Raw genomic sequence first — 129,026 nt, forward strand, 5'->3', positions numbered from 1 at the left:
TTTGGTTTAGATATCAATTTTAATTATCAATGCACAAAAAAGAAGGTAAGCATTAATAATATGGATTAGTACAGCCCGCGACAAAACTATAGCACACTTTGTATTTTTTTACGAAAATTACAAAATTGACCAATTTTGACGAAAATTAAAATTGACCAATTTTGAACCCAATATAGCGAACCTTGCAAAAAAAAACACCAGGCGCACCCATCTCATTGATCAAGAAGCACCTTAGTTACTTTACTTATTATATCTACTTATGCATAATTACTTATTATTTAATAATAAGGTATTTAAATTTCAATATTAATATATTTTTCATAAAACTACTGTTACACAATTTTCTATTACTTTAATAAATGTTTAAAATCATAAAATAAGTGTACAAACACAATATCTAATAGAGTTTTATTTTAATTAACAGAAAATTACTTTTGAGGGGGTCGATGGAGATTTCGAAAAATTATATAGGGGTCGACGATCAAAAAGTTTGGTGACCCCTGACCTAAATGGACACAAAAATGCAAGTGCAGATGGTTACTCATAGTTTGGCTCCTTTCGATGCTTTTTTTTTTTTTTTTTANAAAAAGCTCCTTTTGATTTTTTTTTTTTTTTTTACATGATTTGGCAATTTATCGCGGTCGCCGTGGAAATCAAGTTGTACCTTTTTTTTTTTTTTGAAAATAATTTCTTTTTAAACTTACTTTTAATCAAATACTACTCAGCTAACCCATGAAGGCCCAAGAGGTATTTTTTTTTCAATAATATTTTGTAATAAACTAATATTTAAAGTTCAAAGGATCCAGCGGAAAATTACTAATAAACGTACTGTCTGAAATTTTTTATTATTTCATTTCTTCAAAACTTGTAGAAATGTAAAACTTGGAAAAGTCATGGAAACTGACAATAAAATAAACTATCCAAGTGATCTAGAGCCCCTGAATTCGAATTGTATATAATCCTAAATAGAGGAGCCTTAATGTTATCTAGAGAAACGACTAAGTCTAAACTAGAGATAAGACAAGATCATGTTATTGATTCGAAGAGCATATTGTGAGACAATGTCAAGTCTCCTTTTTGATGTATTTATGTTAAATATAAAAAAATATATATATTTATAGAGAAAATTATAGAACTATGCTACGAAAAACATCTGTAACGAGTTTTGTATTTCAGGTTAATTGCCTTCTGCGTATTCTTTTTTTTTTTCTCACTTCCTGATCTACCAGTTATATTTTTAAGTGTATTAAAGTAAGAAATTGAGAAAATGACATATACTAGATGGTAATTTAAATATAATAATATAAATGATCATTAAAATATCTTCATGCTTTACTAGATCAATATATTAATTTATTCAAATAATATTATAAAAAGAATAATCATATAAAACAACCGAGGATCCCTCATTATTAATTTTTACATGTTGCTTTACATCAGCAGTTCCCAAAAGGTGCTCTACAATACCTTTAAGTTCCAGGGAAGGGCCAAGGGGTACCGCGAATTAAGACTTATCTTAAAACCAGTTATAATCTTTGAAATCTGTAAATAAATCTTATCTATAATCCATTATTTATTCAATATTTTGATTTTATTTATTATTCAGGGTTGTGTGCTAACTATATTATGACTAAACTTTTGGGACCATTTGCCCCAGATTGCTGCTCCCCCCCCATTTTTCGATGGTCAAATATCCTAATCACCCAAAAAAAATTTATGCTAATTCGGAGAAAGTACGTTTTTGTGTGTGTTTCGGTAACTTAATAACTATCTCTGATTAATTTCGCACGTTTGAGGTCACTCCTTTAAACCATTAAGATTAACGCCTAATTTGTAGAAGTACAATCAGAAGTCCAAAAGTTATTTTGCATGTTTTTTTTCTTTTTAATTATTATTTTGCGCACATTCGTATGTTATTAACTAAAAGGCATTATTTCATATAACGAAGCTCTTCAAATAATGAATTTCATAAAGCAGCATTTTTTATTTGGTCTACCAGCTGTTACAGTAGTTTAAAAAAATAATTTTTAATTGTTTTTAATTCCTTTGTTATTGAGATTGAATTTTTTAAATTTATTTTGTAAGTGGTTAAGAAATTTTAAAATTAATGTCAGAAACTTTAAAACTAAACTAATTAAAGAACAGTAACTTAAATATTTTACGTACCACATAATACTTCTTAATTGGTAAAGGACATAAATATGACAATCGTGGTTGAATCAACTGTTCCATCTTCTCTTTCTCTAAAACATGCTGAGAATGAAACAAAAACATTGTTCAAATTGACGAGCAGTTGGCAGCATTCGAGTAAATACAATTTTAACGCATTTTTCTTTCAATTTCATAAAACGTAAACAATACTTTATTTTGAGACAGATTTGAATATTAATGGTTCGCGCAAGTATGTCGATCCTGATTGCTTGTTGAAACATGGCATTTTTTTACGTTAGCAACTGTTCTATTTCGAGTATGCCAAGCTTGTCAAGTATCAATTCTCTTGAATAACACATGCTATATTGTTTCACAAAGATTTCTGTCACTATATATTTCTACAGCGGCATTTAAAAAATAGAATTTTCTGATTGGTATAGTTTAACCCATTGTTTTAATGTAAACTATACACCTTTCAGTTTTGCCGATTAATTTAAAGATAACATTAATGAAGTTTGCTAGCTTATAGCTCTTATACAAAACATTTATTTTATTTTATTGTGCTCTCTCGCGTTTGTTTTTTTATTCGTGATGGCAAAGTTATCTAAATGATCAACGTTATTTTGGTAGCATAGGCGGACCACGTATTTATTTTGTTTATAATTATGATTTAAATAATTTAAGATCAACGGTAATTGAAATTTTTTTTAAAAAAAACTTTATACTGAAAAAGCAAAATTAATGGAGAAATGGAACTAATCCATTGGGGGTAGACATAAAAAACACCAATATTATTATTATTATTAACACCAATGATAATTAATTTTGGTTAGTTACTAGTTAAAGTAAAATAATAAGCTGAAAGGCTATGTACTTAAAGGCAGAATTAATGGAGAAATATTACTAATTCGTTTGAGAGAGCTGAAAAAATCGGCAAACTATTATTGACGTGAATGATGCTTAAATAACGTCGGTAATAGGTACTAATAAAAATAACAAGTTATGAACTAAGCAAAGGTGATTGTCAGATGCTTTCTTTACGCAACAGTGATGGCAAAAAGCAAAATTGAAATGAAAAAAGCAAAATTGATGGAGAAAATGTACTTAGTACTTACGGGAAACCTTAAAAAATCGCCCAACTACTATTGACACCAAAGATGCTTAATTTTTGTAATTGGCACTACTGGCATCGTGGTAAATAGTGCAGTTTTGGCAAGTACCAAATAGCTCTTATATAGGTACAAAGTATTTTATGACTAAATTTGGTGCAGATTGCAACTGCACCAATACTGTACATTTTTAATGATAGATTTTTTGGTTCCTCGAAGATATAAATACAGGGCTTGACGGTGGTAAATTTTAAATATCATTAGTTGCCTCGAGCATACAAGAAACATATATCACAGTACATTGTCATTGTTGTCGCAGGACTTCAAGGAAAGGCGTGCGATTGTTCTTGTTTTCCAGGGGCGCCATCTATGGCCAAGAACTAGACTTCTGCCACACGCATTTATAGGGAGGACCCATTCATGCATCCATTCATTCATCCACAGATCGTAATTTTAACCTGAACCAGAGGATGATCTATCGCCAATTCAGTACCACCAGAGGTATAATTTGTTATGGGAACCTGGAGGGCTTTGCGACCCGATAGATTTAACGCGCACCAGTCACCATTTACTTCATGGGGAGTCTTCTGTCGGCCGGATTCGAACTCCCGAACATTAGTCCAGCGCTTTGCTAACCAGGCTATCCTGACCCTTACAATACGTTAATGACTGCTATAAAACAACGCTATGAGATACTTTTTTTTTTGTGATTGCAATCGGATATCTGCAAGTGACGTCATCTTAGTAAATGTAAATCGTGACATTTGCCCATTCAGAAGCCAATCATTTTCGACCCACGTATGACGCCGCTTACAGGTATCCAATTGAATCTGATTTAAACCCATAGATATATATGGCCCCTATATTAGTCCCTGTTTAAACCACATGGTTAGCCATAATCAATTCACTTCTTCTCAAGTTGCAAATACCCAATTATTATTAGGTATGATACATATAGTTGTATAATATTAGTTATTATAGTTCGATGAAAACAATTCTAGAACTTATTCATCAAGAATGATTTCAGACGAAATTGAATCAGTACAGTTGTTCTCGAGGAATAACAATTTAAAAATGTAATATTGTTTTATTTATTATAATTAAAAAAAAAACATTAAAAATTGTTATTTTGCGAGAATTATTTAATTGATTATTTTCTAAGTTTGGATTTTTTTAATACAAAATTAATTAGTAAAATTAAGTAATCTTTTAACTATCAGGATCTTATTTTCCAACCAACTTATATTGTATTATCAAAATTTGAACCTGTTAAATACAAGGTCTGTTTATTAAGAGAAAGCGCATCTCTAGAATTAATAGTGACCAGTACTTATTTTAGCATATCTTAGGTTAGGGGGTTACCCCAGACATAATCAGAATGTAAAGAAAATGCTTTAAATTATCTTATTTTTATGATCTTTGTGTTAAGGTTTGAGAAGCGCACTTATTGATTAGCGCAGACGATATTTTAAGCTACGAAATCACAGACATAAAATCTTCAATCTTTCTGAATAAGCATTCCTTTTTCTTTTTTTTTTTGACAATTAATAATTTATTTAATTACTTTATAACCGACGAAAAAAATTTCATTGTAAAATGCTTTTAAACTTTTCTTGAGAATATAATTAAAAAAGTTAACAAAAACCTATTTCAAGTAAACGAAAAAATTGCTGTATCTTTCTCTTTTTTTAGTCATAAATTTATAACTTGCACTTGTGGGAAAAGGTTTTACCAATCGTGTATACTGTCGAATAATGTTGATTTAAATTTTAATACAATAACTTTAAATTAAAATTCATGTTTAAAAAAATTTGTCATTTTCAGTCAATACCTTTTTTTATCGTTATCATATGCTTACAACAAACTATATTGTAATTAAAATAAAATACAACGTGAATAAACACAAATAAAGTACAGTATGAAAAATTCCTGAATTTTATTTGTACTTTTTTACCGTTGTTTTTTTGTTTTGTTTTTTGCTCAGACTACGTAGCATAAAATATATACCCTATATCTCCCCCCTTTTAGATATATTTATGATTAGATACATTATGATTTTAGTTATTATATAATTATAAAAAAATACTTAAGAATACCAATATGATAACGTTAATAATAAAAGAAATTAGAAAAAAAATAATAATAAATTTTCTTTTCCATCTCTTAGTACTAATCACTTCCTGGTTTTTTGGACATAAATGTCAGTGTAATAGAATTTTTGATTTTAAATAGCTGGAAAATGTTTTCTGAGAAAGAAGAAAAGTACTATAAATAAATAAGTTGTGAGCCAGCAGGGAATGTCTTCCTGGCATTTTGGAGAAAGTTTACGACGAAACAAAAATATCAGAATCATTACTTAAGTACATTAACTCCAAATGGAATCTGCCGAAACCCCGACGATTCTCTGACGTAGAATCGTGACCGCGATCACGTGATCTACACATGATATACACGAGATTTTAGGGACATCCTCTAATCTTTAAATATGATTCACAAAACGTGGGAGCTCTGTAATCATTCTCTCTGTTAAAGTTTAACAGTAACTTTAAAAGAGACAGATAACTATATTTCAATATTCAATTTTCATTGTTTAAATTTTCACTCTTTGTTTGTAAGATATATGTTTAACAATTATTTAAAAATATTTCATGAAAAACTATTATTTTTCCTGCCTTAGTTATCAAATTTTAAATGCTCAACAAAATGAAATTTCCTTATAAAAAAGAAGAAAAAATATCATGATTTCCTGTTATTTTTAATTATGAATTTCCTGTATTGTTTTTTTTTTTTTTCATTCATTGAAATTCGAATATCTCAACTTTTATTCCTTCTTTAGTACTTCATAATCGATATTTTTGCCGACTAAAGATATAAAATTTCTGAAAGAAATGAAATTTAGGAGCATAAGGTTAACTTCTACTCATTAAAGAAAATAATAATAATAATTGTATTATGAAGTTATCTAGTTGACATGCATTTTCATAACTAATTCTTTATATTTTAAAGGCTTTTAATTTTTTTTTTTTTAATGCAGAAATTTAAAAGTCTTCATACAGCCCATCTTTTTTAGGAAATCTCACTGTAATTTATTTAGAAGAAACAAAATATTTTATCTGGACTAGACTAACAGTATAAAAATCTATAATGGTACCTGAAATAATATTATTGTCATTATTTATTTTTTCAAAAGCTTATAGAAGAAAACATTTATTTAATTTTAATATAAAAGAACTACCTTCCTTTTTTTTTCTTTGTGAATTTGATTCAAATTCAGAAAACATTCGATCTCACTGTTAAGTCTATATGCATTTACTTTTAGTAGCTAATATTGTTTAGCAAGCATTTCTGTTCTCTTCTAATGCTGCTACCATTATTTTACTTTTTTCCAGATCGTTTAGTCTATAAATTACTTTTTTTTCAACATTCATATAACATTATTATTATTATTATTATTTTCAATTTTATAACCGACGTTGAACAGCAGACTTGATTCTGAGTTTACACCTATCATTATTCAACTTGCCTTGTAATTTTGAACGCAACCCAGAAACCAAAGGAATTCCTGGATCTAGCGTTGGGGCAAACTAGCCTTCGTGAAGAACTTTTTGATGGCACTTACATGGAGAGGAAAACCTCCCTCGGTTGGCTCAACGGATGGTCAATCTACCACTGAGGATATTTTAGGTCAGCACTAAGATTGCTGCGAGCCGGAAGCAGAATTTGTATCAACCAGCCACCGCTGGGATTAGAAAGTGGGTCGCCTCTTGGGGAGGTAAACGCTCTATACTCTGAGCTACCGTGGCCCACAGCATTACTTTTTAGAAATGTTTATATAAATAGGCAGTTATTTTAGTCATAAACGCTTTATAACCTAAATTTACTTGAGTAACCGCCTAAAAGACGCCTTAAATGTGCAGTGTGGTAGCAAATTTTGTTCATTGATTAATGCATTCGTGTCCACCACAATTTATTAATAATTTTAAAATATATATTTTTATTTGAAATTATAATGAGATGATTCTTTTTTTTTTTAAAAAAAAATGTGATACAGCTAACAAAAACAAATATGCACTTAGTTTAATTAGACATTTATTACTACTTTTTAACTCTTGGAAATCGATTACTGATATAGTATATGTAATGCTAAATTTAAGCTACGAAACTATAGAATTTTCAAACAGCATTTTACAACCGTTTACAAAACATTCTTTTCTTTCCTTCAAAATAGACTTTTTAAGCTTACTGACTGTTAAATAATGTCTGAAATTTACGTTTAAAGTTATATCAATAGATGGCGCTGAGCCAATTATTTTCATTCTCTTATTTGTTATAGTATTTTTATTCCCTCTTGTGCTGTCCATATGAAATAAACGTTGTGTTCGTTTCTCTGCAGTCATCTTTATTTTGGGTATCCAAGTATCTTTAGAGTACAAATTTAANATATGTTTGACATAATTAATAAAAATTGCGATTTTTACTCCCTGGAGCAAATTTCAAAAAAGAACCTATTTACAAAAAACAGTATAACATGGTTAGTATGATGGTTAATACGGAGTATGTCTCCCGGAAGATGCAATACAGGCCGTACAACGCCTAGGCATGCTGAGTATCAAATTATCAATCTGATCTTGGGGAATATTACACTACTCATCAAGCAATGCCCTCCGAAAGTCCGGTAGACAGGTGGGAGGGGGTTGACGGGCTGCAATTCGTCGGCCAAGCATTTCCCACTCATGCTCTATTGGATTCAAGTCCGGTGAGTATGCTGGCCAATCCATACGGGTGATATCCTCCGATTGAAGGCATTCGTCTACAATGTTTGTACGGGGAGGACGGGCGTTGTCGTCCATAAACAGAAATTCAGCACCCATGGCGCCCCGAAAAAAACCTACATGTTGTTCCAGAATGACATCCCTATAGATGTGGCCTGTCATCGTTACACTCTGAACATACAAGTCAGTTCTGGAACCAAGAATAATTCCTCCCCAAACGAGCCGTCCTGCACCACCGTAGCGGTGTCATTCAATGGTGTTGTCTTGGTTTGGTGGTAACGGGTACCTGGCGCTCTCCATATGAAAGTCCGGCGAGAATCAGACTGCAAACTAAACCTGGACTCGTCGGAAAACATCACACAAGACCACTGTTGCGGTGTCCACAATGCATGCTCTCTACTCCAGGCTAATCGCAGGCGACAGTGAGTTGCGGTAAGTGGAACACATCTGACAGGCCTACGAGCATATAGACCAATGTGCCCTAAGCGTCTGTACACGGTCTGCCTTGAAACTGTCGTACCGGTAGCTGAAGAGAGCTGACGAGACAGGTCTGATGCTGTGCTCCGTCTGTTTCTTTTGGCAGTAACTGCCAAATACCGGTCTTCATTCGGCGTTGTAACTCGGGGGCGACCTGTGCTGTAACGTCTACTCACATTACCATCATCTTGGAATCGTTGCCAAAGCCTGGAGATGACACTCTGGGCGATTCCAAGTTCCTCGGATACTTCCAGCTGGGTACGTCCACATTCCAGTCGTCCGATGATTCTACCATGTAAAAAATCATCCAAATGCTTCCTTTGTGCCATAACTAAGCGGTTATTGCACTGAAAGGTTTTTAAAGCGCTTATGAACAATTTTACTTCTTTGCCACCATTCCTTATATACCCCTCTCTTACACTCTCTTCATTGTGACGTACTACCAGCGTCATCTAGTGGTTTCCTGTAATTTGCATATTCTTCTTTAGGATGTGTGTGATAATTCTACAGGTGAAATTTTAATTTTAGAGATTGATTTCCGTGTGATTCTGAATTATCCTTAATTTATGGACATGAGTGTAGTATATGTAATGCTAAATTTAAGCTACGAAACTATACAATTTTCAAACAGCATTTTACAACCGTTTACAAAACATTCTTTTATTTCCCTCAAAATAGACTTTTTAAGCTTACTGCTGACTGTTAAATAATGTCTGAAATTTACGTTTAAAGTTATATCAATAGATGGCGCTGTGCCAATTATTTTCATTCTCATATTTGTTATAGTATTTTTATTCCCTCTTGTGCTGTCCATATGAAATAAACGTCGTGTTTGTTTCTCTGCAGTCATCTTTATTTTGGGTATCCAAGTATCCTTAGAGTACAAATTTAATACTGACTGACCTTTACTAATAACAGCCCACACCATTACCCGTCATCCCTTTCTTACTCAAGTTAAGTTGGTGTTACGCATATAGCGTCGGCAGGGACAGAAACCCGGATAGTAAAGAAGCACGTTAGCTTTTTCGATTAAAGCCTTAAATAATTACAGATATTTTATTTAACCTGACGATAAAAAAAAATTCTGTAATAAATTGCGTGAGGTTAACGAAGCACATAGAAAATTTGTCACTGAATTTTTCAGCCCTCAGTTTGAAAGAGGAGGCCTGCAAGTTGTGTTATGAAAGTGTCACCGCGATTTGATATTTTCACTGAACACATGCATTCATAGAAACACGCCTTCATAGGAAACATACGAGGAATGAAAGTTTACAATGCAAGTGACATAATGTGGGTATCTTGATCCTGATTGGTGGTTTAAACGAGGCTTTGAGCACGTTAGCAACCGTTCTTTTCATTTCGAGCAACTTGATGCCGTTAAGTATCAGTTCTCTTAAGTGACACATTCTATATTCTTACACAAAGATTTCAATTCACAATATATTTATTACTTAACACAAATACAGGCATGAAGCCATCTAGATTCTGAAACATAAACAAACTAATTGGGTATAATATAGCCTACGTCACAGATCGTGTTATTCCTACTAAATTTAACTAGTAAACAGCATTTTCTGCGAACCTGATTTCTAGCAACAAGTAAAAGCATCAAACGAAAGTGTCTTGTTTATAAGTCGCTACTCGCCAGGTTGAAATTGTATTAGTCTAGTTCCTTTGGAAATAATTTGTATTCAAGGGCGCCGGCAGCGGGGTGCAAGGGGGTGCATCTGCACCCCCCTGGCTTTTTTTTTTAAACAATTAAAGAGATACTGAAAATCACTTTTGTTTTAAAAATTTTTTATTAAACATGTGTTTATTGAAAAAACAAATAATTAAGTAATTGATACACAACAATTAAAAATTGTTTAACCAAACAAGAACTGTAATCGTCTTGTTTGCTGCCCAAATCTGTTAATAACTTTTTCAATGAATTCTGAATCATCTTTGATTATTTTCTTATGCACACTGAGCATGCACAAACTTGGCAGATATCTAAGCTATATTTTTAAATTTCATTTAATAAAATATAAGTAATATTATATTTTCTATTAGTTATTTAGTTTAACAAAGGTGTCTAACACAAACTGACTTCTCACAACTGTAAAACTGTCAACACAATAAATATCAATGTTAAGCGCGCTCAAACACGTTAATATACGAAACTACTGTTTGCAGTTATTTGTGTTTCATAGTCAGTAGCTGTGCCACCGCCATCAATTCAGTTTTTCGCTGCAAAATTTGCAAATTCAAGAAATTCGTACTTTTTTGGAAATACGTATCTTGTTTACAATGAAGAAATGTATCTTGAAAAAATTAACAGAGGAAAGTACATGTAATAACAAAACAAAATGTAATAACAAAATATTTTTTTAAAAAAAAATTTAGGGGGGGGGAGTTTGTAAGAGGGTTGCACCCCCTTTCATATTATTCTACCGGCACCCTTGTTTGTATTGTTGTTTTACCGAAGTTTATGAATTTAGTAAACATATTTAAAACTCAGTTTATTAATTAAACTAAAAGGTAATTGTTATTCCTAGTAAGTGGAAGTAGTTGTGCTTTTTTCATATTATACCCAATTAAGCATCGAAGTTGCCAAGTACACAAAACAAATACGTATCACGGTTACAATAAAATACATAAGCAAATAAAAAAAATCCATTTCAAGTAAACGACGTTGATGAGAAAGAATTATATTTCAACAATTTGATGTGCGATACGGCGCTGTATTTAATTAACATTCTCATGTGGCGGAACGTAGATCAACTTTAATACGCCATTTTTCTTATAAATGATCAGCTGGCGTTGTCGTCATAGGTCACATGTGTGGGTAAGAGTGATCGCTTTTTTTTTTTTATCTGTGATTTGTTTATAATGTTGGAGAGATTCGTACTGTACTTTTTTATTATGTGATATCAAATTTTAGTGTAATTATTTTTTTCACCTTTCGCGAAATCAGCTTTGAATCGTTTGCAATTCTTTTTTAATTTCAAAGGTTTGATAGTGAGTTGATTGAACCACTTCTATTTCAAGTTCATATTTATAAGTTAAACGAAGTGAAGACGTCACAGTTTGTTGAAATATTATCGTGGTATTAAAAAAATTTTTTTTAAAAAAGGATAGCTGATGATAAATTGGCCTGACGAAAGGCTTGATTTTTAAACGATTAATTTGTGAAAACGATTCCTGACTTTTAATGTACTTATGGTTTTAAAGATTTCTTTTTATATCACAGTTTACGTTTTGGAGTATAATCATACATTACTTTAAAAGAAAACAACTTCTATTACAGAAGATAATTTAAGCTCTGTTCAATGATTTTTGGTAGGAAGGAAAAAAACTTTTTTCAGAAATAATTTTTTCCGTAAGGTAGGAAAAAAAATCTGATTGGCACAAATAATTGGTCACATATCTTTAGAACTTATTCTAAAACATCATTTAGAGATTTTTTTGCATTCCAGAAAAAATAAATAAAAGGAGTAAAACTTGGAAAGGTGAACAAACTGAAGATAAATCTTAACTCGAAAAATATCACTCAGGAACTTTGGCATGGAGGGCTCTGCGTTTACCAAGTGAAGGAAATTCGCTGGGACTGTGTGAATGTAAGAACTTTATAAAAGCGTATTTTATTTATTCGAATGTCAATGGATACTTAACATTACTTATTTTGATAGTCCACTTAATATTAGGCTAGAATTGAACGTCTAAAACCCAATCTTTCTTGCAACACAACGAAACATCAAGTAAAGCAAATAAATTAAAATTCAGACTATCTACAATAGTTGGGCAGCTCTAAACTTTTGTTAATGAGTCTTGAGAATTTAAAAAGTTTAATTATTGATTCAGAACGAATACGAATTTTGTAGGTAATAATTTCCAAAGACGAAATTGAGCAATTAGATTAAAAGAGTCTTCAATCCATTCATGGTTGGTGTCCCACAAAAGGGAGGTTGGTATATTATCATAAAAAGAAACAAAATTTAAAAAACTGTGAATACTTTTTTTTTCTTTTTAAAGAAAGGTTGCTTCCTCGACATAACGAATTTGACAATAATTAATTATTGTTGAAGCTCACGTATGCAAACTTATGAAAAATGCTGAACCAACCTTAATGTTAAAATTAACAAGCTGGTTCATGTTAAACGTCATCCCAGTGATAAACATCCTCCATTACCATCTCAAGGGTTGGTAAGTTTAGTATTAAACCAAAATTAGGCTTATATCTACTCTAAGGTTTATGCACGAAATGCCAATCTAATTACCTCATTATAAAAAAATACAACAGTTCGTTCACAATCTAATTCACATTTCAGTGTTTTATAAATAAGAGTTCTTAGTATTTAATGTCATTTAAAATTATTTTGCAAGTGATTTTTCTTCATCTTTTGTATTCCGACATTTTCAAATTTTATGGCTTTTTAAGAAAAGAAAAAAATGCGATCTGCTATCACTTAAGCTCCTTGCTTATGAAAATTTCATCTAATTTTCCTAACACCGGAATTTAATATATTTGATATTTATTATAATTGATTTGATTTGATTTTGATTATATATGATAACACCGGGATGCAATTTTTCTTTTGTTCGTTTGCTGTTGCATGAGATTTTTAACCCCTTCCTTCTCGCTCCCGTGAAAATGACGAGATGAGGTTTCGCCTTCTATTTCTCGCTCCCGTGATATTTCCGGGCTGGAGTGTTCAGTAGCAACGCGCTAATAAGAATAAATGTAATTCATTTCCTTAGCCCGGAAAACATTTTATTTTTCATTTAACACACCAGCTGACAGTACCGGGATATTTTTAATGTAATTGTAGATAGTTTATTTTAAATAATTTTTATTAACAATAAAAGAGACGTGGGAAGGAAACTCGGTACTACTGTCCAGATTGTGACGTTGGCCTCTGTATCTCATGTTTTGAAATTTATCACACAAGAAAAAATTACCAATCTTTATTTATATTATACGTAAGTTTAATAAAATTCTTTTTTAAAGGTGAAAACACATATTTTTCAAATTTTCCTTGCTTGCTGGAAAACCAATATTAAGTCATAGTAACCCTGAATGTTGACTTTTCCTAAAAATTTAATTTTTTAAAATTTCAAGCTGAAAACAAATTAAAAATTATAATATTATATTATTCATATACATATTTTGATATAATTTTCAAGGATAAAAAAAAAGTATCACTTTTATGACCTTTCTCTTGAAAATTAACCGATCGTTAAGGGGTTAACTGGTATTTGATACTTTCGTATCGCTGATTTCAAATCTACATTCGGTTTCTCTCTCCAAGCTACAGTTTTTGTTCAATGACATTTTTAGTTTGAAAACGTCAAGTTTAAAAACGTTATGTATAACCAGGATAACCAAATCTCTAGGGGAGTTAGGGCACATCGTTTGGATTAAAATTGCATAGGAACCAATGTCCGAAATATCGTCATACACCGCTAGGGGCATTCTGCCTCTTATTAATTGCTTTTGAGCGTGCTTCTGAGCAGATGAATATTTAACAAAACATTTACGCTATTCCCTGTTATGTAAAACTTTTTAAACTTGTACATTTCTATAAAAAAATATACTAAAATGTCATTTTAAAAAAATGTAGCTTTAAGAGAAAAACTAAATTCAGATTTGAATTCCCCGCACCTGAATTAGGCAAAAATCAAGTGTTAGCGTAAATGCAAAAAAAAATTTGTTCCCCCTTGTGTAATTAATGCGTACAAAGTGGATAGATCTGCGTTTTAACTAACTATTTCCTTCATTTAAAATTTCGCCAAATACAAAGCAAGAAACGGTCGAAAATTATGCACGTAGTCAAAGTTACGAGACTAAACAATGTTACAAGCACAAAAAAAAAACTAAAATAAGAAATAGAAAGAAACAAAAATAATACAAGGATATGAGGAGGCTGTTTCGTTTCGTGTTAAATCATTAATGCAATTACAGGGTGACTAAAAATTATCATTCTCACTTAAAGCAAACAATAACACAGGAATTAAATACTAAAATTAGACTCTGTTGTTTGTATGCGTGCATGCTTCAGCTGATGAAATTTTTATTTTCTTCCTTCCCTTTTTTAAAAATAAATAAGGAGTCTTTATGTTAATTGTGGGTAATAAAGAAGCAATATTCAAATAATGCCAAGAACGCTCTAAGATGTTTGCGAAACATCGAGAGCAGAAACGGCAGCCCAGTCAAAATGGACCGTAGAAACGCCGTGCCTCGATCCAAAAGTCTAATTTGATTGGGCTATAGATTATGTTTATTTTTTAAAGCAATTTTACCATTTCTTAATATAATCTGTGTGGATATTAATTAATTAAGAATAAACGATTAAGTGATTGATTTCAGGGATATTATATTTTATTCAAATAATTAAAAATTTGTTTCTTAAAATCGTAATTTTAAGTGGAATGCTTAATATTGCTTAATAATGGCTATTGGAGAAAAATTTAATTAAATATATAATTTTTATCTGTGCTAACCAATAATAGATTCCATTGCCCTTAATATTGTTCTCTACGGAAACGACACAGTTTTATGTTCTAGTTTCGAATGTTCAAAATGGCGCGATCGATGACGANCGAGGAAAGTCGGGATTTTTTCATCGATATGAAGGCAGGGATGCCAACTGCTCCGCTTTCTGGAAAAGTTCTAATAAAGTGGTAGCAAAATATTTTGTAAGATTAGTTAAAGAAAGATAGTTACGCCTACTTTTTAATACAGTAACCAGTATATTGATGATTTAACGTTGCATTTTATATCATATTTGTAATTTTTGATATTTAGTGGTGAAGTCCGCGCGTCAGTCTAGGCCGAAACCGAGCCGGTGTCTCGGACGATCTGCAGCTGAACGGGCGGTGAAAGGGCATAGTATGTTCGAACCGCTACCGGTCGGTAAAGTGTTAAGTGACACATTCTATATTCTTACACAAAGATTTCAATTCACAATATATTTATTACTTAACACAAAGACAGGCATGAAGCCTTGTAGAACATGAACTAATTATGCATCGAAGTTGCCAAGTACACAAAACAAATGCGTATCACGGTTACAATTAAATACATAAACAAATAAAAAAATCTATTTCAAGTAAACGACGTTGACGAGAAAGATGTGCGATACGGGGCTGTATTTAATTAACATCACGTTAATTAACATTCTAATCATGTGGCGGAAGGTAGATCAACTTTAATACGCCATTTTGCTTATAAATGATCAGCTGGTGTTGTCGTCATAGGTCACATGTGTGGGTAAGAGTGATCTTATTGAAGTGCAAGTACCCAATTGCCTTATTTACAGTAAATTATCTTATATTAAAAGTAAATAACTAGAAAGAATCAATCTGATTTACTGATCATTCAAATGATATTAAGATTTTGTTTTGAAATTAGAAGAATGTGTTTGCTTTTTTTTTATCAGTGATTTGTTTATAATGTTGGGGAGGTTCGTACTGTACTTTTTTATTATGTGATATCAAATTTTAGTGTTATGTTTTTCACCTTTCGCGAAATCAGCTTTGAATCGTTCGCAATTCTTTTTTAATTTCTTGAATTTCATAAGTTTGATAGTGTGAGTTGATTGAACCACTTCTATTTCAAGTTCATATTTATAAGTTCAACAAAGTGAGGCGACGTCACAGTTTACTGAAATATTATCGTGGTATTAAAAAAAATTTTAAAAAATAGGATAGCTGATGATAAATTGGCCTGACGAGAGGCTTGATTTTTAAGCGATTAATAACAGCAAAAAAATACAATCTTTAATTTATGATTTTTGTGAAAATGATTCCTGACTTTTAATGTGCTTATGGTTTTAAAGATTTCTTTTTATATCACAGTTTACGTTTTGGAGTATGATCATACATTACTTTAAGAGAAAAACAACTTCTATTACAGATGATAATTTAAGTTCTGTTCAATGATTTTCCTTAAGAAGGAAAATAACTTTCTTTTTTGCAGAAATCATTTTTTCCATAAGGTAAAAAAAATTTCGATTGGCGCAAATAGCCCACATATCTCTAGAACTTATTCTAAAACATCATTTATAAATTTTGTTGCATTCCAGGAAAAATAAATAAAAGGTGTAAGACGTGGTAAGGTGAACAAACTGAAGATCAATCTGAACTCGAAAAATATCACTCGGGAACTTTGGCATGCTGGGCTCTGCATTTACCTAGTGAAGACAATTTATAAAAGCGTATTTTATTTATTCGAATGTCAATGGATACTTGACATTACTTATTCTGATAGTCCACTGGATATTAGGCTAAAATTGAACGCCGATCTTTCTTGCAACACAGCAAAGCATCAAGTAAGGCTAGTAAATTATAAGTCAGACTATCAACAATAGTTGGGTAGTTCTAAACTTTTTTTATGAGTCTTGGGAATTTAAAAAAGATTTATTGTTGATTCAGAACGAATACGAATTTTGAAAGAAATAATTTCCAAAATCGAAGTTGCGCAATTCATTCATGTTTGGTGTTCAACCCAAGGGATGTTGGTATATTACCATTAAAAAATATATATATATAAAAAACTTGAAAAATTATGAATACTTTTTTTTTTTTTTTAAGCAAAGGCTGCTTTTACAAGATAACGAATTTGACAATAATTGATTATTTATTGAAGCTCACATATGCAAACAAATGTGAAATGCTGAACCAACCTTAATGTTAAAATTAACAAGCTGGTTCATGTTATACGTCATCCCAGTGATAAGCATCCTCCATTACCATCTCAAGGATTGGTAAGTGTAGTATTAAACCAAAATTAGGCTTCTACCTAAGGTTTACATAAAATGCCAATTTTATTGCCTCATTATAAAAAATATAACAGTTCGTTCATAACCTAATTAACATTTCAGTGTTATATAAATAAGAGTTTTCAGTATTTAATGTTATTTAAAATGCAATACTCTGCTGGCAATAGTGCATAGCTTTGGGAGCTTTTTGGATGAGTTCATGGACTTGATTTCATGCTTCTGTCGCTCAAGTGGGCATAAGCAACAACAACAAAATTTAAAATTATTTTGCAAGTGATTTTTTTTTATCTTTTGTATTTCGACATTTTAAAATTTTATGGCTTTTTAAGAAAAAAAAATGCCATCTGTTATCACTTATGCTTTTTACTCTATGAAAATTTCATCTAATTTTCTTAACACCGGAATTTATTATATTTGATATTTATTATAATTGATTTGATTATATTTTGATTGTATATGATAACTCCGGGCAACAATTTTTCTTTTGTTGGTTTGCTGTTGCTTGAGGCTTCTAACAAATCTTTGATACTATCGCATCGCTGATTGCAAATCTACAATCGGTTTCTCTTTTCAAGCTACGGTTTCTCTTCAATGACATTTTTAATTTAAAAATGTCAAGTTTAGAAACGTTATGTTTAACCAGGCGTAGCATAAATGATGTGACAAACCTCTAGGGGAGTTAGGGCACACCTTTGGGATTAAAATTGTATACGAGCCAATGTCCGAAATTTCGTCATACGCCGCTAGGGGCATTTCCCCTCTTATGAATTGCTTTTTAGCGTGCTTCTGAGCAGATGAATATTTGCCAAAGCATTTACGCTATTCCCTGTTACGTAAAACTTTTTAAACTTGTACATTTCTTTAAAAAAATATACTGAAATGTCATTTTAAAAAAAATGTGCTTTAAGAGAAAAACTAAATTCAGATTTGAATTCCCCACACCTGAATTAGGCAAAAATCAAGTGTTAGCGTTAATGCAACAAAAAATTTGTTCCCCTTGTGTAATTAATGCGTACAAAGTGGTTAGATCTGCGTTTTAACTAACTACTTCCTTCATTTAAAATTTCGCCAAATTCAAAGCACGAAACGGTCGAAATTTATGCATGTACTCAGAGTAACGAGACTAAACAGTGTTACAAGCACAAAAAAGAAAGAAAAAAAAACTAAAATGAGAAATAGAAAGAGACAAAAATAATACAAGGATATGAGGAGGCTGTTACGTTTCGTGTTAAATCATTGATGCAATTGCAGAGTGACTAAAAATTATCATTCTCACTTAATGCAAGCAATAACGCAGGAATTAAATACGAAAATTAGACTCTGTTGTTTGTATGCGTGCATGCTTCAGCTGATGAAATTTTTATTTTCTTCCTTCCCTTTTTTAAAAATAAATAAGGAGTCTTTATGTTAATTGTGGGTAATAAAGAAGCAATATTCAAATAATGCCAAGAACGCTCTAAGATGTTTGCGAAACATCGAGAGCCGAAATGGCAGCCCAGTCAAAATGGACCGTAGAAACGCCGTGCCTCGATCTAAAAGTCTAATTTGATTGGGCTATAGGTTATGTTTATTTTTTAAAGCAATTTTACCATTTCTTAATATAATCTGTGTGGATATTAATTAATTAAGAATAAACGATTAAGTGATTGATTTCAGGGATATTATATTTTATTCAAATAATTAAAAATTTGTTTCTTAAAATCGTAATTTTAAGTGGAATGCTTAATATTGCTTAATAATGGCTATTGGAGAAAAATTTAATTAAATATATAATTTTTATCTGTGCTAACCAATAATAGATTCCATTGCCCTTAATATTGTTCTCTACGGAAACGACACAGTTTTATGTTCTAGTTTCGAATGTTCAAAATGGCGCGATCGATGACGAAATGACGATTAAGAGTAACATAAATATCGATTAATTTCACGGCCGTCTGCTTTTTTCTATAAATTAAAGGGATTAAAAATATTAATAAAAACGAAGTAGATAAGGAACATTGATTAAACGTGATAATTCGGAAGTTCTTAGAATTAATGTGACATAATGGCTGGAAAGAGCGAATTTTCGGAATAATTCCACATACGTCTGCGATGCATTGCATCATGATAAAAACCGCAAAAATCTTTTTTGCTATCTATAATTCATTTATTATGCAAGTTGTTAAATATCAATGTTTTGATAAACGCAAGTCAAAATAATAATAATAATAAATTCACTTATGCACGAAAAAGAAGAAAAAAAAGAGCAAGAAAGTAATACTTTGTCAAAAACAAAATGGTTGCTTATGTGTAACCAACCTGGAAACTCTAGCATCTTAATCCAATTGAGAATATATTGACTGTATCAAAGTAAATTAAGACTCGTAAAAATAGATTACAGTACGAAAATTATCGTTACTCATTGATTCTAGCATATCACACATTCTTAGAAATTATCGAAAATTGCTAACTCCTGGTAGAATATATACCAAAAACGATTGAAACTGATTTTGAAATCGCAGGAAGGTAATATTCTCAATACGATGTTTTCATAAATATATTTTTTTATTTTATTTAATTAATACGTGTGCCCAATTGAATTAATTTTTAAAAAAAGTTTAGACACTTTTCCTGCTATTTTTATGATAGTTTTCAAAATATTTGGCAACATTTATAATTTCGGTTATTTTTTTTCTAATTTAACTTAAAATTATTCTATTAAAACATGAAAAACACTTCATTTTTGATTGCAAAATTGTAGTTATTATTTTTTCGCAAGCAAAGTTAAATCAAATAAAATAACTATCTAGAGATTTTTAATGGAAGTCTTTGTAATAATATTTAAAAAGAAAACTGCTCTTTTTTTCTAAGTACACGTTCTAAGATTTTAATAAGAGGTTTAATATCCTTCCATTAAGGAAATAACCTTGGCCAAGGATACTGTCAGTTTTCAAATGAATAACACTCTATTGTAATTAATCCGTCCATTGTTCCACTATTGAGTCTACCTCTCTCGACGATGTGAATAAAAAGGAAATTACAACAGGAAACTCACATTGTTGTAGATATTTTACAAATATCATAAGTAATGTAGATCTTTCAGGCAAAATATACATTGAAAAAATGCCTGAAACGAAAATTTTACGTTGAAGAAAACTTGAAGATTTTTTCTTTTCACTAGGACAGATTCAAATTTAACGAAATAATTTCAATACATGGAGTTCCGTTTCCGTCCTGATGAAAAAATATTTTTTCCCACTAGATTACATTAAGACTTTAAGAAAAAATTTCAATGCATAGTACTCCGTTTCAAATATCATAAATATATCTTCTTCCATGTAAAATATACATAAGAAAAAAATACCTGAAATGAAAATTTTTATGTTTAAATTTTAATGAAATTTTATGTAGCTTAAATTACGAAAAAAACAATTTATGTTATGGAAAAGCATCTTCAATTGAATATGTTTTTCTATCCTCTAGGATACATTCAAGTTTAAAGAAATGATTTCAATACATGGTGCTACCGTTTCCTCTCTAGTAGAAAAATATTTTTCTTTCCACTAGATTACATTAAGACTAAACTTAAGACAAATTCATAAAGTGAGGAAGAAAGGAAACGTTTTCAGACACTGACCAATCATTAATGAGATCGTAAAATAAAGGAGATGTAAAAATAATCTAAAATCAGTTTGTTATATGACGAAACACCTAAAGGTAGTTCCTAGCGGAAGAGGAATGCATTCCATTACCACACAAGACAAGTAAACTAGTTTTTAATGCTTTTATTCCCTCCTTCGTACTTCACGTCCTCACAATAATGTTTGGTCTTACTTTGGAAACTGTTTTCCCCCTAAATTGATTTGCTCTCTCTGTCTATGTGTAGATATCTTTTGCTTTATATTCTTTTGTTTATAGAAGGATTCTTAAAATACATCTCGAGGACGGTCTTTGCTATTACAATAGGGAAATTGTTAAAGAGAAATAGTTTATATAGCGAGTGTCCCAAAAATGACCATCAATAACTTTCAAAATCAGTAAAAGAAGAAGCGGAAAAATTTAAAAACGTACGGTTTTTTGTGTTTTGATTAGGTAACCAGGTAATTTGATTTCATTGTGGCTTGAAATTAGTTACTAATTTCATTAAACGATGGCGCTAGTGACTGGAAAATCCAAATTACAAAACAATGTTTTCTGCAGCCTATAAAGCTGATCCAATTGAAATTTTTGCACAAGCGTCTGTTAATTTCGTCCTAAGAGTGCACCGAGCTGTTGTCTGGAAAACTATAAATTAGTTTTCTGCTGCTTGTAAAACTGATTCAATTGCTAATCGAATTAAAATACTTACACAGACGTCTGTTTATTTTGTCCTCGGACTGCCCCAAACTGTTGACAGGAAACTATAGAGCTATGTTTCCTGCTTCCTGTAAAACTAATCCAATGATAGAGCATTCGCCTCCGAGTCAGGCGAACCAGGTTCGAATCTCAGCAATGGCTTGTCGATTTGAATTATGCACCCGGCTCGTACCGACCACAGTGCTTACGTAAAATATCCTCAGTTGTAGACGTAATCATTTGCTAGAGTCTCTTTGCCATCAGGACAACTGTTAGAGATTTTCGAGGTTTTCCTCTCCATGTAACGCAAATGCGGTTTAGGTCAATCAAAAGTCCTCCATGAAGGTTAGTTTGCCCTAATGCTTGATCCAGGAGTTCCCTTATCTTATGGGTTGTGCTCAAAATTACAAGGATACGGAGTTGAACAATGATAGTCATAAACTTAGAATTGGGTCGATTCTTTAACACCGGATATAAAATTCAAATCTTTGTACAGGAGTCTGGTAATTTCGTCCTCAGAATGCACAAAGCTGTTGATTGAAAAACTATAAAGAATGTTTTCTACTGCTTATAAAACTAATCCAAGTGAAATATTTGGAATTATACAGGCATCTGTCAATTTTTTACCTCAGAATGCACTGAACTTTTGACTGGAAACTATAAAACGACGTTTTCCATTGCCTGTCAGACTAATCCAACAGAAATATTTGCATGGGCGTCTGTTAGTTTTGTATGCAAACTACATCGAGCTGTTGACTGAAAAACTATGAAACGATGTTTTCCAATGCCTGTCAGACTAATCCAACAATCCAACAGAAATATTTGCTTGGTCATCTGTTAGTTTTGTAAGCAAACTACATCGATCTGTTGACTGGAAAACTATTAAATGATGTATTCTACTGCTTGTCAGACCAATCCAACAGAAATATTTGCTTGGGCGTCTGTTACCACCGAGCTTTGATGGTTTAGTTTGAAAACAATGTTATATGGTTTTTCTTAGTAGCGTCATATGTTGACGAACATGGTAACTATTTTTGAATCTTGATGAGATTAAATCCTTTGGGTTTCGAAGTAGAAAGCAGTAAGTCACACATTTTTCTCTCCCACTATTTTCCTACAATCGATTTTTCCAATTGTAGAATATTTTTGGAATACCCGGTAAATAAAGCCCCATAACCATTTGCAACTCATATTATTCACTTTTATTCTTTAAAATATATTCACTTTTGTTCTTTGAAACATATTCACTTTTATTCTTTGAAAGCGATTTATGCTTATAATCGCATCTGATTTTTTGTTCTTCTTAATTTGTAAGAGTTGAGAATTGCTGATTGATTGGAAAATCCGATTAGAGAGTGACTATCTCTCATTTCCTGAGGGATGGATGCTATATAACCTAATGACGCAAGTTATTTCCCGGTCTATTTTTGAGGTCAGACGTAAAAAGCAGTCGTAGATTATCATGGAAAAGAATGTCTGATAACTGTAATTGGAAATTGGTCAACGGAAAAGGACTTCAAATGTTATTTATGCGAAGTCTTGCAAATAGAAAAATGTATCTCAGATACTTTTTCTCTTACTCATCTTTGCTAGAATTCTGTAACTAAATCTATTTCTGAATAAGTTTATCGCGTCTGATTAAGGGAATTTTATTCTAACTAAACGATGGATAGGGACGTAGATGACGTTGAATTTTTTGAGGGGAATATTATATCGATTTTAAATCGGTGGTTTATCCAAATTTTCACTAACAGGGTTCATTTTTGTAATTTTTTGGTAGGTAATCTGATTTGTGAGATTCGTTATTTTAAAGTTTAGATTTTGTGAAAAGTTTGTGTTTAGGAATCTTAAATCGCGAATATATAGTGCATAAATGTGCAAAATATATAGTGCAAAATAGTGCGCTTGCATCTGGATTTAAAAGTTTTCATTTAATATATTTATACACGTTGTATTTTTTATCACAATTTCATTTTCAACATGATTTTTCTAATAATGAATTTTAAGGACCAATATTTAAATTATGATCCATATTTTATTTTATACTCGTCGTTCAACAGCTGGTTCTGAGTTTGCGACTATCAATGTTGAACGTCGTAGCCTTGTTATTTTTACCCAATTCAGAATACAAGGGAACTTCTGAATAAAGCATTGGGACAAACTAACCTTCGTGGAGGACTTCTGATGGAACTAACCTGTATTTGCGTTACATGGGGAGGAAAATCACCAAAACATCCCATGGTTAACCCGATGACTAGGGGACTCTAACACATGATTCGTCTATCACTGAGGATATTTTTGTTTAAGCACTGTATTCGGCGAGATCCGGGGGGCGAATTCGTATCGACCAGCCACCTCTGGGATCCGAACTTGGATCATCTCATTGGGAGGCGAGTGCTCTATCACTGAACCACGGCAGCTCCATAATAAATTAATAAAAGAATATCGAAATTGAATGAATCACTAGTGATAAAAACGGAAATGGAAATATCCAACCTGTTTGATTGTCGGAGGAACAAGAGAGGAATTTTGCTTGACGTTTATTTAAAACCTCTCCAAATTTTATCAGGCAATAAAACCGATTTTCCTTTTTTTTCATCTCGGCTCGCTCATTAGTGATTCGTCAGATTTCGATAGCGTGAGTGTCTTGTTTCTTCTCCTCTTAAATATGACTTTGCTATTCCTAATGTGATCCCTACTTTTTTTATTTTTAAATATTGTAAAAATATTTATTAAGAGCGATAATTGCAAAACACAGTTTATAGAAGATATTTAGTATTTACTTGATTGAAAGAGCAATTCTCTGACCGCGTGATTAAACAATTCTGTTATAAATAGCAACAGAAATTAAGTAACACAAATAAAATTCCTAAAGAATTGCACGCGTGTGGACGTCGTTTTATTTTGAAATTCGATAATGACTGAAATTTCTTATCTGTTTTTCTGAGAGCCAATAGAATTTTTTTTCTTCTCTTCAATGACTGAAATAGTTAAAGATCTATTTTCTTATATAAAATATTATTACTGATTTTTGCCTGTTATTCACTTTTTTGTGAGAATCAAGTTCCGTCATTAATAACTGCTAAAACAGTGCTTTAAATATGAAAATGTATTTACCAAAACTCATACGAAAAATTTTAATATAACAATTACTAAAATAGTGTAAAGGAAATCCTTTAAGTGTCTTGTTTGTTCATAATACATTAGTCGTAGAGAATAATGCAAGATAAGTTTCTGAAGGAGAAAAAAAAATAGAATAAAAAAAAATTGTCCAAAAAAAATTGAACATTAAAGTTCTCTCCATTGTAGTGAATGATAATTCTAATGCATCTTTTAATAGACGTTTTCCTGCTTGCGCCGATTTCTACTTAATACAGACGAGAATAAGAAGAAAAAAAATTCAATAAAAGGGAAGCTGGAATTGGTCAACAAAAATAAAATATGACGTATTGCAAGCTGGAGGAAGACTACAGAAAGATGAATAGTGCTCTAAAGTGTTAAAAGATCCTGTCAGCGAGTATAATCTTATCCATTATGGAATGCGATAATCTGGCAGAGAAAATAAATATAAGATGGAAATCTAAGAGGCTTTAGGATTATCCGATTTATATTTTTGAGTCAATAAAAAGTAGGATGATGTTATAATCGAATTTTGTAGAATTTAGATTATAAATTCGATTCGAAAAATGTATAAAAATGCATAGTTGAAGCTCACTTTATCAGACAGTGATGTCAGAGAAATTAATAACTATCATGATATTTTTGAGAGACGGAAATGTTTACCAAATTAAGACTTAAAGTCTAATTCTCGTTTTATATTATCGAGTCAGTTGCGCTGGAAATCAGGAACTTTTGGACAAAATATTTATTCGCTATTTCGTTGTTTCAAAATGTATTTAAAAAAGTCACTGGGAGACGAGTTAAATTTTTGCATTTCAAGTTAAAATATTTTATTTGCTTTGCAAAGAAAAATCATTGCTTGATTATGGCGCTAATATTTTTGAAATATTCTCATGAAGTTAAAGATTTAACAAAAAATTCAAGCACGAATGTGCTAAAAAATTTGCTTTATTTATGGCTCGTAGAATATAAATTTGTTGGAATATAGAATTATTTAATAAAATCTCGTAACAAATGTCATATTTTAAGTTATATTTTGATCAGTATTTGAACAGTAAAAGCTAGAAGTTTCCTCTTTAATCAAATTGAAAAATTCTCTAAATTATCAGTTTTTGTTTAAACTAATAAAACTGTTATTTTATTTTGCACAATAATTTCTGAAGAGATTTCTTTATAAAACAATTTATCATAAACGGAAAAAAGTCATATATTTCTTAAACGGAAAGAAATAAGTCTTTCATAATCAGAATTCGCTAATTTTGTTTTTTGTTATTGTTTTTTCATCCAAAATATTTTGGGAGGGTCTCATCTTTTCGAACATAGTGAGCAAATGTGAACCACCAACTTCTAAAATGTTCGCTTTTGTTGACCTTTATTAATCTCAAAGACCTCTACACGTGGGGTGAAAAAATGAAGACTTGGTGTTCCATTTTGTTAGGAAACTAATTTGCATTGACGTCTTTGCAGTGACGTTTTTCAGTTTCAAAACAAAATCACCAAGACGATTATTTTGGTAATAAAATAACCGGGTTTACCGGAGGGCTTAACTGTAATAACAAGACCTGGATTTGTCGGAATATCTCTGTACGTTTTAATTTAACTCGAGTAGTTAAATTAAAATCGAATTTTTCCCCAATTACAAAATTTTAATTTTTGAATTTCTGCCTCTTTGATCTGAAATTAAAGTTTTTAAATTCAATTTAAATATTAATGTTTATATTTAGAGATATGATATAAATTTAAAATAGTTATTCGTAAAAAAGTATTTTTTTTTTTTTTTTTATGGAAGGCCTCTTGAAATACTGAATTGTAACCTCATACAATACCTTGTTTTAGGGAGGAGGCAAAAATTAGTTGGAACTAGCGTCGATTATTACAAAATTCATTTTTCACCCCTTTTAAGTTAAGCCTTTTTAAAATACATATGTTTTGATAACATTAACTGATATTTATTCTTATTTTTATTACTTGTTGAGGAATAATGTTTTATTAATCAAGTGTTAATAGCACATTGTTATATCATTTGATATGGTATTATATGAATAATTCACTAATAGCTTGCAAATTTTTTCTTCTTTTTATGTGCAAAAGGAAGACAATTGCTCTTTTTATAGAGTTTCAGTCTTAAAAATAGTACTTGTACAGAATGTCGTTTTAACTTTTTTATTTGTGCTTCATTTGTTTTCTACGTTAATGTACATTTGAGTGTTTTATTATGTTAGAAAATGTAAAAAGCAATGTTTTATTGACTCATGTTATTATTTCATCAGTTTTTGTACTCAATCCTAATTTTGTGCTTAATCCTAATAACTTAATCCTACTTAAGATCCTAATTGGAGTGAAATATTTAATTAGAGATTCGAGCAAAATTATGTAAGCATATTTTTTGAGACTTCGGATCCATCTCCATCTCATTAGTAAAAAATAAGCAAATCACAATATTTTCCTTCCTTTCGTTAAAATATTACTTTTGTATATTCATTTTCCCTTACATTCCACATTTTGTATAAGTTCATTTTCCCTTGAAGGCAAAAATAAGCAAATCACAAATCCCCCTGCCCCCCATGATGGCATAAGTAAGAAAATTACAATATCCTATCCTTTGATTTTGCTTCAACTTTAGGTTTAATATCAAATAAAAAGTTCAGTTTTGCATAAAATACAATTTACGTTTTAATTTGCCTTTTTTTATACTGAAAATTCCAAACGATACTATTACAGTTTCCGTTAAAGGTTATAATTTTTCACCTCTGAAACTTTTTGAAGAAATTTTTTCGACTTTTTCTCTACTCAAATTTATACTTTGTAACAAATTTGAAATTTTTAAAAAAATGTTTTTGTTTAATTTTTTGTTGCATTTTACTATTTTTTTTCTCAAAAAAATAAAGGGATTTATGTGTAGAACGCAAGCATTTCTCAAACGCAATCTCTTCGCCCTTGTTGTTGTTTCTAATGCCACTTGCCGATACCAGCAAGCCTGCTTGGTGAAACCAAGCAAATTTAAAGCAGATGGTGTGTTTCTTGTTTTTCAGTGGCGCCATCTATGGCCAAGAATACGACTTCAGTCACCCATACGTCACAACCCCTTTATAAGGCGAACCTATTCATTCATCCACAGATCGTTATTTTGATATGAAGAGATCGATCAATCTCCAATTCCGTACCCCCAAAGATATGATTTGTTATGGGAACATGGAGGACTTTGTGACCCGACTGATTGAACTCGCACCTGTCACCAGTCTTCAGCCGACGAGGATCGAACTTGCGACCTCTTGAACATGGGCCCAACCAGTCTATCCCGGCCTTCTTCTTGGTTTATCAGCAAAAATAAGCAAACAACAAAACCCTTGCTTTTCATTTACGTAATATTGAACGACCCCTTTTCTCTCGTAATTTTTTTTTTTTTTTTATGTAATTTTTTCCATTTTCTTAAAATATTCACAAGAATTTATTTTTTATTTTTTTTTGTTTCAAGAAAAAGAGAATTGTGTATTTTACGTGAACTTAGCTCGTACTCCCCCCTAACACATCTTTTAAACTGCTCTTTTTAAGTAAAAAGAAAAAAAGAGGAGATTAAAATTTTTAAAATATGAAGAAAAATTTAAAATATTGAGAATATTTTTAATTCTCAGCCTCATCTCAATTGATTAGTATCGTATGACAAAATAATTAGGTAATACAATTTTAAATTTAGCAAGAGATATTTAGAAAAAATAAATAAAATATTTGCCGTTTCTTTAATTTTTGAGGTAAATAGCATATCGTAATTGTCTCTCCGAAACAATTAGGAAACAAGTGCAACCAAAAATTTAGAACAAATCGACTGATGTGGAACGCGATAATAACTTTCATTTTATGCCAGTGACGAAACTCATTTTGCCCATTCATTTGAAAGAAATATCTACCATTACAAGCATTCTTGCATTATTCTTCCATATAACCTCTAACTAAAAAAATCAATGTCATTGTTTCCATTTGTTTCATTGAAACAGAATAAGCGAAAGACCAGACATATCTTTAGCAATAACTTTCATGATCGTTTGAACATTTATTTACATGAACTGCTTTTAAATTTAATGTGTTTTAGAGTTTTGTTCCTCTAAAATTTCTGTGGTACAATACTGTGCTTTTCGATTGGTGCATTGCGAAAAATTCCTTTTTTTTTTTATATATAAAATAAAGGTCTGATTATTTAAAATGAATAGCTCTCATAAAATTCTTATAGAAAAAATTAAAAAAAAAAAAAGCAATAGAATTCCCAATTTGTTTCTTTTAGAATTAAAAAAAAAAGTTATTGCCGTCGTGGCAGCTGTCGCTGTAATTTCAGAAAATTTTCGCTGAGCGCGTGCGGGCATTAATTTTTTAGTCATTTTGTGTGATTTTTTCTTCCGCATTTTCAAGAAAACTACTTGTCGTAGAATTATGTTATTTATTAATGTGCTGCCATTTACTAACCTTATGCCTAAAAACAACACTTTGTTGCAGATTGGACACCGGTATCCCTTTTATCTATGCATTCTAATTATAAATATTATGCTATTTTTTAATTGTAAAGACCAATCTAATAGTTACCCAAAAAAATCAGTTAAATCATCGAAATTATATTTGTTGTAAAATATAAAATCTAAAATAGTAGTTTGAAAAAAAGTTTTTTTTTTCATTCATATTCAAATATTTATTAATAATTGATTTTGTAGGTAAAAGAAATTTCAATGATGAGAATAATTGTTTCTCTAAGAACAAAGTAATTGCAAATAAGTGAGATTTGAAAAATTATTGTTTGGAAATGAACCGTATTAAGAAGCTTTTATCTTTAAAGCGGAAAAAGACACCGGTGTTTCAGGCTGTATTTCTTATCTATAGACTATTAAAATATTAAACATTATATTTTCACTTATTTTGACCTAAATTAGTACAAAATATGAAAAAAAGTGTGAAAATATGTTTAATAAAAATTTTGCTACAAAGGGATAAACTGTTAATCACTACAAGCCATTTCTTTAAATTTTAATACAGTTTTGAAGTTATTGAATCTCTTTTTTTATTTTATTTATTTATTTTGACGATTTGTAAAGGAAAAACCAATAGCACTAATATTATAATCTTGTTTATTTATTTACTTTCTCGTAACCACGTACTCATGCCTAAACACTGAAAATAAAAAATATCGTGGCCTTTTTCTTTTAAGCATCGAATTAGGTTTTGAATTCAGATAAACAAACTTTAACAAGTTTTTTTTTTGCTTTTTTCTATGAAATTTATTTAAAAAATTTCGAAAAGTTAATGAAATAAATTGTATTTTTTTTGTTTTTTTAGATTTTACAGCTGAACAAACTGTTAATAGTATTAAAAGATTGTATTTATTGTAACATTTGTTAAACACAAATTTGTTTTACAACTTTAAAGCATAAACTATGCGGAAAGTCGTAATTTAATTGTACTTTCTCTCCATAGAAAGCATTAATAATTTTGAAGTTTATGAGACTCATAGATTTATGATAAAATCAAAAATTTTTTTAAACTTAAATTTGATGGTATTTTTCTAGGTCATATTTCGAGTTTGTGACGAGGAAATCTCGCAATCAAAATCGTCGACTACTTCCCGATTAACTAGAGAACTCTAACAGCTGATAAATAACAATACAAGTTTCACTCGCTACCATATCAATAAAAGCAAAATTTCTTGCTAAATTATCACAAACACTTTATCGTCTATTAACTAGTTTCCGAATAGCTAGAGCACTTAAATTTCAATTGGAACTCTTTGTTGGATGGCAATGTAAATTTAAATAACAATATAAATTTACTTATCAATGATGCAAGCAGAATTTATCTCATAATAATTTGAGAGAGCGAAATTCAACTAAAGCTCTGTCGTTGAGGCCAATACTAGTTCAAGTTGTTTCCTTAATATTGCAAACAAAACTTATCTCTCTTTTATTACAAATAGAAATTTCGACCGCTTTGACCAAAAACAGGCTATCAGGCACAACTGTTACAAAGAAAATAATTGTGTTAAAAAAAACATATTTTTAAAACAGTGTATTTTAAAAAGAACTATAAGATAAAATGATTTAATTTTTGTCTTATCTGAAATGTTTATTTTGTTTAAATGTTATCTATCTTAGATTCTCAAATACCATCATTATACTTTTCATGTGTCGATTATTTTGTTCATAGCTAAACAGTTGTAGGGCATAAACTTATTCTACAAATTCATACATAGTTATGTGGTAGCTGTCCAATTAATTACGATTACGGATTACCACTACATCTGTTCTTTCCGTGTGCCTGAATTCACAGAAGACGAGAAACAGCAATAAATTTCCATAAAAGGTGATAACAGTTTGATGGCTGCACGCCACATAAACACAAACAAAAAGTCATCATCAAGAACGAGGAAACCAAATGGCGGAAAAATTCCAAACGGATAAAATCAATAATTCTATATCAAACTATCTTTATTCAGTCGGGGAATGAACAAAAAAGCCCATTTCTAAAACGTCGTTATAGCTTTAAGGTTCTAATTTTTTTTTTTTATTCTTCATGGGAAAAAAAAATAAAACGACAATAAATGGTGAAAGTTATGGATATTACAGATATAATATGCTACTTAATAACAGTGGTTAGAAGATGGCGGTCGGAGGGCCACATCCGGCCCCACGAAGTCTTTTTTTGCGGCCCACGAACTAAATTATATTAGTTGTCATTTTTTTGCTGACAATTTTCTTAAAAAATCTAAATGGGTTTAAAATACTTTTCTTTCGTTAAAAAAAAAAAAAAAAACCAAATTTCTTCGTTTCTCTGAAATGTAACATCGGTGCAAAAGAAATTTATTTCTCAGGTAAAAATCTACTTCTTATTCTAATTCGTAATTCAATAGTTCTGTTTTGTACAACTTGATAAAACTCTGCCAGTAATATTTAATGTTCCTTCAAACATAAGAGTCTTATGTAAAATTTTTATAAAGTTGCGGCCCTCCATTTGACTGGTGTTTTTAATTGCGGCCCCCGGTCTCATGTAAGTTGGAAAACCCTGCTTTATAATAATGCGGCAACGCTGTATGATTTTCGAAATCACAATGTAAGAAAAAAAAATTGGGAATTAACGAACTGAAAACAAATTACGGACTTTGGTTTTGACCTCAACTTCTAACTGCGAAATCATCTATATTTTGACCTTAATCGCGTAACAGCATTGTAGCTAAACGGGTGTAAGTAAAGCTCTTGTCATTTTATTTTAATTATATATAAATTCGAGTTTTTTTTTTTTTTCAATGTGCTTCATACAATTTTTATAAGTAAAATAAAACACTCTTGAATGAACTCTCAGCTTCTTGAAAAAAACAGGATCAACGGAAATACATTCATATTTCAAATGGGATTAAATTGACATATTAATGGAACAAACTAATGTAATTAATACTCAACTCTTTTCATCGGTATTATCATCTTCATTTTACCTAGCATACAGCAGAAGTTGGGGGTTTCGACTGATTTTTATTATCACTTCGATAATGTTGTTTGGATATTAATATTTAATGGAAAGGGAATGGAATATAAAATAAAAGATTAACATTAAAATGCTTTTTGGCCACGAGACTCTTGTTTAAATATTAAAAGTCAGGCTCATTTTTTGTAACACTTTTAAGTAGATTGTTTTTTAATGGATAACAAATTAAAAGATAAGTGTGGGTCTGATGAATCTTAAATTTCACGAATCCAAAGCAATTTCGAATCTATTTAAATTTGAGTTGTTTGTATGAAATAACAAATAAGTAGAAGAATTAAATAAAAATATATAATATTAAATGTTTCTCCGATCAAAATATTATTAATCTGTTTTTCCCTAAATAAATTTTTAAAATGTTCTTTTAATAGGTTTCTTTATGTTATTCATTCTTGTGCGAATAAATTGCCTATTTTTAGTAAATTGTTTTAAAAAGAGTGCCATAATGTATGCAAAGCTAGATTAAAATAAAATAGTGCCTAATGAATAAGCGCAATTCAAAAGGGACAGCGAATTAATTCGAGCTCAGCGTGCTGGGAACGGGGTTCAGTAATAATTAAAAATGTTAAATTTATTTATGCAATTTTTCGAGGGAAAAAAAATGATAAATGCGTGACTGAGGGGCAGGGATAACCTTATTTGTAGAGTGTTGGACACAAGTTCGTGAAAACAGGAATTCCAATCTTGCCGACTGAAAAATCCCCGTGTATTGAATAGTGACTGGTGTACGTGAAATCTGCCGGGCCTCAAAGTCCTTCTAGTTCCTATAACAAATTAAAAACCTCTGGGGGTACTGATACAGGAGTTCCCTTGTCTTCTGGATTGGGTTCAAAATTACAAGGCTACGGAGTTGAGCATTGGTATCGTAAATTCAAATTTGGATCGTCTGATCAACGACAGTTATAAAATGAAATAAAATAAACTAAAATAAATGATAGAAATTAAACAAAATATACATAAAGCAAAGTTTCCCCCCCCTCCTTTACTTACATGAAAACGCCTAATAATTCTACATATGGGCCACTTTTATGTGAATTTAGTAAAAAAAATAAAAATATCATGATGAACACATTTGTTATTAGATACATTCGCAAGTACTTAATATGCAGAAATCTGCTATATTGAATGTATCATACACATTTAAAAAAGGAAAAACACTCTGTTTAAAAAAGGGTGTTGCTTTTTTTTAATTTTTTTAAGAGATTGGCAGTGTTTCAAAAATGTTTGGGAACCTCTGATGTAAAGAAAACCATCTTTAACTTTTAATCTGAAATATTTGCTACTGTTGAATGCTGACAAAAATGCGTAGCTTTTCAACAAAAAAGAATGCTCTTTTCTCTTCTTAAATAAACTTTCTGTTTTGATTAAAAACTTCAACTTTTAGACGTTTGCAAAAATAAGCATGTAAAACAAATATTCAATTTTATCTCCCGACAATTTTTAATGGAAAGAAAAAATGCAGAATTAAAAATTGTTCGTGAATTGTAAATTTATAGATTATGGGTCAATTTAAAATTAAATTGAAATTATACATATTCTTTTAAAAAAATACATGGTTAATTGTTAAACCCGAATGCAGTCAGTCTATACTAAAAGGTTCATAGGGAAAATCAATAAAGCTCATCTTAGATTGTGGGGCAGAATCTATAAATGCTCTGTAAAATCTCTCAACAAATAAACAAAAAAATTATTTACCCTCCCTTCACTGTTTCGAAATGCTTCTGACACAACCCGTCTTAATTTGATTTTATTAGCTTCTAAATTTTATGAAGAATAAAAAAAAATTCGTTTCTTCTTTTTTTTGTTGTTGCATGTTTTAGAAAGAAAAATAATTATCAGTTATCATTTTTCCCTAAATTAGTGTTCCAGATTTAATAATGTTGATAGTGTAATAATATAAAAATAATAATATAAAGTTTAAAAAAAAATGGATTAGAAGAAGCCGAAAATTCTATCTCAATCAAACTAAAGCTAAATGTATGCATAAAAATAATAAGGTTATTTTTTTTTTTTTGTTGAGAAAACGTTGGTAGTATCTTAAAAGATAAAAACTTTTTTTCCTATAAGAATTTGGAATTATAACTATTTTCTGTTGAGTAATAGGGAAATATATTTCTTACGGGGGGGGGGGAGGAATATATTTCTTGCATACACTACGTAATGGGGATATATATTTTTGATTTTTAAAAGAATTTATTTGAATTTTTACTTTTTTTCAAGTTTGAAATAAGTTTTGGAGAGAAAAATAATCATGAATTATCAATTTATTCTTTATTATTTATATCCAAGGTTTAATAGTGTTTCCACTGAAATAATATAAAAATAATAATTAATGAAAAAAAAATGAATGAGAAGAAGCAAAAAATTTAATGTCATCCAACTATAGCTAAATTTATGCATAAAAATAATAACTTTGGTTCATTTTCTTTAAAAAAGAAAGAAAGAAAATAACGTTGTTGCAGTGCATAATATATTTTATGAAAATACATTTGGCAATATAATGATAAGCAACATTTTCATAATGTTCAAGAGAGCATTTCTGGTCAGAAAATCACGACTTCCATGTAGGCAATAAAATATTTCTATGTATTTGCTGTTAAGTATATATCCGGAAAAAATACTCAGGAACAGTTTTATGTAAAGAAATATCACTTTTAAAATTTAAAAAAGGGTAGCTTTCCTGAAACTGCTGGGGTCAAACTTCATAATTAAGATGACCTTGAAAAGAGATGTGTAATAATGTAATATTAGTAGAGAGAGGGGTAGAAGAGTTATTTGATTAAAAGAGAGGGAAAAAGAGAACGGTATATTTCATGAAAATCGTATTTCACATTTTTAATTCATTTCTATTTAAACGTATTCAAAAATTAATTACTGGAAGAAATTTATTATGTTCACAGAGTACACTTTCATAAAAAAAAATTTTTTTTTTAGATTTTTATCGACTTAATTATTAAATTTGTTTCAAAAACATATTTTATTCTGCATGTATTTTGAATAAGTCATATATATAGGGGAGAGTCGGGTAGCCCCGCTCACTTAAAGAGTATTGCTTGTATTTTTGTATAATACTAAATAATAATCAACATTTTTGTATGTTTCTATTGTTTTATCATTTAATTAAATAATGCAAAAAGAATGAACCAAAAAAGAATAGTTAAACTTTAAAAAATTGAAATTTAAAAAAACATGTTTTTCAGCTCTTTTCAAAATGTGTCGGGTAGCCCCGCCCAGTTACAAAAATTGTGTTTTTTGGNAAATTATAATATTAATTCAGTTGAAATTTGTTCAGTTAAATAAATTATTGACTAAAAATTGAAAGTCTTTAGTCAATAACTATTAACTAATTCTATGAATTATTATCTAATTCTATTATTAATTAACATTATTATCTAATTATTATTTTTTTTTCAATTTCGCTTGAAAATTTAATTTTTTATGCTTTTAGAACGTATGCTTTTAGAATAACAAATTATTATAATTGCAATTATTTTAAGCAAAAAAACATAATTATTTTTTTAAAAACTATTCCATTGAAACAAATAACCTTGTTAACAATACAAGGTTATTTGTATAAAAAAATGCATTTGAAAAAATATTCACTCCAGTTTGTAGAATCTCAGAAAGCAAAAATATGAAAGCAATGCAACGAATGAAGTTTAAAATAACCCGGTTTCAAGCTGCATTGTTCGGTTATTATTACCATAGAAGCAAAATGTCAATAGTTAAATTGCAGTCTGCCCTCAACACCCAGCTTTATCTTTGAAAACAGTTTTCACCGTAGAGGTCCATTTAATTATTAGGAACTACTGGCGACTACTGGCGCCAGCTAGCGCTACGATCGCTTCGGAGTTGCGCAAGCGCAATTGGTCCTCATTTTCGGATCACCTTCGGATGCCTGCAAGGGTGCGTACTGCTGTCTGTAATTAGAATAGAAACTCATAATTCTTTCAATTAAAAACATTTATTAAAAATGGAAGATAAAGGTGAAACTTATTATAAACCTCATGAGGAACTAACGGGGTGTCAGAAATTCAAAAGAATGTTTTGGAATTCGGACACTCAAGAATGTCTGGGACGAACTGGATTAAGTTGGTGTAAGTATATTTAAATGATAAGCTTTAGTATCCATATAGAATATTTCGATTAATAGAATAAACTGTTATATTTTTCTTTGCAATTTTAATATAAAAGAATTTGCACTTGTATGCGATAAGTTATGGTAAACGTAATGTTAATTGTATAAATTTATCTTAAATTACTGTTACAAAATCCTTGCATGCCCCACTTAATTCTAAATATGTGTTGGGTGCAGTAAGGAAGTTTTTCTTATAATATATCGTTATAAAACGTTATTTACAGTTCAACTACCTTGCTATAATGAAAAAAAAAATCTTAATATTATTGATTTTAATTGCGATAATTTATATCAAAGCAAAGTTGTATATAGTGAAAAAGTAGAATAATTATTTCGACTGAAAAGAATATTTACAATGTAATACTTATACTTATGTATTGTACTTATTATTTATGTACTATTATTTATTATAAAGAATATTTACAATAAGTCGAATATTATATATTAAAAATATCTAGCTCTATATTACAGGGAGATAAAGCTGTAACAATCAGCAGCAATATTTTCTTCAAAATAACGCAATTCTATATTACGTTCTATGGCTTATTTTATATTTGCTTACATAGTTGATTAATACATATTAATAAAAATATGCATATGTACAAAGTCGTACATTATGAGAAGACATTGCTCTATCAACAATATAGTCTTTTTAGTCGCAGTAAAAAAATTCCATAGATGTTAACGGGTTTGGATGGGTGTATGTCCCTCTCAATAATTAAAAATTTCTAAAAGCCTCCCTCGATATTTCAGACAAGCAAAAATTTTGCAAATCTTCATTTTAAATTTATGAAGATTTGCAAAAATTCTCCTAATTTTAAAATAAAGGAATAAAAATAATGAATAATTTTTCAGACATAAGAATTTTTTCTCTCATGTTTGAAATTTAGACCACTATTGCGACTATGTATTTTAATTTTGTCCCCCTTGAAAAATTGGACATTTGCTACACCTGTGCACAATTATATGCCTCATATTGTTTTTATTCGCAAAGTTGAATATTGTGTATCAGGGGTCTGTCCCGGCCAAATTTACTACCGTTTAGCAGCACCTTCACAAATTCAACTTTAGGAAATTTCACAAAATACCTTTTCTTAAAATTTTATTTTTGTATCCCCCGTAAAAAACAATAAATCCGCATTTTTGTGTTGATTTTTTAATATAATTTTTAATTTTCACAAATTATGTCGAAATTTTCTCAAAATTGGCCACTCTCATAAAAACCTAGACAGACCCCTGTATATTAAAAATATAGGCAGGGGTCTGTCTAGGTTTTTCTGAGAGGTACCTATTTTGTGAAAATTTAGACATAATTTGTGAAAATTTTAAAATTATATTAAAAAATCAACACAAAAAATATGGATTTATCGTTTCTTAAGGGATACAAAATCAAAATTGTAAGAAAAAATATTTTGTGAAACTACCATTTTTCCTTAAGTTGCATTTGTGAAACTACCGTTTTTCCTGCAGTTGAATTTGTGAAGGTACCGCTAAACGGTAGTAAATTCGGCCTGGACAGACCCCTGATAGGTATATATTTACAAAGTTGTATGTTATGTAAAGGCAAATAACTATCAACAATATTTCCTTTTCAGTCAAAATCACTTTGTTCTACATTATATTCTATGCCTGTTTGGCGGCATTCTGGACGTGCATGTTAGTTGTATTCTACCAAACATTAGAGAATGATCAACCAAAATGGAAATTAGACAGCAGTAGAATAGGCAACAGTCCTGGTAAGTATAATTTACTATGGTTTTTATTAAATATAAGCATTCTTTTTATTGGCAACTGTGCATAAAAGCTATTATTCATACTTTAAAATATATTTCATACAAATATTTTTTTTAAGCATGTTGTAATGCTGCAATAGAAATTAAGCAGATTTAATTGTAAATGTATAAAGTTTTTATAGAAGTTAGACTTATTAATTTCATTTTTTTTTATATTTACGCATAATTACCTTAAGTATTGCATAATGTTGTGTGAAAAATGTCCAAATATATTTTACCATTAAATGTAGACAACTAAACTTAAATCCATAACTATTTGCTACATTCATAAACTAAATAATAATCATTTAAAGGTATTCCTATTTTTAAAATTTCTTTATATCCAACTTCTTTATATCAAGCAAATTTAACCAAGATTAAGAGAAATACTCCAACATTTTTATTAAAATGCAAATGGATAAAATAAAACCTTGGTAATATTTAAAAGTATTAAGGTAACGTCTAGACTTGGCAAAAATTGGTAGCATAAAGTAATGTTTAGTTAACTAAAATTAAGAAAGAACTATACAAATATTAACTTAAATTTAAGTAAAAGTTTACTATCTAATTTTTATATTTTATGCATTTATTATCAGGAGTTTTCTTTAAGAACTAACTTAAAGTATTTTGGTGACTCTAAGGAGTATATATCTGTATCAAGATGTGACGCTCCAAGGTGCCAAATAAATTTTAAATTTGCAAATTTAAAATAAAGAAACATTTAGCTGTTTGCCAGGGGATGACTATGAGTTTTACCTTTCAAGTTGGTCCCTTTCTGCGATGCATATTTAGTTACTCTCGGGCAGCTGCCCAGAAGTTGCCAAGTGATTATTCAGCCTCAGATCACTATGTTTAAATCTCCCCGCTCTAAGGTGAGACATTAAATTTTTGGATCTCTATACTTTTCTTTTGAAGTTATGATGGAAGCAAATGTGTTGTAATTTTTATTAATTGATAAGGCAGCTCGCGAGAAACTGACAAAAATATCACAGAAAACTAAACTCATAAGTTATAAGTCAAAAAAGGTAACTTAAAAGGTATAACTTGTAGACAACCCTGTGCAAGCATATACATGTTTTTGTTTAAAACTTCTTCTGTTTAAAATCAATTTAGCACCTTGGCGATAGTAGTTGGCATGACGGATCACAATGCGGAAATATCTCCAGTTTGTCGATAATTTTCGTTACATTTTTTTATCCCCTTCTGGTTACCGTGATATTATTTGTTTTCAGTGGCATCATTTTTGGGCTACTGCAACTTTTGTATACTGTTATGCAATTGGTTCTTGGTTCATTTTCTTAAATATTGGTTTATTTTCAAGTTTTCAAATGTAGGAAGGTCTCACTGTTGTAAACTATTACCTTTTGTTTAAAAATCTTTTTAAAAAAATCCCTTTTGACTTTTTTTCCTGTTTGAGGGGAATTTTCTTTACATTTTTCTTTTCAGTAAGAAAATCTGTCACCATTCACCGAATTTACGATTTTTTTGCATTTGGCAAGGTGGTAAATGCTTAGTGCGGGCCCTGCATAGTTTGAATTTAATGTGTTGAAGCAGTGAACTTAACAAGTTTTTTTTTCTAAATTTCAATCTGTTTGAAAGTTATGACAATTTTTTTCTCTCACTTTTTTGCTTTAAATTATGACTATCTAGGAAAATTTTATCTTTCTTGAGATTTTAAGCTTCGCTCTGGACTTCATGTCACATGAACGAAGAAAAAAAAGAAAGAAAGAAAATGACTAAATGTAATAACAAAAACAGTGAGAGGTATATTATCTTAATATTTATAGTGAAATTTTTAAAAGTATAAGAGGCTCAAGAGAAATAAACAGTTTCTAATTTGAACTGTTGTATGGTAAAAAGTTTTCAAGTCTAGATATCCGCTCATCTTGTTTCGATTGCCATGTTAATATAATTTCCTTACATAAAATTATAGTCATACACTTAATAACAAAATAATACTTTTTTATGAAGTTTTTGTTTGTTATATTGACTTTTAAGAAGAAAAAAAATGAATGAGAAGCAACTATAGGGTCTGGTAAGAGGAGCAGAAAGGGTGAAGCCACTTAATACTATAAGAGAAATTTATTGATCTCTAAGTATTATAAGTTATTCAATGCTCTATAAATAAAATTATACTGAAAAATGTTAAAACTTTCTATTCTAAAGAAAGTAATTCAATTAAGAACGATTAATTTTGTTATTTTGCATTAAATTTGCTTTTATTATATTATATTGAGCAAATTAAACCTACTTTTTCTCGGTTTGTCGTTTGCTCCTTTTAAAAGCAGTGTAATATATTATTACACAATATCATGATTTGTTTTCACAAATTGTCCCGATTTTTATTTTGAAGCACTATGAAGCCTGCAGAAGATATTTCTGCAAAAATGCATTGATATACAAACGTTTAAAAATTTAATGTTTGTGTCTTTTAAGTAATCCAGTAATTTAACTAGAATTTAAAAAAGAAAATCCTAAATATAATTGCAACGTATTTTTAGTAAATGTATTAGAATATTTTTCTTAACTCTGTATTTTCTTTTTTTAGGTTTAGGATTCAGACCATCACCACCTAATGCCAACATTGACAGCACCCTCATCTGGTTTAATGCCACTCGAAATGAAACTACCGATTATTGGGTTCAAAATATCAATGAGTACTTAAAACGTAAGATAATTTTTTGATGTTTTAAGCATATATTTAACACTAAAGACAGTTGGAGCCAGTTTAAACTCTCTTGTTTTTTATTAATCTTTGAATTAAAAAATAACTTCCTGAAAGTATTCAGTATTTCTGGCATTTCCTAATTTGATCCAATTTCAATGCTAATTTAATCATTTATGTGTTAGTGTTATAAAGGAACCTTTTACCTAGAATGACAGGAAGGATCCTTTAGATATTTTGGCATATCAATACCCCAGGTAGTTGTGGGTATAAGGTACCCTTTTGCATATATAAGGTAAGGTATCTCAGTTTCATTAAAAGAAATGAATGAAAAAACCCAGAGTACTTCAACATATCTTTAATTATTATTTATGGAGAAAAGAAAACTGAATTATCTGAGAAACTGATGAATACGTATGATTGAAAAGCCAATGTTCTCTTTAATCAAATACTTTTGTTTACCAAATCGAGTAATAAACTTTAATATTTTGATGATCTAGTCTATAATATATTTTTATTAAATTATGATTCTATTTTAAGATTTCGGTTGTCTAATGCTCAAACAATCTGAGAAAGGCAAAAACGGTCTTTTTAGGTATACAGCTATGTTCATTCTTTTTAGTGTTAACCCCCTTAACGATCGATTAATTTTCAAGAAAACTGTCATAAAAGTGCCTAATTTTTTGTTGCTTTTGTGTTTGTATTACATATTTGAATAGTGCTAACATCTAGTTTAAAATAAACTATCTACAATTACCTTACAAATATCCTCGTACTGCCATCTGGTGTGTAAAATGTGAAATAAAATCTTTTCCTGGGCAAAAGAAATGAATTAGTTTTTTTCTTATTGGCGCATTGCTATTGAACTCTCCATCCAGCCCGTCAATATCACGGGAGCGAGAAGGAAGGGGTTAATGTTAAAACATTTATTTGTTATGCTTTTATAGTTTAATTTCTGCTTGGTGGATAAAGTGAAGTAGAAATAACTTTTTTGAAAGGAAGTGCCAAGTATCAAAACAGTTTTTATCTGGAATCTAGTTTAAAAAATATTATTAATTTTCAAACTATTTAATATATATTTTTTAAGTAAGTAAAAACTTCAAAACATGGGAACATTTTACGACATTCTTAAAAAATTAAACTAATTTTGATGTTTTGTGCTAATGAGAATAGTAAAACCTAGTTTTATAATTATATTTGAAAATTTTTAAAAATATCATAAAGTTACCGCTTGATAATCAATAAAATAATCAATTCAATTAGAAAATTGCATGCTAAACATATACGCTACATATTAAAAAAAAGCTCCTGTTGCATTCACTATTATAAATAAATTATATAATAGTTTTTATAATTAAATATTGTTAAGTTTGAATATATAATTTGACTCTTAAATAATATGATATATAGGTTTTTAAAATTCCTAATCAAATAATTAAATAGGTCTTTAAAAAAATGTGACATAATTTAAGTAGTTGTAAAAAACTTTAACTCTTTTGGTCTTATATTAAATTTAATTTGTTTAAATTTAATGTATCACAATATCAGATTCTATCTATATAATAATAAATAAAATTTTATGGGTTACCAAGAACTGGTAATCAGTAAAATTTTAGAATTCTATTCTTTTCTAGTTTAAATCAAAGATTAATCGAGTGATTTACATTTTGCTTTAAGACATTGACACCCTGCTTATTGTTTTTGTGAAATGTTTTAGTGCTATTACTTAAAAGACTTATCACTTATTTTCTTTTATATAGAAATTTTAATTTTTTGTTTTTAGCTTACTTTGAACGTGATACTGGGGGAATTGTTCAAACTTGCACAACAGAGCATGCCACAAAAGAGAAATCTTGCCATTTTGAAGTCAAAACTGGAAAAGAATACCCTTGCTCCCCAGAGCGACAGTATGGCTATCCAGAAGGCAAACCATGCGTTATTGTTAAACTCAATAGGGTAAGTGTCAAAAGTCAGATTTAGTATCAGTGTGTTCATTTTTAACAACTGATCAAAATCCCAGAATTTTAATTACTTTTAAAATTAAAAATAAGACTATATATCGATGCAATATTCTCCTTCAAGGATAACACTGATGTGATTATTGGAAAAGAATCTAAATTAATTTAAATTCTTTGTTATTAATAAAAGCAAATGATGAATGTTCCGGATTATATGGATAAAATAAATTGAGTGTTAAACTTCTTGCTGGTGAAATTTGCTAAAGAATGCTTTTCTTAAATTTATTTCCATTGTTCATAGAAATTTCTGTACTTAATAAAAACAAAATAGAGATGTATGTACTATAATTTTTCATTTTTTGAAATAAATAATAATTTTTTTTAATTTTTAGTATCTAGATTTAACCAGTATTTTTCTATTACCTAAACCTCTTGTTAAGTTTTGATCAAACAATCGAAATTTTTCCCATTGTGTAATAAAATTTAATGAATTATTCTTAAGATGTAACAAATTAGGAAAATGTATTACAGTATCTGTTTCAACTTTTGAATTTAAGCATTTAACTTAAATAAATTCTGCAAGTTTGTAAATTTTATAGTGCAAAGATTTTATATAATACTAACCTAAATGATAGCAGTTAAAAGTTATTAACTAAATAGTCTTGAGAGAAACATGGTTTGCGAAAAGTCCAATTATTATTTTTTTTAAAGTTATTCTAATCCATTAATAGTTCAAGTATCTCTTTTCTACCTTTAATCTTCTAATCAATGCATTGAAAAGTACACTTTCATTTGATTCCCTTTAACTGTGTAAAGGGATTGTAATTTTGACTTTATCTAGTGCTGTTATCAAGTAAAAAATTGAAGTGAAAGTTTTGAAACTTGAACAAAAATTTTGGCCCATAATATTATTCCGAGATCTTTAACTTATTCCAATTGGAAAAAATATTAATATTTGGGTAAAACTAGAGATTTATTTTTCTTACACGTTTGTAAATACTTTTATTTGGTGGGACTTGATCGATTCCTTTAATTAAAGGTGTAATGACCATTAAATGCTTTCCCCCCTTTAGATTTATGATTGGATTCCAGATACATATGACACACCACCAGCTGATTTGGCTAAGCATTTAACAAAAGAATTTGCTAAGGACCAAGTATACATCACATGCCTTGGAGAAGTAAGCTTGTTTTAACTTTTTAAATCAGCAAGTAATTTTTTCTGAAGTATAAAATTATATACTGTAAAAAAATTATTTTATGACATTGATACTTCATGATTAGTTAATTATTTGACTTTCTGGTATTCCACCTTTAGATTATGATGTTCATTTTGATATTATTTTGATTGCATAAGCTACAAGTAAACAGAACTCATAAGATAAGTTCAAAATAAAGATAAAACAAAGGAAAATTACAGACAAATGAGAAAAGGGGGAAAGGAAAAATAATAATAAAAAAATAACAAACAACTGGGAGGAGGAAAAGAAAGGATATTTTTTTTTTATTTTTTTTTTTTTTTAAAAANTTTTTTTTTTTAAATCCGAAATCTTTTATTTTTTGAATTTAAAAAAAAAATTTCTCCCTCCTCCCAGTTTGTTATTTTTTTTATTATTTTCCTTTCCATCCCTTTTTTCATTTGTCTGTAATTTTCCTTTGTTTTATCTTCATTTTATATACAGGGTGATTCTGAAAAGATGGGCAAAATATTAGGAAGTGATAGTACACACCCAAGCAAACAATTTTTTATCAAAGAGTGCATGGTCGAAAACAAAACGCAAAGGTGCTGGTGCATTTGGAAAGTTGTTTCATGCAAACATGAAAGCTCCATTCCTGTTGCAAGTTACCGCTCTGCAAGTTATTATTTGCATGTTATGGGAAGAAGAGCTCGTATAAAAATTTTCGTCACGATTCATACATTAAAGCTGCTGATTCGAGAGTGCATTGTCAATCGCGGTAGTAACGCATCTGAAGATGTTGCCCTTCTTTAATTAGGAAAAAGCCGATATGCATTTTGTCTATGCATTTGGTTCCAACAGAATGCAGCACCATCTCATTATGTACGAGAAGTGCGAAGCTATCTGGATGTAACCTTTCCAAACCAATGGATTGTGCGAGGTGGTCCTATAACTTGGCCACTGTGCTAGCCAGATCTTTCATGTATCGATTTCTTTTTATGGGGTCAGCTGAATGCTCTTATGTATGAGACTCACATTGAATCTGCAGAAGAACTTGTCGCCAAGCTTTCGGCCGTTGCATGGGAAGTTCGTGATATGACTGGTGTGTTTCAGAATGTTCGCCAATCTTTTCTTTGTTGTTGTACTGTGTGCATAGCCAATGCCGGCCATTGTTTTGAACACTTATTGTAATCACATGTCATTAAATTTACTTTTATAACTTAATTTCATCATTCTTTGTGTGTTTTTGCCTCATAAAAGAATGTAACTTTTAATGTCCTATAAAGGTTTTATGTTTTGTTTTCGACCGTGCATTCTATGATAAAAATTGTTTGCCTGGGTGTGCACTATCACTTCCTAAAATTTTGCCCATCTTTTTAGAATCACCCTGTATATATACAGTATAAGTTTTTGGAAAATTATTTAATCAGGTCAAAATAAGCTTAAACCTTTATGGCAACTGGAATAATAGTCATTTGAACTACTGAATTTTAGTTTAAAGGAACAGTATTTGTTTAATTTTAAGCACTCTTTGATTAAGTTTATGTAAATAAACTTGTTGAACTGAACAATGTGATACTAGTGTTTCATTAAGAAGAGTAAATTTAAAAATATTAAGATAAAATTAACAAACATAGCAATGTAGATCTAAAACAGATTCAATCTTTATCAATACCTTATTTTAATTCATATTTACAATTTTTTTTGAACTGAATTAAAATTATTTTATTAATTATATGTTTTTGTTTCAAACATGCAAGTTTTCCGATCACTACTTTTGTATTATGTGTACTTTTTTATGTAAATGTTTTGAAACTGGGAATTAAAAATTACTATTTTGGTAATATTGAACATTAAGTTATTTTAAGAAAATTATTTTTTTTTATTTTATAAAATTTATTTAAGTAAAATTAAAAATTTATTTCATTTTTTATAATTAATGTTGGTTAAGAGCTATAATCTAATATTTTTGTCAAATGCAAATTGTTATGATGAAAAAAAAACCCTCTTGCTATATTTAATGCTATCTTGCTATATATATGCTTACTATATATAACTTAAAGTTATATATAATATACTCCCCCATCCCATAGTTGAGAAAATCTTTGACGTGATTTTATTAGATAGGTAATGACAAAAGTACATCTAGTGTGTCAAAAGGAAGAGATTTTTGAATGGTAATCCTTCAACTTGGACAATAACCAAATGTTGGAACTGAATAGTAAAAATCAGTCAACGAATGACAAAAGATTCAAGCATAAGAACATATGCCGAGTGACATGAAATAACTGAAACACATATAATATAAAATATTAATACGCATTAAAATATCTCGATTTTTGAATGAACTGAAACATAATCAGTAATAACCTCTATTCTTATAACAGGTTTGTAAAGGTATAAGATTTCTGCTTTAAGATACATTTTATCTACTGATATTTTGTCCCATTTCTTCCTCTTTATTTTAGGAATGCATAAGTCTTAATTGTCTTTTGTCAATGTTTCTTTTTTCTAAGCTGTACTAAATGAAAATGAATTGGGCCATTGGCAGACCTGTAATGTATACTTGCGTTGTTCCTTTAAAATTAGTCACCATCGCAGAAAGCTTTTTACCATTACTGAAAAAGAAAAAAATCTGCCTCTTCAAATAAAGTTTGTCTTTTTGGAATTCCCAAGAAAATAAAATAGTAGTTTTTACGGATTTTTCTTCCAATGCAAACCTGATTTAAAATTACATTCAGGTGATTTTAAATCACGCATCACGATTCCTATTTGGTGAAAATAAGAGTCAACTTATTAAGTTTCAGATATTGCAGACATCTATAATAAATGAAGAATTCAAGTCACAGAGAACTGTACAACTATGTTTATTGAAGAATATGCAACTTTAAATATAAAGAAAGAAAGCTACACAACAAAACTAAACATAACTCTGCAAGAGAGGGACATAACTCTATACAAAGCAGAACATAATTAATTCGAAAAACGCCCACTTCCTACTATCTGAGAGACAACAGGAAGTGAAACAGCAAGGAGGACAACACGGCCCATCTATATGTTTACATTTTCCAACACTATTAACATGTTTTAAGATCGCACATTGTGTTTCATATTTTCAAGATTTTATACCTTTAAATGACTCTGCTGTTTGTTAGGCACAAAATATTTGGTTTTCAACTTTTCAAGGTATTTCTTCTCACCCTCTGTATTTTGAACTTCAAAAATAACTGGCATGTGATTCTTCCGCTAATTCGCAGAGTTTTGTTAGTCCTGTTACCGTTAGTGTCTCTGTTAATCTAAAATGTAAAGTTTATTTTTTAACGCTAAATCTCGTTAACGAGACATTTATTCCGCTTTTGCCAGCACCACCTCATTAACGTGCCATAACGACTTTTTTTTAAGTAGATTTGTTAGAGAAAACCTTCAGATAAACTTTGAGAACACAAGACAGCAAAAATTTTTTATAAGTTTGGCTTGAACTACTGAGGCAAACACAAAAGTATAAAATTCATAATCTAAAAAGTAATTCCAAAATGGCAAACATTTGAAAGATAGTTTGCTTAAAAAAAATGCTGTTTTCTCTGCTTTTTTTTAAAACTTAGTTTAATGAGTTGCAATTTTGCTGTAAATTCTGATTTGTAACGGAAGAAATATTTAAGCATTGTGATATATTTGCCCTCTTTTTGTATTTGACTAGATTTAAATAGTTTTAATGTGAGATTACGACATGAAAATTTTGAGTCTTGCATTTCAGTAATCAGTTTTCAACGTCCTCAACTCCATTGTAAATCCATGTTTGAAATTTTTTTCTTTTGCAGTTAATTGATTTTCTTATGGTTTTTAAAATTCTAATAATATTACGACAATCAAAATCATACATTTGAATAAATTAATTTTTGATATGTTTGATTTGTGCAAAATCCATGTATCGTTTCTATCAGGCTTTTTTGGCAGTTATTGCTGTTGATTTCCACATGATTTTTGAAAATGCTGATAATATTATGATATGGGCAGGGTATGCGCCTGTCTGGAAAATCATGAATTTCGGTATTGAACAAAATTTTTCATGAAATGTCATGATTTTAACAATTTTTTTGAAAAAAAAAAATCATGGACAGTCATGGATTTAGGTTGCCTGAAAATCTAATTTTTAAAATGGAATTCACCCTCACCCCCGATTTCATGGAGTTCCAAATATCTGAATTTGTAACAATCTCCCTACTCATTCATATTTTATTAAAACATAAATTTTTTATCATGTTCTTTAATAATTATGGTGTTCTTTAAAAAAAATGAAAGAAATCGTATCATTTCTAGAGCAAATTATCATTTAAACATCTGTAATTTCTGAAATTTTATTTTTTTTTTATTTTATCAATTTAAAATTCTAGTTGAAGCAAGTTAGTCATTGCCAAATTTTTTTTAATTCTGAAATGAGAACAAAAAAATCTGAAGTATTTCTTTCATTTCTGGTGAACAAAAAAAGTATCTTTAGAATATTCTGTGGAAAAAAAGAAAAACATTATTTGCTTTTGTATTTTTTTCCAGCTATTTATTGCTTCAACTTTCTTTTACTCTGTTTTTTAAATATGAAGATGCAGAGTATAACAGTTTTGGTTATACCTATCATTATATAATGTTTTTATAATGCTTTTTTTAATTTATTATATTTTTGTCGGAGAAAATAGTAATTTNTTATTGCTTCAACTTTTTTTTACTCTGTTTTTTAAATTTAAAATCTATAAATATGAAGATGCAGAGTATAACAGTTTTGGTTATACCTATCATTATATAGTGTTTTTATAATGCTTTTTTTAATTCATTGTGTTTTTGTCGGAGAAAATAGTAATTTCGTTAAGTCATGAAAAAATTTTGGAATTAGCCATGGATTTGAAAACCTAAAATGTAGCAGATACCCTGTACACGGAATTTCTCCGCAATGATCACTATTGATTTCCGTATATATTTTTAAATTTTGATATTTTTAATACAATAATATTTATTACAACACATGAATATCATAATATACATTTAATTAATCCCTTTTTGTTGTGCTTTCATCATATATAATACATATGATATTATCATCGATCTTTTTTCTGTTATTGCTGTAGATTTCATGGTTTTAAATTTTTTTTTGTGTATGATAACTTGTAAAGTACGAAAAAGGAGGAATATGTAATTTTTTTCATTGTATACATTTTTCTATGTGTTAATGTGAAAACAATTAATTAGACAAAAGAAAAATTCTTTCTCTCTTAAAATTTTATAAATGTTACTTTTGAGCATAAAAATGAGTTTTTTATTTATATTCTGAATGCATAAAAAGATAAAGTAAGCACTAAAAAAATTTCAGGTAGTTACTTTCTGTTATTGCAAATCTGATGTACTCTTCTCTTAAGTTCAATTGTCAATCCAGCTTTCATTGATGTGTACATTTTAGTTTATGTTATATTTCATTTATAGTTTACTAATTACACTTTGTCACTCTTTTAGAATTCAGCAGATAAAGATAACATTGGAGAAGTTGAATACCACCCCAGCCAGGGTATTTCATCCGTTTATTTTCCCTTTATGAATCAGCAAGTCTATAACTCACCTTTTGTGTTTGCGCAATTCAGCCACATCAACCGTGGCGTGCTCGTCAACATTGAGTGCCGTGCCTGGGCTAAGAACATCAATTTTGACAGAGGAGACAGATTAGGAAGTGTTCATTTTGAACTACTAGTTGATTAAGATATAAGAAAAAAAAACACAGATAAATTAAAAACATCTGAGACCTGCAGCATGTTAATATTTGTCACTCTTTCACTACAATTTTCTGCATTTTATCATTGAGTTTTAGTACTTTATTTTTGTGTTCGTAGAATTGATCTGAATGGAAATTGTATCTCGCTACCCCCTGTTTAAACATGTGTGACATCAAAGATCTGGTTGATAAAAAGAGCACAGCTGAAAGCACATATTTGTAAGCTTAATTATAGTGTGTTATGTGTAAAGAAAAAAATAAAATAAGTATATTATATGGTATTATAAATCTTTTATAGAATAAAGTATTTATAAAATACGATGCCAAATGTTCTCTGTGGCATTTCTTTCAACCCTTTGTAATTTATCATGTGCGTTGACTATTGGATTTTAGTAGAAAATAAGCGATGTATTACATTGCATTATATTTCTCATCAGTGCATTAGTAATAGTTTAGGTATTTGTGTGATTAGTGCAATAGATGAAATAGTTAACACATGTGTATTCTTCCTTTCTGTTGAGCAGTGGTCGGCAGTTTAAAAGATTGCTTTAATTAAATGCTGAATTTAGTAATAAATAACTTCATGTATCATTACTTGCATTTCATGTATTTATCATTTTAACATGTCAACTTAATATGCATTTTTATATGACTTAAGGATGGACCACTGGTATAATAGTCATTAAACAGTTGTGTTTAAAACTTTGTGAGACTGATCTGTATTTCTTTGTGTTTAGAATAGCATGTCGTGTAAATTTAATCATTTGTTTTTCTTTTTTTATTTGCTTTGTCAAATTTTGTTGCGTAAATACACATATCATTAACATTGTTGAATCTATTATAGTTTAAATTTTAATGTTATCAGTGATGTTTTCATATTTTAAAATTGTTTTCAGATATTATGTTTAGTTGAAATATATTTGTCCTGGGCATGTTTTTTAACTTTTAAATATTTTCCTCTGCCATCTATAATGTGTTTTTAAAATATAAGAGAAACCTATTTAAGTGCTATTTTTTGTGCATGCATTTAGTGGTTTGGATTTACTAATACGCAAGCATCCCGAACTGTCAGAAATTGTGATATTGATGCTACAAAATGCTATTGTAAGTCAAAATGAACAAAATTAGTATTTCTCTAAAATTAGTAGTGGTTCCTTCGTAATTAAAGGACTGCTTATAATGAAATAAAGTTATGGTGTTGATTGAACATTTAAAAAAAATGGCATTTTATTAGTTTACGTCAATACAGCTGCACTGCAATAACTGTAAAAGTTAATAAAATATGGAATTAAAAATAATTTGTTTCAAAAAATTATAACTTCTTGTAATATTTTCTAATTTACAATGGTTGATACAAATTTCAAAATAACATTTGGTATCTGGCAATGTTTTTATTTTATTTTTTGTAAATATGAAAAGATAAATATGAAAATTGAGCAATGTAAAATATAGGGAAAACAAATTATGCTGTTACTTAAACTTTTGAATAATACATATATATATTTTTTTTGCACAAAAATTGTTCTTTTTTTTTTCAAAGAAAAGAAAAATCCCTCATCTCCTTGTATTTTAAAGCACTTCCAACTAATTTGTTCTGTATTTTATTCTGAAAAATATTTATGCGGGTTTTACTTTTTGTCATTCTATGGTGCTGACATACTGATTGCACATCATTTCTTTTTTTACTAAAGAAATTTTTTACATTTTTTATTACCATTAAAGTTAAATATGGAACTACGCTTATTTTGTCCCTGTGCTTTTTTTCTCCAATTAATTCACTATTACTCTAAGGTTGTCCAATTATGAATATTTTAATTCAAGTTATTAAGCACCTGTAATTATTAATTTATATTACCAATTAATGTTTAAATTTTATGCATGTTTTTTATTAATGATCTGAAAATCTTAATTTTATTCTTGAATTATAAGTACAGTTTTTAGGGGCCTATCATTATTTGAATTGTTAAAAGTACTGTTATAATGTTATATGTTTGATTTGAGCACAAAATTGCGAAAAGCTGGTTGTTTATTTTTTATTTACATAACATTATTGGAAATGTTGCATATATTATGTATTTAGAAAGAAATAAAGTTTTGAACCTACTTTGCTCCTAGTTTTATTGCTGTTTTTCATCTAATCTAGAATTAATGTTAGTTTCTCTGTAACTTATATTTTGATTTATGTTTTTCATTACCTTCACTGCATAGTTGAAAAAATTTGACGTAACAACTTTTTTCTTGATAATTTTTCCTAGAGACTATTTCCCCTTGGGAAGGTTTTAAAAAAAATATGCCTTTTTATAGGATACATTGTAAACATAATTTTTTAGTTTTAATGTAACGGAAACATTGTGCTTCAAAATAATTTCTATAACTGCAAAAGTAGAGACATAAATTTTCATTCAGTGAATGATTCTAAAACTCTTTGCTCATTCAATTTCAACCTGTTTTAGTAAAATGTGGTTTTCCCTCTTTTTATGGAATACCTGGCATTTTTAGCCCAATTTAAAGTATTGGGAGTACAAATTAGTTCATTCCGTTTCTTTTTTGGTCAAAAATGCATTTTTTATTTCAGAACAAAATGAATGAACAGATTAATCAAAGTATTGTCCATCGCTGGCTACTACTTTTTTCCTCCTCTCTGGCAATTTTCGAATTCCATCTCGAAAAAATATTTCGTCTTTTGAGGCGATCCAAGTTAGGAGCCAATTTTCGATTTCTGCGAAAGATGTGAATCGGTGACCTGCGAATTCGTGCTGCATCCGATGGAACAACCAGTAATCAGAAGGAGCAATGTCCGATGGATGCGGTAAAATATCCCACTTGAGCGTTTCCAAATAATTTTTTGCGACATGAGGCCGACCGTTAACAGGCAGAAGAAATAGCTTTGTCATGTCTTTGCTCGTATTTCGGAAGTTTTCCTCGTAATGCACGGCTCAAACGAATCAATTGTAGCCTATATAGATCGCCCGTAATGAAATCGTCAGGTTGCAGCAGCTCATAGTATACAACACCCTTCTTCATTCACCATTCTTGAAAAGTCGAAACCATTCCCTAGATTTATCTGTTGGAGCATTGTCACCACAAACTTCTACAAGTATTCGAAGTGCTTCAGCTGCACTTTATTTCCAATTAAAGCAGAAACATAAAACCTCCCGCAAGTGCTTAGTTACCACAAAATTTAACATATTCAACAAAGTAAAATACAGGGTTTTTACAGCCAGTTTTGGCATTTTTTAAAATGCCTTATTAATTGATAAACTTATAAATTTTATCAGTAGCACATAGGGTAGAGGGGGGCTAGTGAGTTGAAACTATACAGAGAAAAATTGAATGTAAACATTGATTAAAAAAAAAAACATTATTTATAACATGCCCCCTTTGTTAAAATTTTGAAAATGAAATATGTTAATGAAGAGTAAAAAGAAAACTAGAAAGTTACTTTTGCAATTTAAAAACCTTTTTTTACAAATTTCTACTTAATGTGCATGGGCCTGTACAGTGCGCAAAAAAGTAAACTTGATGTAAAACTGAATAACTTGATGTAATGTTCGGATCTTCACTATCTAGGACTCATACTTAATAGTTTCTAGACGGTGAACTCAAATATCATAATTAGAGCCGAAATTGGACATAAAATGCACTTCTTTTGAACAAATATACATTTTTTTCCTCTTCGACGGATTCAGATTTCTGACCCCCAAAATGTAGGAGGTAGCTGCTATCTCGAAAATATGGTCCCAATAGTTAGGTCAGGAGAGCGGTCCTAAGCTTGCACCCCCTAATGTTAATTTTATTTTTTACGTATTTCGTTATAACTCAAAAACTTTTTAAGCGCATTGAAAAAGTTTTGCACAAACTTTTAAAATTTAAATTTGTATAATGCAAATATAAAATTTGTTTTTCCAAAGATACTTTCCCGCAAAAAATAACTTTCAGTAAATAGTAGTCGAAAAAATTTTGAATTGCTAGGTATATATTTTTTCATCATTTTAAAGATTGTAATTTTAAATGGCAAAATACAAAATTTGAGCGATGCTGGTCAAATAGTTCCTGAAAAATCGGATTAATTTTAAAATTCGATTCGCTCTGTACATCAACTTTTGCCAATCTTACAGAAAAAATGTAACCAGTGAATGAAAAAGTTATTCAAGATGTCCACTTAAGTCCCATGTCACTGAAATCAGATTCAGCCGGTGTGTACTGGTTCTTGAAATGGAAATATTTTTAAAAAAATAATATTAGGTTTCATTTAAAAATTATTCAATTCTTGTTAATTATTTAAAAATTTAGTCAATATTTTTTAAAAAAGAATACATAAAAAAATAAATGACTTGAATTCTGACATTAATAGAAATTGAAGGTATTTTTTATCTACTTTATTTCGATTTTCTCAAATTCACGACGAAATTAGGATCCCAAGGTATTAAGTCAACTATGTAAATAAGAAAAAACTAAAATATTGTTTAAATCGGAAAGCAATGAGAATCCTCTATTATTAATCAATTTATAAAGTCAGAAATAGTTAAAATGCAGTGTCGAAAAGTTAAAGACTACAGAGATTTTTTATTCTAAATAATTTCATAAAATTAATTTTCAGAAGTTGAGTTTTAAGAAATTTTATGATGCTGATGTTGTCGTAGACCATTAAGGCAATAGGTGCGATTGTTCTTGTTTACCAGTGGCGCCATCTATGGACAAGAATTCGAATTCTGACCCGTTTATAGAGCGGACCCATTCATTCATCCACAGATCATAATTTTGACCTGAACCAGAGAACGATCAATCTCCAATTCAGTACCCTCAGAGGTATAATTTGTTATAGTAACATGGAGGACTTTGTGACCAGACAGATTTAACGTGCACCAGTCACCATTTACTACACGGGGTGACTTCGGCCTGCTGGATTTGAGCTCCCGTTCTCATGAACGGGGGTTCAGCTCTCTACCAACCAGGCTATCGTGACCAAATGATTTTACGAAAATTATTAAAAGCAAAGTACATTCTCTTGAAGAAGGGGAAAAAAGCTGTTTTGAATTGTTGGATAGTAATAGACTAATAATTGTAGTAATAGACTAATAATTTCGTGAAGAATATGACATAAATAAAAATTCTGAATGTGAGCTAAAGCTTTCCAACAGAGGTTAATGTTAAGCTGGTAAGTGGCCACCGAAATGTTCGATTTGTATATAAATGTGTTGGGATTGATATTATGAAGGAACACTCAGAAGTTTAAAAATTAGCCTACCAGAGTCTTAACAAAAATATTTTGAGATAGAAAATTCATGTGAATGTAAGTTTTTTTGGATCTCATTTACACTGAATAATGGAAAGGATTGGAATATGTCTGGAAAAAAAAATACGTTATCAAACTTTACAATTATAAGAAAAATGCTTTAGTGCCGAAGTTTTTTTTTTTTATTTATCTTTTTAATTTTGATATTTTTACTTTATGTATCAGTACTCATTATTACCAACACCAAAAATGATAAAATGATCGATAAATTATTGAGAGAGACCACTTATGACATTGAGTTTAACGAAAATATTTAAGTTGCGTAAATAAATTAGAGCTAGAGTTACTTTACTTGTATTTTATGTCTAAATCTAGATATATGACAATAACAAACAAAATAACGGAATAACAATGCGAATCGAAAGAGCAGGGATGGTGCTATAGTGGTTTGGCGCATGCGAAGTTAGTGATCGCAACTCGAAAACAGAATAAGATAGGAGAAAGTGAATTACAAAGTATTTGCACAGTATCGATTAAGTATAGATACAGAAAGGTACCTTAAAGAGATTATTCCAAAGAACAAAAGACTTAAAGCATATATTTAATTGTTCGCAATTTTTCTACCCATGGTATGGTTTGGAACCCTTGCTTTATAACTTTGTCGTTAGCTTTTTCCACCGTATCTCGAATTTTTTTCGAGATAGTAAAGCGGAACGATTACTCAGTGATTTTTCACCAGATGATGCTGCAAACGGTTATATTCTATCAGATATCCACTTTACTGTATACTTCGATGCTTTATTTATTTATTTTTGTAACCATAACTTCAGCCGTTTGGCAATTAATTTGGTGGGTTTGGACTTTAGTGGACACCCTGTGTAACATTAATTATTCATTTTCTGCGTGGATTCATTGGTCCCCCTGTTAGGTAAACTAAGAGACAGCATCAAAGTAATTATATTTAAAACAAACAGCTTAATATGAAAATTCTAATGTACTCATTAAATTACGTATAAAGTATCATGTTTGTATCTATTATATAACAATTCAATGAATTCCTTAAACAGATGATGTTTTATTGTTCCATGACATCCTGAAAAAATGCCTGAAATAGTAAGAATCAGTAGCGTAACCGGCTTTTGTATCCGTAATTCAATATCTTTTTAATTGAGTTTTGCATCGTCATTTAAACTTTATGCCCATGAAAATATTTGTTATTAATGATCAGAGCATTCAAAACAAACAGCAAGTCATTGGAAAAGAAAAGTTTTGAAATTATCGTTTGCGTTTCCCGTCTACCATGTTGTAATCGAAAAAGGAATAAAAAGAATTCAAAAAATCCCAAATGCGTGTCATAAGCTTACTATCGCATCATCATCCGCACAAATCCGTAACCCGTTTACTGCGCATGTCTCGGAAAAAAACACTCTTATTTTTTTTTTCATCCTGTAAACACCAAATTCGATCTTCTAATTCCTTAGAATAGAGATGGAAATTAACTGAATTTGTTTGTAAATAACTTCTTTTACAGGTAAGCATTGGTTATTGTTATATTTTAAGCTGAAAAAGTTTAAAAAGAATTGTTTTCGCAGAATAAAAAACTATTTTCAAAATTAATAATTATCGAAGAAAATTTAGCAAAACTTTTTAAAATTTATATTACTTATATTTCAAGCGCATTTGAAGTAATAATAAATAAATAAATAGATACATTTAGCAAAAATTGATTATAATTATCTGTACTTTTTAAATTGATAAAATAATTTTAATTTGCCAATACCTTTAATTATTTAAAAAAAACAAAAAACATATTTCAGATAAATAAGGTTTATTTCAATTTACTTCCAAAGTTCTTACATTTTTATTTGATTCTTCATATTTGAGTTCTTCAGTTTTATAATATTATTTCATATTTGTCAATCTATATTTTGTAGATGAAAAAAAAAATCAGGATTTATTGCTGTGTCATTTAGACTTTAGCAATAATATTTTTATTTCATGCATAAATTTAAATTTGTTTGTGTATCATTATTACCTTTATTTGTATTTTTATTACACGTGTATTTTTGCTGCTATTATTTAATATTGGCATTTTGAACATTTGAACTTTAGTCGATATAAAGATTTAGAACATTTTTCAGAAAACTGTTACCATACTACCGATGCTAGCATACTTCTCCAAAACAAATAAAAATCATTTTTTAATGTGAGGTCGAGTTATAAGAAAAATTTTTGTCCAAAAAAAAATCAGCAAATGCCTAGGATAGAAGAAAAACTGTGCAGGTTATGCACTATGGAATTTTTACAAATAACAATGTGCAATAAGTTAGTAAGATTTATTTATCACCGATAATCATCAGTCGATCCGTATCGAATTTGTGGCCATATCAATATTCAATTCTGTATCTTTGTAATTTTGAGCCAAACACAGAAGACAGGGGAACTTCTGAGTAAAACATTGGAACAATTGAAGGAAACTAACCAGCGTTTAGTTACACATTCTTCACATGATCGACGGCTAGGACTCTAACACATGATCATAATGAAGATATTTTTTTTAAAAAATTCATCAGTCATCGTCGGGATTCGAACCTGAGTCGCCTAATATCCCTTGAATCAAACTTACTTTAAATATAAAGTATTCGAAGCAGGATGGCTTAGAGTAGAGCTTAGCGACTCATTCAAGTTCAAAACACGATGATGCCTGATTGATTTGAATATTATTGTTACCAGGCGCCGAACAATTACAAAACTACTGACAAAATTTACTTTGAGAGAGTCTCACTGATGTCGGGTTAACCACTGGAGTGTTTCAGGCCTTTCTTCTCAGGATCAGTTTTACTCAATAATTTTTCAAAAATCTATACTTTTTTTCTCATGAGCCAGATTCAAGTTCACAAACTTCCTAAGTCTGGAATTAAAAGTTGTATATTCACTGTATAGATTGGCAGATCCAAATAAAAATTAATTTAAGTGAATACAGCTTTAAATTTTTTTTTTAAAAAAAGTCTCAATAGTTTTTAGGAAAATCAATAAACAAAACTAATGAAAAGGATTTAGTTTTTCACTTTCGCTATATAAGGAAGTAATTTTAGTTATTTGATATTTTGAAGTCTTGATTCATTATTTGGTTGTTGTAATTTGTGGAGAAAAAAAATTAAGGTTTCTCTTGTGGATTGAACCACGTTGTGAATAGAGAGATTAGTTATAATATGAAGATTTTATTTTTACTACAGTATCGACAAATTTATTTTAAGAATATAATTGATGGATATTAAGAGCTATTAATAAATCTAACCTTAATTTTTATTTATTGAATATTTTTTGATTCATTAATTTCATTTAATTTTTAAAAGAATATGCGAAGAAACTAGTTTTTTCTTCTTCATGTGACTAATGCTCTGATATTATTATTATTTCAATTGTTATCAACCTTAAAAAAAACTGAACAGCATTTTTACCTTGCGTCTTTTCCCTCCCCTCCCTCTATTAAAACTTATCTAACGTATTTAACAGATTCCAACATATTTATCAAACTGGTGTTCAACAGATTCTTTTACATTTATCTAACATTTTCCAACGGCTTAATTAGTGTTCCACAATATGAAGTTATTGTATTTATTTATTAAGTTATGAAGTTATTTGTATTATTAACAGATTAAGTTATGAAGTTATTTGTATTATTAACAGATTAAGTTATGAAGTTAGTTGTATTATTAACAGATTAAGTTGTGAAGTTATTTAATAAGTCATGAAGTTATTGTTTATTTATTAAGTTATTTGTATTTATTTTTTAAAAATCGGGTAAAAATTTAAAAGAAATTTCAAAATGTGCTAAGTGATAACAGATTAAAAAATTTAAAAAAAATTTTAAAGCATATTTTTAAAAAGGTAGAAAGATTTCTAAAAGGCAAAGAAATAAAATATTTCCCTCTCTATATGTAGAAAAGCTTTTTTGTTTTTTAATGGATTAAGTTTAAACTTTATTTTTACAATCAATTTACGTGTGTGAAAAATAATTTTAGATTATCTTTTAATAGGTATAAAAATAACAGAAATTGTAATTTTTTGCAATCATAATTTTAAAGAGAATGATTCATAAATAATAATAATGAAATAATGTATTACATTTTTACCAGTAAAAATGTTCTTGAAAGAAATGTACCAAGTACTTTTAAGAGTAAAGTGATAAAAAAAAATTCTGAATTAAGTGAAAACAAAATTTAAAACTGTCTGAATGTTTACTAACTGCAAGAATCACAGTTCATAATATTTTTACGTATAATTTTTAAAATATTTTGAAAGCGTTATCTTTGTAATTTCTATATAAATTTCACAATAACCAACCATTTATGAAGTATAAAGAATATACCATAGCAAAGACTATACTATATCAGTGAAATATTTTAAAACGTCGAAATAAATTCTTTTAGTTCTCACTAAGCATTTCCGTTAAATGAAAAATATTTATTTCAAAATATTTTAAACTCAGTTTCAAAATATCTTGACTCGTTCTAAGGTTCTAGGACGATATAATTGTTTTCTTTGTTCTCCAAATTATCACAAAGTAAGTTACCAATATTATTCTCCAAATTAAGTTTTGAAATTTCGTAGACTGAACAGAAGCATTTATTCTTTAAATTATTTATTTTGTAGCCTAATAACTTGGATAATTTACTGTGTAAGATCACGATGCAAATTAATTTTATTAATGTATTTATTTATACCTTTCTTTATGCGTTAGAGCTCACCATATTTCAAAGGAAAAGTAAAAATTTGTTAAAGAGAGAATTAAAACTAAAAAAAAAGTTTTACGCTTAAAACTGTATAAAAACTATATTTTAAGTATAACGAAAAGTTGGTCAGTCTGCCAGTGATCATAAAGTCGAATACGAATTTTATAAAAGAAAAAAGTTTCCTGTGAAAAACCGTTAATAATTTTACTCTATCGTTTAAAGCCTGATAATTTTGTTACCTTCTTTAATAACTTACGATGCCAATTAATTTTATTAATTGAACTTCATGCATACTTTTTTTAAGATATTCGACTGGTTTAAACGCAATTTTAAAAATAAAAAAAAAGATGGCTTAACTAAAATTTAAAATTTTTGTTTGGTGAGCAAGGGAAGGGTCTTAAAATTGCAAGTAAAGTTTTAAAATTTTTTTGAAATTTTTTTTCAAAATAAGGGCAAATTTGAACTTAAAAACTACAAACTTTTCACGTCACGCTAACAGCTCTACAACAAATTGTAATGCATAAATTTATAAATAATATTTTTTCCAGATCAATAAAGTGATTACTTGTGTTCTTAACTAAAACTATAAAAGCATTTAAAAAAAAACTATGAAATAGAACTAAATATGTTGCTTAAAACTAAATTTTTAAAGAAAAACTCTAAATATTCTTACTTAAAGCTTGATAGAAATTACAAATTCAAACTTAGACCTTGGCTTTTGGTTCAAAACATCGACAAAATCTACATACAAACTTTCAAAGAATTCTACAGACTTTTTTTGTATTGTAATGTATGTGAGCGAAATTTTTTTTTCAAAACCAACGTTCTTCAGAAAATTCTGAAATGTAAGAAAAATCTGTCAACAAAAACCCGTGTTTGTGACCCGTGTTCGAATCTGAGCGATGGCAGGTGAATGAGAAATCCGCACCCGACTCGTACCGACCACAATGACGTAAAATATACTCAGTGATAGACAGAACATGGGTTAGAGTCCCTTTTGCGTCAGGTTTACTGTGAGAAGTTATCGTGGCTTTCTTCTCCAATTAACGTAAATGGGGTTAGTTCCATAAAACAATCATCCACAAAGGTAAATTTCTTCCAATACTTGATTCAGTAATTCCCTTTACTTCTGGATTGGGTCGACTGTTCACATACATTAATGGTTATTAATATATATATNTAAATTGATAGTTAATTTTGCTGGAACTCAGTGGCTCAAATTTATATTTTGTGCTTAATTTTGGAAATTTAACTTGAAAAATTTATTTAATTGTTTGAAAACGCATGGTCTGTTATAAGAACAGTGTTTGGTCTGAAGTGAAACGTTTCACTCAAGTATGTTCAGTTTAAATAGGTAAATTGATAGTTAATTTTGCTGGAACTCAGTGGCTCAAATTTATATTTTGTGCTTAATTTTGGAAATTTAACTTGAAAAATTTATTTAATTGTTTGAAAACGCATGGTCTGTTATAAGAACAGTGTTTGGTCTGAAGTGAAACGTTTCACTCAAGTATGTTCAGTTTAAATAGGTAAATTGATAGTTAATTTTGCTGGAACTCAGTGGCTCAAATTTATATTTTGTGCTTAATTTTGGAAATTTAACTTGAAAAATTTATTTAATTGTTTGAAAACGCATGGTCTGTTATAAGAACAGTGTTTGGTCTGAAGTGAAACGTTTCACTCAAGTATGTTCAGTTTAAATAGGTAAATTGATAGTTAATTTTGCTGGAACTCAGTGGCTCAAATTTATATTTTGTGCTTAATTTTGGAAATTTAACTTGAAAAATTTATTTAATTGTTTGAAAACGCATGGTCTGTTATAAGAACAGTGTTTGGTCTGAAGTGAAACGTTTCACTCAAGTATGTTCAGTTTAAATAGGTAAATTGATAGTTAATTTTGCTGGAACTCAGTGGCTCAAATTTATATTTTGTGCTTAATTTTGGAAATTTAACTTGAAAAATTTATTTAATTGTTTGAAAACGCATGGTCTGTTATAAGAACAGTGTTCGGTCTGAAGTGAAACATTTAACTGAAGTATGTTCAGTTGAAATAGGTAAATTGATAGTTTATTTTGCTGGAGCTCAGTGGCTCAAACTTATATTTTGTGCTTAATTTTGGAAATTTAACTTGAAAAAATTATTTAATTGTTTGAAAACGTATGGTCTGTTATAAGAACAGTGTTCGGTCTGAAGTGAAACATTTCATTCAAGTTGGTTCAAATAGTCTATAGGCAAGTTTTCAAGATAATCCATAGGCTATAAGTCGATGGAGCATAGTGGCTTAGTATTATATACCGTGCGTAATTCTTTAGATTCTTATATATAACGTTACATACGTAATTTGAAAGCATATGGTGCCTAAGCATAGCAGCTGTTAGCCTTAAGCAAAACGTTTCATTCAAGGTAGTTCAGGTAAGATAATTTATTGGTAAATTAGTAATATATTTTGATGGAGCTCAATGGCTGAATTCTGTGCGTAATTGAAAGTATAGTTTAATTTAAGGTAGTGCAGTTAAGATTGTCTGTAGGTACATTAATTTATTTTGATGAAGTTTAATGGCATAATTTGATGTTCTGCAGCACATTTTTTCCAATGAACTTGAAAATTTGATTCATTCGTTTGAAGGCGCATGGTGTATAATAATAGTGTATGATCTGAAGCGAAACGTTTTATTCAAAGTAATATAGTTACGACAACACTTTGGGGAATTTTGTTGTTGTTGTTTTCTGTTGTATGAAACCTTTTAACGTATTTTTAATTTTTTAACGTTGCTGATTTCAAATCCGCAATCGGTTTCTCTCTCTCCAAGTTTCAGTTTTATTTAAATGACGTTTTTAGTCTATATTTTGTCGAAATGTACTACTTTAAAAACGTTATATACAACAAGGAGTTGCATAAACATCACGACAAACTTCTAAGGGACTTAAGCACATCATCAGGATTGAAATTGTATAGAACTCATGCCTAGAATTTTCTTAAAACGCAGGTAAAGACCATTTCTTATTGTGATTTGTTTCTTCGCTTGTATCTGAACATGTCATAATAGAGAAGCGCTCTGCAATTTTAATCTTGTTGATGTGCCTTAACTCCCCTAGAAGTTTGTTGCAGCATTTACGCTACTCCTTGCTATATAAAACGTATTTAAAAATGTACATTTAATAAAAAAATAGACGAAAATGTTCTTAAAAACTGCAGCTTTAGGAGCAAAAGTAATTTCAGATTTGAAGTTCCCACACCCGAATTAGACAAGATCAAGTATTTGTATAAATGCAACAAACATTTTTTCTCCAGTGCAATTAATCAAATTAAGATAATCTATTGATAAATTAGTTTCTTATTTTTATAGAACTGAGTGACTCGTTTTTGTATTGTGTGAGCTTTTTTTAAAATTTAACTTTAAAATTTGATTTATTTGTGTGAAATAGTACAATCTGTAATCATAATGAACGTTAAAACCGCTGGCTGTCTGAAGAAGAAATCTTCATTCAAGGTGATTTTTTACTTTTTTTTTCAGTTAGAATAATCTAAGGACGCACTAACGACCTGAATAGTTAACTCTTACATTAAATACTGTAACTTTAACTAAATTACGCAAGCATTCAAGCGTACAAAATTACGCAAACCAAGTTTAAAATATTTTTTAGAACAAGTTTGAACATAGAGTTTTCCTATACTCATGAAGAAATAGCTTTAAAGTTCTTTTTTTATAATTCTCCGATATTTAAATCATTATTTTTGTCTGCGTCACTAAAATGAAATAATGGGAGATCAGTATTTTGATTATTTGTTGCAAATCAAAAGTTACAACATTCGAAACTAGCATAAAAAAAGAATTAGTAGATTAATGGAGAGACGGGACCTCAAAAGTCCATTCGGTTATTTTCTTCAACTAATCTACGGATTTCAACACAAATGACGCCCCAGGAATATGGACTTATAAATATTAACATGCAATCACGTAACGAAGATAGTAATGGAATTTGAAGTACTCCATTCAGAATGTTAATGAACAAGAAGTTATTTTGGGTTACTAGTTATCAGTAGAACTATTAGAATAACTAGAATTATCCATATTATACCGACCGTCTGCATACCTATTAAAACTATAACGTGGGTTTGACATTACTTTGACACCGCATATTTATTAACTGTACATATTATATAGTTCATACATAACAGGGGGGTGACATACCTTGTTAGGAAGAGTACCACTTTTATCAGACAAAAAAAAAAAAAAAAAAGAAAAAAAAAATATTATGCATAACACTTTCCGCTTTTTCAACTCATTGCAACATATAAAAAGTTTTTTCTTTTCTTTTTAAAAATGTGTTATTTATAGACTGATTATGGGATTGTTACATAAATAGAGCCTTTTTCTTGTAAGTTTGAATAGTAGGGGTTTAAAAAATATTGAAACAAAGAAGAAAAAAGTACCAACTTAAATTTTATTGTTGAAAAACAATTATAAAGATCCTGTAAGTTAGGTTATATATAGAATAAAAATTATCAGTTAATCTTGAACAATATTTGATTTGATTTTATTCATATTAGGAAACATTTATTCTCTATTATGTTTAAATATAATATTTATTAATATAATATTTAAATATGAAATTTTAAATATTATATTACTGTAATACATTAAAAATAATCGTTAAGGTTTGCAAAATTACTTGCTTGTACAATTTTTTAAAATATAATGTTATTTCAGCAGTAATAAGGCTTTTACGGATTCCTCAATGCGACTTTTTTTGTTAAAAATTTTTGTTTTTATAAATCTTCGTGTGGCGCTGTCTTCAATCTGTGGCACGTATGCTGCGAGTTGAGCATCCATGATATAAAATAATGTCTACATTTATAGTATAGGGTCCTATACAATAAATTCAGGCATATCCTATGAGATACAACATAATTATACTATCGTAATTGAATATCCACTTAAAAACGAAATATTTCTTTAACCAAACAAATATCCTTTTAAGTTCTCTATCTTTTAAACACGCTCACTGTTAATGCATTATTTATTTATTGAAAAAGAAAATCATTCTGCAGAGCTAGTTTGACGACTCTACCTGAGTTCCAACTCAATTACAGACACCTTTTAACCGCTTTGACATCATTATATTGTCTGCAAGCAATGCATTATAGTGTATATCTCATTAAAATGTAATATCACTTTGCTTATATGAAACTTTTTTTAGTGATTATTTCGTTTTTGTTGTAATACTTATTTTTGCGTTTTAATACATATTTTGAGCTGTGCATGGTAAATTAACCAAATATATGGATCTAAATGTTTGCATGGTATATGAAGTATAGCTCTTTCTTGAAAGGCGGTCACGACGTCTTCTTCAATTTTTATTCGTTTACTTAAATCCATATACGGCGAAACAAGAAAAAAGCGAAATTAATAATAAGATGCATAAACTTTCGACCGCTCTCGTGACTAAACGATTGGGACCATATTTTCCAAATTGTTGCCCCCCCCCCCACTAATGTTTGGTAATCAAAAATCCAAAGCCATCAAAAAAAGTCATACTTAATCAGAAAAAATATGTTTTTTGTCTCTGATTCTGCACATTAAATAATAGTTTTGAGAACGAGGTTTTGAGAACGGTTTTGAGAACGAGGAAACAGGATTACTAAAACAAAAGTTATTCTGAGTAATGCCGTTTGTTTGGTTCACTGTGAAATTGATACAATTTCTTTTGCGGGTTATTTTTAAATAATTTTTTCATTAAAATGGAGGACTGTTTAACGAGAAATGCGATGAGGCTGTCGTAGATTTATGTGCAGTAACCAGAAAAAAATACCCTCTAAGCAAAGTATAAATTTCAATAATCATATTTTTCCGTTACTTTCCTAAATGCCAGTCTACATTAAGTTTATTAAATACTTAAATATCCGCATAATAACATCTTTTCTAGATATTAGTAATTAAAATGCATGACTCATTTAAATTTTTACTAACTCGAAATTATTTGCCGGATTCCATTTGAATTTTATATTTTGTGATTTAAATTTAAATAGCTTTAAAAAATGTAAAAATATAAAGGTTTAATTTTTTTTAACTAATAATAAATAAAATAATAAAAATTAGAAATTACTAAAAATATTTTTTGCTTGAAATTACCTTTGAATTACCTGTAAGTGAATTTTATTATTGTGGACAAAAACCTCTTAATTAGTTAACAACATCGCGAGTCGTGTCAAAACATACAAAAAGTGAAATTAACATTAAGGGATCTAAATTTTCTGCTGTTTTCCTATCTATTGGGATCATATTTTTGCCCTTCTTTGACCTTGCTACCTTCTTTCATATTTTAACTGTCAAAATTTTTTTATCCACCCTAAACAACGCCTGCTATATTCAAAGAAATTTTTTTCTGTCTGAGTTTGCTAGCACTTAGACGTGATAACTAGCACTAATCTATTGGCATATTCGAGGTTAATTCTTTGAATCAATTAGACTGGAACTTGATACGTAAAAATTCGATTATCGGAGCAAGAGTTATTCGTGTTGATTCTAATGAAAGTTGTCTTCCATGAAAAAGTAATGTAAAAAAGTTTTTAACTGCCTCTGCAACCGTAAAATTTCTCACTACTACATAATGAGCTTTTAGATTTCAGTAGTCTATATATATAAAATGAATGTGTGTCTGTCTGTGTTTGTGTCCTTTATAGACTCCTTAACCATCCGACAAAAGGCGATGAAATTTGCCTCGCAGATAGTTTCAAGCACGAGGAAAGTCACTGTCAACATTAGAACATTCTACGACAAATCGTTCTTGCAGGATGAGCGAAAAACGAAATGGAATTGTCTGATTAGTTAAGCTTTAGCCATTGTTTTAAATTTAGCGATTCAATTTTCACATATTTTAAAGATAACATCGGTGATAATTGCTAAATTATAGCTCTGTTTGAACAAAAATTAGTTTATTGATTGCACGTATTTGAATATTGAATTATTTTATATTTGCTATGTCAGATAAATTCAATGAGCAACATGATGTGGTAACACGCGAGGGCTACTTCACCAAATTTATACTTTAAAAGTTGTCTGATACCAGGTATTTTTTTTAATTATATTTCTTTTAAAACATTTTTCTAAATAACTATTTATTTAAAATCAACGATAATTGAACAGAAAAAAATATTTATGTATTTAAAGGCAAAATTAATGTGAATGTTGTATTTATTTGTTTAGGTGAAACGTAAAAAAATCTCCACATTATTATTGATGCCAATATGCTTAATGATTTTAAATAATAAATGCATATTGAAATAAAAGAAATAAGTTTTGTACTAGAAAGCAAAAGCAATGGAATTAATCTATTTATTTGTCTANGATCGGTGGCGTGCCCAAAATATTGTGTCTCGCGCCATAAATGGCACGCGTGCCATTGGTTCGCCCTCCCTGGTCTAGAAGAACCGTAAGAAATCGTCATATTATCATTGGCGACAATGATGCCTAATTAATGTTGGTAATTTGTTAATTGACATAAGAAACTGATCAAAATTATAGCAAAAATATTGGAGAAAAGATACTTATTCATTTTGATTCGACATATTATTACTGACACTAATGCTTTATTAATACTGATAATATGTATTAATTAAAATAAAATAATATAGGCTATGTGCTAAAAAGCAAAGTTAAAGGAGAAAAGGTTAATAAAAAATTTGCTTAGGAAAACCGTAGAAAATTACTATTTACAAATGATGCTTAATTCATATGTATCCCTGACGGTAGTATGTACTACTGGTGTTATAATAATTGGTGCAATTTTGATAAGAATTCTACAACAGGTTTTCCGTGGTTTCAGAAAATATTTCTCCTGTGGTAGCAGAGATAGTTTATTAATATTTTAATGAATGAGAACAAAAGAACTTTGTTCTTCCACTACTAAATATTTTAATAGTAAGTAAAAGGTTAGATAGAGAAATGGCCATTATTCCAATCTAGGTATAAAATATTGTAATGATATATTTCGTGATGATTAAAACAGAACCAATACTAAGCAGTTAAATACCAATACTTTAGAACGGCCCCTTGAAAAGGATACGTACCGGAGAAAATCATTTGATAATGGTAAATTTTGACTATCATGGTTTGGCCGCCAGTAATAGCATCATGCCAAGTGAGGCTAAATACATTTTATCTTTATTCTAATGGGATGAACTACAAAAAAACAAGTTTTACTTACTTCGATAACGTAAAGCCACCGTAAAGGGCAACAAATAATATTAAATAAAAAAATGAAATTATTTTAGCTGTATTAATTGAAAAACTTAGGGGAAGAAGCAGGTAAGTGACATTTTCAGAATGAAGAAAACAGTTGTATCCGAACTGTTTTATTACCAATTTAATAGAAGACGGGACTAATAATTCTTCGCTTTATTGTTCTTAATTTTAAATAAAGCCTAACTACCTAAAAAATAAAACCTTATTGCCTAATTTGAAATAAAAAATCATACTAGCATACTAAAAGTTTATGTGATTAGTTGTGTTAAGATTTAAAGAAAGGCAAAACCAGTGATTCATTAATTCCCCTAAAATATCCCTTACCTGGTTCTTAAATCAAGCTCTTTAATTGTGTCGGTATATGCTTTTCAGTTATGAGCGAGATTTCGTACTGTTTCTTTATTCTGATTTATTGATTCTTTACTTATTTTTCATTCAACCCGTGCGAAGAACGGGCATTCAGCTAGTAAGTTATAAATATTAGAACCTATGCTTGTTAGTATAAATATAAATTTATGAGAAGGCAATTTTATAATTGNAAAAAAATTTTAAAAAAATCAGGGGTCAATTTATATTCCAGTAATAAAGTTGAACATTCGTTGATCATGAAATATCAATAAATCACAAACAATGAGATAGATATAAATAACTCTGTATCAATTTAATTCTTTCAAAATTTATTTTAATATGTCATATACAATTAATATGCTATAGTATGGAGTTGACATTAAATGAATTGTTCAAAAAATAAAAATGAATAGATCATAAACAGTACATAGCAACGAAAATAAACGGTTAATTTACCCCATATTTAATATCGTACGATGAGCGTTTGAAGAAAGCATTTATTTATATCAGTCTGTTCTTCCATTTTAATACAAAATAAAAATTCATAATAACATCAACAGCTTTATGATACACTCTGTCGTTCAGTATTGTGAACAAAAATCTGTTAACTGCATATAGGCGGAATCCAGCTGTCAATGATTGTGTTTCGTAAGAATGCTTAAAAATTGTTAGTTTACAATGGATGGAATGTGATAAGGAAAATACGTTTAGTGATGATTATTTAAAATTATCCCACTTTTGAGACGGAGAAGTAAAAAAAGTTGACTTAAACATACCTCGAAATGTAATTCGTGCTTACAACGATAAGCTTCGGAAATCAGGGCTAAGACGTTCTATTAATGTAAATGCTATGAAATACATTCGGTTTCATTTTTGAGAGGTAATCGTTGTTTAGAGGTGCGGTCTTTAAAGGAAATTTGAATGTTTTTTAATTGAATGTTGAATTGTACTTGTAAGTATGAAATATTATAATATGGTGTTGAATTAAAAAGAATATAAGATAATAATTGAGTTTTAAGGTATCTGACTGAAGTGAAAATATACAATTTCGATGTAAGTTTCGAATGTTTTTACTGTCTATCTATTTATGAACTTCTCTTCATTAGCTTTTTAAGTATCCTTAAATTGAAAATTAATGTTATGATTTCCAATAAATTTTTTTTTTATGTAAAATTAATTGTTTCAGTATTTTTTGACAGTTACATACTTTTAATGCATTTTCATAGAGTAACATTGATTTTGAGAAAATCTCTTTACACCAACATAGAATATTTTTTTTTAATGGAATTATCTGAAACTTCGCATACAGATGTTATATAATGTGAACAATGTTTTGAATTAAAAGCTAATTCTTAAGTTTAAATTTATTATTTTTATCCTGCTTTTAAGTAGTAATGTTTAAAGAATCAATATTGAACGATAGTTATTTTTATTTCATTAAATATTTGAAATTTCTTAAAGATTTTAGTTCAAAACATAGGTAACCATATTATTGATCGGGAAGAAATTTTTTTGTCGATATTTATGAATTATTTTTTTGTTGTAGAGTTGCAAATCATAAATAAAATGATTGTAGTTTTTATACTCAAATTTGCATTCATTTTGAAAAATATTTTATAGAATTTTAAAGTTTACTTCAGATTTATAATTTCAGGATCCCTCTTACCGAAAATAAAACTAAAATTTTACTTAATGCTGTTTTTTATTTTTTAAAAAAAATGTGTCTAACCCAGTCGGACACCTTATGAATGCATTAGTTCTTATTAAAAATTTGAACAAACGTAAAGCTCAATAGAGTGACATAAGAATATTGTGCCATTAAAATTGAGTATTGAACTATAAGAAGTTAATAAAATAGTTTAGTGTCATTTTCTACTGAGGAATGTAATATATTATAATTGAGTGCTATTTTATTCTTGTAAGAATGTAATATTGTAATTGTAGATTAAAATATTCTAGAAGTCTAAGAATGTAATATCATAATCGGGAAGTGAATTAGAAGAGTATTATTGAGTATTGCTTTGAAGACTGTACTCAAACTCAATAGAAGTATGGGACATAAAAGACATAAGACTTAACGGAAATATAAACTATTACGGTCAATAAAGTGACATAAGATTATTGAGCAATTAAATTGAGTATTGAATAATCGGATTATAATACTATTATTATAATTAAGTATTGAATATTATAAATATAATATAGGTGAGAATTTGAACTACAATAAATTAATATTATAATTGAGTGTTAAATTGTTACGTAAATTAAATTGATACGTAAGAATGTAATATTATAATTGTGTTATTGAATTATAAGAAATATTACACTTGAGTATTCATTTTTAAGAATGTAATAGTTCTTAATATAAATGTGAGACATAAGTGACATAAGGAGCAACTCAAACGTACTCAATAAAGTGACGTAAGCATACTGGGTCATTGTAACTGAGTATCGAGTTATAACAATTTATTATTATAATTGTGTTAAATTATACTTGTAACGTAAGAATGTAATACTATAATTGGTTATTGAATTATAACAAATACCATATTTGAGTTTTAATTTTCCATATTAGTTCTTAACAGGAACATGAGACATAAGACTCAATAGAGTCACATAAGAATACTGGATCATTATAATTGAGCAAAAAAAGAAAATGCAACAATATTATTATTATTAAGTCTTGCATTTCATAAATGTAATATTTTATTATTGAGAATTATGAATATGAAATAACTATAAAAGGTATTCAATTATAAGGAGATAATATAATTATAAGAATTGGATTCTGAATTCATTTCTCTTTAAGAAAACATTCATAAGTTTAAAAAAGCCGTGGAAGTTTTTGTATATTGTCTTTTTTCTTGTACTTTAATTAAAACTTTTAGGATAAACAAGAGAAGCGAAAATAGATCTCTTAAACTGTATTTTGTTGGTGTAAATATTTTCAATCATGTTGTAATTTAACATACGTTATTGTTTAGAATTATTTTACAAATAATAATATTACGCAAAAAATTAAAATAAATTTAATAAGATATTTCGCGCATCTTTCCTTGGGAGACAGGAAAATGAGATAAATGCTGTCATATAATAATAGATAGGTTATTTCTTCCAATTATTTCTCAATGTGAAGTTGATGAAATTATAGAATGTTATTGTCTTATTTATCGTTGTCTTCATTCAATAGAATAGATTTTCTATTATTTATATCCTTTTCATGCATGTATTTTATGATTATTATGCATAAGATATGAATTATTGTGGAACCTAAAAAAAACTGATGATTCAATGCTATTGGAACTTTTTAGTGGTTGCAATATACAAAAACTATTGTTGAAAGATTTGAGTTTCCACAAAATGATGAAAGGCTTTTAGTTACTTTTATATTATTAATGTTATCAATAGGAAAAAGACCAAAATTGTTATTGCTAAAATTGTTATTGTTGTATAAAATTTTAAGTATAACTGTTTTAATAGTTATGTTTTTGATAAGCAAAGAAATATTTAATATTTTTTTGAATTTTTGATATTATTTGTACTATTTACGATTATTTTTTCATGGCTCTTTTTGACAAGTTAAATCTAAAGTTAAATCAAGTTAAATTAAGTTAAATCTAAAACATTTTCAGAACTGCCTTCAAAAGAAAGAAAAAAGTGCATTTTTTAAAATTTCCATATGAGAATACACATTAAAAAAAGGCTATTTAAAAAAAATCAAATTACAATTTTATTTATTTTATGCGTTTTTCAGTCATGTATCGTGTTAAGAATTTTTTTACTTATTTATAATGTAACCTATATAGTTAAAAAGTATGTAGCACAAAGAAACATAATATCGGGCAAATGAGCTGAAACTTAAATATGGTGGACCAAAACATCCATCTGTGTTTGTAGCAAATCTGTACCATTTTATGCATCAAATTTGCGCTGATTTTTCTGATAGTGCAATAGTGCCTTTTAATGAACTTGACGGGATCATAAATTTTGGGACTGATAGAGAATGCCCATGAATGCCATCGACGTAACCACATTGTGAAAAAGGGTTTCATAATATTGAGCAAAAATTTTCCAAAATAGCTCCGAAACAAATAAATCGTATTTCCCGGTGCATAAACCAGATTTTAAAACACCCCAAAAAATTTTAAAAAATCAGGGGTCAATTTATATTCCAGTAATAAAGTTGAACATTCGTTGATCATGAAATATCAATAAATCACAAACAATGAGATAGATATAAATAACTCTGTGTCAATTTAATTCTTTCAAAATTTATTTTAATATGTCATATACAATTAGTATGCTATATATATGCTTATTTAATATGTTATATACGATAAATTATTCAAGAGTATTTCAAAAAATATTATAAAACTAAAACTTTTAAAACATACCATAAAGATAAAAATTTAAAGATTCCAGAATATCAGATGTAGGGCCGGGATAGCCTAGTTGGCAGGACACTGGGCCCATGTCCAAGATTTCGTGGGTTCGATCCCAGGCCGGCCGAAAACTCCCCGTGTAATAAAATGGTGACTGACGCTGATTAAATCTGTCGAGTCTCGAAGTCCTCCATGTTCCCATAACAAATCAATACCTCTGGGGGTGCTGATCCGGGAGTTCCCTTGTCTTCTGGATTGGTTCAAAATTACAAGGCTACGAAGTTGAACATTAGTAGTATTAAACCCGCAGTTCAACGACGGATATGAAATAGAATATCAGATGTGTCGGAACCAATAACGTTAGCAATGTCGTCACACAGACAATGAATTGAATGGAAAATTTTGTAGACTTCATATCTTATTTTTCTTTTTTTATTTCAGAAATTTTTATGTTTGGTTTTTTTTAGTTATCGACTTATACACCCGTCATATCAGAATCTTGCTGTCTCGTATTCAAAGATAGGGGGTCGATTTATACACCGGGATATACGGAATTTGAAAATCCCTTGTATTCAAAACACCCATCTTATTTTTCTTTTTTTATTTCAGAAATTTTTATGTTTGGTTTTTTTTTAGTTATCGACTTATACACCCGTCATATCAGAATCTTGCTGTCTCGTATTCAAAGATAGGGGGTCGATTTATACACCGGGATATACGGAATTTGAAAATCCCTTGTATTCAAAACACCCATTTCTGAGCAAAATGCATAGCCTCAAAAGTTAATTGGAGGAAGAAATGTTATTCCTGATGTTATTATATGGATGTTATTATATGATGTTATTATATTCCTGTCATTATATGGAGAGAGAAGTTATTCCTGATGATTATTTCTCCGAGATAGTTGTTAAGATACTCTAACCACTCCATCCACCGCTGCAATCACGAATTTTAATGGTACAAAGGGTGACAATTTGGAAAATGTGATTCCGATAGCTTAGTCAGGTGGTAAATTTAATTGCTTATTTCACTACATAGAAACTTTTATGAGAATGGAATGTATGACACGATGTGTCATTGCTTCGACACCTGTATAAAGCTTCCTAATTCTCCCTGAACTGGTGTGTACACGCTGGGTCCTTAGTTCGAATCCTGCAGGCAGTGAACGAACATTTCTCCCTCCGTGTCACTTTTGAAACAATGCATTTAGCTCAAAAATGAGTAGGGTAAACTAACCAGTGAAAGAACACTTAAGTTTCGCTTGCCTTTTAAAAAATCATATTAATTTCAAAATTCGTAATTTTAGTTAAATGACAGTGTCAACAAATTTGTTACTAACTGCAAATTATGTAAAAAAAATTGTAGGGAACTTACATAGTATTGTTTTAAAGTTTTGGATAATAAAACGTAACTTCAATAACTATATTTTAAATTCTCTTTTTCACAGTGAGAAAAATAAAACTATTACATGCAATTAATTCCACTTCAAACATATAAATACAAATACTCACCTTACAATTTTTTCAAAGAAACAATGTGTTGCAGAGATAATAACAAATTCAAAAATTTTTCCAGAGAAGTCTATTTGACCAGGTAATCCAAAACATTGCTAGATGACTTCCTATTGTTTGGCAGTAAGCTATTGTTACCAATCAAATTCTTATTTTTAATCAATATATATGAAATGTTCCCTCACCGGGTAGTGTTCCATCACTGGTTGGTTTACCCTATATGCTGTTTCAATTTTGAATACATGGGATTTTCTAATTGATTCTTTTTGTTTCGGAGCTATTTTGATACATTTTTGCTCAATTTTGAGAAAGTTCATGAGTTTGAAAAAGTGACATGCAATATATAGACATTCGAATATTAATTGCTGTAATAAAAGTTTTTAAATCTGTAACTAACATCGACTAAAATAAGAACAAAAACTCGAATTTTTCAGTGCGCATCATATATGCTGTTTCAGATGTGATGATAAAAATAAATAAAAACTACCATTGTTTACCATACCGGATTTAATATTCAAAATTAGAAGGCTAGAAATCATTTTAAAACTATAAATATCCATTTTTAGAGAAAAGTATCTATTTTCATGGGAAAGTAGCTAAGAGATTTGTTTCATGTATGCATCATATTTCGTAGGCGAAATTATCCTTTTTTTAGTGAAAAATCTCTTTTTGACATTAGATAGTAATTAATACAATAATTTTCTGTGTGAATCATATTTTGTAGATGAAATTATCCTTTTTTTGTGATAAGTATCCGTTTTCCATTCGAAAGTAATTAATACTAGTGATACTATTTTTTTTTTTCGGTGAGCATTATTTTTTTTTTAAATTCACATATTTATTTCTGTTTATTTTGAATAAATTTAATAGTAATGGCACAATTGTTTTGTGTGCAATATATCTGATATGACCGCAGATTATTGCCATTGTCTCAAAATAGCACAAACTTAAGTGTTTTCAATAAATACAACCTCTTAAATTCATCCTTGAAAACTAATAGTTAAAGTTTAAAGGACAAGTAAGTTAAGCCTTATGACAATTTCCTTCTCAACCAATGATCAGCAATTATGTCGGTTGCCATGTAAATCTATAGAAATGTCCTTGCTTAGTATGATGAATCTTTCAGATTTAGTTTTCCTAGTTTTCAGAAAGCATCGTCCCATGTCAAAGGGCAGATTTATACTGACGTGTGCGGCTGCACGCATTATAATTCTTTTGTCTTTTCCATTAATTCGTCTGTTGCGATTCGTGTGTATCAGATGGAAACTCGTTAGCGTGTCGATCTAAAACAAAGAATGGTTTTTGGGTTATTCGAAAATTATAAATTGATAAACGGAAATAAGAATCATATATTTTTTTTTCTGGATGTTTAGGCAATATTTTACTTTCTTTGCAAAAGGGAAAATAAACCTGTTTTTCCCCGTTTCGTTTTAGGTTATTTAAAAACGTTTTTAATTGGTAATTTAATGCCTGCGAAGTTTGAATCGTTTTTTGTAATCATTTTAAAAAAAGATATGCATTATGTTTATTGAGTGATTGTAAGTAGTAAAATACCCACATTTATATCACAAATCAATACTTCCAACTACATTGCAAAGTTTTAATAAACTATCTTTTGTGTATGTGAGGGTAGAATCTTGCAATCGAAGTTTTGAACACTTTCCAACTAGCTAGAGTACTGGCTATAGCCGAATTGTTGCTCCGTGCCTCATGGAAATGCGAATTTCAATTGTTTATTGACCGCTACAAGTAGAAGTTATCTCCATGCATTATTACGAATGGGAATTAATTGTCACTCGAAATTTCGGTCATATTCCGACGAGCTAAAATGCTCAAATATCAACTGCTGCTTTGTTTTTAGAGTAAATTTAAGCTTAAATTTTATCTAAATTTTATCTTATATTCTCACGAATAAAATTTTAGATCGATTACAGAGATAAACAAACTGAGAGGCACAGAAATAAATAGAAAGCAGCAAAATAAAATTTAAAAAATTTAAAACTACTTCCTTCAACTAGACTTTAAAGAAATTTTTTTCCAAATCTAAAAAATTAAAATGAAAAAAAAAAATTTAAAACGAATGGTATGTTTCTTTCGTAATAAATTCCCCTCTCCACCGAAAATTTCCGTTGTGCCATATCAAAGCAATTCTCTCTTAATTTTTTGTTTTATGTCTGACAAAAATGATATTATTTTCTCCCTTTTTACAGTCAAAAAAAATTTTCATTTTATTTTACCACTTTGTCTTTTTTTAATTTTATGATAGTTTGTAACTTTTTCAACAATTAGAACTTATATTGGCTCTAGGTATAGAGTTCCAGTTGAAAATGAGCTCTCTAGTTATTCGGAAAGTTGTCAGAATTTTGATTGGCGATAAAATCAGTATGTAGCCGTTAAGAAACGATTGAAACTTGTATTTTAATCTGGTTCATAGCTACAGATGAACCTGAGAACAATATTTAGCCTGAAAGAGATCAGAATTTTAACTGCTGATAAAATAGAAGATAAAGTGTTGCCAGGAAACGAAACGATTGTAACTTGCATTGCTGTCAGTTCGAAAGCTAATTTGTCGAAAAGTGATCAAAATGTTGGTTGTAAGATTTCATTTTCACAGACTCAAAAGCAAATTAACCAAAATACTCGAAAAAAAAAGGAAAAAGTTCAAATTTTTTCGAGTTTACGAGCTTTTTCAAACTAATGCCTTTACTAATAAAATTTACTCTTTTCACAGCTTGATAAAGCACTCGTGTAATTTAATTTTAAAAGCTGAGACGGAATAAAAAAGATAAAATTATAGAATTTAAATATTTCATCTTATTTCGAGTCGTTTTGAGTTCAAACACGTCCTCATTCATCTCTAACAATCCGCAATTCACATTTGTCACCTTTAGAAGTCAAACAAATTTTAATACATTACGAACGAGCACAGATTACACTTTAGTATCATAAACACGATTTTTAAACCTGAATAAATAGAATCAGGTGCAGAAAATTGAAAAAAAAATTTGTTCGTTGGAGAGACATAAAAATATTCAAATAATCTCTGCCTACTTAATATACTAAAGCTGAGCAAGATTTAGAGAATCAAGGCTGTTCTTTTTTCCTTAAATTTCAAATGCAGAAAATTGCTACTTGCATGTTTTCCATAAGAAATCTAATAAAACCAGCTTTTAAATTGATCACGACTTATAAAATTATTAATTATCTTAAAAGCATTTTTGCTTATTCTCTTTTATTGAAAAAATTACATTGATAAATAGAAAATATTTTGTGTAATCGATTTTAAAAATGGGAAATTTCCCGATATTATTTTTAATGTAATATTTCATTATCATGTCAAATAATACTGTATATGGAGGTTTTCCTTAAAAAATTAAAACTTCGATTTATTTGTTCGCATACTTTCTAAAAGCAATTTAATAAAATTAAATTGCTCCCAAATTATAATTTACTATCTAAAAATGACGTGGTTTACTTTATTTAAATTTTTTTTTTTTAATGTAAATCAGAAGATGCTTTTGCCATCGATTTCTGGTAAATATTTTGGAATTGTTTTCTAATTTAATATTTTACTGACGAGTAAAATAATTCTACCTATTAAGATAACTTTTTAAATTTAAAAAAAAAAAAGATTCTTTTCAACAGTTTCGAATCTTATTTTATATTGTGAAAAAGTTTCAGCACTCTGAATTTAATATTTTCTAAGAAAATGTGCCTCAAACATTAACACTTTAGCATCGAAGCTGCTGGATTGAATCAACTGCACTGATAATAAAATACTAACAAATCTTTATTGGATGTAAACTGTATCTGAATCGTTCACTTAAAACTACAATTTAAGCGTTGCACTTTTTAAAAATATTGTTTCACTCAATATTTGCTGATAGAGTTATAATGTAATTATTTGCTTTTTATCTTTAATTTTTAGACTCTAGGACAGAGAGATGTCTCAAATAAAGAATTACCCGAATACCCCTCAAGTAAATTTACCTCAGCCGCATGTGACCATTCCAGACACAAGATCTGACAAATGCCGATGCTCGGGTTGTGAGTATGTTTTATTTAATGCTTCTGTATTCTACCTTCATATTTGTAGAGTTTTTCTAGAAGTAAACAAGACATTTAATAGCAAATGTTTTGAAAAAAAAAACTTTGCTTGTCAGGAGTTTAAGTTAAAATTTTTTAAAAAAATGTCTACATTAAGGTAGGTTTGGTTTTTTTTTTTTTTTTTAATAATAAAAACTGTTCTAAAGAAACCTTAAATATTTTTCATTTCTGGTTGAAAAAGAAAACTTGTATTTCACTTCGTAAATTTGTAATTTTAAATTTAACTTTGAAGAAGAAAAAAAAACTGTTTCGTGAAACAAAATATTAAAATCATAAACTAATTAAAAATTTGATTATCGAAATAGAATCAATATTATTTAAATATTTGTAGAACCGTGGCATACATATTGGTTCCAAGATTCGTCAGCAGTAGACAAGGAATATTTTTAAAGTCAGCATTGTTAATCAAAATGAATTTCAAAAAGGATCGAAAGAAATTCCTCATAGATCGGTTCGGGAGTAAATGATCTAATTTTCTAATGATCTAGTTTTCTAATGATCTAGTTTTCTAATGATCTAGTTTTCTAGTTCTTTATTTACACTCTTTTGCATGGTGATTATAACTCCCAATTTTTCGTCTAGACGTATAAAGTTCAAACCCATACAAATCCAATGGTTAGCAATTTGGCAATCGCAATATTTCGATGGCAAATTATGATCAGAAATGGATAAGTTTAAAAGTTGTCAAAAATTTTAAAAACCGCCACTAAATACGTGACAGATTGATTGTCTTACTAGGCTTGTTTATTTAATAGTTCAAGATGTGTTAGTGATTGATGCCGAAATTGCGCGCATAAACTAACATCGTTCTATCTCGTTAAAAAAAAATTGAATTTAACGACGACTACAGCTATAAAATTGTTTAAATTTTTATTAAAGTTCAAACTCGATTTCGGCCTTTTTGTCAAATTTATCAAATGCCAGAAATTCAGTTTAAAAAAAAAAAATTAAGTTCAAAATTGCTACTTTTTTGCGAAGAGCTGTTACGAATTCTAATATTGCAGATTTGATAATAGCAACATAATGAACTGGACAGCCAGTTCTGTTCTGATGACCAAAACGGTAAATTAACATAACCAAGAAATGACCCAACAAAGCTCAAAATATTGTTCAACAGCGAAAGCGCGTTGTTCGTTCGTGAAGCTCGCCATTTTCAATGACTCTGGTTCATCTGCCTTTTGACTTTCTTATCTCGGTTTTTTTTTTTTCGTTGGCAACATTTTATAACACAAAAGGTGCTTGATGTAAATTTTGGGATACTCTTTTTAATAAAAAGATGTTATTTTCTTCCATTCGGAAGTAAACTTTCTTTCTTTTAAAAGTTAAATCCATATAATTGCACAAACTCCTTTTTTTTATTAGTATAATTAAATACCTGTAATCTGAATGGATACAAGGTAACAAAGATTAGTGCTATTTTTCTTATTGGAATCACATACCTAGACTAGAGATAAATTAAAGAGGAAAGTGATTTAAAAATTTCGGACATTCCGCAGTGAATCGGCAGAAAATCTGATTTATTTTATTTCCTACCTTGAATCGTTCGAGTTGTACAAATTATTTTTTATACTTCCTCTTTCTTTCAAAGATGAAAATTTCTTATTAAAATATGTTCACTATATGTGCTAGTAGTCGAAATCACAGACAAAAAAATTTTATCGTTGCTTTTCTTTTTTATGATTTATTTGTTGAGTTGCAATTTAACATTTAGTTGAATTGAATTGAAAGTATGGTTTAATCACACCAAGTCAAAAAAGGACATGCTGCGCCAAACATGCGGTTTTTTTGAGCATTTAGTTAGCAATATAATATTTCTTTGTTAGCTGTTAATTGTATGACTAGTTTTAACACGCTTTTTATTTCATTCACTTGTAAAACGCATTTTTCTCCAGGTAGCAACAAAAATAAAGAACGAAAAACAGCTGTCATTTAAAATTATAATAAATAAATTTTATTATAATTTTATGATTCGGTAAATTTATTTTTTATTTTAAATAAATTTTATTATTTATTTTAGTCAAGTGTTATTATTTATTTTTAATAAATTTTATTATTTAGTAAATTTTATTATTTATTTTAAATAAAGCGAAATCAGTTGAATAGTTCCTAAGATATATAATTTTAAATATACGACTTTTTTAAAACTCGATTTCTCAGGAGCTATTTAACCGATTTCGTTCAAACTTTGTATTCTGCCATGTAAAATTAAGTTCTTTAAAATTACGTAAAAAACTTTATACCTTACTGCTCAAATTTTTTCGACTATTTTAATAGTAAAAAAGTAAATATGTACTAATAATATGATTAAATAATAAAGGATTAAATAATAAAAAATATGTACTGAAAGTTAATTTTTGTATGAAGTTATCTTTGGATAAAAGAATTTTATATTTGTGAGCAAGAATTATATAATTATATTAAACAGCAAATTATGATATAGCGAAATACGCAAAATAAAAATAATAATAATAAAAATAGTAAATAAATAAATGAAATTTACATTAAGTAGTCAAAACTTTGGACCGCTCTCCTGATCAAACTATTGGGACCATATTTCGCAGATTGAGGCTACCCCTACATTTTTGGAATCTGGAATCCAAATCAGTAAAGAAATGGTATGTTTATTCAGGGAAAGTACGTTTTTGTGTCTGACTTCGTTATTTAAAATATTGTCTGCACTTATTAATTATCATATTTGAGATCACTCCCTAAAGCATTAAGATTGAGTCCTAGAAGGTGAAAGTCCAATCATTAGATCAAAAGTTATTCAGGATGGTCCGTTTTTTTTCCCGCACTGTACATCTAGCAGCAGCTTAACAGCTTTAAACTATACAGTAAAGATAGTTAGCTGAACTATAGCAACATCTCCTAGAAGAGAGAACGCCTTAGCACAGATCAAACTAGTAGTCCGATGTAACGAACATAAACTGCGCAGAGAAGTAATTAAGAAATATATCACTACATTTGAGCTACTGCTTTTGCAAGTTGCGCAGTGGGAATTTTATGTAGGATGTCATTATGTTTGGAGTACTAAAGGATAAAATTTCTTGTTTTTTGGTAACCAGTGCTGTGGCCTTCTCTCTTCTAGAAAGTATTGACTGTAGGGGAAATTTATGTCACACCGTGACGTATATGACATCTCGCAAGTAAGAGCTGAGCAATCCAGTTACCACAAAACATCCTCGGTTCTCTACAGTTTGTGCAAAACCAACGGACACACTGTAAAAAATTCTGGATCAATTTATGGTAGAAAGTGCTGGCATGCATCATTCGTGAAATCCCTTCTTACCGTAAAATATTATACCATAATATTTATTTAATTAGAGTGATTCAGTGATTTTACAGTATTGCTGTAAAACTTACGGTATATCGGACTTTCTGTTCCAGTAAAAGTGGATTTTACGGTAAAAAGTAACCAGCACTATGAGTGCCGGCATTTTTTTAAAATCATAATTTGATCTGTAATTCTTCACAGTGTGGGATGTTACTTGAGAAAGCAAAATCTCTCTAATAGAGTTGCATTTATACGCTGCCATCAGTTTCTCAACTGCTTCAGGAGTTCCTTTGTCTTCTGGTCGAATCAAATGAAAATTACGAATTTTCCAATGTTCATATTTGCAACAATGAAATTCAGTAAACACACATTATTTGATACTAGTTTGAGTTATGTTATATATGGAAATCTTGATTAGCTTTTTTAGAATTTGTGTCATTCTAAAACCGTACAAACAAAATAAGAAAAGGTGAATGAACTTTTAAAAAAGTGCTGAGACAATTTTATATAACTTTTTTTTTCAAATGATTTTGTTCTTTTTAGGGTTACCTTTTGTTTCAGTTGGAATATGTGCAATTCTTTTTCTGATTCTCGTTACAACTTATGGTGGAGCAAAATTATTTCCAGTTTCTATAAATATATATGCTGGGCTTGTTCCTATAGTTAAAAAAGGTAATGTACTACATATAGAAAGCAAATACACGCATTTACTTGTTTTTTTTTCCCTTTTTAATTCTCAATCATTTTCGAAGTTTTAATTTAACTGCTTTCGCTAATCCACATTTTTAATTTACAATTTACACAATGCAAACAAAAGCTATTCAACTTAGTGACTGTGTGATAAAATTAGATTCATGCCATTATATTGTATTCGCAGTTCGTTTATCGCGATTAAGTCATGACACAAATCGTCAACTTTAACAAGCATTAAGTTTGAAATTAAAATATTTCTTTTTATTGTAATAATATGTTTTATGTGTCAAAGTTTTTAATCTTTTTCCTGGCCTTTTTCACTAAGTATTTTTTTTTCTTTTTGGAAATCTTCATTATATTGTAAAGAAAATCGTTATTTATCGTCTTCTGATGAGATTATTTTATCAAAGACATGATAAGTACCATATTTTAATTCGATTCCTTTGATCCCAGGAAGGATTAGAGAAAAAATTATATTACTGTAAAGAGAATCGTTATTTTATCGTTTTCTGACGAAACTATTTCACCAAAGACATGAAAAGTACCATATTTTTAAGTCGATTCCTTGATCCCAGTTGTTGTTTGTTGTTGTTTTCATGCTAGAATATTTAAAAACAGTTCTGCTGTGCATTAGGCTTGGTTACCATTAAAATTTATATGTTGTACAAGATAATTTTGAAAGGTGGCCAAGCTGGTAGCCAAAAACGGCTAGCTTTTAATATCAATCAAATATAAAAATATTTGTTTTTTCGAAATTCATTATTTACTTACCTTAGCTTTTTGAATGAATTCATCTCTAGTTACGTGTATTGATATCGAATATGTATATTTTGAAATCTAATTGCATTCATTTCAAACTTTATTTCATAAATCTAGGATTTCTGCAAGTCCTACCATTTGTGGTCGAATCAAACAAGAGTATTCCAGATTCCCATGTTATAAAACTACCTCTTCAAAAAGCAGAATTAACAGAATATATTCAAATAATTGATGGCCTGCTAAAAGGTAATATAAAACATTACATAAAAACGCGTTACGTAATATTACGTTATATGCTAAAAACTAGCTCTATAACTATTACTGTATGCATCAATTGATTAATACAAATTTAAAATGTATTTACCATAATATAGTCCATAGAAATTAAGGCATTTTATGAGTTTAGATAAAAGAATGATTTCTTTTTATTAATGCTGAGTTATTTATTTCGGGAAACAAAAGGTGAATTTTAGAAATATAAAATATTAAACATTAAACGAGTTTTTCATTATTATTCATTGACATTATTATTTTTTAATATATATATATATATATAAATTAACAGGGCTACATCCCGGTTATCATTAGTATTTTCAGATTTAATAATGCAGTCAAAAGCCATAATACGTTATAAAAAGATTTATTTAAAGATATGCTGGTGGTTATAACAGTTCACATCCCCACTCCGCAAAGGAGGAGGTGTGGACAAAACTACGGATGGTTCTGGCAGATGTTTATTGGAACACGTTATTCAGCAAGAGACATGCGAAAGCAATCGCCCCCGCATTAAATACTTACAGATGTTGATGTAATTAGGTTCCAGTCGTATATATCTTTGTAACTCTACGCATTATGGAAAATCATTTAATGCTTCCTAATATGGAAGTGAAAGAGGGACAGGATTCTAAAAATAACTCCTCCTTTGAAATATAAATCTAATTATTATTCAATNTATATATATATATATATTAAGAATATATACATTAAGAAAACTTAACTGCTCATAAGCTGCAAGTAAATAGAGCTCATAAAATAAGTTCAAAAGTAGAGAAAACATGTAAAAAATTACAGAACAATGAAAAAGGGGAATGTTACAGCGAAATGAAAACATATTTTAATTTTAATGATTTGTTTTTTTAAAACTAGCTAAATAACCGTTCTTCGCACGGGAATATTTAAAAACAAATAGAAAACCATAACAATAAATCAGTATTGAGAAACACAACGAAATCATGAAATCAAACTTAAAATCATATACCGACACAATTAAGGAACTTAGAGGAACCAAATAAGTGATATTTTTAGGGGAATTAATGAATCAGAATTAATGAGATAAAAAAAAAGTGGTTGAATAAATACGGGTATGTTTAATGAATGTAACAGAACTGTTTTTGCTTTCACTTAAATTTCAACATAACTAATTACATCAGTTTTCAGTATGCTTGCATGATTTTTATTTCAAATTAGGTCGTGGTAAATAAATAAAAATAAAGAAATATTTGTCCCGCTTTCTAATAAATTGGTAATAAAGTAGTTCAAATGCAACTTTTTTTTTAGTTCTGAAAATGCCACTAACCTGTTTCTTCCTACTAAGTTTTTCAATTAATGTAGTTAAAATAATTTCAATTTTTTAATTTAATGTCAAATGTTGTTTTCTTTCGTGGCTTTATGTTATTGAAGTAAGCAAAGCTCGTTGTTTGTAATTCATACTATTGAATAAAGATAAAATGTTTTTAAAATCTCTTGGCATAATGCTATTGCTCACAGCCGATTCATGATAGTTAAAATTCCCTTTAAATTAAGCACTTAATAACAGAACACCTATTCCAAAGTATAGGTATTAAAACTGCTTGGTGCAGTTTTAAAAATCACCAAATATATCAATATAATATTTTATACCTATATAAGTATATTTGGTACATATTATATAACTCTTCAACATTTGAGTTTATGCATATTTATCAGTGGCAACCAACGAAAGCTGAATTTCTTTAAAAAAATATACATTCGAACTTCATAAGGATTTTGGAGTCCGACCATTTCTCTATCTGATTTTTAATTTACTGTTAAAATATTTATAAGTTGCGGTGGAAATTTTTTTTATTTATTTCTAATTCTTTAAAATATTAATACACTGGATGTTAATACAGCTGGAAAAAATACTTTCTGAAACTATGGAAAAACTGTAGTAGAATTCTTATCAGAACCAATTCGCCAATTACCATAATACCAGCAGTACATATTACCGTCGGTGATACATATGAATTAAGCGTCATCTGTGAATGGCGATATTTTAATGTTTTCTTAAGCGAATTTCCCATTAATCTTTCTCCCAAGGGCTTGACTTTTTAGCACATAGCTTATTTTATATTATTTCAATTAATACACATTATCAATATTAGTTGAGCATTAGTGTCAATATTAATATGCAGATTTTTTACAGTTACCCAAAGTTTCTCCTTATTTTTTCTTTTTAGTACAGAAATTACTTTTTTTTTATTTCAATTAATACGTATTTCCAACATTAATTAAGCATCATTGTCGTCAGTGATAGTAAGACGACTTCTTACGGTTTTTCAAGACAAATAAATTCCTTTACTCCATTTCTTTTTCTTTCTAGAACATAACTTATTTCTTTTATTTCAATATCCATATATTACATTAATTAATTAAGCATAATTGATGTAATTAAGCCTCATTGGTGCATTATGTTTCTCCTTAACGAATTAGTACCACTTTCCCATTAACACGTTGAATGCCACGCTAATTTTACATGGTTTGCCTGTCTGACCGAAATGATTTTCCAGTATGCGTTGCATATTTTGATGAAATATTATTTACAACAAAATAGTTAATTTTTTTAATCATTCGTGACACATTTAATTCACTGATGTCACCGTTGACCCCGTGGTGCTACGAACAAACTTAGTGCCGGTCACCGTTGACCCCCATGGCATTCAAGGTGTTAATTTTTGCTTTTGAATACACAAATATTTTTTTAAAATTCCATTACTGTTGGTTTTAAATAAGTAATTATTTAAAAACACGTTTAAAATAATTAATATAAATAAAATTAAAGCACGTGGTATCAGACAAAGTGTAAATTTTGTGACGTAGACCACGCGTTCTACCACGTAATGTTCATTGAATTCATCTGGCATAGCGAATATAAAATAAATAAATATTTAAATACGCGCAATAAACTATTTTTTGATCAAACGAAGCTATAAGCTAGCAATTATCACTGATGTTATCTTTAAAATATGTGAAAATTGATTCATTAAATTTAAAACAATGGCTAACGCTTAACCAATCAGAAATTACCATTAGGTTTTTCGCTCATCCAGCTAGAACGATTTATAGTAGAGTGTTCTAATGTTGACAGTGACCTTCCTCGTCCCTGAAACTATCTGTATGCCAAATTTCATCGTTTTCTGTCAGATGGCTTAGGAGTCTATAAAGGACATACACACACAGACATATTACATTCATTTTTATATAGATAGATAGGAAATTACAATTTAATACTTTCCGAAAGAGAATATATATTTCTTTTTATTCATCTAATTGGATACCTGCAAGTGACGTCATTATAGATAAATCGTAGCATTTGTCGATTCGGAAGCCATTCAGGTTTGACACACACTCGTGACGTCGCTAACAGGTATCCAATTAAATCTGATTTAAATCATATGGTTAGGCATGATCACTTCACTTCTTCTCGAGTTATGAGTACATTACTGAGATACAAAGATTTTTGATTGGATAAGTATTACCCGCTATCGAAGAGAGTATTTTTCATTTTTTTAAAAAAAAAACATAAGATTATCATATTTTCCCTTTGTTAATCCCGTTTATCAAACTGGTAGCATTATTAATCTTGCTTGATATTGATTTATATTTTTCCCTTTCAGGTTATCCAGAAAAGCATGAAGAGCCCTACAGGAACTGCTGGCTTCAAAATCCATCTATTGATCACCCGTGTTTTTACGATCGATCTTGGATAACTGAAATATGCTCGAGAAACAACAGTTATGGTTATGATTTATACAGAGGAGAATACAGTCCTTGTTTTCTCCTGAAATTTAATGACGTAATATTTTACAATCCTCTTCTAGCATATTTCTTTCTTTTCTTTTTTTAATGTTTGAATTACTGAAAGTTCTAAAGGACCTTGTCGTTCATTCTTATTTTGCATTGTTTATTCATATTTCCTGCTAAGTCAAATTTTGTCCAAGGAAAAAAGTCTTTTTGTTAAATTTTGATTTGTTTTATTAGTCATTACTTATTTATTTATTTGTATTATGTATTGTACAAATCGCAAAAATAATAACAATAATAATAATCAAATCGAAGAACAATTAACACATTAGTAAAGAATTAGTTTTTTTTTCTTCTTATTTAAGGCTTTAATGAAGGCCTTCAAAAAATTTTAACTATCATCTTCTCTTCGGATAATATTGCTCAATACAACGTGTCAGTATTTATATAGTATTTGTCAGTTATATAGTATATGTATTTTGAATTTTAGGGGGACATTTCATTATCGTGATCTGTTGCGCCAACTACAATCGCCAAGTTGCCAAATAGATTTTAAACTTGCAAATTTAAAAAAAAAAAACATGTAGATGTTTACCTGGGGGTGGTTACGAGCTATACCTTTCGAGTTGGTCCCTTTCTGTGATGTTTTTTTTAAGTTTATCGCGGGCCGCTGCCCGGAAGTTTCCAAGACTTGACGATTATTCTGCCGCAGATCAGGATATGGAAATCTCCCCAATTTTAGGGTAAATAGTCAATATTTCTAAATAAATCCTTAAAAATAGAAAAAAGATGAGGTCCGGCATCAATGTATAGGTATAGAATAACATGGAAGTTTAGCTTTCCATCATTGTACCATATCATGCAGTCGAGAGTTGATGGAGAAAAGTTAAAAGTAGGATTTTCACCATTTTTGACATTCACTTATTGATCAATCTCTTGGATACACTTATTCTTCAGAACTTCTTTGTTTCATATAAGAGATTGTAAACCACTTCCTCCATTTTATCTTTTTTTGGCTAAATCTCTTATCAACGCTTCCAAACATTTCATTACATTAATGTTATCCATCTTAGTTATTCATTCACAACCTATACTGGTTGTTTATAGTTGTTTGCAAAAAATAAAACACATTTTTTTTTCTTCTTTTATTAAATTTCTTGGACATGCTTCCGAACGCTTTATTTTATTAAATTTAGCTAGTATCTTATAGTTATCTATCTTATAGTTTTTCATTCACAACCTACAACTGGTTGTTTACAGAAGTTTGTGAAAAATGAAATAAACATACATTCTCTCTTCCAAGCAGACCAAAGATTGGAAGCCCCTTCTTCCATTTTACCAATCACTTACGGAAGAATCTCTTGGATATCCTACCGAACGCTTAGATCACGGATTCATACCAGTTATCTGCAAAGCTCAGGTAAACAAAACTATACACTTAGATTGAGTTGTTTTCGTTAAATCTGTATTGTTTGAAAAATCAGTTGTTAAGTTTAGTGAGATTTAAAAGTTTATCTATCAACTATTGGGCAATTCCATGGTGTCGGAAGTAAAAAATGAGCTAAAATGTCTTAAATGAATTTCATTTAAGAATTATAAATTAAAGTTATCAAATTTGAATTTAAAATACTTTATTCACTATATTCTATATAAAAAAATTTTATTTAATAAAATCGGATAATAATTTAGTTCAGCGGTTCTTGACCTATGGGTCGCTACCCAAAATTGGGTCGCGAAGCATAATTCTTGGGTCGCGCTGAGTCGAACCAAAAAAGTTAGTAATACACCAAATAATAAGTAATACCAACACCTCCTAGAAGAAGTCATTGTGGCTTACTNCGCCTTCATTGTACGCCTTCATTTTAGATTTACGATACTCTTAGCGCCATCTATACTTTTTTTCGGAAACTATTTGCTAGCAAAGCCATCCGAATATCAACTAACTATACGTGTATATATATATAATTTTTTTCCTTCGGATTTCGGGAGGGGCCCTGGCCCCCTCGGCACCCCCCATAAATACGCCCCTGTCGCGACATGAACATATTTCTCAAATTTGGGTCGCGGCTTAAAAAGGTTAAGAACTACTGATTTAGTTCACAATAAATGGGTTAAACAAATGGTGTCGGGCGTAAATCACACAAAATTAAAATACGATTACTTGGTTACGCATCCCTTAAATTCTGCAAATTGGTTTGGAATTTCATTTTAAACATAATTAAATTTTAAAGCTAGCATTTTAATAACGCATATTTAGCAGTTTTTAAAAATTCTAACACAATAAATAATTAATTTTAAATTATTTTATCAATATTACGAAATATTCAATATTTACAAAATTGTTTATATTAATGAGCTATAGAATCTTGCTTTATACAAAAAGTTTATTATTCCAGCTCTAATTTTATTTATCAGAACAAATAATTATGCATTTTAGTGTCGGACGTGAAATGCATAAAGTGCCTTATGAGAGTTCTTGTAAAAATCAAAATGAGCAATAATTCTACATACTTATGCAACAGGACCTGTCTTTATTATTGTAAAATGTATTTTAATGATTATTTATTTCATTTCTCAATATTACTGTGAATTTAAAAAAAAGAAATATCTGGATTTCTTTAATGTGACTTAATGTGACTTAAAATTTCAAATGATGTTGCCTTTCATTCAACAGCTTGCAACTAATTGGAAAATAAATTTATCAAGTTAATAGTTATTATAACTAAATATTCAACTTGTTGCCTTTAAAATGACACTTCGTAGTATGCTAAAAAAAATATTTATTTTGTATTTCTCCTCAATTGTTTGACCTTACTGTGGAATTTCCCTATTTTCAGCAATGAGATAGCGTTTTCCAAACGGCATTTCACGAACATTAGAGGCAGCAAGAATTAGCAACAATGATGTTATATTAAAAGTATTCACTTCATTATATGGTTAAAATATTACTCGTGCTTTCTTAAAAGAGTCAAAGAATATTAACTTCCAATAAACAAGCATTATTCACTTATTTGACAAACGTAACGTGTGAAGATAAGGCATATATCAAACGAAGGCTAAATTTATTATTCAATCTAACATTTCAAGTTGTTTAGCAACTTTTCACATTTAACTGTATGAGGTATTTTTTTAACTTTATAAGAAATGTTTATTATTAAGTTACAATAGCATTTAGATATATTTCGTAAGTTTTGCTAAATTAATACACTCTGTAGCAAAAAAACGACGCACCAAGAAGCAATCACCCGATTGCTTTGAAATTTCGTATGTATGAATGTTTTGAATAGATATGGCTGGAATGATGCCGACTGGGGACGTAAAGTCTTTAGCGACGGATCTCGCTTCCAACTGTGTCCTGACGATCATCGAAGGCGTGTTTGGAGCTTTGGAGACGCACAGGGTAGAGGGGGGATCCTGCCTTCACTATTGCACGCCACACCGACCCTCAACAAGGCATTATGGTCTGGGGTGCCATTTCCTTTGACAGCCGGACCCCTTTGGTCGTCATTAGAGGTACACTTACTGCACAGCGGTACGCCGACGACATCCTAAGACCTGTTTTGCTACCGTTCCTTTTGCAGTGCCCTGGGCTGGTTTTTCACCAGGACAATGCCAGACCACATACAACACGTGTTGCTATGAACTGTCTGCAAGCTTGTCAAACTCTTCTTTGGCCTGCCAGATCACCAGATCTCTCTCCCATCGAGCATGTCTGGGATATGATGGGAAGGCGATTGCATCTGGCACGGAATGTTGATGACCTCGTTCGACAATTGAATCAAGTTTGGCAGGAAATACCGCAAGAGACCATCCGGGAGCTTTATCGGACTATGCCACGCCGTGTGGCAGCTTGTATCCAGGCTATAGGCAGGTCAACACCTTATTGAACTTGTTACTGTAACTCTGCAATAAATTATTCAATTGTTCTGAAATTTTAATCATTTACTAATCTCTACATTGTCTTCCTATCCACCAAATTTCGTTTTAATCGGACAACTCCTTCTTGGTGCGTCGATTTTTTTGTTATAGAGTGTAGTTACGATTACGTTGAATTCAGAATACCGCGTTGAGAGAAGGGGGATTGGACCTAATCGTTCGTTTGAGGACTAAAAAGAGAACTCTTTTACACTGGGAAACAATTTGTTTTTCTTCCATCTTTATAGTTTGTCTATAGTAAGAACTCCCCTAGCCATTCGTCTGAACCCGTGGCGGTGACTATGGTAACGAGGTATAATATTTCAAGTAGGCTCGTGTTGTCACTGCTTAGGACAGGTTTTGGCTCGGGTCAAAGAGAGAAAGGGACTTTTTTTCTTCGGTCTATTGTGTTACCCCTCCCTAGAGTGAAGCCCTAGAGTTAGCCCTAGAAGCTACCCTCGATGAAATGCGCTATTCTTGTTTCCATAGCAGCAGACGGCCTCAGACTTTGTGATGGAGGGAGTACTTACCGTAGACAAACTATACCTCGAGTAAATATTTTCTTACGAAAATTATAAAAGATTTGTTTACGTAATTCAATTATTTTACGATCGTAAAAGTTATCATATTTATATTAATAACAACAAAAAATGAATATAAATAATTATTGTGAAGTATTCTTCGCATGACGAAAACTATTTCAAATTTATCACAGACATAAACATGTTGGAAAACGTAAAAAGGCATCATGATGTATCGTGAATTATAAAAATAAGAAAAAGTTGGAGTAAAGTCAATGTCAACTCGGTTTCATTTTATAGCAAAAAATAGATGAAAATTGTACTAATATTAAAAATGCTTACATATTCCAGTATTTACTTGTTATATTATTCGTTTTTTTAAAACCACTAACCCTTTGACAAAGAATTTTTATTAAACACATTTTTCAAACTTTTTTTCAATATTTTGTATTAATTTAGGTCAAAATATGAAAAAATATTATATTTAGCATTTTAATAATTTAATGTTATGAAATACTGCATGAAACACTGGTGTCTTTTTCTGTGAGGGCAAAATCTTTCAAACACGGCTCGACTCCAAACAATAATTTTTCAAATTTGCAGTTATTTAGATCTAAGAGAAACAATATTCATTATTGAGATTTCTTGAATTTACAAAATTAGTTATTGATAAAATTTTGAATATGAATGAAAAAAAATTCCAACTGATTTTTTTGCTGGATCGATAATCTAACAGATTTTTTTCAGTAACTATTAGATTGTTTTTCTATAATTAAAAAATACCAAAATATATTTTTGCTTGTAATTAGAGTGCTAAAAAAATATGTAAACATAAAAGGGACACCAGTGTCTTATCTACGTCAAAGGATTAAAACTAATTTTTATATTAATTTCAATGGTTTTGTTTTAATCAGGATAAGAGCAAGCCGAATACACCCATTGGAATTGATATTTACCCTCCCAAAGGTTACTCAGTCCTTTATTTTCCTCAATCAAAGTTTGGAAGTTCTTACCTTTCTCCTGTTGTAACAGTCAAAGTAAATGGTATAAGAAGAAAAAGAAATGTCACTGTTGATTGTGCGGTAAGTGTGACTTATAATTCCTATTTTAGTCTAATTATGATTAGTATAAAATGAAAATGTGGTTAATTCTCCACATTAGTAAACCAGCTTTTTAACTCCTACAAATAATATCATTCCAAAACCCTACTGATGTAGAATTAAAAATTTAAGACATCTGACAGCAAAAGCTTGCTCTACATTGTCAAGTTTCTAAAATTATTATTTTTTCTCCCAACTATTCCTTTTTAAAAGCCATTGGATTAATTAAAATAACTTTTAGTCCAGTTTTACATTCTTACATAAGAATTTATTTCATCGTCGGCTGCATATAGGATTTTCAGATTTTTTTGAACTAATTAACCAGTATTTCGGTTACATGGAGAAGAAAACTACGAAATCCTCCTACGGTTAGCCTGGCGGCATATGGATTCTTATCAGCATTCTAATCCACAATCCGCATTCTAATCTACAATCCGCCTTTCACTATCTATGGTAAAGGAGAACACATTTTTTGTTGCATTTATACCAATACTTGATCTTGCCTAATTCGAATGTGGGGATTTAAAATCTGAAATTAGTTTTGCTCCTAAAGCTGCAGATTTTTTTAAAATGACATTTTTTGTCGAAATGTCCGAATTTAAAAACGTTATATATAACAGGGTGACAAATAAATGTTGCGACAATTGTTGTCTAGGGGAGTTAGGGCTCATCATTAGGATTAAATTTGGCTAGAAACCCGTCGTACGCAACTGGGGGAATTTCCCCTATTATGACCTGTTCAAAAGCACACGAAGAAACATTATAGGGAAGTGCCCTTAGTGGCATATGACGCTCATGGCATATGACTTAGTGGCTCCCTTAGAAGTTTGTCACAACATTTAGGCGACCCGCTGATGTTTTTAAACTTGAACATTTTTACTAACAATAAGTTAAAACTGTCATTTTAGAAAAAGGCTGAAAGAGAAACCGATCGCAGATTTAAAATCAGCGATACGAAAGTATCTAAAGAAATGTTAAAAAATCTCATGCAACAGAAAGAAAAAAATTGTAAAATTTATTAGTCTGACCTCTATTTAACGAAGTCGCTAAATCCCGATAATAAGTTCGTTATATGGAAAGTTCGTTAAATAGAAAGTCACCTTTTGAAATATTTAAATAACACAAAAGGATTTTAAATTCATAAACACTAGGCATAATTAAAATAGCAATTGATACACATTTATCACTTAAACTAGTATCTACTATTTATGTCTTACAAATCTTAACCATAAAAACAATCTGCATGGAAAACAAGAATAGAGCAAAACATTATCACAAACAAAACTACAAAACTATTATAACAAAAGTAAAAGAAAAAAAAAAGCTAAATTTATGTATCAAATTATACCTGCATTTATTATAAAAGTAATTTTAAACATGCATTACCTCAAGCGTTTTTAAGTTTAATTACTACTGATAAAATCCGATAATTTTATCTGAATTTTTCGTTTGAAATGCAAACAAAAAGGAAAGGGTTCTCTAAAAGTTAAGTGGCTTTGAAAGTCAAGGTCATTTTCCCTGTAAAATGTGTTAACAAGTTTGAAATGTTCTGAAATATTTTGGGAAATAGGGAAAGTGGATCTCAAAGAAAAGTTCGTTAAATAGAAAATTCACTTCGTTATTTGAAAGTTATTTTATTAAGAAATTTCTAAAATGTTCTTGGTTCCACGAAAAAAATCGCAAAATAGAGAAAATGGAAATTCGTTAAATATAATTCCGACTGTACCTGCTAAAAAGAAATTTCAGCCCACTATAAGCGAACTGCCGATTTCTTATCCGTTTACTATAAGTGTATGAAATAACATTAGTTAAATAATAGTTCGGATGGGATCGTTAAAAACGTTTATTACAATCGAATGTTCACTATATCCCGGTTTCATAATAACGGGGTTAGAATTGCTAAAAAACCCTCTCCCAAAAGCTACTTATATCTCTATATCAAGCACGTAGAGTTATGACAAGTTGCTTCAAAATTATTCGAAAGAGAAAAGATATAGAATTCGGGTAACAAAATTTGCGAAAATCAAAATTTCTTTCTGGAATTTGCATTATGCAAATTTTTAACTCTTATAACAAAATGTAAAACAATGCTTTTTACTTTCAGATTGTTACACCCAATGCTTTTGAATTAAACAACAATGGAAGAATAAGTATAACATTTTCCACATCGTAAATGATGAAGATTGAGATTGACATTCCATCATGGAAGCAGTGGATAAATTGGCTTCATAAGAAAAAGCAAGCTAAGCGAACATGAAACTATTGTTTAGAATGTCAGAGACGAATGCAAATAACCTTCAGACATAAACTGTAATTTATTTTCTGTGTTAGTCCTAAAAAATCTTTAATCATTATTAGGAATTGGTTTTCGACAATTATGGAATTAGAAGTAAAGCAAAAGTGTGTGTAGATATTTTTATAAACGCTGATTATATAGAGAAAGAAATAATATCATCTTTTTAAGTACAAAAAATATATTGTGAAGTTTTAAATTTCTTAAACCAATTGTGTATAAAATGAAAATTGTCAAAAGAATTTGATTTATTTATTCATAACTTTTTTTTACCCTTTTGACAGTTTTGTAAATAGGTAAAGGATTCTTCTTGTACGCTGTATCTTATAGGTAAATAGGTTTTGCTACGCAGACTAAAACTTCTGTTTGATAGTCAATTCACAAAATGTTGACGCTATAAAGAGCATTAAAATGAAAATCAAACCAAAATTGTAAATACATTTAATCCACTGGAAAACGAGACGATCAATTCTTGTCTTGAAGAAAGAGCACCGTCGAATCCAACATCTCATCCACTCTTGCATATCATGGTGCAGATGTAACCCAAGTTCACAAATGTTTTTCTCCGGGCAAATAAAAATGTTTCAAATAAGTCGAAAGATCCGGTTAGCACGGAGGATGTTGAAGTATTTCCCAGCCAAATCTCTGATATTCGTAGGTTTTCCCGGATCAGTTAATCTATACGCGGAATTACATCATGTATAATGGCTCGATGGGCTTTTCCTGGGTACAAATTGTTCTGCAGTGTTGTGCATCCATTTCGAATTTTTTTCTCCCAATCGTGCATGCATGCAGTGTTTACCATACACAGGAGAATTTCATACGTTCCAGTACTCTCAACTAGCCAAAAACAAAAGATAACACTCTAAACATAGTAGCCACGTTCTAGAAAATTTAATAAAGGTTGCACTATCGATAAAAAAAAAATCCTTGTAAATTAAACATCTGTGTTATAGTCCCAGTCTGTGTGTTATAATCCCTATCTGTGTTAAAGCTAACCAGTCTCGTAGTGAACTGATCCTAAAGACACGGTTCCCAGTAAAACACCGAAGTCAAGCATCACTGGCTGCGGTCAGTCAGCGGGTGGATGATCACTTTCATCAGCCTGCATAGAAAACGAGGGTGTGCGTTATCGGTCCATCGGTCCTCGTTAAACTGCTCTACCGTAAAGCGCTCGACTTCGCGGGCAAGTCGTCGGGCTATCAAAGCAGCTCTGCAGAGGATCATGGCATGTCTTCAGATCATCCTCAGGGATGTTCTCAGACAGTCACCAACAGCCCATTGTGCAGCTCTAGTGCGACGCGCATAAAGTCTACGTGAAGTTAAAATCTATGAAATTTACGATAAAGTCATAAGCATAAATTTTTACCTCTTTTTTAATTTTTCTAGACTGTGGTGTTACTCTTTCCTTCATATTCAATACTGGACGAAGCCATTTTTCGCAATGCTCACCTCAAGGGTGAGGGTAGCGAACGGTGTAGACCTGTGCATTTTGACTATGCAATTCTCTTACTTCACAGTTGGCATATCTATTGTCAAATTTGGCGAGCATTGTGTTTTATGGTGGGGTTTTCATTTTACTGCACCTTATAGAAGAAACTGATTATAAGGATCATATTAAGCAGGGCAGGTCCGAGGTATATGCCTGGTAAGAAGCTGCGTAGGGCGCCGAGTTTAGGGGGCGCCTTCGCAGTTGTGTGGTAAGGCTAGGTAAAAATGAAAAAGCTTTTTACGATTTAATTTTTCCCTTTCTAAACGCTTTTTCCCCTTCTTGCTAGCTTGCTGAAAATAACAGTTAAAACGCTCTTATTTTCCCAAAATCAAATGTTGAAATATATCTAATATTTTGGCAGCCTAATAACCCTACAAACTGTGTATTCCTTGTTTTATCAGTGTCAATGACATCCTGCCTTATGATAATTAAACGATCGGCAAATATAGATGACTATTGATAATTGAGTTAAATACAGATGACTATTGATAACTGAGTTAAATACAGATGACTATTGATTTTTCTTTAACGTTTCTTCAAGAAAACCCTTTCGGGAAGTGAGAAAATTGATATGCCTTTAATAATTTCCCCTCCCACTATGTTCTAAAAAAAATTGCTACGTTTAGGTTGGCGCTCTCTTAAGGTAGGTAAAATAGGAAGTTATAAATATTGGTGTAACATTGGCTTATTCTTAAAAATCATTGATGCAAAATTTATAAGAAAAATAGACGAAAAGTGGTATTTAATTTGTCAGGAAAACTTACCAATTGCTTTGTTAGAAAAAAGGAATAGCAGGCACGTCTCGAATTTCCTGCAGCACAGTGTTTTTTGAGAAAACATACAACTAAAATTTTTATTATTTTCTCAAATTTTAAAAATATATTATTTTCAAGTTGCTCCTAGATTCATTCTTGAAGTAAAAACAAAATTTATTACTTTCTTTCAGTTATTGTAATATTAATTTAAACGTTTAATATAATCATTTTGCTTTCTTTTATTTTATCAATACGTGATTTCCTTAAAATGCTTCATTTTTAGTTTAAAAACATATATAATTGATTTTCTTTTAATAAATATAAAATAATGTGACCTGTAAGATTTGCATCGATTTTTTTTCTCTCGAAATTCTTCATTCTATTCCATTTTCTTTTACTTTTTGTGATTTAAAATATTTCCAATTTAAATCAAAATCACTAATTAGCTATTCTTTAATTTTTACGGCTAAAGTTGTTAAAACGGACTTTCAAAAAAACCATATAGCAATTTAAATAATTTGAGGTTGATTTTTAGGATCAAGGGATTTTAGGTCCTACACCTTTTTTGTCAATACTTTTATCAATATTAAAATTATATCAAATTGGAACAAACTGAAAATTATAGCATTGTTCGTTACCTCTCCTCTCGATAAATTATAATCTTAAATAAATAATAATTTTTTCTTTAAATAAAGTTTAGAATACTGCCTTTTTTTCATTTTTTCCTTTTTTAAATTTAGTGATTACATTTATATTATAGTTAGCTTATTTTCGCTTTCTTGCTGTTTTTTTCTAATACTAATTATTTTAAAATGTCTTTAAATATTGGACTAAAAATTATATCACTGTATTTATTTTTTTTCTTCTTCCTAATAACGAATAAAAATTTTGAAATATTTTTAAGGTCTCAAGTTTTTATTTCAGTTTCAAGCATTAAATTTAATTTATTTTTAATTTTAGTGATTAATTGACTCTTTTTTACGAATATTTTCGGTGAACTGGAAAGCAATGTCGCTTTTGATACTTTAAATTATAAAATATATTTTAGCAAGTTTTTTGTTTTAATCAATGATGTTAATATCCACGTTTTTGGAAACCTTATTTTATAAAGTTCGCAAAATTTAAATCAGTTGGTCAACATCAGTTGTAATTTTAAAAAGCCTGGCAAAAATTATAAATTAGAATAGGCATTCTCCAATTACCCACCATATTTGCCCGACATTGCACCATTAGATTTCTATATATTATATGACCGCTACATTGCACGACAAAAAACTTGAAAATATGGATGATATTCCAAATGCCTTCTTTATTTTTTTGATCTTGCTCAAGAAACGATTGGTTTTTAGGAATCCGGCATTTAAACGTGATGTCAAAAGGTCTCTGATAACGTGGCTAATGCATAATTAAAATCTTTTAACTGATTAGGTGCACAGACAGAGGCAGATCCAGAAATTTTTTCTGGAGAGGGTCATAGACTCAGATTCCCTCCCCCCCCCTCACACACAATTAATTTGCTTTTATAAAAGAAATTTTTAATATTTTTTTTGAAAAAAAAAAACTGGGTTTTTAATGCTAGTCTTCTCATTTTTATTTCTTTCATAATGAACAATACATAAATAATTCAAGTATTCAAAATCTTTAAATAATAAATGTAATGCGTTTTTACATAATTAGATATTTACATAATTAGATGAAGAAAAAAAATCGATTTTTTCCAACCTACCTAGGTGTATATGCCCCCTTNGCTCTAAGCCAAGTTTTGAGACGTCGAAGAGTTGAAAAGGAACGTTCTGCTGTTGCTGCACTAACTGGCAGAGTTATTAAAATTCTCAACATATTGATTGATGGGTACAAATCGATCTCACAGGCATTGATAATCTTGAAAAGATCGTTGGGCACTTCAAGTCCTGCTTCTGTTTCCCGCTGTCATTTTGCCACCCAAAGACGAAATTCTGTTTCGACAACTTCTATGGAAGCATTTAAGAGATTCTAATAAACCTCGCAGTTTCACGAACGGCTATAAGATCTTCTTCTGTAACAGTTTGAAACCTGTTGAAGTGTGCTTGGAGCGCTTCAACATTATTAATGTTTACAATGAAACTATGACGAATTTCGTTTTAATCTTTTGGATTATGATTCTTGAAACAGTAAAGAACATAATTAGATGAAGAAAAAAAAACGATTTTTCCGATCTACCTTAGGTGTATATGCCCCCTTAAATAATTTTTAAAATATTTTATTTCTTTTGTAAGCTATTAAAAAAAATTATTATTATGTTTTCAATTGGGGGGGTCATGCCCCCCCCCCCCCNCCCCCCCCCCCCCCGCCGGATCCGCCACTGTGCCCAGAAAACTGAAGCCTATTTTTTAGCGTTTGAAAAATTTCGATTATTTCCAATTTTTATATTTTTCAGCGCATGATGTTTTTAATCAAATAATATCTTACCACTTCAGTTTCTTAAGATTATTTAACTAAATAAGTGGATAAATTAATAATGAAATTAATTTTTCTCAATTTCTATGAAGTTTGTTCTAAAAGCATAACGCACATTTCTTTCGATCTTAGCTTTTCCTCTTAAAATTATGTATACTTAATGATTTTTGTTTTTGAGAGAAATGTATTCATTTCATGTACAGATGGCAAAAATAAATGAATTAACTGGTCTGGTCACCCTGCATAACTTATGATCTAATGACTGGATCTTTACGTTGTAGAACTCAATCTTAATGGATCAAGGGGTCTCAAATATGTTAATTAGTTCAGACGATATTTTTAAAGTTACGAAATCAACTACAAAAACTTACTTTCTTTGAATAAACATACCTCTTTTTCGGTAGATTCCGGTTTCTGAACCCCAAAATCCAAAATAGCCGCAATCTGGGAAATATGGTTCCCCTATTCTCATTAAGAGAGTGATCCAAAGCTTGGACGCCTTGAAGTTCGTTTTTCTTTTTACGTATTGCGCCACATCTCAAAAACTTTTTAAAAGTATTGAAAAACTTTCGCACACAATTTTAAAATTTGTTTATGCAAAGATAATTCCATGCAAAAATGCATTTTAGTAAATATTTATTTTTAATTGTTTTATTTAATAATAGTCGAAAAATGTTAGAATTGTAAGGTATTCCTTTTTTTGGACTCATTTAAAGAATGCAAATTTAAATGGCAAAATAATCGAGTAATTCTCGAGAAATGGAATTTTGAAAAAATCGTATTTTTAAAATTTGATTTCTCAAGAATTATTCGACAGATTTTCGACTATCATTAAATAAAACAATAAAAAATAATTAATATTTTCTTAACGTTATATCTTGCATGGAATTATTTTCGGATAAAAAATTTTTATAACTGTGTACAAAAATTTTAAAATTCGATTTTAAGCTATCGAGATATTGAGGAATACGCAAAAAGTAAAATTAACCTTAAGGGGTGCAATCTATTGGGACCATATTTCATCGAAAAAAAGGTATGTTTATTCAGAGAAATTACGCTTTTGTGACTGATTTCGTAATTTAAAATATCGTTAGCATTTATTAATTAGCATATTTGAGATCACTCTAATTTTAAGTCAAGAACGTGAAGATGCGATCATCCCGCATTTTGCGTACTGTACGTATTTATATTTTATAAGCCTCATTTAACAGCTGACTCACTTTTTGGGTTTACGACTACTAATGTCAAACTCTGCAGCCTTGTAATTTTGAACCTAGTCCAGAAGACAAGGGAACTTCTGGATCAAGTTTTAGGAGAAATTTGCTTTAGCGTTACATGGAGATGAAGACCACGAGAACCTCCCACGGTTAGCCTGACGGTAAGGGGACTCTAACCCATGATCCGTCTACCACTAAGGATATTTCACATCAGCACTGTGGTCGGTTCAAGCCGGATGCGGAATTCGAATCGACCAGCCATCGCTGGGATCGAACCCAGTTCACCTCATTGGAAGACGAACGCTCTATCCCGAGTCATTGCAGCTTTACGTATTTATATTTTTATGTCCGTCGTTGAACAGCGGACCCTGCTAATGTTCAACTCCGTAACCAATCCAGAAGACAGGAAACTCCTGGATCAGTACCCCCAGAGGTTTTGATTTGTTATGGAAACATGGAGAACTTTGCGACTCGACAGATTTAACGTGCATCGGTCATCATTTACCCCACGGAGAATCTTTGGTTAGCATGGGATCCAACCCACGAATCTTGAACATGGGCCCAGTGCACAAGCAACCAGGTTATCCCGGCGGATACGTATTTATATTGTAATAATTATTACACAGCTTAATAAATTTAATTACTTCGCTCTGAATAATTTAGAATAAAGTACATCATATAATTAGTTAATAACGCATTTTTATAAAAATTAAAAACTGTTGATTTTGACTTATTTTAAAATTGTAAATAACATTTATTTTACTCCGTTCATATTTATTATCGTTAAAGGAGGGGGAGCCAAAACTGTTTTTGTTTACACTTGATAATTAGCTCTGACATTAAGTTTGATGTTCGCAACTAAGTTTACTTGATTGTTAATTTTATATTATGTTCTGTAGTTAGTATTGCAAAAGTGTTATTTTCTTAAAATAAAAGATATTTTATATGTAATATTCCAAAGTCTATTATTATTTGATCAGAAACTGAAGAAATGTTTTTTTCCACTTTCCTAATTTTCCTTTTTCATCAAACTAAAATAATTCACAGACTTCCTTCACTCAAAAATAACAAATTTTTAGTTTAAATCTTTTTAAAATAATTTTTTAAGGTTTTATTTTTTTGTGGTAAACTGTTTTTCTTTTCTTTCAACAGACTACTTTGAAAATTTTATTATGAAATGAAAACACAAATGGAAGAACTTAGTTTTTAATTCTTATAAAACATATAACAGTGCACTGTACAAAAAATACATATATTCAGGCTCTAGAGAACAAAAACAATCGTGATTTTTATAATTACAATAAAAGGTAAACATAATTGTTTATTAAACTATTTCTGCAATTTCGCTTTTTTTAAAAGAGAATTACTGTACACATGAAGCAGGCTAGAAGCTCCTATGTACACATGACAAAAGCACTCAATTACAAACACATTACAAACAGCACTTATTTCTTATATATATAGTATATGTATTCACCTATTGAGGTCAGTTTATTGGTCTCACATATTTAAATTATCAAGCCATTATGCCCGATCTTAACTTAGGGCAACTAAATTATATCAGATCGAAAGATTAAAATTTAAAAATTTCTGTGCAAAACAAACAATTCCCAAATGTACACAGTGCCTACTAAAGTCCTTAACCCTCCTCTTAACTTTCGAGTTTTTGGTGCTGTAGTTACGAAATGGTGTCTGGCGTAGAAAAGTGGCTATGTGCTACAAGATGAGATCACTTACAGTGCCATCTAGAGGAAAGATGCAGAGTTAGAAGTTTATCTGGAAAACAGGATAAGATATGGGGGGAAAATATGAATTGACAAAAATGAACAAATTTGCAAAGAAACTGCTTAGCAGACAGATTGTAGTGGGCGGGAAAAAATGTTAGGTTTTGTTGATTTGTTTACCTGAAATTTCTTACAATGTAATCCTACATAAAACATTCCTAGAAATTAAAATATATATATATATATATAGATTAATAAATAAAAGCTAGCAATCACAAGATACCGTAATATTTTATTTTCAAAAACTTTTAAGCATTTGATGTCGACAAGATGTCCATTTGTATTAAAGCCATGAAGCTCTACAATTTTGTAATTCAGTTTTTTCTGACATCTTGCGCCTTTTTCGAAGTAGAAATGCTAATTTTGCAATTTTCCACTAGTCAGCCCATGCGTAGCCACTTTACTACACAAAGACACCATTTAACTATAGTAATTTGAAAGTTAAGTAGATTATTACAGACCTCAGTGGGCACCCCATATAGTAGTGATTAATAAATCATTTAATTGCCAAATTAATTAAAGCAATTATTACCATTAGAATGATTAATGTAATTAAACATGATAGTAAAATAATAAAATAAATAACATTTCATAAACATAAAATACATTCGAGTAACAGTTTATAATTGCAGATAAAAATGAAGAAAATAACAAGCTTAAATATTATCTTTAATATTTTTATAGCTATGAAAAATCTAGTTCTCATTCAAAAATTTAATCATAAAAATGCATAAATATAAGCAAGCTTATTCTCTTACAGAAATTTAATTGGCTTGATATGTTCATTAGAATTCATGTGATCATAATAATACACCACAGTAGGAACACAAATATCACAAGAAGGCTTGGATAAAGTATTAAATAACACCAACAGCATCATGGAATAATAATTATATTAAGAGGCCCACATTTGATGGCTTTTAAAAGAATTGTATTTTTAATTAAATTAATATTTTATAAACTTTTTTATGGTTTACATTTTTATTTTTGTAAAATGAACTAAACAAATATTACATTATCAATTTTCAATAAATAAACAACAAAGTAAACTTTAAATGTTACTAATACGAGTTTAATTGGTCTTTGATAAACAATTTTTTCAAATTCTACAAACTTCTGCGCACGATAATTTAATTAGAGTCTGGACAATAATCTATTTTATTACAAAAGTGATATTCTGTTAATTTCAGTAGAGTAATATTTTTTACAGTGTGCACATAAAAAAATGTGAAGTGTCTAGAACCCTAATATGAAATATAAAAAACCTTTGCATAAATCCTCAAAAGATTATGTGGTTTAAATTTATTAAGATTAAAATAATTTAGACCTAAAAATCACTGATAGGGGAAAATTTGGCAAGCCAAGCATGATATACAATTACTAGAGTCCCTAATGACAATTATATTGATTTATATTTGTAAAGAAATTATTACTTTTCTTAATAATAAAAAAAATGTCTTAACTTAATATTTCAATTGACAAATTTGTATTCATTTGCTACATACTTTATGCTTCAAGTGCCAAATTTTTTGCTTTAGGTAATTTCAAATGATTTATATATCATTATTTTACAGAATTTGAAATTGCATTCTTTGTTAGGGTTGTACGTAAAAAATTTTCATCTTTTAATCATTCATGTTATAATAGGACTGAGAACATCTCACAACACTCTTTTCTGTACACTTTTATGCAAACTTCTTATTTTTATTAAAAAATTTAAATCTTGAAATGCACACTTTGTTATTCAACCATCAAACTTGGGACTCTGATAATACTAATAAAATTAACATACAGACTAAAAAAAAAATATTGATTGCATACCCATTTTCTATATTCAGAAACACCCCCATACGACAATATATATAAAAATTTCAACAAGAATTTTTGCACGCCCAATAATATACGTGAGTCTCGATTAAGATTACAATTGATTTGGCAGCTAAAATATACATCTTCATTGTAAATGTTTTGGAAAAATTTGGACCATATTTACTCAAGTTCTTCTCATTGTTAGAGGCAAATGAAAATGGGTGTCAACCCTCATTAAAAACACATTTTTGTCAGTAAAATTAATACATTTTCTTAACGAAATAATTAATTGAGATTAAGAAACAAATATCAACATTGATATATGTATGCACAAGTTAAAGACTGGAATGATATCTTATTACATAAATAAGAGGAGAGGAAAAAAGAAAATAACAAATAGTTGTCCAAAAAAATACAGTCATTTGTTTTAGCCAGGTTAAGACACAATTCATCTCTTTACCACTCAATGATTCCAGTGGGGAAGCTACTGTGATGCTATTAATCTCCACAGAAGGCATTGAAATTCTGTTTCACACAGACGGAGAAGTATCATGCTGTATCTGGCATAGGCTGCAATAAACTGCTAATATCCCAAAGCTGAAATTTAAATGAGAAAATATTGAAATAAACAGAAAGATAAATATATACTTTTGTATTTATAATTTGTTTAACTGAGCCTGAAATGATTCAATAAGAAAGAAAGCAACAAATTACAACTTAGATGAAGAATTTTTATTTTTTAATTAATTTTTACTAATTTAGGTCAAATTAAATGAAAAATATTATACTTAGAATTTTAATGACTAATCGGGGTGCGTAGCCAAATTATTCAACAAAAAATAAGCACCTTTTAAGCACTTTTCAAGAACTCAAATAATATTTTTACGCACCTTAAAAAATATTATAACTAGGCAGGGTGAGAAAGTTTTTGACAATTGACGTTTTAACCGTCATGTCAAAAAAAAAAACCTTTTGGCATTGTTTTTGACAATTGTCAAAACTTTTGAATCATGTAAATCGAATGACGCTTTCATACGCTACAGACTAACGATGCGCCGAAATAGATAAGGGTTGAATTAATTGTGAAAACGTTTAATAGAACAATATGAACAGTGTCTTTCTGCATAATTCGTAGCGAAAATCAACATGGTAAAGGGAAAATCTCAATTTTAAGCACTTTTTAAGAACATCCAATGAAAAAAGCACCTTTAATGGCTTTTAAAGAACGAAAATCAAAAATAAGCACCTTTAAGCACTTATTAAAAACGCTATGCACCCTGCTAATGGTTATGAGAAACAGCATGAATCATCTGTGTACTTTTCGGTTTTATAAGTATACACAGTCGAACCTCGTTGACACGAAATGGGTGGGACTGCTATAATTATTTCCGATACACGATGAAAATAATTTATTACATACTAACTACATATATATTATGTATTTCATTAATGTATGCAAAAAATACTCTTATGTACCAAGCAAATAAAAATAAATTCCAAAATTTGAACTATATTTTCCACTATTTTAGTAAAAATAACAAATAAAAAATATAATGTACATAACAGCACTTTATGCATCTTATTTTGAGTTGAAAAAGTCCGTAATAGATTTTTGCTTTGTCTTTTGATTTTCACATAGATTCCAAAACTGCAGAATCTCTTCCAAACAAGTTATAGCAGAAGTTGCGCTCCTTTGTTGAGTAAGAAAATTCATTACATTTTACATTTGTAATAAAGAAAAGTAATTACATTCGTAATAAAGTAGTTGCAGTTAGAGTAACTTAAAAAATAATGTATTTTTAACCACTGATCTATATAACCAAAATTTTTTTGCTATAGAACTGCACAAAAGATAAACAAATTTTGTATCTTTTGTGGAAAAATAATTTTAAAAAGTCATCTTAATTGTTTATGATAAATATTTTTTTTTACTTAAAAAATGATAGGCATGTATATAACTATGTTCTACGCAAGAGTGCCCCAAATTGTGATTTGGGCTAAATAATGTTGCCGAGTAATATCACTGAGTAATTTATTTTCAATCAATATTAGTTAATTAAAAAAAACTTTAAGGTAACAAGCTCAATGTATAAATAATTTTGAACATTGAAATGAAACATTTCATTGCTTGCAAATTTATGTGCATATGTTTAATATTTTTAAATTGACATAAAAAGAAGAAGAAAAAAAAAATGCTGAAGAACATACAGAAAATATGGAACTGAAATATATGTTGACAACTACACATTATGCTGTTAATATTAATTACTACACAGTAACTAGAATAAAGTTAACAAATTATTTCCTAATTAATATACATGCAGGATAAAAAAAAACAAGTAGTTACAATAGATTTAAATAAATAGACATGAAGTAAAAGATTTACCTTAATGATTTTATCAACTCCGACAGTAAGTAAATGTGAACGAGTTTCATCTAAATCCATATGAATGATACTATGACGAGCATCATGAAATGAAGCTAATGAAACTTTACTGAAATATTAAGAATAAATAAAATAAGAAATATACAAGAATATAAAATTTATTTTAAATTTACAAAAGAGGGAAAATAATAAATACAATATACAATCTATGCTTCGTAATATGACCTCGCCGCTTCCTTATTGCGATCCTTACACTATAATAAGGAATACATAAGTCCCGTTTTTTATTCCATAGATGGAATGTTATTTTAAAGCCCATTAAAACATCTAAATTTAATCGTTCATTTCAACGCAGAAACCAATTTTTTTTTTAATTTAAGAAATTTATGCAAAAGCAGATATTAAACATTATTGGGTTTTCATACAAATATTTTTTCCATTGACAATAAGTTAATAGATAACATTGAAAATTCTGGAGAAAATGATCCAAAACCATATTTTATTTGGCAGCTCAAGAAACATGAAACATTTTGACTTTTCCAAGAATAAAGAAACAGAGAAAAGACAACCTCTTATTATCCTAAGTTGCCGTAGGTGCAATCTATGGTCAAAAAAATTCTGAAAAATTTATTACTTTCCATTTTTGAGTATAAGAAGCGGATATTGCTTCTGGATTTACTTCTCCTTCTGGTTTTTCACAAGGTTTGGTTTACAGTAAGAAAAAATTAAGTTGAAATAAATGCATCGGGTAGGAATCAAGACCTGAAAACTCAAAACGATCTGAAACGATTCTTGAAAATGAAGTTTAAATAAAAGAAATCAGGTAGGCCCAGCCTCTCAGCTGGGTGATACCAGTGGTGATCTACACCCCCTCTGCTGAGGGGCCTAGCATGACGACAAGTTCAATAATTCGTGTGCCCCCATAGGGTTGGGACGGGGTTGACCCTTACAGCAAGACAGAGCAAAATCAATGGGACCATGTTGGGCACAATGATTTAAAAATTTTTGTATCCATCTGTGAAAATTGTAATCTTCTGTACACATTGATAACTTTTTAAATTTTTTTTCAAAGGGTTAATTTTTCAATCACATTATTCTTACAGCAAAAAAAAACATGAATAAAGTACAGAAATGGGCATACTATAGTTTCAGTTCTATAAATAAGAACCTTTCTCAGAGTCATAACTCCAAATGCTAGTAAAGAAGTAAAGTCTAACATGGGCAATGTGGTTTAAACAATAGGGACAGATGGTCAAGTTTGAACAAGATAACAAAAGAAGAGAGATAAGAAACAGGTGTATGCAGAAACCCAGGGTGCAAAAAATTATTTTAAAATAGATTTCCAAAGATTGGGAAATGGGGTGATATTAGAAAGATCATTGATCAAATAATTAGAATTTTGAAAATATAGAATGATTCCCAAAAATCAAGTTCCGTAGATGAATAGAGTTGAAAGATTTTAGCAAAATTTCTGTTATTATCATTCTGCTAAATTCATTTAGCAACGGCCTCTAAATTTATCTTCATTTCGTTTTGAAAGAAATAGTTTACTTTGGAGTAACAACACATAGCATTCCCATTCTTTTTAATTTTATTTTTGCTTCGACTTTGCAGTTCTCTGGGAATATGTTATTTAGCGTGCTTCGAATGATTTTAGCAGAATCTCTGTTATTACCATTCTGCTAAATTCATTTAGCACTTCTCTCATCTACTGCCTCCACATTCTTCTTCATCTTGTTTTGAAAGAAATAGTTTACTTTGGAGTAATAACACATAGCATTCCCATTCTTTTTTATTTTATTTTTGCTTCGACTTCGCAGTTCTCTGGGTATATGTTGGTTAGCAAAAATGGCTGCTATTACAGGCCTAATGCTGTAGGATTAAATTAAAAGTTTTTCAGGAAATTAATAAAAGACTGGTATCAAAGTCACAAATTGCTAAAATATTCAAACTCCTGAAAAGCTTTTTGTGTTATTGCAATGTTTGTGAAAAGGTAACAAAGCAAATCTGTCAATATGAAAGAGCCCTAAGGGTTTTCCAGATAAATATAATGAAATTGAATGCATGGTTATCAAAAATTAACATTCACATGATAATGATTAGAAACCTATTCATTATGAACTTTAAGGAGATTATCTTTTTAAATATTCATGACTTAAACACACAAGCAAGTTTTTGATAGCAACTTTATAATAAAACATAGTATTGTGAATTATTTTAAAATATTCTATGTTTCTCTATAGGGTCATTAGATTAGTCCAGGTCAAAAGAAAACAATAAGTTATAGCATAAAATTGAAAGGAAAAAAAAAGGATGAAATAGAAACTTACTCTGCATCTGTTATGACAGTGTGACACTCATCACATACTCTAACATCAAACTCATATCCCATAATGGGGATTTTGCTTTGATTACTACTACATTTATCACACACAGCTTTGCCACATTTACGACAATGGTGCTAAAACAGAAATAAAATTGCACTTTAATTTCATACAATTAGCACTTTAATTTCATACATTTAATTGTTTTATGGGTTAAAAAAAATTAAATTACACTTCAATTTTCATAATCAATAAATTTATATACATAGAAAAAGAGAAACTAGAGGAAATTCTGTAAACTTGTTAAATATTTATCTGGAAACAAGTCTAAGAGCAGTTTAATGTACAAAAATATCTTTAAAAAAATGTGGTTCTTTTTTAAAATGCAGCAAACCTTTCATTCATAAATTTTTACTGATGATTATATTATGCATAACATGTTTTATGCAATAAATACAAGAAGCTTTAAGAGTGACGACAAATGATTTTCAGTAACTCACACCTCTAACACAGTCATGCTTCAGGGATTTAGAATTAATTGTATAATGAAGCAACATATAAAGTGTGGCAAATCTCAGTATTTAGACTTAAACATAAAAATAAATAGTTAAAAGTCTGGAACATGTCGGAACTTCATTTTTTAATAATTTAGAATTCCAGCTCAACTTGAAGGAGATAATTAATATTCTACGTGCAAATAATTGCTTTATTGTGAAAAATAAAAATAAATAATCTATGTACATGAATCAAATTGAAACTATGATTTAACAAACAATAAAGTTTGGAAGAGAATGACATTCTTTCAGCAATTAAATTTATCACAAAATGCAAAAATTTTAAAAAATTCTACTATGCCAAACATATATAAACAATTGGTAGCAAAAAAACAAACAAAACAGTCAAAGTTTATAAACATTTAATACGTACCTGCCGTAGTCCAATGGTTTTTTGGTCAACCATAGCTTTTATATTCCAAAAGAAAGGTCTGGAACACCGTTGGCAATAATCACTGTCTGCCCAGTCAGGTGTCTAACAAATTAGAATAATAAACTGCATTTAGAGAAGAAGAAAACTTAAAATAAGAAAGTGCTCTATTTTTTCTAACTTATATTTTACTTTAGTAGTCTTCACTTATTTGTTCTTAATAAATTTGTGATAGAGTACATTTGTACGGAACAAAATTTTTTAAAAAGGATGAAAAAGAAATATTTTTGATATTAGATTAAGAGAAATAATGTAGAAGATTTTAGAAATCTTGATTTTCATGCAAAAATTTAAAATATATAATAAATACAACAATTCAATTAATAGTATTAAACAGAGGATTTATTACTTTAAATTGTTCTGGTTTTAAATTTTTGCATTTTTTAAAACTGACAAAAAGATTTGGAGGCTAATAAGTTATTTTCAAAAGAACTACATTAAAACAATAACTTGCAGTACTGAATTACCAATTTGAAATTAAATACTTGTAACACTAAAATTACAATTTGCTCATTGAATTGCTATAATTTTTTAAGGAAACCTAAATAATTTAATGAAATAAAACTATAATGACATCTTTATTTTTCAATGATAACTATAAAGATTTTATATAGTTTGAAAAATATTACGGAAGAGAGTAAATAGTTTATGAAAATTAAATCACTTAAATTACTGAAAACAATGTTAAATGCCTCCTTTCTTATAAGACAAAAGTTTCATTGTGAGGAATGGGGCCTCAATAAATGGATGATGTCATAATCTTCATATAGGATGATAATACTTATCACTTCAATATGATTGCCATAAGAATGAAAAAACATTAAATAATTTATACGATTTAGTTGGTTACACATGATACAAATGGGTATAAACTGTTCAAATATTTAAACAGTATCCAAAAGAGTTAACTCACCTCCAACCTATTTACTTGCATGTTCCAAAAAACTATTGTACTATCTTCAGCTCCAGATATTAATTGTTTTGATGCATTGGCAAAACACAAAGATGTTACTTTATTNAAATTTTATTTAAATATGATCAATTCATCAATTTTGCTTTGCAAAATAGGTATATGGATATCTTATTTTAAAATTCACTTGCACTATTGCCCCAGATAGCTGTACTCCATTCTTTCTCTTAATAAGAAATATAATTTTATTTTAAATTGTTAGTTGATTCTATTGATTTTGAAATTTATGTCATTGATTTATATTTCTTTGCAAGCTTTTTAAAGCTTTCATCCCGATCAATTTGAAGTAAAATATAAAATTTTTCATTCTGGGATAAAATAATAGACTTCATTTTAGCAGAAGTAGAAACTATGATGATCAAACTAAAATGCACCGATAATAATAAAAAGGCAGACAAAGCAACACAAATACAAACATTTACTTATTTTAATGAAACCAAAACAGCCAACTTTATTAACAAAACATTTCTTTATAGTTCACATGAAATATTCCTTTTCATATAGTAACACAGTACAGAGAGTTTTTCATTTTGGAGCCCTATTTATGATATTTATCATAAAATACCAACTTAATGGTAAGTAATCTCTTATCTTCCGAATATCCAACTTTGAAAATCAGTGATCATAAGATGGAAAATTATCTAATGTTACCCTTTTGCTTATTAATTACACTCATTTCAACAATAAAAAAAGACTATATATAAGCTCAAATAGAATGCTTAAGCTTGTTTGAAATAGAAAACAATCTTTAAATAAACTGTGTGCACTAGAGAAGTTTAATGTGAATTCATAATTTTTTTAAAATTTTTAATAGTTCCAAAAAAGAAAAAAAAGTGGAAAGTGAAAGCATAATTGTAATGTATTTGGTTCTAAGTTCTTGTATATATTTGGCTTTTCAAAAATAATACATACAAAAAGAAGAGTGTCTTACTGGTGTCCTTGTAATTCATAAGCTGTACCCTGTTGACCTCCTATGTCCCAGACAATTATTGATTGGTCAAAACTTCCGGAAAATAAGAGCTTTCTTTCAGGATCCCATGATAAACACCTTATACTACCTGTTAGAAACATATAAAGCAGTCTATAGTTTTACTGAAACTAAGTTTTATATTATAACAGTAATTTGTGATTCAATTAAAAACAGTTAAACAAACTACCAAAAACATAATTGCTTTTAATTTACGTAATAACTAGTACATTTGATTAACCGTAGTCTAAACATATTTTATTTTGAACCAAAATTATAGATTGACAACAGGACTGGTGAAAGGGTGGGCAACTATCCCGAGCACCAGGTTAGGGGGCACCGAACAAGACTTAGATAGTCAAGAGTAAATCTTTTTCTCTACAATAATTGCTAAATAGTGAGATAGATAACTTCTTTCTTCATCTGATTTATCTTAACGTTTTGATCTTGCTTAATTTAGGTGAAGGGATTTCAAATCTGAAATCATCAGAATTAAAATTAAATAGAAACGCATGCTCGAAAACGTTGTCACACGCCACTAGGAGTGCTTCCCTATTATTATCTGTTCACATGAATGGTTAATAATAGTGAAATTCCGCTAGCAACGCATGACATCATTTCCAGACATGGGTTTTGATGCAAATTTAATTCTGATGATGTGCCTTAACTGCCCTATAAGTTTGTTGCAACATCTATGTGACTCTCTGTTATATGTTTTTTACTTGTACATTTTGACAAAAATAGACTAAAAATGTCATTAAAAAAAGGGTGCTTGGAGAGAGAAACTAATTGAAAATTTGAAACCAGTGACGTGAAAGTATTCAAGATACATTAAAAAAACTTCTGCAACGAGGAAAAAAATTATTGCTCATTGTAATCATTTAATATTTTCCTAATACTTAAAAGGCCATCCATTCTTTGGTTAATACATTTGTTACAGGATTATTTTTAATTTATTTTAAATGGTTACTTTTCAGATAGTATACTTCATAAACATTTTATTACAGGTTTGCTTCGTAATGAGAACTGTTATTATACAACATACTGTATGTTATTGTTCAACATACATTTTTGGCTTACATTGAGTGCCTGAATTAGAATGAACCTATGGACTTCAGAGCAATAAATTTTAGAGTGAATGAGTTTTTAAATAAGGAAAATTAGAAAATTTTAGAAATACCAAAAAATTGGCAACTATTTAAACAGTGAAAAAAAATAGAACAGAAAATTAAACTTAAACATTATATGCCAAATTTTTGAATTATATACACTTTCATATTATATCTAGGTAAAGAGGCAAGGATTCCTTGAAACCTTAGTAATAATGAATCTAATAATGAAGAAGCAATAATTGTGAGGGGAAAAAAAAATTCTGAAACAGCCATAAGACTTCACAAAAAATTGCCTTTAAATGCACAAGTTACAATAAAAAAATTTAAAAAAAAATTATACATACATATTTGTACTAGACTTTGTTTAAATTATTACAGAATAATTATCAATAAAAAGATATTGTTCAAGTCATCCTACTTTATGTTACAACTGGCCTGAACTTTTTGAATTCTGATTTGGGTCATGGTTAGCAATAAAATAATTTTTTTAAAACTATTATTACATATTCTGCTGTTTCTTCTACACATCTTATTTGAGAAACCATTTTTTTTCTTTTCCTTCTATTTTTTCAGATTTAATTTGCTTTATTTTACACTTAAAAGACTATCAACATAAATTAGCCTTATAGATGCATAACAGCTTCTATTAATCATAATTCCTCTTTGTAAATAGAAATATAAAAATATGAAATTTTTATTTTAAATGACCTTATTGCATTAAGAATTTCAAAAAGTAAAAATAAAATAAAACCGCAATAAAAATAACATTTTCTGGAAAAATTTAATTTTTATTAAAACACTTCTGTAAAATTGCATATTACTAATTGCACTCTTTTCAGATTCAAAAGAAAATGTTTTGCAGTTCAGAAGGTCGTATAGTTTTCTGACAATCATTGGACATATAAATCAATACCTATAATATCAAATGTGTAAAATATATATAAATTGCAAAAATTTGCAATTTTTAGAGAAAAAAGTTATAGAAACTTTCACATATTATTTTAGACTTATTTTAACTCATTAATACTATCACTTTACTAAACACAAAAAATAGTAAAAAAAATATTAAAATAGATACAAATGAAACAATATATACACATTTAAAAAAAAAAAACTTAATTTAACCACAAATGTTTTTTTAGATAACTGTATAATTAAGATCAGTTCACAAGCATGCTTTGTTTACAAGAACAAGTTCTCTTAAAAGGGGAAGGGGAAAAAATTTATCCTCAACGCAGTACCTGAATGCCTCTTTAAAGACGTAATTGGTTTGTAGCCGGATTCTTCTAACTTTAGCATTGTAATTTCACCAGTATCATCACCGATAAATACATGTTTTGATTGAGCATCAAACCTTTATAACAGTTAAGTATTTACACCCATTTTTTTTATTTTATATAATTCACATGCTACAGATATATAAATAATATTTTAATGTAAGCTTTAACATGATTAATTTCAACATGAAAGAAAAATACAAAAGCATTGCATAAGGATAAGAGCAATTTAAATAAAAGGTTGGCAGCATTGTTCAGGTAGTAAAAGTTACTAGAAAAGCAGTAACGGGACAGAAAAAAATAGAAATTCTATAAAAATACGAATTCTGCAGAAAAATAAATAATTACAGTTAAATTTCTTTATTAAAAATCTATATTTGGCTTTTAATCTTAAGAAAACAGAAGAATTATCTTAAGATTAAAAGTAAATTTTTAATAGTACCTGAATGTCCTTTTAAAGTAGTAATAGGTTTATAGCCAGAGTCTTCTATCTTTAACATAGTAACTTGGCCGGAATAATCGCCGATAAAAACATGTTTTGACTGAGAATCAAACCTTAATAATAAGTTAAGTGCTGATAACTAACACATTCACAACAGAATCAGTATTAAACAGCATCAAAAGCAAAAACTCTACAGATAAAATGAAACATGCAAAATATAATATCGAAATGAAAAAAATAAAATCACTAAAAAACAAAAAAGAATCTGAGAAACAAAATTATTGAATGATTTAAGCGTAGACAAGTAACTAAGAAAGTTTGCATAAATTGAAAAATTTCTTTAGAAAATGACATAGTAAATGCATATAAAACCGTAAATGCATTTTCTCCAAAAAATATTTTTACATTTAATTTAAAATATTATTCAGAACAGATTCATCATGCATCTGCAACCATTTTTCAGGACTTTTTTAATCACCAAACTTGGCGATAGGTGAGATTTATCTGGCTCTAGTTGTAATGCTGTTATCACAGAGAAATTATGAGAGAATCTGACGAAATTATGAGAGAATCTGACGCATTGAATGATATAGGCAAATGTAGCATGATATAGGTACTGGTGGAAGATACTATTTATGTTTTAATTATGCATATGACAGTTTTGAAATTGCATAGATCATAAAAAAAGAGGATATTAAAATGGATGCTGACATTTGACATTTTAATGCTGTATATGACACCATTGAAACTGCGCAGATCGGAAAATTAAGATTATATTGGAGTTGGATATTTGATGTATATAACTGGTTTCCATGTGCACAGATGGGATGAGAAGAGCATTGACGTGCTTAATTTTTAATTTGTCTTTTGTTTTTCTACATATCATTTTCTGCAGAAATTTCAATATTTTGCTTTTGGAATAGAATTTTGTGTGGAGTTTCTTTCTCTCTGCAGAATGAATGGTTTGATGCGTGATTGGGTTTTGTAAAGTGATTTTTAAGCAAAGTTGCATTTTAACCATGAATGTTGGATGTGGTTTTTCAAATTGAATTATAATTCTTTATAATAGAGGAAAATGATAAAAGGATTCTAAGAGAAGTTTGGATTAGAAAAAATGGTTTAGAAAATGTTATAGAACTGCGAAACAATAAAGCTTTTTTTAATAAACTGATGAGCAGGTAAAGTGAATTTATTTCGCTTATAATAAACTACAAATTCAATGTTGCTAAGCTGTAAATTTAACGATTTTGTATTAAATAAGAGTTTTTTTTAATTTACTCAGCGTTTCATGGCGATAGGAGAACTAGTAATCTTTTAATAGTTTTGGCAGAAAGTGAATTCATGCTTTGGTGCATAGTTTTTAAAAAAATTTTTATGTGTGTAGTTGATATTTAAATTTTTTCAATTGTTAATATGAATGATGATGATGTTGCCAATTAGGAGACTCTGAAGAGGTCATGAATTTAAGAAGAAAACTGAATAATCTTTTGCTTCATTTTGGGGGATTTCATGTTTCCTTTTTTTTTTTTTTAAATTTATACAAAGTAGTAACAGAACTGTTGCCGGAGTCATGATTCAACATAGATCTGCAGTATTTTTTATTAATGGAATGTTAAGATAAAAGTATTTGTAGCTTAAAATTTACCCAAAAAAATGGGTGCAAGTGCATAACAAAACTATTGCTACAGGTTAATGATTCAATAAAGATCAGCAAAATTTACCAAAAAACAGATGCAAATGCATTATAAAACTGTTACCTAGAACTCATAATTTGATCTACATCTGCATAGCTGCCAAATCTTCCAGTTTTCTCAAAGATTTTAGTTTTCATATTTAAAGCGGCAGTGACACTCATGTTATTCCATTAAACATTTTAAATTATAATAGTAATTATAAAAGAGTTTGATCACCACTACACAAAAATAATTGCAACAAATATGTAAAAGCTTAATAGTCCTTACAATTGCGAATTTCAGCCTGATAAAAGTATAAAAATATTTTTGAGTAAGATTGTTTTTCTGTAATTATTTTACAACCACTTGGAAAAACCAATTCTCGAAAAGAGTGAAAGTTGGCAGGTATGCATCTGCAGTATTATCGTTTTACGAACTGTACTTTAATGCTAAATAATGTCTGTTTTTACAGGCAACTTAATTTAATAGGATTGCAATATTTAATTCCTTTATGGCATGGTAAAAAATTGGCACCGTTGGAACTGTGTCAAATGTAGTTGGCAATGGAAAAAAAAAAAAAAACACTGAAAAATGTGTAGAGATTCATAACAAATCAGTTCCATTATAATAAGACAATTATTGAAATTTTTGAACAAGACAATTATTAAATTGTAAATGAATATTGATCACATTCATTCATAATTTTTTGAAAAATCAATCACACATTTCTAACAGGTTTAGTATAAATAATGTAGGTTTTATACTTTAAAAAGTATTAGTATAAGTAATAATATATAGTGCACAAAATAAAAAATGGACTGTTTTGAATAACTTTTGATCTACTTATCTGATTTTCACGTTCCAGAACTCAATCCTAGAGGTTTAAGAAGGTGACCTAAAATATGTTAATTAGCGCAGACAATATTTTAAGTTTCAAAATCACACACAAAAACATATTTTCAAGGAATAAACACACTTTTTCCCCGACGGATTCCGATTTCAGACCCCTAATATATAGGGGGTAGACGCAATCTGGGAAATATAGTACCCTTTATGATAATCCCCCCCCCGCATGTTGTACACAGCTATAAAATTCGTTTATTCAAAGATAATTCCATACAAAATATAACTGTCAGTAATTATTTGCTATTTTTTATTATTTTATTTAGTAATAGTCTAAAAAACTTTGAATAGTAAGATGTAAAATTTTTTACATTATTTTCAACAAAGNTTGTACACAGCTATAAAATTCGTTTATCCAAAGATAATTCCATACAAAATATAACTGTCAGTAAATATTTGTTATTTTTTATTATTTTATTTAGTAATAGTCTAAAAAACTTTGAATAGTAAGATGTAAAATTTTTTACATTATTTTCAACAAAGTAATTTAACATCACAAAATACAAAATTTGACTGAAATCGGTCAAATAGTTGTTGAGAAATTAAATTTTAAAAACATGGCTTCATTAAAATTCGATTTCCCAGGAACTATTCAACCAATTTTGTTCATATTTTCCTATTAAAATTACATTCTTAAAAATGATTTAAAAAGTAGTATACCTTACAATTCATAATTTTTTCGACTGTTATTAAGTAAGATAATAAATATTTACTAAAAGTTACATTTTTTATGGAATTATCAATCAATAGAGGAATTTTATAGTTGTGTGCAAAAGAAATTTCAATTTGCTTAAAAAGTTCTAGAGATATTGCAAAACACAAAAAAAAAAAAAAAAAAAACATTAAAAGGTAAAACTTTGAACCGCTCTCCTGACCAAACTAAGGGGACCATATTTTCCAGATTATTTTCAGAAATCTTAATCTGTCGAAAAAAGGTATGTTTATTCAGAGAAAGTACGTTTTTATGCCTGAGTTTGTAATCAAAAATTTTGTCTGCTATATACTAATTAGCGTATTTGAGGTCACTCCTTGAATCATTAAGATTGAGTTCTAGAACGCGAAGATCCAATTATTAGATCAAAAGCTATTTAGGATGGACCATTTTTTTATTTTGCGCACTGTACATCTTGTATATGAGAATCTAAATTTTGCCATAAGACAATCAAATAAGAACTAATTTTAAAAAATGAAATTTAACCTTTTGATCAGTGATCATGAACTTAGTTTAGAATAGGTTACTTTCTTGATAAACAAACTGGTAACAAAAAAAAATTTATAAATAAACTTTGCTGAACATAAAAAATTTTTTTGAAGGAGAAGTAGATAAACAGTTCCCCTGTAGATAAACAGTTAGAGTTTAAGCAAATTTTACTATTTCTTAAATAATAAAATTAGAGATAAAATAAATATTAGAGTTAGCTAAAAACAATGTTTCAACACTTGTTTAGTTTTTTTTCTTCTCAACTTAACAAGAAAAACAAAATTTTAAAGTAGACACAAAGTTTAATTTTTAAAGTTACACATTCAAAATAAACTTATAAGCAACTAAAATTAGCATTTTCAAACGTTATGAAACTAATCAGAAATTTTGATTTGAATTTAAAATTACAAGGATGTGCTTTGAAAATGTTAAGAAATAAAACAAAATTGAAATGTTTCCGGAATGAGACAATGAACAGGTAAAAAGTAAGTTAAGTTGAAAAAGTTGTTTTAAAAAAAATAATAATAAAATTGAAAAAATTATGATGAACACTAGTTATCTAATAATCTGAATCCTACTTTCTTGCAGTATAAATACTAGAGAGATAAGTTTCTGAAAAATGTCTTCCTTGCTGCATGCATTCAAATAAAAATCAAAGATAAAAATTCAGTTTTAAATCTTAATCAAAAATTTAAAATTAATGATTGCTATTATAAATAAAAACATTATATGAATTATTTCAGAATTATCTAAAAGTAAAATAGAGATAAAAACTCTAAAATTGAAATTTTTTTTATAACCAATAACAAATAGATTGTAACAATAAGTAAGGAAAGTTTAAATATAAAATATGACAATAGATATTTGACATATTTTCAATAGAACAAAACTCCTACCTATCCGCAATAAAAAGAAAAATATTAATATACAAGATATAATAATGTATTATACATTCTACATTAAAAAATCGCCTAACAACTTGTTTTTTAAAAAAATGGAGGAAAAGATGAAAATGAGGAACAAAAAGATGAAAATATTGCACGATTTATTATTTTCCTTTTCTCCTTGTACTGTGGAAACATAGGTTCATAGAAATGTCTTGGCTTGAACCTTTCAATTCTCTCTTACCATTATTTTTAATAAAATATGTATTATAATTGTAATAAGTGGGGTTTGGTTATCAGAAAATATTGCAATTAAAAACTTAATTTTGGAAAAAGAAAAAAAAAACAAAGTTGATAATGCAGAAAATTCAAATCAGAGAAACTCGAATGTTCTTTTAGTAACCAAATGATTCTTTTAAACATTAGATATGAAATAATAAATAAAATTATCTTTTTTAGAAAATGAAAATAAAAGAAATTTTGGAAGGATACTGTAAAGCTGTGCACCAAGCATTACATTGGAAGCCTCCTAACCTTTGGCCAGTTTCTGAGCAATGCCATTGAAAATATTTATCACGACCAACACTCAAGACCCATTCAGACCACAATGAGAACACAATATCAGCAACGCGACCTTGATGAGCTGAAAAATGGAACACATTCATAGACAACAGAACTTAATAATTTTAAAAATTTTGTTTTCATAAAATATCAAAAATGTTTTATATAAAAGTTCTTTTTGTTAAAATGAGCTTAATAAAGAGCTTCCCAAGAGTTTACAACCCATGAATCTTGATCTTAAACAGGACTAGGGAGTTTTATTTTCAATTTAACTTTCCGTTTTCAGAATTACTTTGAGACTGAATTACTTGAGCCCACATTGAAGTGGGTCACCATAGCTTCTTCAAAAATAAATATTCAATACCTTACTTATATTTCAAATATTAAAAAATTTTTGTACAAAATAAGCAAAACTAAAATTATTTCTTGAAAGGAAAAATTATAGATAAAATTGCTAACAGAAAAAAAACTATTAAAATACACAGTTACTGATATAACTAAATACATATATTTTTAAAATATTTTATTGGAAAAATTTGTTTTAAATCAGCACATATACCTATTAATAAAGTGACAAAGAATTCTGTTTAGTTCAGAGAAAAATAATTAAATTACCATAATTTTATAATGACATAACAGAAGACTTTTAAAGATAAATAAAAAAATAAATAAACTTTTTGTTAGAGTCAATATAATCTATATAATTTTTTTCTTTTTACCTAAATAATTTCTTTGATGATTCATTCGGTTATAATCTTCAGATAATAAAAATTCCTGCAATAAGCAAAAGTATAACAAACTTTAGATATAACACTTTATAAAACATAAATTTTAAGTATAAATTGTAAATTTTTAAAAAATAAAATAATTAATTATATATATATATACAAATAATACTATTATATTAATTAAATAAAAAATATAATAAGTACTAAACTTACTGATATAGTCCCATTATCCATACCCACAAATAAACGCTTTGTTTCCTCGCTATATACAATACAAGTAGCAGGTGCTGAAAAATAAATTATATTTGTTTCATCGCTTTAAACATTAATTCAGTAAGTTTTGAAAAAAATAGAAGATTATTTACTTACAAGGCATGTAATGACATATGCTAGGCCAAAATTGTCCTGTGTCACGTTTTAACCAAACTCGCACAGTCCTTCAAAGAAAAGACCATTTAAACTGTATAATAATAAAATAGCCAAAGCAAAAGAATAAAAACAACAAATTAAAGTGAAAGAGGTAAAAGACTATTTAAATTGTCAGTGTAATAAAACAAATAGCCAAAGAAAAGAAACCAGAACATAACAAAGTATAGGGAGAGGAGTAAAAGACCATTTAAATTGTTAATGTAATAAAACAAATAGCCAAAGCAGAAATAGCATTACAGGAAGAGCATTACAAGTTATGTTGAAAGAGGGGGTATAAAGACCATTTAAATTATTAGTAAATGAAAGAAATAGCCAAAACCGAAGAATAAGAGCACAACAAATTATAAGTAAAGGAGGTCATCTCATAAATTTGAAAACAGTGGAGTTTAAAATTTTTTATAAGAATTAAAGACCTTAGTGAAAGAATGTGAAATTTTTGACAACAAAATACCTTTATAACTCAATGTATTTTTGATTTTCAATATTAATTTGAGTTATCAAAGTTTCAAAGAGGTTCAAGTCGCAAATATTTTTTTTAATACTTAAAAAAACATTAGGAACTTGTGCATTGAAACATTTCAAGACTTAACATCTTAGTTTTGAAACAACGGACAGTTTAATGAATATTAATGTGTGGGTTAAATTTGAAATTTGTAGAACATAGATCACTAGCAAACAATGTTTGACTATTAAGAGAATAAATGAAAATTTTGAACTAAAAACTGAACTGAAACCTCGAAACTTTTGAACTGAAAACTTTTGAACTGAATCCTTTAAAAATCATAAAATGCCTTAAACTGAAAATGTAACCAATTTAGACTATGTTTTATAAGGCATGTTTGATTTAAAAAAAAAAAATGTGTCTGATATTCGGATTGCATCACATACTGATAAATATATTTATGTATTTATAAAGGTAACATTATTGTAGTTGGTTAACAACAGGCATCATGTGAAATAACATGCATTCAGAGAACTGAACAAAACTAAAACCAAGAAGAAAGTGAAAAATATGCAATTTAACTGCAAAATAAACTACTTCTCACAACACTTCACAAAAAGAGTGAATAATTTTCAGATAGGAAAAATATGATTGATGAACATATGAAACCCTTTTAAAAGAAATATTGAAAGAATATGATTATACAGGAAACTCTGATTTCTAAATGTAGGTGCAATTTAAATTTCAAATTCTCAATAATAGTAAGTAATCAATATTTCAAAATTCTTTTGACCATAGATTACGTCTAAGATCCCGTATGTAGGTAGGTAGTTTAGGGTAGTAGGTAATAGGTAGTTTTACCACTCTTCCTTCATCCAGAGAAAATTGAAGATGTTCAATGTTTACTGAGCAGTAACATAGCAAAAGAAAAGAAATAGGGGTTTGAAAAATTGTCTCAAGATTTTGTAATCGATTAACTCGCAGTCAATGGAAAAATGTCTAATTCCTATTTTTAAAGTTATTTTATTATTAAAAAATAATTAAACAAAATTACAGTTTCTATCAGGGACGCCACGAACTTATATGTTTGGGAGGGGAAAATTCTCATTTTGCAGAATGAAATTCCTGTTTAGAGCGAATCATAAATTAGTATTTGCTGTTATTTTTACATATAAATGAAGAAACATCATGAGTGGAATTTTTTAAGCTTACATTATTTCTTTATCTTTAGACATAAGACTGCGAAAAGTTACTGAGAATATTTTTTCTAAAAATTCAATTTCTGAAAATTTACCAAATGGCCAAACAAAATTTGCAGACTAACGAAATTCTTAAGGAGGTCACAGCGACCCTGGCACCCCTGTTTGTTATATTGGAAAAAACAATTCAATTTGGGCATTAAAATGGACATTAAATTAACATTACAACTATGGAACAGAAAACAGGACTTCATGCAGCGATCAATATAATGGAAGGGTCATACTATTAGGAGGTTCACTAAAGAGCTAAGAGTATACGATATGATTCGTGTTGTATTATTTCATTTAAGTAATTTTTTGGTCTTTAAATGGGTTTTTTATTTGGTTCCATATTATTGACACTACTAGCAATGCAAAATTTTTCAGACTGATGGCATTATTATTAGAGTAGAAACATGGCGCACAAGTTCTAATAAAATAAAATTTCGGAAAAAATTTCAGTCATTTTGGTGAAATTCTTTAGTTTGTAAGAAGAAACAGAATAAGTAAAGTTGGTAAATGTTACAATTGTAGTCTTATTTTCTTATTACTATCTTACTACAACAAATTAGATATTTTTGATGCATTTTTTTTTGTCATGATGTGGAAACAATGTTTTTGCAGACGATTCGCACGCATTAAATTTATTTAATAAAATTTTTACAAAAATAAAATATATTGAAAAAAAGAATAAAATTTATAATAAGGAAAATTTAAAACATTACCACAGTTTGTAAAATAAAAATAATCAAATAAAAAGAGAACTTAATATCAATACCTGTCATCACTAACACTTATTACACCTTCAGCATTAGGTACAATGACAGCCATATTAATAACATCTTGATGTCCTTCCAATTTGCTAATGAGTTGCGGTTTACGGGCATTGACGAATTGTGTACTTGCACCAGCAATAGGTTTAATTTCAGCAGCCATGACTAGTTCTACATTCATTAGAAAATACTCGAGTAAATCTTCATAAACTGAGAAATATTAAAACATTCAATTCAGTCATTCATTCCAGTCACATACTCAAGATATCCAATGAGAAAATATAAGGCTACTATACATAGTAAAAAACTAGTAATTTAGAATTTTCACAACTGGTGTCTTTTATCTAACCTTAGATAAAACGAAAAACTTTCTGCGAGCACAAAATCTCAAAAAACTTTCTGCACATATTGGTTAACTCTCATAACTAGTTTCAATTTTCCTTTTTGACGCCACCTCATTTTAGCCCATTCCTCTGAAAATCTTAGATTTTTTTAAAAAATTTTAATTTTTATAGAACTCTATATAGATTTACACCACAGTGATGAGTTTGGTAAAAAATCCAAAAAGCTTAAAGTAGAAATCCAAAAATGTTATGCGGAAAAAGACTTTAAATAATCGAAATATACCTGAAATTTAAGCAGGTTCACTCGTATCAATCTGGATACATATTAAAAGTTTGTGAATTTTTGAATATCTTTTGAACATCATCTGATTAAACCTGTTAGTTTAAGTGAGTAAAAAAATTAAGGTATCAAAATTTGACATCTGATCTATGTTAAAAGGCTTTTAGTTGTGAACTAAATAAATTTAGTTATTTCCTTTTGATATCATTTCCTCCCCCCCCTTTTTTTTTTTAATTTTGTGTCACATATTTGCAATGTAAATGTATCACAAAATTTTATTCTGACAGATTCTTAGTTTAATAAAAAAAAAAATAGTTTTTCTCAAACCATTGAATTTAAAAATGTATTATTTTATTCAACCACAATTGTTTTGATTGTTTCACTCTTTCTATGTATCATTCACACTTTATAATATACATACAATATTGATAATCAAAGTAAAATCAAACAAAATATATAATAAGCTTTATGATTTCCAATTTAGGAAGGTCTACTGAAATTGAAAATTACAAAGATATATTGATATTTTATCTTTTTCAAACCAGTTTACTTCTAACGTAAATATTTTTAACATATTAATATTTATTCATGCAAAAATTACATCTGTTTGAATAAATTTACAATAGGGCTTAAGATAATGTTCGAATTGCGACTTTCTGTAAAGTTTACAAAGGGAGACCCTCGTTGTTTCATTAAAAAAAAACTCTGCTAAAAAAAAAGCTCGCTTTGATATGGCGTGAGCGACTGGTTAGGTTTATCAACGTGCAGTATCTGATCAAACATGTGCTACCTTTTCGTAAAATATATCTGGCAAAAAAAATCCTCTTTTTCCCAGATTCCAATGAGAACAGGGTTTGCTTGAGAACTTGCTTTATTAAAAGTTATTTGTAAGCCTGTTTTTTCTAAAGTTGAACTTGTGAAGGTACCGCTAAACGGTAGTAAATATACCCCTGGTACTATAATGGTTTTATTTTAATTTTTTTCTTTAAATCCTAGAATTTTTTTCAAAATATGTATGTGTTATTTTAAACTTTTATAACGCGAAAGTTTTTTTCTTAGAATTTTTAATTTATCTCTGCCTACCGCCCCCGATATTTATGTTCATATTTTTTTAACAAATCAATTATTGATAAAATAGGGGGGAAAATATTTACAATTAGTATGAGTTTTTTCATTTTTTAATGAAATTCTAATAATTAAAAATAGATTTAATTTTCAGCAAATATACTACTTATCTTTTTGATAAAAATTTAGTGCTTAGAACATTTATATTAATATAAAAATTATCATATTTGCTACCAACATGACTAAATATGCCTGTGGCTTTTCGTTAGTCAACAAGCTGTGCAAGTGGCTCTTCACTCATAAAGGTTGTGCACCCTTAATCTAATCTATTAACTTAAGTGAACATTTACATCAATTTTAATAAGAAAGAAAATTTTGTATACAGTAATTTTAACTACAATCAAATAAGCACTTAATTTTTTTTAAATTTTGTTTTTCTAAAGTTAATAACAGTATCAAAATCAAACTAAGAATCTAAATTTTGAAGATTTCCTTTATTTTGAGAAATTCTGCATTATACTTTATTATTCATTAAAGTTAGTGTTTTTAACTTTTAAAAATCACTATACACACTTCAATATACTATCAAAGGAAAATTTAAAATAAATAAATATAAATAAAATATTATAAATAAATTGAAATATATTAAAATTAATTTACGTTTATTTTTGCTTAGCCAAAAAATAGAATAAAACTAGGGCACAAAAACATTTTTCAGATAACAAAATAATATTATTAAATGAGAATTACTCATCTAAGTTAAAAATTCTCTTATTCAATAATTTTATTGATTTGATGATATGATATGTAACTGTTGAATAACAACTGGGAAATATGTTGTAAAAATGTAATTCACAAAAACAAATCAATCATTTAATTTAACAAAAATTCATCGTTGATTTTAATAACAAAACAAGAAAGTTACTTTAAATATTAACCTAATAGCTGGTTTTAATGATATAAAATACATCTATAGTTGATTACGTGTACAAATAATTATGCTTTAGAAACATTTTATAAAATAAAAAAAAATTAAAAATAAAATATTTTAAATAGTGTAAAAACAACAAAAGTATTTTAAAGGTAATAGTTTCATTCCTATGTGACAAGTGGCACTTGGCAGATCTCAATTTTGGTTTTAAAATCATTACCAGTTTTGTTTTTTAACACATTTAAGCAGGAAAATATCATAAGTCGTTTTAATTCACAAACCTACTTTATAGAAAGCTTATATTTTCCACATGAGGCGTTAACCATCACCTATCAAAGCATAACGATTATCATAGGCCGTAAGCCATTGCTGCTATCAATCAACTAAAATAAAAACATTGAACAAATTGTTGCCATAACACACGAGCAGATCACGCAGCGACACGAACAAAAAGTAGTTTTTATGTCAAATTTACAAAGTTTCAGAACAATACGCAATAGTGAACTACTTTGCCAATTTAAAATTTTAGACTTTAATTTATTACGCAATTCTGGACAAGATATAATTGTAAAAGAGAAGTCATTGTCACGGGATGCTACTTTTTTTTTTGTTGCAATTTTTTAAGAGTGTGAGATTGGGAACATACACTCATGAGAATTCAAAATAATTGTCCCTCTTTATTTTATGAATTAGTAATTAAAAGTACTTTTAAATATTAATTTAATTAAAAAATTTTGCAAATTTTTAGTTGCAGGAATGCTAAGTTTGCTTGATCGTAAACTGTTTCAACTTTTCATTCGTTTTTGAAAAACAGTTTGGACAATTTTATATTCGTTTATTTCAGAAATAAAAAAATGGAAAAAACTGAATGATATGAAACTGAACCAACTGATTTTGTTTACGAACGCCTGCGACCTTAAACCACAAGGTGTTGGGCAGGCGAGGGGTTATTGTGGTTGGTCAAAATAAAAAAAGCACAGATAAACAAAAGTCGTGTTTCTTAATTTGACATCGCATTAAAATTGTAAAATATTAAAACGTATTTAAAAAGTAGTTTTATTCAGACATGCAATAAATTAAAATATTTATATTTCCTAATTATATTTATTGCATTTATTCTTGTTATTATTTCTTGTTATACTTGACATTGACTTCAAATGGAAGAAGGTATATTGTATGCTTCTCAATTAATCGAACTTTATCATACAGCTTTTCACTCTTTTATTTAAAGATTGTTCATACATTTCGTTTTTTTTTTGGTATACATTTAGATTTAAGTTTAAATTTTTCTGAATTGTAAATATTTGTATCCTATATTGTTATATATATATTTTTCTTGTCTATTTATAATGTCAAATATTTATATTAAACACAAGCTCATGTTCGCCTAACGGGCAAATCATTTAAATTACAAAATAAAGTTTGATGTAAAGAATCATTTAAAAGTCTTGTTTATGCAGGCATTTTCTCTGGAAGTTAATTGTTTCTAGGATTCTCAGGGGTCTGTTTAGAAGAAATTTGGGTTCACAAAATATCTTTTCATAAAAACGGACCCTTCACACAATATTTTAACTTAAAAATGAACCCTTCACAAAATGATTTTTCTTTTAATCGGACCCTTCACAAATTTGTTTATCTTCATTATTGTTTTGTTAATTGAATAAACCCTTCCCAGGGCAGAAAACAAGAAAGAGGGATGTAAAGGAATAAAGTTATGTCCTCGGCAGACAATTCTTCCATTATTCGTCCGAAATGAATATTCTGCTTTCAGCAGTATAGGCTAAATACCAGATATTTGTATGTTGCATCTCTAATTTAGAAGCAGCAATTGCTGTTTATTTCTGAAAATTTAATTTTTTTTAAATTATAATTTTAGACTGCTGAGCATAATCTTGTATCTCTTTTCAATTTATAACCATACTATTTGCACAAATTCATAAAAGCAGAACCCTGGTTGAAAGAATGTAAGTAATTTTTTCACAAGAACCGGACCTTTCACCAAATGTCTGGACAAACCCCTGGTTCTGCAACAAGACTTGATTATCAATGTTCTACTAGTGTCATCAAAAATAAACAACTCTCACGAGTCAAATTATTACCAAATTTTTTAGATGATGAATAATTTTATTTTGCTGTATTAAGCATAAAGTAACATTAAATATTCAGAATTGCAGTTTTGAGCATTCTCGCTTTAGGGCATATTTTTATATTTTCTAATTTTAATTTAGGTAACTTTGCTTTCGTGACTCTAGCAACGAATGAAACTTATAGTAAAGGAGCCATAGTTTTAGGAAAGTCTTTGAGACTTGTATCTACAAAACATAGGCTAGTTGTTCTTGTTACAGCTGGAGTGCCAGAAAAATATAGGTATAAATTTTAGCTTTTCATAATAAATAATTATTTTATGAAAAAAAGATAATTCAATTGGAGGTGGAAATGCTTTTTCCCATATAGTTAATATTTTGTAAACTACAGGAAATCAAATTTCGGAATTCATTAATGTCGATACCAAAAATAATAACTAATGACCTGCTTTGGTCTTTAGTTATTATTATTGGTATCCACATTAATGAAATGTGTAAAAAGTTTACTTCATTATATTATAAAATTTTTTTCATGTTGTATCAGGGTTGGCAGGTTTTTGACATGTGACAGTTTTTGACAGTTTAAACCATGGTTTAAACCGTCACGTCAAAAACCTCACTGTCAAAAATGTCGAAAATGTCAAAAACCTATATTCATATGTGAAATTTAATTAATACATAAAATTTATATATTTTTTA

General features: G+C 29.0%; 5 protein-coding genes across 9 annotated transcripts in view; 3 read left to right on the top strand and 2 right to left on the bottom strand.

The window, feature by feature from the left end:
- LOC139425330 (uncharacterized) overlaps positions 1-2,843 on the bottom strand; it is a 9,453-nt gene extending 6,610 nt beyond the window's left edge. Inside the window, exon 1 of the mRNA XM_071179331.1 lies at positions 2,167-2,843. Coding sequence (XP_071035432.1) covers positions 2,167-2,274 — 108 coding nt within the window. The 5' untranslated portion in view covers positions 2,275-2,843. The remainder of the gene's footprint in view (positions 1-2,166) is intronic.
- A 33,159-nt stretch (positions 2,844-36,002) lies between these two features.
- Positions 36,003-51,778, top strand: LOC107440130 (sodium/potassium-transporting ATPase subunit beta). Its single transcript, XM_043043704.2, has 6 exons — positions 36,003-36,311; positions 37,948-38,088; positions 40,673-40,792; positions 42,573-42,745; positions 43,821-43,928; positions 49,422-51,778. Exons 1-6 carry the CDS (start codon positions 36,188-36,190, stop codon positions 49,659-49,661), a joined length of 906 nt encoding a protein of 301 aa, XP_042899638.1. The 5' UTR covers positions 36,003-36,187; the 3' UTR covers positions 49,662-51,778.
- A 4,481-nt stretch (positions 51,779-56,259) lies between these two features.
- LOC107452690 (probable sodium/potassium-transporting ATPase subunit beta-3) lies at positions 56,260-95,078 on the top strand. 5 transcript variants are annotated; one of them, XM_043043698.2, is made up of 8 exons: positions 56,260-56,441; positions 78,062-78,180; positions 82,058-82,186; positions 83,084-83,212; positions 86,881-87,059; positions 88,314-88,427; positions 92,358-92,525; positions 94,648-95,078. In XM_043043698.2, the coding sequence occupies exons 2-8, from the start codon at positions 78,078-78,080 to the stop codon at positions 94,714-94,716; spliced, it is 891 nt and encodes a 296-aa protein (XP_042899632.1). In that variant the 5' UTR covers positions 56,260-56,441; positions 78,062-78,077; the 3' UTR covers positions 94,717-95,078. The 5 variants fall into 5 exon arrangements, with proteins under 5 accessions (XP_042899632.1, XP_042899636.1, XP_071035490.1 ...); XM_043043702.2 differs by lacking the exon at positions 56,260-56,441 and adding an exon at positions 61,424-61,525; XM_071179389.1 differs by lacking the exon at positions 56,260-56,441 and adding an exon at positions 61,604-61,700.
- A 6,850-nt stretch (positions 95,079-101,928) lies between these two features.
- On the bottom strand, positions 101,929-126,780 carry LOC107440125 (WD repeat and FYVE domain containing 2). Its single transcript, XM_071179410.1, is given in 13 exon segments — positions 101,929-104,926; positions 106,716-106,824; positions 109,046-109,176; positions 109,967-110,068; positions 110,937-111,078; positions 111,925-112,051; positions 114,792-114,904; positions 119,945-120,095; positions 120,733-120,787; positions 120,955-121,028; positions 121,111-121,178; positions 123,629-123,833; positions 126,529-126,780. Coding segments are annotated over 12 exon segments (1,296 nt in total). The 5' UTR covers positions 123,805-123,833; positions 126,529-126,780; the 3' UTR covers positions 101,929-104,878.
- Positions 126,781-126,857: 77 nt separating this feature from the next.
- LOC107440127 (glycogenin-1) overlaps positions 126,858-129,026 on the top strand; it is a 16,942-nt gene continuing 14,773 nt past the window's right edge. The window contains exons 1-2 of the mRNA XM_016052959.3: positions 126,858-127,410; positions 128,472-128,610. Coding sequence (XP_015908445.2) covers positions 127,401-127,410; positions 128,472-128,610 — 149 coding nt within the window. The 5' untranslated portion in view covers positions 126,858-127,400. The remainder of the gene's footprint in view (positions 127,411-128,471; positions 128,611-129,026) is intronic.

Source organism: Parasteatoda tepidariorum, chromosome 1 (genome assembly GCF_043381705.1).
Source record: "Parasteatoda tepidariorum isolate YZ-2023 chromosome 1, CAS_Ptep_4.0, whole genome shotgun sequence".
Lineage (NCBI taxonomy): Eukaryota > Metazoa > Arthropoda > Arachnida > Araneae > Theridiidae > Parasteatoda > Parasteatoda tepidariorum.

Excerpts from the sequence above, each read along its gene's own strand:
- LOC107440130 (XM_043043704.2), top strand. The coding sequence starts at position 36,188 with ATGGAAGATAAAGGTGAAACTTATTATAAACCTCATGAGGAACTAACG. Across the intron at positions 40,793-42,572 it reads TATCAATGAGTACTTAAAAC|CTTACTTTGAACGTGATACT; the intron begins GTAAGATAATTT and ends TTTTGTTTTTAG. Across the intron at positions 42,746-43,820 it reads TTATTGTTAAACTCAATAGG|ATTTATGATTGGATTCCAGA; the intron begins GTAAGTGTCAAA and ends TCCCCCCTTTAG.
- LOC107452690 (XM_043043698.2), top strand. The coding sequence starts at position 78,078 with ATGTCTCAAATAAAGAATTACCCGAATACCCCTCAAGTAAATTTACCT. Across the intron at positions 87,060-88,313 it reads TTCTCCTGAAATTTAATGAC|ACCAAAGATTGGAAGCCCCT; the intron begins GTAATATTTTAC and ends TCTTCCAAGCAG. Across the intron at positions 92,526-94,647 it reads ATGTCACTGTTGATTGTGCG|ATTGTTACACCCAATGCTTT; the intron begins GTAAGTGTGACT and ends TTTTACTTTCAG.